This window comes from Megascapheus bottae, chromosome X, assembly GCF_031878675.1.
Source record: "Megascapheus bottae isolate mThoBot1 chromosome X, mThoBot2.hap1, whole genome shotgun sequence".
In the NCBI taxonomy this organism is placed as follows: Eukaryota; Metazoa; Chordata; class Mammalia; order Rodentia; family Geomyidae; genus Megascapheus; species Megascapheus bottae.
In genome coordinates this window covers 104,963,665-105,085,318 of record NC_143547.1, presented here as the reverse complement: position 1 = coordinate 105,085,318, position 121,654 = coordinate 104,963,665, and the positions used below count along the sequence as shown (strand labels likewise).

At 44.2% G+C, this 121,654-nt stretch overlaps 2 protein-coding genes and 1 pseudogene across 2 annotated transcripts; all 3 read left to right on the top strand.

Annotated features, from left to right (window-relative positions):
- The first annotated feature begins 19,588 nt into the window (after positions 1–19,588).
- On the top strand, positions 19,589–97,069 carry Mecp2 (methyl-CpG binding protein 2). The gene is made up of 3 exons (XM_090326588.1): positions 19,589–19,713; positions 85,682–86,035; positions 87,058–97,069. The coding sequence occupies exons 1-3, from the start codon at positions 19,652–19,654 to the stop codon at positions 88,142–88,144; spliced, it is 1,503 nt and encodes a 500-aa protein (XP_090182714.1). The 5' UTR covers positions 19,589–19,651; the 3' UTR covers positions 88,145–97,069.
- On the top strand, positions 70,770–71,659 carry LOC150041740 (cytochrome c oxidase subunit 7B, mitochondrial pseudogene; annotated as a pseudogene).
- A 2,992-nt stretch (positions 97,070–100,061) lies between the features above and the next one.
- Positions 100,062–110,187, top strand: Irak1 (interleukin 1 receptor associated kinase 1). The gene is made up of 14 exons (XM_090325706.1): positions 100,062–100,500; positions 100,589–100,756; positions 100,899–101,030; positions 101,152–101,255; positions 101,450–101,638; positions 101,894–101,958; positions 102,834–102,948; positions 103,651–103,769; positions 104,108–104,315; positions 105,190–105,255; positions 107,205–107,441; positions 107,982–108,372; positions 108,629–108,781; positions 109,073–110,187. The coding sequence occupies exons 1-14, from the start codon at positions 100,365–100,367 to the stop codon at positions 109,132–109,134; spliced, it is 2,145 nt and encodes a 714-aa protein (XP_090181832.1). The 5' UTR covers positions 100,062–100,364; the 3' UTR covers positions 109,135–110,187.
- The last annotated feature ends 11,467 nt before the right edge of the window (positions 110,188–121,654 follow it).

Sequence of the window (121,654 nt, the reverse complement as noted above, 5' to 3'; positions counted from 1 at the left end):
TATCATATTGTTCTGAGATTCGGTGAAATTCTAGCATGTTCCAGTACCTCGTTTCTTTTTCCCTAAATCATTCTCAGACTGGGAATTTGGCTCAAGTGGTACAGTTCTTCAAAGTTCTGAGTTCAATTCATAGTATTGCTCAAATGTATATATTTGGCCAGGAGTGTGGCCTAGTGGTAGAGTGCTTGCCTTGCATGCATGAAGACCTGGGTTCGATTCCTGAGTACCACATGTATAGAAAAAGCTAGAAGTGGTGATGGGGCTCACGTGGTAGAGTGCTACCCTTAAGAAAGTCCAAAGACAATGCTCAGGCCCTGAGTTCAAGCCCCAGGACTGGCAAAAATAAATAAATAAAGTTGTGTGCATTTAAATAAATGTATATGGTAGCTATTGTAATCCCACTGGGCAATTAAGCAGTACTGGGCTTTGTCCTCAACACTTCACATTTGCTAGGCAGGCATTCTACTGCTTCAGCCATGCTTCCAGCCCTAATTTTGCTCTTGTTATTTTGTCAGTTGTGGGGCTTGAACTCTAGGCTTGGGCACTGTCCCTGAGCTCTTCAACACAAAGCTACCACCTTACCCCTTTAGCCACAGAGCCACTTTCGGCTTTCTGGTGGCTAACTGAAGATAAGAATCTCACAGACTTTAGTGCCCAGGCTGGCTTTGAACTGTGATCCTCAGATCTCAGCCTCCTGAGTAGTTAGGATTTCAGGCGGGAGCCACCACACCCAGCTTCTTGTTATTTTTGGGAAAGCATCTTACTTTCTGCTGGGGGTGCACCTTGAGCCTCTATTTACACTTCCTACCATAGTGAAATGACAGGTATACATCATTATTAGTATTACCAAAAAAACCCTGTGGAAGCCTGGATGTCTTGAAGTCTTGAAAAACATGGACTGGAACCACTGGCTGTCTTCTTTGTGCTTCCAGTCTGAGGTCAGAACAGCTATATCCAAGGGCCAGTACTTTCTGTGCCGACCAGTGTTAGCCAAAGACCCCTTTCCTGTGGACCTGGAATGGCCCATTTTCTATTTGTTGTGCATACTCCTGTGTTATCATCAATGGAACCAGACCTGAAGGCCTGGCCCAGAGCCTTAGAAAGAGAGGATACTGGAGCTGACCATCAAGGCCGAGCCCAAATCCATGCACACAGCTGCAGATGAGAGCCAGAAGGCCATCCTCCACCACCCTGCTTCCGGGTCCGTGTGAGCCAGGCTTGCATTTTGGCTGTCTTGGGGATGCAGGGAAGACTCACAGCTGTGCCTCCAGCAAAGAGTTCACAGGAAGAGCTACACAGGGGTCAGCCAGAGAGGGTTCTGGGATCTCAACCAAAACAAACCAGCGGGCCCAAACCCAGCCTCCAGGCACCTCTCGGCCCAAATACAGAAAGCCATGAAATTTTCCCCACCCTTCTTCCTACTGCACAGTGCTTAACTCCAGTTCAAAACTTACAGCTCTGTTTACTCCTCCTGAGATGGGGGAGGGAATAGCCCTGGGCTTGGATGCTTCACATCCCTAGGAATGGAAATTGAGGAGCATGTGAAACAAACAGGTACCTGCCCAGCCCACAAACCTCAAAATTGTTCGTGGCCAACAGCAACTCCCAGGACAAAGAGTTCATTTAAAAAAAAAAAACAAGTTCATTCCTGACCTTTGACCCTCTGCTCACATATAGTACCACATTGTATACCCGGCATGGTGAGAAACTCTGAATGGTGCCAGAGGTCAGGAATGGTTCCCCTGAGCATGTGAGGAGAAGCAAACTTCACCACCAGTACAGTGAGAAAATGCACAGCAACCTGGACACTGTATGACCCTTCCTGAACATGAAGAATACAACTGGAAAATGACAGGGGAGGAAAGCTTGGCAGTACGTAGGCGAACCTCAACACAGAAGCCTAAGAAAGACATACTCTCACACACATCAACACGAAGCTGGGTACTGGTGGCTCACACTTCCAATGCTAGCTACTCAGGAGGCTGAGGTCTCAGGACTGAAATTCATAGCCAGTTTGAGAAGACAAATCCTTGAGATTCTTACCTCTAATTCACAAGCAAAAGGCCAGATCTGAAGGCAGAGCTTAAATGGCATAGCACCAGCTTTAAGCGAAAAGGCCAAGTACAATTTCAAGCCACAGTAGTAGCACACACAAAAAAATGGGAAACATGACACCTCTGAAAGTCTCATCATTTTTTTTCTTTTTTTTAATTTATTTTATTTATTTATTTTTTGCTAGTCCTGGGCTTGAGCTCAGGGCCTGAGCACTGTCCTTGGGCTTTCTGAAGACTAGAGCTCTACCACTTGAGCCTCAGCACCATTTCCGGCTTTTTCTATATATGTGGTACCAAGGAATCGAACCCGGGTCTTCGTGTATGCTAGACAAGCACTTTAACCACTAGGCCAAACTCCCAGCCCAAGTCTCATCATTTTACAGTAATGGAATCCAAAGATACTGAAATGATAAAATCTGAAAGAATCCAAATGAATGATTGTAGGAATGATTGAGAACAGAAATGTTTGGATTAATTTTAAGAGAATACAAACAAATGATTGAGTGAAATAATTGGCAATGTGAGATAGGAATTCAATAAAGATTTAGAAATCCTTCTGGATACAGGATTGGCTACTCTGGAAGGCTGAGATCAGGATAGAAGTTCAAGGCCAGGCAGGACTAAAAGTTCATGAGACCCTCATCTCAAGTATTACCTGATTATGGTGGCAACATAACTTTTTTTTTCATAGTTTTTTTTTAAAGAAACTTTATTTGTACTTTCAACTGTAAACCCAAGACATGGATGGATTTCCCAGGAAATGCACTGAGGGGGTTCTGGGTCACCATGGGCCCCTTCCCATCCTCCCAGGCTACACAATGCACATGACACCCACACACCCACCCTGTACTTCTGAAGCGTCTTAACTTACCCCCAATTCCACAGCTGCCTAAGTTGTCTTGAATCATCAGTTGTTCAACACTTTGGTTACTTAGATGAAACAAGGAGCGTATGTGGTATGTATGTGGTATGGAGGAATCGAACCCGGGTCTTCATGCATGCTAGGCAAGCACTCTACCACTAGGCCAAACTCCCGACCCCTTCTCCAACTTTTAAATGACTCTTGGAAAGCTTTTTTTCCCCCCTTAACAGCAGCACAGGGTTGTATTTACCCCATGTGGCATCACAGGGACATAGTCTCTTCCCATTGTTCACTGGGCACCATGAGAAGTTTCAGTGCATGCTGGTGAGCTTCCAGATGACTTTGTTAAGCAGATGGTGCCTCGGGCAAAGCAGTTCCGCTCAGTCTCACAGGGCAGCAATATGAATGGGTTCCTCCACTGCGGGTCCAGGTGGCTGCCACAGCTCCCTTCTCAGTCCCAGACACAAGCTACAACTACACCACACAGAAATGTCGCCAAAGATTCTCAAGCTGAACAACTTAAGATGACATCCTGTGACTTTTCTAAGTCCCGGCCAACACCTTCGATTTTAGCCCGAGTTACATCATGCAGGACATCATATCTGCTTTCTCCCTTCTGTTCACCACAGAAGACGTGCTTACACCTGTTTCCTATCCTTGGGGGTTCATTCCTCACTCTGAAGACGGCACCTGCAGCTCTGCTTCTCATCACCTCAACAGATGCCAAAAGAAGACCACCACCAAGAGCCTGAGGCTTCCAGCCAGGTGCTGCACAGACAGAAGCCGCCATCAACATAACTTTCTTTTTTTGCCCATCATGGGGCTTGTATTGTGGTCCTAGGCACTGTCCCTGAGCTCTTCAGTTTAAGTCTAGAATCCTACCCCTTGAGCCACAGCCCCATTTCCAGTTTTCCGGTGGTTAATTGGAGATAAGAGACTCATGGACTTTTGTGCCCTGTCTGGCTTTGAACCTCAATCGTCAGATCTCAGTCTCCTGTGTAGTTAGAATTACAGGTGTGAGCCACTGGTGCCCAGCTGACAACATAATTTTTATTCTATTCATGTAGGAGACTGAAATCAGGACTATCCAGGCTCTATGACAGCCTGGGCAAAAAAAGTTCACAAGACTCCAGCTCAATGGAAAAGGCTTGGTGTGGTGGCACGCTCCTATCATTCCAGCTACGGTGGAAAGTGTAAGTAGAAAAGCACGAGTGTATCTCAAAAATAACCAGAACAGAATGGTCTGCAGCTATGGCTAAAGCAGTATAATGCCCGCATAGCAAGCATGAAACTCTGAGCTCAAACTCCAATACTGAAATGTCGGGGCAGGGGGAAGCTATAAAAAGTCTGGAAAAGTGGAATTCTACAAATGAAAGAGCTCAATAAATCAAATACAAAATTTAGTTTAAAAATCTCTCCCTGGTTGTGGTCTGTGCTGCATGCTTGGCCCGTGGGCTTGCTATCCACTTCCCCAATACATTCATCCTATTTCATGAAAAAAAAATCTCTCCAGTACATTGAATTGAATCGAAAAAAATATGCAGACTTGAGAACAAGGGAGATATATTCGAACATTAAGATCAAGATGAAGAAAAATAAGAAATCTTAATGGAACATGAAGACTCTCTGGGACTCCATTAAATGCTAAACCCAATGCCAGATGCCAGATGCCAGTGACTCTTAACCATAATCCTAGCTACTCAGGAAGTTGAGATTCAGAGAATTGTGGTTTGAAACCAGCCTGAGTAGAAAAGTCAATGAGATTAGAGCTCCAAAAGAATCAACAAAGATAACCTGCTAACAAGCCAGATTCGAGGCATACCTCAAGTGGCAGAGTGCCAGGCATGAGTAAGAAAGCTGAGAGACCACAAGACATTGAATTCAACCCCTGGTATTAGAAAAAAAAGAAAAACAAGCCTATAAATCATGGGCATAGAAGAAAGAGGTCCAAGGTAAAGGAATAAAAATATTCATGAAAAATAGCAGAAATCTCCCCCAATCTTGGTGGTTATTCAGGTACAAGAGGTGTTACTATCAAGTTTAAAATGCATTTTTACCTAGTTGTGCATATGGTCTTTGTGTCACCCTCACTTCAGAAAATAAACTATACTTGGTGAACAGTGACATGACTGATGAGGAAAGACTAGATCTCATACAGATAAATCCATACTGCAGAGGGCAATGTTCAGAGATACAAGATTTCCTGCAAGTTCTTTTTGTCTAGTCCTGGGGCTTGAATTCAGGACCTGGGCACTGGCCCTGGACACTTTTGTCATTTGAGCCACAGCACCACTTCCAGCTTTTTCTGGGTATGTAGTACTGAGGAATCGAACCTAGGGCTCTGTGCATACTAGGTGAGCACTCTATCACTAGGCTGCGCTCCCAGCCCTCTTTCCTGGAAGGGCTAAGGATATTTGTCAACCACATCAAGAAATAGCAGAGAAATGACAATGATAAGACATATTAGAAACAGAAATGGCACATATCCACAGAGGCTGTGTATGAAAAAAGCCATTGACATAAACAAAGTCCTAAAAGAAGAAATTATCAATATTAAGTCAAAACAAAGAAGTATTCAGGCATATCTGCAATTCATACTCAAAATCTTGAGGCAGGAGGATTCAGAGATGAAAATTAGCCTGGGTTATATAGCCATACCCTGCTTCACAGAAAGAAAGAAAAAGAAAGGAAGGAGAGAGAGAGAGAGAGAGAGGGAGGGAGGGAGGGAGGGAGGGAGGGAGGGAGGGAGGGAGAGAGAGAGAGAGAGAGAGAGAGAGAGAGAGAGAGAGAGAGAGAGAATGGGAGGGAAGGCTTGCAAGTAGCATGAATGAGTTCCAGTACCACTCAGGCCACCACCTGACATAGTAGCGTAGGGGATGGCTCAATGTATGCGTCGAGTCCCTTTGAAGGGACTCGTCATACGTTAGTCTCAATGCTTGTCTGTCATGGAAAACTCTTCTGAACCAAGCCTGGAATACAAAACCTTGAAGTCTACTTGACAAATTTTTCAACAAGCTGTAAAGATAAATCTAAAATGAATGTAGAGCCACAGGGGGCCACTCACTGGGGAAGAGCTTGATTTTTTTTTGTGGGTCTTGGGGCTGGCACTGTCCCTGAGCTCTTCAGCTCAAGACTACCACCCTACCCTTAAGCCAAGCCCCACTTCCTGTTTTCTAGAGGTTAATTGGAGATAAGAGTCTCATGCTCTTTAGTGCCCTGGCTGGCTTTGAACCTTGATCCTCAGATCTCAGCCTTCACAGTAGCTAGGGTTACAGGAATTAGCCACCACGCTCGGCAAGGAGCTTGATTTTGAGTTTTATCTCCAGAAGATCAACTACATTTTCACATTAAACATCAGAGAAAAATTTCCTCATTCAGGTAGGTAGGGGGCAAGAAGATTCACTTTGAAACAATTACATCTGACTTTTCAAAAACACTGCAAAGCAAGAACATTGAGTGAAATATTAAAAGAATTGCAAGAGGGGAAAAACAACGTAGAATTCTTTTTTTCCATATAATTTTTATTGTAATTAATAGAAGGGTTACATTACATTCGCCAGATAGAAGGTGCATTACTTCACATACATTGATACCCTTTCTCATGTCTTGGTCCCCATTTCCCTCCCCCCACCCCCGCCCCTCATCTTGTTTTCCCCCCTTCCCTATCCAATTTCAAATAACCAAATACAAATATATCCAATATATCAGATAACAAAGTGAAATACTGTAACAATATGAGATAACCAAGGGAAAGCAAAACAACGTAGAATTCTTTAAGAGTAAAGAAGAAGAGATGAGAGATAACATAGTACATTAAGGACAACAATCAGTCATTATATGGCTTTTGTTTCAATATCCTGGAGGTCCTTTCATTTAGCATCATTCTATATGGCCTGTGTATGTAGGTTTTGTTCTATGTTATCTCTCATCTTTTTTGCTGTCCTTGGTTACCTCATATTGTTACAGTATTTCACCTGATTATCTGATATATTTTATATATGCGTATTTGGTTATTTGAAGTCGAATAGGGAAGGGAGGAAAACAAGATGAGGGGCAGGGTGCGGGGTGGGTAATGGGGACCAAGGTATGAGAAAGGGTATCCATGTATGTGAAGTAATGCACCTTCTATCTGGTAAGTATACTGTAACCCTCCTATTAATTACAATAAAAAATACATGAAAAAAAGAGTAAGGAAGAAATAAAAGAGTTCACAGACAAAAGATAAAAGGCATTTCTTGCAAGGAGATTTGGTTTAAAAGAAATGTTAAAAATGCTACTTAATGCAGCAATAGTACTCAGTGGACACTATGTTGAAAATGAAGTATACAATTTGTGGGTAGGGATGGCGGGGAGAAACAGACAGAGCGAGACAAGGGGTGACATCGTCCAAAAAAAATGTGCTCATTTCCTGACTTACATAGCTGTAACTCCTTTGTATATCACATTTATAATAACACTAAAAATGTCAAAATACTACTTAATTGGCAGAGATCAGAAAGATCATCTATGAAGGCCAACCTGGGGCAGAAGTTGGTGAGGCCTCATTTCAACTAATAAGGTGTGCATAGTGGTGCATCTCTCATCCCAGCTCTGCACGGGCTATGAATAGGAGGATCCTTGTTCTCCCCTCCCCAGGCAAAATGTGAGAAACGAGTTGAAAAACAACTAAAAGCAAAAAGTTCTGAGACTCAGGTGGTAGAGCCTGCGTCTTGCAAGTGTGAGACCGAGTTAAAAACCTTAGCACTAAAGACAAGAAATGTTAAAAGAAGTTCATCAGGAACAAAGTAAATGACATAGTCAAAAACTCTGGTCTACATGAATAAAGGAAGACTGTCAGGAGTTTGGCCTAGTGGTAGAGTGCTTGTTTAGCATACTTGAAGACCCAGGTTCAATTCCTCAGTATCACATACGCACAAAAAATCAGAAGTGGTGCTGTGGCTCAAATGGTAGAGATCTAGCCTTGAGAAAGCCCAAGAACAGTGTTCAGGCCCCGAGTTCAAGCCCTGGGACTGGAAAAAAAACAAAAAATAAAAAAAAATAGAAAAAGAGAGGAAGAGCAAAGAAAAATGACCATGTGACACTAAAATAAAACCTTCTCATCTTTGACAGTTCTGGCCTTAAGCTCAGTATCTTGTGCTTGCTACACAAACCACCTTCCAACCTTATTTTCTTAATTGATATACCATATGTAACAATTCATTCAAAATAATAACAGAAACAATCTATTTGATTATATATTTGTGTATACCACATATGTTTACTTACATGTGCTTTCACATAAGTGAAATGGATTACAGCAATGATACACGATAACAGGAATGAATTTGGATTGTTTTGTTATTGTAAAGCTCTCATACTACCTGTTAAATGGCCCGGTGTTATACATAACTCACAAATATGAAGATGCGCAAAAATATTACTAATATACTAGCTATTCATCCAACTATACTCAACAATCACTTTGAATATCAGAAGTCAAAATCACTGATTAAAAGACAGATTGTCATAGTGGGTCAAATAAACATAACCCAACTATATATTCTTTAGAAGAATTCCCACATTAAACATAAAGATACGTACAGATTAAAAGTCAATAAATGAGGGCCGTGTGGTAGAGTGTCAGCTGAGTATGTTTGAGGTCATGGGTTTGATCTCCAAAGCCAGAAAGCAAAATGTAGATGAATGGAGGAAGACATACTATGCAAGCACTCATCAAAAGAAAGCAGTATCTTGGGCTGGGAGTTTGGCCTAGTGGTAGAGTGCTTGCCTAGCATGCACAAAGACCCAGGTTCGATTCCTTGGTACCACATACATAGACAAAAGCTGGAAATGGTGCTAAGGCTCAAGTGGTAAAGCTCTAGTCTTGAGAAAATCCAAGGACAGGGCTCAGCCCTTGAGCTCAAGCCCAGGACTGGCAAAAAAAGAAAAAGAAAGCAGTATCTGTCATGACATACATGAAAACTTCCTCAACAAAATATTACCAGAAACAAGCTGGCACTGGTGGCTCATACCTGTAATCCTATCTCTTCAAGATGGTGGTTGAAAGGCAGTCCAGGAAGGAAAATGCATGAGACTCTTTTTTTTTTCCTGGTAAAGCCTTTCTCTCCGTTCTTTTATATATATATATATATATTATTGTAATTAATAAAAGGGTTACATGATATTTGCCAAATAGATAATGAGACTCTTATCTCCCATTAACCACCAGAAAACTGAAACCAGAAGTAGGGCTCTGGCTCAAAGTGATAGAGTGTGATAGAGCTCAGGGACAGTGCCCACGCCCTGAGTTCAAGCCCCACGAGTGGCAAAATATATAAATAGCCAAACCAAATCCAAAGATCTATGCAAATAACATACATCATGACGAAGTAGCATTTATACCAGGTATGTAAGGCTGGTTCCAAACTTGAAAATATCAACAGGCTATAGAAGAAAAATGATGTGATTGAACTGGCACATGTGTCACATCTTTCATTCTAGTTACTTCAGAGATTGAGAATAAGAGGATTAAGGTTCAAGGCCGACCTTGGCAGAAAAGTTTTCAAGACTCTTTATCAATCCATGTCTTGGTGCAGTGGGGTGCACAGGTCACCCTAAATAACAGGCTCAAGTGGAGGATCACAGTTTCAGTCCAATTTAAAATGTAAACATGTGAATGTATGTGTAAACACCGATAGGATCACACACAAACACACACACACACACACACACACACACAAACACACACACACAAATCATGGTATTCATTGTTGTGAGGTACCATGGTGAAATCAATTTGAATGGATAGTGCTGTATAAGAAAAGGAATATTAAGAGGGTAACACATATCTGCTTTGAGGTTCAGGTACTAACGGGAGGTGGCAGGAGAATGGAATGGACGGGGGTGATTAGAGCCATCATATTCTATATACATGGATGAAAATGTAAGATGGAAACTCCAGGAAACTGGTTGGGGAAGGGGGCAGGGAGATGTGATTCTAATCAAAACGCATTGTATCTGTAAGTGGACATGTTCAATGAATGTTCAATAATGAGTTGAAGATCGGCTTGAACTATATAACAAGACCCTGTGTCAAAGGGGAAAAAAAAACCACTCCTCCAAAATATACAAAGAACTTCTAAAAATGAACAATAAGAAAGCAAACAACCCAATTGCATAGTGCAAAGATCTTAACAGACACTCCAGCAAGGAATACGACAAATATTTATGTGAAGACATGCCTACAGCATATGTCATCAGGGAAAGGCAAATTTAAACAAGATGCATTACACACTTATTAGAATGGCCACAGGGCACAAAAATGACATGAAATGCTTGGGAAGGCATGGAGTAGTAAGAGGGCTGCAGCCACTCTCAAAGGTGCTCTAATCGTTTCTTGCAAAGCTAACCAGCCATCACTTGTCTTAGTATTTACCCAAGGAAAGCTGTGGAGGACATCAGGTTGGCAATGGGAAAATTACTCATTTGTGTACTTTGGCAGCAAAGCTGCATTGTTTTCATGGTGTCTGAGCAGGGCTTCACGTTGTCAACATGTCCTGGCTGATCTTGTGCATGTATGCTTGTGACCTTTACAACTTTCATCACACTTGGGGAGGAGAAAGTAGATGTCATGGAGGGGGGCGCTCTTCAAACCCCCAAATACTTTCATTCCACTTTCTTTCACTCTTCCACCTTTCCTTTTCATCTTTATGAGGACGAGGTGTAACTATTAACCCTGACAACATAAAAATTAAAGTGTAGCTTATGCAAAATGATCAAAGATAGCAATCACCACTGAAACAACTGCTGGAGAGATTTAAGTGTCTTACTTAAACTTACAAAGAATCCAAGTTAATCACATCAGTAGCATATTTATGGTGTGACAGGAGACTCAGGACCACCCTCTGGAACACCCAAGCCTACAGTGGTCACCGTATTCTGTAATTAAAATCTATCCCCCCATGGTTTGAAGACAGGCTAACTCCAAAAGTTAAAGAGAAGCGGAGGAGGACCCAAACTCAACCTCTTAAAACACAGCCTTAGTGGTAGACATCTCTCACCAAGCTAGGTAGGAAACCTAAATGGAAACATTGAAGTTCAGGTTGGCCCAGGCAAAAAGCAAAGCCCTACTTGAAAATACAATATACACAGAAGGCTTCTACTAGGCAGAAGAGCACATGCCTAGCAAACACAAGGCCCTGAGTTCAAACCCAGTAATAAACAAATGAACAAATAAATAAGTGTTGAAAACTAAAAATGCAACTTCACCTTACAGTGTCTCCATAAATACTTTTCAATGCCATATGATGCAAAGAAATACCGGGATTCTCCTATCTCATATGACAAATGTAATTACTCACAGGTCATTTGAAGACAGAACTTTCCTCATCCCCATCCCCATGGGTTTTCCTTTTTACACATCATCAATGGACACAATTATAATATATTGTATTTTGCTTCTTATTGTGATCATAACTTTGTACAGTCTTTTTTTCTTATTATCATGCACTATTTAGCTTCATCATATCTAACTTCTTTATTCTGTCAACCATACCATCTAATCTGCTGAGCTCACATACACACTGGTTTTGTTGTTAATTCTTGGATTCCACTGTCCCAAAGCCTGACATTCTCCTCCTCCAACAGAGACTAATCTCCAATCAGGCCTTCTGCCCAGTTGGCATCCCTGGTATTTCCTGTCACTGCCCTCCTGGCTAAGATCCACTGTCTTGTGGATTGCCTAGTTTCCTTCTTTTTTTTTCAGAGCATCCTCAAGTAGCTTCCTATTAAAATATATTTGAGAGGTGAACTTTTTAGCTCTTGTGTATCTGAAACTTTTTTTTTTTGCCAGTCCTGGGCTTGAGCTCAGGGCCTGAGCACTGTCCTTGGACTTTCTCAAGGCTAGAGCTCTACCACTTGAGCCTCAGCACCACTTCTGGCTTTTTGCTATGTATGTGGGGTACTGAGGAATCGAACCCGGGTCGGAAACTTTTTTTTTCTATGTATGTGAGGCCGAGGAATCCAACCTGGGTCTTCGTGCATGTGAGGCAAGCACTATACCACTAGGCCAAACTCCCAGCCCCATGTATCTGAAACTTTTTATTCCATTGTTACACTAGATGGATCTTTTGGCTGGTGTAGGATTCTGTATGAATATCATTTTCTGGCCTATATGTTTTGTTTGGTACATCTTCCATGGGTATATCAATGGATATAATACTCTACCTGGGAATCTTTTAAATGTTGAACTAAAAATGAGATATGAAAAGTAATTTTCTCTTGGAGTTTTCAGAGGTTTACTGATTTTTTTTCTTGTTGCCATATTATTTCTCATCAACTAGCATTCTTACTAAGTTATCCACTATTCCGATCATTGCTTCTTTTTCTAAATCTTTCAAAAACTTTTGATAATTGTTTGTTGGATTTCCTATTTTTCTTCTCATGTTTTTGTCAGCTGCTTTGCTCTATTTTCTGTGAGGTTCTCAATATGTCTATTAGAATTTGAAGATTAGGAACATAGCTCAAGTGGTAGAATACTTGCATAAGCAAGCACAAGGCCCAGAGTTCAAAATCCAGTACTGAAAAAAAAAAGAATTTCAATTTTCATACTTTTGTCCAGTGCAGAGGATTTATTCTGAGGTATATGGTAGGAAACTGCAGTGCCACTGAGCTACATCTCCAGCCTAATATTCATATTCTAATTTCCAAGTTTAAACCATAGAGGCCATAAGCCCCCATTCTTTTTATATTAGTTGTTTTTCAAATAGCGCCACCAGTTTATGTCCACATTGGCCTGGAATATAACCCTCCTCCTTATGCTTTCTGCAGAGCTGAAATGACAAGCACATGCCATGACACCCAATTTTTATTGCTTCAGATGAGATCTTATTGAGCTTCCTTTGAATTATAGGCCTACTTCTTTTTTTTTTTCCAGTCCTGGGCTTGAGCTCAGGGCCTGACCACTGTCCTTGGACTTTCTCAAGGCTAGAGCTCTACCACGAGCCTCAGCACCACTGGTGGCTTTTTTCTGTGTATGTGGTACCGAAGAATCGAACCCAGGCCTTCGTGCATGCTAGGCAAGCACTCTGCCAGAAGGCCAAACTCCCGTAGGCCTGCTTCTTGTTTAACTATGATTATAGGCATAAGCCACGTGGCCAGAATTCCAAAAATTATTTGTTTTTCTCTGATTACTCTTTTTGCATAATATTGCTCTTGTTTTACAGACATGAGCTTGTCTATTAATTCTCTGATTATATTAATTAAATTATACTTATATATAACTTGCATTTTCTGTGATTTCAAATGACTTTTTCTATGTGATTGGTTTAACAAAGAAGGACACAAAAGCTATTGCATATTTAATGTATTGGGCAAATAGGCCTGACCTCCTGTTGTAATTGTAGTGTATGGAGGACAGGGAGTTGTAGAGTGGCCATTATAGCTCCACACAAGCTACCATATAGAAATGATTCCTCAGTTGTCCACATCCACACTGGCAGACCTAGCTGCCCATGGATTTAATTCAATTTCTTCTGAGAACTATCAGATGTTTTCCCTGCAGACCTGTGCCAGCTCCCAGCTCAGCTGTTTAGTGGAGAGGAGAGGAGAGGAGGTTCCAACTAGAACAGTTGTCCTGTATTGGGCTTTCAATTAATCCCCATGCACTCTGTCCTATTTAATTTCATTCATTAATTCCACAATATGTCTCCTGATTCCAACTCTGATGTTATATCTGGCAAAGTGGTCGCCGCTTCCTTGTCAAATATTTTCAGCTGAGTTTTTCTTGTCCAACTTATTCATCAACTAATTCTCATTTGCCTTCTAAAATATTGCTGAAAGCTTCCATTCTCCGCAAATAGTTTTCACTCTGATAGGCTTATTCTGTTCTGTTTCTTAGCATTTTTCTTTTACTGAGTGTATGTGAATAAGGAAGAGGAAAACTCCACGTGCCCATGTGCATTCAAGACTGTGGTGTATCATAATCGAGTCTTCTTAATGTCTTGTAAATGTAGTTTTGACTAATTCGGCCACATCTTCCAGGAATTACCATACATAAGTCTCTCATTGTCAGTCATTTCTTAAGACTTTATAGTTTCAGTTTTTGTTTCATTTACAACAAAGCTTATAAAACTTCCATGAGATCTGGGTGATTTCTACATGTTGGAAATTTCTGAGGTTGTCTTGTGGTAGGTCCAATGCATGAGTAACTTTAGATATTTTCTAAGTGTTTGAAGTAAATTTATATTTCTATTTTTAGTCATATCATCTTAGATATCAGTTCTAAAATTTTCCTTTGTCTTTTCTCATTTTCCTTTGTCACTTTGGAGTTTCTCTTCTAAAATACGTTTTCCCATCAGTTCAAGGAACTTTTAGACAAATTGAATAGATATTTGTGCTGTCTCTACATTAATAAAATTCTTTTTTTCCTGTCTTTTGTTAGTTGCTGTGCCTGTTACATCTCTTGTTTTTTTGTTTTTTTGTTTTTTGCCAGTCAAGCTCAGGGCCTGAGCACTGTCCTTGGCTTTCTCAAGGCTAGCGCTCTACCACTTGAGCCACAGCACCACTTCTGGCTTTTTTCTATGTATGTGGTACCGAGGAATTGAACCCGGGTCTTCGTGCATGCTACACAAGCAATTTACCAGTAGGCCAAATTCCCAGCCCTGCATCTCTTGGTTTTTATCTCTCCATTTTTAAATGGGTCTTTAAAAAATGTTGGAGTTTCATTTTTTTAGTGACCTTTTTTTTTCTTTTGGTAATTGGTACTGAGATTTAAACTCAAGTCCTTGCGCTTGCTAGGAAAGCATTCTACCACGAGAGCCACACCCCTAGTTTTGTTTTTCTGCTGCATGTTTTTTAGAATAGGGTCCTTCCTACGATGGGTCCTTTGTAATAAGTTGCTTCCTTCCCAGGTGTATAGCTGAGCTGTGATTATCCTACAGTGACCTTCCTGTCATTGCTAGAATGACAGGCACTTGCCACTACATCCAGCATTTTATTTAGAGATGGAATCTTGTAGGTTTTTCTGCCCAACCTGGACCGAAGCCATGATCCTCCTGTTCAGAGTCTAGCAAGAGATTAGGATTACAGGCATTAGCCTCCAGCATGAAGCTTATATGGATCATTTAAAAATTATACTAGTAAATAATTTCAATTACATCTGGACATGGTGGTACATGCCTGTAATCCCAGCCACTTGGGAAATGCAGGTTGGAGGATATCCAGTTTTAGGCCATTCCTAGGTAATAATAATAATAGTAATAACAATAATAATAACACCAACAAAATAGCCTCCTATCTAAAAAATACAAATAAAAAGGCTGAGGCCATAGTTCAAGTGGTAGAGTATTTGCTTAGCATTTACAAGGACATGCGTTCAAACCTCTAGTAGTGAAAGGAGAAAAAAACAACTTTTTTTTCTCTACAGCAGTCTTATTGGTTAAGATTGGAGGCTCTCTAAATTTTTGACACTGGCTAGTGTGCATGGAGACCAGGGTTTGTTTCCTCAGTGCCACATACAGAGAAAAAGCTAGCAGTGGTCCTGTGGCTCAAGTGGTAGAGCACTAGCCTTGAGAAAGCCCAAGGACAGTGCTCATACTCTGAGTTAAAGCCCCAAGACTGGAAAAAAAATCCTGGCTTCTATTCTTGAACATGTTTTCTCTAATCCAGAATTAATTTACTTGATACAGTCCCTACAAACCCTCACACTTTGCTAGATAGAATGATATGCACTTACAATCCCTGCTACTCTGAAAGCAAGTGTAGGACAATCTCAGTCCAAGGATAGCCTGGGGAAAAAATCTAGATCAGGGCAAATAATTTCCAGACTAATTTATGAGGAACTGACATTTTTAGTATGTTGACTCTACCCTCCAAACAATATGGTTATTTTTGTTCAGGCCTTCTTTTATGTATTTTAGTAAAGTTTGAGGTAGACATTGGCCTTTCTTATTAACTATATTTACAGATGCTTAATAAGTTTTGTTCTTAGGGTGAATTGATTCTTTTCCCCATTACATTTTCCAGCATTTCATTAATAGCTGGGCTTATATGTTTGTATTCTAGCACTAGAGAATTGGCTTAAGATGAACAGACAAGGCTAGAATGGAAAAAAATATGTATTTTATTTTATAGGAATTATATTGTACTATATGTCTTACTTATTTTCATTTAACATAATTAAATATAGTGTTAACATTTCTTTAGATATCTTTTATCAAGTTAAGAAAATTTTCTTCTATTTGCAATTCTCTAAATTGTTTTTATTGTAAGGGTGATGTATATCTAAATTGTTTTGTGGGGGGGTGGTGGTCATGGGGCTTGTACTCTAAGCCTAAGACTTGTCCCTGAGTGCTTCAGCTCAAGGCTAGCATTCTACACTTGAGACACAGTGACACTTCCTAAATTGTTTTTAAACCCATAAGAAGGTACTGAATTTTATCAAGTCCATTTTCAGCATCAATTGAAATAATCATCTATTTCAAAATTGTAAAGGTTGATTTTCTAATTTTAAACCATCCTTGCATTCTTCCCCCACCTCCTGCCAGTCGTGGGCCTTGAGCTCAGGGCCTGAGCACTGTCCTTGGGCTTTCTCAAGGCTAGAGCTCTACCACTTGAGTCACAGTACCACTTCCAGCCTTTTCTGTGGCTGTGGTTCTGAGGAATTGAACCTACGTGTTATTGCATGCTAGGCAAGCACTCTACCACTAAGACCCAGTCCCGGTCCCCCATCCTTTCATTCTAAGCATAAAACTCAACCTGGTTATGATATATTGACATATACTACTAGATTCAGTTTATTTTCCATAATTTCCACGATTATTTCCACATGCTGTGTCATATATTCCTTAACTTCTTATAGTAATTATATTTTTCCTTCTATTTTTTGGCAGTGTTGAAGATGGAACCAAAGACCCTGCTGCATATGCTAGGCAAACACAAGCACTCTACCACTGAAGTACATTTGTAGCACTTGTTTTTATTTATTTATTTTCAGCACTGTTCTTGGACTTTCTCTAGGCTAGAGCTCTATCACTTGAGCCACAACACCACTTCCGGCTTTTCTATGTATGTGGTATTGAGGAATCGAATCTGGGTCTTCATGCATGCTAGGCAAGCACTCTACCACTAGGCCAAACTCTCACCACCCACCCCCTCACCTTTTTTTTAAAATCAGTGTGTCCATGTAACCAAGGCTGCCCTCAGACTCACATCTTCTGTCTCTACCTCCTGAGTGCTGAGATTACAGGTGTATACCACTACACTTAACTGTAGTAATATTCTAATAAAGTAAATATGGAGACATTTTTCTTTTGTGTGTGTGATTGGAACTAACCACTTTTTGAATGTTTGGAAGAAGTCATATGGTAAAGCACTTTGGGGCCGGTTTTTGTGCTTAGGGAGTTACATTTTAAAATACATAGTTAATTTCTTTAAAGACATGAGGGTCTATCCATGTTTTCTGTTTCTAAAAGTCAATTTTGGTAACCTGTATTTTCTAGGAATTTACTCATTTCATGTGTCTTTTCGAATTTGCTTGCATAAACTTGTTCATAATACTCCTGCAAATTTTCTACCATTTTTACTTCCAATATAATTTACTTGTCAGCTTGATAGAGGGCTAGCTTTTGCTTTTAACATTTCAAACAAGTAGCTTTTGATTTCCTCAGTCCTCTCTATTGTGCTTCATCTTCATTAACTTATGTTTGTCTTTGTCTTGTTATTTTTCTCCAGGTTTCCTTTGTTATTCCTTTTAGAGCTTCTTGAGTTGGACCATGTGCTTGTTGACCAGCTAAAATGCTGGCATCCAACCTCACACCTCCGTCTATTCAACACCTCCACTTTAAAGTCATTAGAGCCATTGCACTTCAAGCTTACTATTGCCAAATGAGAATTTTTTTTTGCCAGTTGTGAGGTTGAACTCAGAGCATGGGTGCTTTCCCTGAGCCGCTCTGTGCTTATGGACAGAGCTCTACCACTTGAGCCACAGCACCACTTCTTGTTTTGGAGTGATTAAGTGGAGATAGGGATTCACGGGAAATTTTTCTGTGTGGGCCCAGTTCGACCCCTGATCCTGAGACCTGTGTCCTGAGTAGCAAAGATTACAGATGTGTGCATGGCTTGAAAAGAAACCTCTTGATTAGTACCTGTAAAAACTTTGCTTTTCCTCTAGCTTTGTCTATCATGCTGAAAAACGATCCCCTCACATACTAGTGCCCAAAAGTCAGATATCACCTTTCTTTTCTTTCTCTATGTACTTCATGCAATTCTTTCTTCTCTACTTGGAAAACGTTTTGAGTATCAGAACTTCTCAGAAGTTACAGCATCACCTGATCTCTGTACATCCACCTCAGCCGTTTCCCCACTCTCCATTTTCAACACAGATCTGATTATGTTCGGTTCGGACTCAAGGGCTTCTCATGTGAGAAGAATCCTCCACTTCTGAGTGTGGCGGGTAGTGCCTTTCAGCTTCCTTAGTCTCCAACGTGTCAGATATGATTCCTCTTCAGGGCTTTTGAACTTGCGTGGAAAATCCTTTCACAGAATACTCGTGGGGGCCAGCCGAAGGGCAGGTAGGAATGAAACAAGGCCAAACTCCAATAGACACATAAATAGCACTTCCATTGGTGTGTTTTCTATCTGAAAGCCCTTATCTGAATGTAAAGTTGTTGAGCTTGATTTTGTTTTGTTGTTCAGTACTGTGTATTCAGAGGCTGGAGTGGTGCCTGGCACATAGCAGGTATTCAATAAGTGAATGGAGGAAGGAATCAGAATCAGGTGTCTTGTTAAGAATAAGATCAGCAGGAACACGAGAATGGATTGGATGGATTGACATCAGGGTAAGATCACCTGAATGAACAGTTGTGTGCTAAACAGCTCATTGGCTGAACCTTTTGTCACACTCTTATTTTTCAAAAGGGAATTGCTGTAGCCCAAATTATGTGTTCCAAAGCGAGATCAACATTCCTTCCTCTGAGCTGTCAATGTGCCTTATACACACCTATATGAAACAGTCTTACCCAACAATGATAATTCTCAGGCTGCCTTGGCTTGCACCATCATCCCTCACCAGAGTTCTGCGAAGGCCAGAGTTGATTTGTTCTTAGTTTCTTCTGTGTCTAAGACAGTGTGGCACCTGGCAGGCTCTAATGAAATAATGCAATGAGTAGGCCTTTCAAACTATGTCCCTAGGCTTGGAAGAACGTCAGACTCCAGGTCTGGCAACTTTGTAGTTGCTACTTTAAGTGGAGACCTTTTTTTGTAATGTCGGTGCAGTGAAACGCTTATTGCAGCAGATGGACAGCGGGTCAACAGCTTGGCAGAGCCACACAAACAGGCGTCCAGAGCCCAGGCCTTTGCTGGCCTCAGCGTCCACAAGGGCCCGTTAATCCTTAGCATTCAAATTCCGCCCACAAAACCATCCCCTCCGCGCTCAAGCCACCTCTTCTCCCCAAATGACAGTGGATGGCATCCAATCCACCGCTCGATGGCGGTCCGCCCCTTTTCCCGACGTAAAGTGACAGGAACTTCTACCAATTGAGGACGTCTGCACTAAGGCCCCGCCTCCGCCTAGATGCCACAGCCAATGGAGGGCAGGCCCTTGGAGGCGCGGAAGGCGGGGTGCGGACACGCAGGTGCAGCAGCACGCAGGCCGCCCGGGAGGGCGGGGCGCGACGTCCGCCGTGCGGGGTCCCGGCGTCGGTGGCGCGCGCGCTCCCTCCTCTCGGAGAGAGGGCTGTGGTAAAAAGCCGTCCGGAAAATGGCCGCCGCCGCCGCTGCCGCGCCGAGCGGAGGAGGAGGAGGAGGCGAGGAGGAGAGACTGTGAGTGGGACCGCTGAGGCCGCGGGCGGGGACCCTTGCCGGGGGGCGGGGGATAGGGGCGGGACGTGGCGCGGGAGGGGCTCGTGGGGTCGGGCGACCCGGCTGGCGGATGGCGTCCCTCCTCTCTACCCTCCCCCTCCCGCCGGCGACGTCTCTCCCCTCGGCTGGTCACCCGCAAGCGCGGGTGATGGTCCTCAGCGTGATCTTCCTGGAGCGACCTTCGTGTGGCGTCTCTCTCCCTCCTACCCCATCTGTGCGCATCCCGGCCCCCAGCCCCACCGGCGCCCTTGTTGCCCAAGCTTTCCCTGTCGGGGCTGCGCGCGCTCCTGCCCTTCTTGGGGCTTCGGGCCGCCGCGCCGTCGCGCGCCCGCGGTCCCGGCCTCTCCCTAGATCGCGCTCTCCCCTCTCCCTCCCTCGCGCGCCCCCTCTCCCGTTACTCTGCCCCCCCCCACTGGCGCGCGTGCGCAGTCCATCTCCCGTCGGGAGAGTGCGCCACAAGGGCTCCAGCACTCTCACCCCCATCTCCTGGCTTTGCCTCCCCCTCCTTCTCTTCCATTCCATGACTTTGTGCCCCCACTGCGAGAGAGTCGGTCCTTCAGCTCCTTTCTCTGTTTATTAAGAACAAGTAGGTGAGGATTATTGTCTACCCACAAAGAAACGTCTAGACATTGTGTTCCTAGGTCCCACAACTCATCCTAAAGAGATGGCTATAGTTGCTATAAGAAACGGTTGGTTAGGTGACCGCGTACAGCAGCACGTGAGGCTCTTCCATGAGAGCGTGCCTCCATGGCCCCCAGAGGTTCTTTGGGGGTGCTGTGGCTTCGGAATGTGAGCGCCCTCCCATCCCCCACTTCGCCGGCGATCTTCCAGTTACATAAGTGGAGTGGGACATTGTATGTAACGGGTTCTCATTGTCCTGAACCGCTCAGGATCACCCGTCCTAGATGGGGCATTACTATGACTCCTATCTATTGTCTCTGGTAGAAAGTTTATTCTCTTTTTAGTTTGGTTATAACCGAATCACCCCAGCTGGAACTCTGGTGACTTTTAAATATGTAGCAGGGACAATGTTGCTGAGATTTTGCACTTAAGACTTAAGGTCGTTATGGACTTTAAAAGGATTTCTCTTCAAAGAAGGGACCCTTTATGATATTGCTAAGTTTGAACTCTACAAGCAAAAGCTTGCGAGGGGGCACTTCTGTGCTATGTGCTTCTGTTGTGTGCTCGGCTGTGTGTTGGTGACAGCAGAAATGGGCTTTACCACAAAACTGATATTCCTGACTCATGGTCAGGCAGGTATGTGTGTGCTTCTGGTTTATTTTTCCAAGAACACAAATGGGTTTGCTGAACTATTTAAATGTTATGTCTCCACTGTTTGGGATCATTACCCCAAACCATAACATGATAGGATCAAATTTAGGGGTCTTGGGTGATGTGAGCCTACTGTTGTGTGATACTGAGTGGCTTAGATGTTGCACGGTTCTCACAAGTTTCTCCTATTTTGATATACTATATGAGTAAAGCATGTTTGGCCTGGCAACTACTACTTTAGAGGAAAATATGGAGTTCTGCAACTGGAATTTTCTTCAGATCTAACCAATTGCAATTAATAAGATTAAGCTGACCTCTTGAGCCTTTCGAAATACACGGCATTCTTATAAAAAGATGGGGTCTGGATTTTCATTTAGGTCTTTTGGGAATTTCCACCAGGGATTTGGGGAAATAGCTTATTCATGGGCTTCAAATACCAGTCAAGAAGCGTATGGGGAACACTTGCTTTTATTCTCTTGCCTGAGTATATCAGAACCCTAAACAGTACATGCAGTCGGTCTTATAGAAGTACACTTGATTAAAGTAAATTCCCATAGATCAGCTATTCATGGCAGAACAGTTAGCTTGCACAGCACCGGAGTGTATGCCCATCCATACAGCCGCATCAGCCTCACTTGCTGGCGATACCAGAGTTAGTACATCTCACCGTGAGACACAATAAGTTGAGCTCTCTGGTCTTTTTTGGGGGGGTAGGTGGTATTTGTCTTCAGGAGCACACCCCCAAACAATCCCATACCAATTAGCTGTTTGTTACACCCTTAGTCCTTTCACCAGTGCAGACAGCTTTGAGAACGTGGTTTATCTGCAAAGTGCTTCGTAGCATCTCATGCCAGTGTATTCTGACAACTTGAAGAACCTGTATGTGGCTTCCTTGCACTACTGACCTATCATACTTTCCTTTTTCCTGTTATTGTAATTTTGCATTAGATGCTTTAAATCTAGAATACCAGGTCTTTGACCTGGTAAGAATGTAATAAGCAGTCATCTCTCCTTGAAGTTTGTTTGTTTTGAGGTACTGGGGATGGAACATAAGCCTTACTCATGGTAAACAGTCACTCTACCACTGAGCTACATCCTCACCCAGCCCTCTGTTTCCACTTTTATGTTGTTTGGATCCTGAGGTAGGTCTGGGGCATAAAACAGATCAGAGTGTATTTGGAGTGTTTTGCATTCTATGTTTATTCTATGTAATTTTCCAGCCAGAGTAGTTCCCTCTGACTTCCCTGCTTCTGTGAGACCTAATGTAGTGGGGCAGGGAAGTAAGCTGTGGACTTTGAAATAAAAAAGAAAACCTGGCTAGAATCCAATGTGCTCTTGCCCTCACCTGAATACTCCTTGCCCCTTCAGGAAGATGGGACAAGAAGTTCATTCCCTTAACCTAAAATTCAGAACAGCCAGGTAAATTTATTACTTGCTGAATGTACCTCCCTAGGACTATTTGCATGATCAATGAGCTATCGTAGAACCCATAATCTTTTACAAAGATGACTATCAGTGGCAGTAGTTTAATTGGCTAAGAATAGTCTGTCACCAGGCTACCTTGAGTTTTCCCTTTTCCCTTGGGAAGAAAGAAGCACAGAAAACATTTGACATTTGTAGTAACCAGTGTTTCAAGTGCACCAAGGTAAAATGGAGAGTTCCAGGGCCTGTGGCAGGACACCTCTTTGTTTTCTTCTCCTTCTGTTCTGGTGACATCTGTGCAGCGCAGTCTTTGTGGTTGGCTGACAGAATCTTTTCTGTTGGGTAGAGAACATTATTGCTGCTCCCTCCAAAGGGAGGATCTTGTCCTCAGTGCTTCCATCCAAGTCCTTTCCAGTTACTCGGCTGTTGTCCAGTCAAGCCACCGAACCTTCACATCATTTCAGGTAGGACCAGTATAAATGGCTCCACTCCTCCTTGGGGTTTGTTTCCACAGAAGGTATGCTCTTCTGCTTTCCCTAATTTTCTTCTTCCTTCTCTTGAAAGGAATCTTTTCCTTCGGGAAGTTTGATTTGCATGATGTTACTTAAATACTTGGTTCACCACTTTCATGGTAGGTATGATATGTGGAGTAACTAAACTGGAGGAGGAATTTGGATGCTGGCAAAGGAGGGGGATGGCCATTTGTGTAGAGAACAACACCCTGGCTTTTTCATTTCTTCAAGGCACACTGTCTAGGTCTGTTGGCCTATAGATGTGTGCTCATCATAGTGTGTAGTTTTTTTTCAGCTACTGCAGATGTCTGAGCTCTTTGTTAATTGGCCCTGAAGCCTGACAGGACCCAAACCTTAGTAAGACTGCTCGCTTGTTGTCTTCCTTGCCTAAGAGCCAAGGATGTTATATATATTGACCTGCTTGCTTGTGTTTTAACCTAACTGAGCTCATTTCTTTGGCTTCTCTTTCATCAACTCTTGACTTAACTTTCAGGGCTAGAAGGACCCTTCATCCAGCCCACTCAATTCACAAATAAAACAGGAATATAAGAATATAGTTCACTGATGGCTGGTATAAGGCCCTGGGTTCACTCTCAACACCACAGAAATAAAATAGGAAGCAAGCATGGTGATCATTGCCTATATTCCTAAGTCCCCAGAAGATATAGGTAAAAAGAATGAAGCTTGAGAGCAGCTCTGGGAAAAAGCCTAAGACCCTATCTGTTTAAAACAAAACAAAACACAACAAGCTAACTGCTGGTAGCTCACACCTGTAATCCTAGCTACTCAGGAGGCTGAGATCTGAGGATCACACTTCAAAGCCATCCCTGGCAGGAAAGTCCATGAGATTCTTATGTCTAGTTAAATTAAAGAAAAGCTGAAAGTGATGCGGTGGCTCCAGTGGTTACAGTACTATTTGTAAGCAAAAGGATCTCAGGGACAGTGTGCAAGTCAAGTTCAAGCCTCAGGAGTGGCAAAAAAAGGTAACAAAACGGCCAGGGGTAGAGCACCTACTAACAAGCAAAAGGCCCTGAGTTCAAACCCCAGTACTGCCAAAAATAAATGAATAAAAAGTAGATAAATAAAAAGTTGCAAACAAATGAAAACAACTTGTGGGCTTGAGAAGCTGTGACCTAGCTGGAAGTTGTGGCACATGTCTGTAATCTCAGATACTTAGGAGGTTGAGATAGGAGGATAACTGAAGTGTCAAGAGTGCTTCCAGGTCTCCTTGGAATTCAGTGTCCAGTACCATGGGGTGAGGTGGGAGGGCTGTGACTTTTCAAGACCTCCTAACCAAGATACTGGTTTGATTTTTATTATCCAGGTGACCAAGAAATACTAACGTCATCAGTGCTTGACTCTGTTTTAGGGAATTCTGAGGCTTCACTGAACCTCAAAGGTAACTCTAGGTACCATCTAGGTAGCTATTAGCCAATGACAAAGTGAAGGACTTGGTTGGCAGTACTCTTCCTCTGAATTTGATTTCTTGAATAATTGTGTGGATGGTCTCTGAGTTGTATAATGTAACTTTTTGTTTCAGTGTAAAGCAATTATTGGGCCAGCAAGGTATCAGAAACTAGCTAATGTGGGGCAGTTCAGGTTTCAAGAAGGAAATGGTGGTAATCTTAATGACAAAACTCCATTTTGAACATGAATTCCAAAGCAAAAGAAGCTGAGGCAGGAGGATGAGAGAAGCCAGCCTGGGATACAATAGTGAGACTATGGAGAAAAAAAGCAAAAGAAACCATCAAACTAATAAGTAAGTTTGTTGAACATTGAGATTTACTGCTCTAAGAGGTTGAAAAGTAATTGCTGTGGGACACTCTTACACACTTTAAATGATGGGTTTGAATCGCCCAGGGCACATGGATACATTGCTGTTTTAGTTTTGTTTTTTTTCCCCCCTCTCAGGTTTCTTCTACATGAGGTTATAACAGTTCTTTGCAGCTTCAGCTGCTTGAAAAAGGAGACTTTGTCTCTGGATTTTGCATGTTCTTTGGGGGATATTTTGATGTTGTATGTTCTCTTTTTTTTGCCAGTCCTGGGGCCTGAACACTGTCCTTGGAAACTTTTTGCTGAAGGCTAACACTGCCACTTTAGCCGCAGCGCCACTTCTGGCTGTTTCTGTGTATGTGGTTCCAGGGAATCGAACACAGAGCTTTGTGCCTGCTAGGCAAGCACACTACCACTAGGCCATGCTCCTAGTCCCCTGTATGTTCTCTTTAACGTACATTCTTGTTTGAGTTTTTTCTGAATTATGTGGTAGAAGAAATACTTGCTAGAAATGATCACTCATGGTATGCTTTACAGTGTCAAAGTGTCCCTACAGGTGACAAGACCTTGTGATACTGTTGATTCTAATAAAATTAATCTTTATTTTAGGATAGTGCAATTCTGTGTCAGTAATTTGCAGTTTATTCTTTGTTTTCTAACTAGGTGAGTTGGGAAGTAGCTTAGTACTTTATCTATGTGTTTATCTTCAAAATATCCCAAGTAGCCCTGGGAAAAAGGTCTCGCAGCTCAATGGGGACTTTCAACTTACAATTTTCTTTGTTTTAGGCTCCATAAAAATACAGACTCACCAGTTCCTGCTTTGATGTGACATGTGACTCCCCAGAATACTCCTTGCTTCTGTAGACCAGCTCCAACAGGATTCCATGGTAGCTGGGATGTTAGGGCTCAGGTAAGTAACCTTCCTTTTTTTTTTTTTAGTATATGTCCTGGTTTGGCCATCTGTTTTTAAAAAAAAAAAAAAGGAAAAAATACACTACTCTTGGACAGTATAAAACTACCCCAAAGACTAAAGACATAACTGTGCCAAACTGTGCCATATAATAAAAAAAAGTCACTTCCCTGAGCCCTGAAAGGTCAGTTTGTGTAGAGTTACTTGGTAGCTACAGCGTGATCTGGGGGCGGGTGTCAGATGAGAGCCGGAACTGGTGATCTGCAACTTCAGTTCACCTAGAAGCAGGCATGCACCTGTCCTGAGCTCTTTACCTGTGCTAGCTGCTGCGGTTGCCTAGTGGTCTTCAGCCTCAAGCTTTGTTTGCTTTAGTTTTGAGTCAGTCACTTACTGTTCAATATTTGTGAGCAGTGTAAAGCATTTTTAGATATGGAAACTGGTGTGTGCTCCCTTCTGAAAATGTCACAGAACAGCAAAGCCCAAGGCTGATAGCTTGACTTTGCTGTACTAGTCCCACGAAAACCAAAGAGACCATCTAGATCTTCATCTATATCTTGTACTCCAGAGGAAAATGAGTGCTTTTTGAAAAATAGAGAGCTAAATTATTCTAGGTCTGATACTTAGGTACCATATCAACCAACTTCAGTTTAGACTACTTCGGTTCCACTGTGTGGACTTTAGTTTTATAAAAATGACTTATTTCTTCTCAACTTTTATCAGGCTCATCTTTTCAGGCTGGTTTCTTTTTAATCACTCCACATTTGCTGCTTTGACACTTGGATCTCAAAGATTCTGTATAGAAAAGCAGAATCCAGTTGAGTTTTTCCTGTTTCTTCTACCAAACAAAAAAAGATGTGCATTTTCACGTAGGCTGAATTGTGATTTCAGTTTGATCCTAAGCAGCATTTTGTCGGGACTATCTAGTGATTTCTGAGATACCCCATTAAGCTATCTCTAAACAATAGCTCAGTTGGAGATTATGTGAGGGGTAAGGTTTGAATGGAGAAGAATGGAAAGTATGGAGGAAATTTTAACCAAAACATCACACTGCCTCTGGGTCTCAGATTTGGTTCCGCTCCTGATCTTGTGACTCAAATTACCATTTCCCTTTACTACTGTGATGTGTGCTCTGGGCTTGGCTGACTGAATTTTGTTTGAACTCCACGTATTTATACTGGTGGGAGTCATATGGCTAGTGCTTTGTTCATTGTCTCAGAAAATGTGAGGACTAAATGTAATATGGGCAGTGAATGAATTTCTTCTGGGAGATGTTAGGTCCGGGGGTGGTTTGTGGGTTTTTTATGTTTGTTTTTTGCCCTGGGAATGGAACCAAGGAATTTACACATAGTAAGCGGTATACCTGAGCTGTGTCCCAGCCCAGTTTCTGTTTTCAATAACAAATGAATTTATAAAACAAGTAGTGGTGATACTATAGATTTCTTTTCTTTTGTGGGTCCTGAGATTTGAACTCTGGGCCTGGGTGTTGTCCCTGAGCTCTACCCTCTACCCCTTGAGCTACAGCACTACTTCCCATTTTCTAGTGATTAATTGGAGATAAGGGTCTTACAGTCTTTAGTGCCTGGGCTGGCTTTGAACCCTGATCCTTAGATCTCAACCACCGTGCCCAGCTGATAGGTATTTCTCTTAAGTAATTTAAGCAAGGAAGATATTTTTATTATTTTACTATTCTTAGTACTCACAAATGAGAAAGACAATTATCTGAGCTCAAATAATAAAACCTATCTTTAGTAGATAAATGTTTGCTATCTTATTTTTCTTTCTTGAAAATTGCAAAACCAGCGCTGGGCCTGGAGGTCTGTGTTTGTAATCCCAGCACCAGGGGAGGCTGAAGCAGGAGGATTGTGAGTTTGAGGCTACTTACAGTAGGACCGATATGAGATAATGTCTCCAAAATATTGTAGTCATAATACAAACTTTTTATTTGCTTGCACTTTATTCAGAGGAGGATTTCATTGTTCTGCATGCTTTTATAGCAAAATTAAAACACCCAATATTAAGTGTACTAAAATGAAAGTTCCTAATTCTCTGCTCTCACTATTGAGAGTAACCACTGTTAGTAGCTTACGATACAAATATGTACCTTTTGTATTTTTAACAAGCATGATGGCATTACTCGTATTCTAGACTGATTTCTCCGTGTTTATTTATCTCTGCTTCCCTTTTATTTTTACTTTTTTGTTTCATTTCTTTTAAATAGTTGTGTAGCCTGCTGCTGACTTGACCATCATCCATTTCATTGTCCTCCTATTGTTTTTCTCAATTGTTTGCTCTTAAAAATAGCATAGGATTGAACTTCCTCATGAACACAGTCATGGTTATTGGTTTGTTTGGTTGGTTGGGTTTGTTTTTTACCTCAGTACTAGGGATTAAACTTAGTGCCTTAACCAAATACTCTCTGCCACTTCAGTCACGACACCTCCCTCCTCCCTCCCCCAGGCCCATCTTTTTACTCTTTTAGTTTTCTAGATAGGGAGTCTCATGCTAACTTTTTGCCTAAGCTGATCTCAAATCTTGATCTTCCTCCTTTTTACCTTTTGAGTAGCTGGCACACTGTCACGCCCGGCCTGTTTTTGAGGTAGTCTTACTAATGTTTGCCCCAGTTCACCTCAGATTGGAATTCTCCTGTCTCTACCTCCCAGCTAGCTGCGATTACGGGTATACACAACACCCATGGCTATGAGCCAGACATTTTGAAGAAGGGCTGCCTAGACTAAGGAGTTGCTGGTAGGTACCACCACATTACCTTCCAAATGGCTATCCTACTTCCCAGGGCATGCTGGGAAAATGCTGTTTTCTCATACTTTTCCAGACTCGGACAGATATCTTTTAAATTAATGCTCCTTGGATGATTACTGAGGCTGAATCTTATTAATCAATGACCATTTGTATCTGGTCTTTGTGAATTGCCTATTCAATAGCTTTGCATTCACTATTTTCATCAGGATATTTCTTTTTAAATGGATTAATAAGAACACTTATTATACTAAGGATGTTAACTCTCTGTCATCATGCAGATACTTTTCCTTCTTTGTCATATGTCATTTAGTAGTACTTTCTGATATGTAAAATTTCTGTTATGATTTCTTTGCTGGGTGCAGTGGCTCACACCTATAATCCCAGTTATTCAAAAGCCAGCCTGAGCAAGAAAATCCATGATACCTATATCTCCAGTTAACCAACAAAAATCTAGAAATGGAGCTATGACTCAAGTAGTACAGTGCCAGCTTTGAGCAAAAAAGCACCCAGGCCCTAAGTACGAGCCCCAGTAGTGGCTCGTGTGCGCGCTCGCGCGCGCTCTCTCCAGTTTTTGGTCAGTTATTGGGGCTTTAACTTGGCTTGGGCGCCATTCCTGTTCAACGCTACCACCCTATCTCTGGGCCTGGGTGTTGTCCCTGAGCTCTTCAACTCAACGCTACTACCCTAGCCTTACCACCACAGCACCACTCCCATTTTTTTGTGGTTAATTGGAGAAGAGTCTCACAGTGACCTGGGCTGGCTTTGAACTTTGATCCTCAGATCTCAGCCTCCTGAGTAGCTATGGTTACAAGCGTGAGCCACCACGCCCAGCTCGCTCAGTTGTTTTTTTGTTTTGTTTTGCCCATGGCTAGTGTTCTGTCACTGGAGCCATGTGTACAGTCTAGCTTTTTTGCTGGTTAATGGAGATAAGTATTGAAGACTTTTCTGCCCACACTGTTTTTGAACCACAAGCCTCTGATTTAGCTGCCTAAATAGCCAAGGATTACAGGCATAAGTGACTGGTGCCTAGCTTAAATACCCATTTTTAGTTACTTTAGGATTAAGATGGAATGATATCTAGAGCCCATTTAACCAAGTATCTTTGGGGGTAGTAATCATCCAGTTACCACTTTTATCAAATGTTGAATTCTTGAAGTAGACAAAGTGAAAGTGACATTGTGGCTCAAGTTGTAGCCATGAGCGCAGAGATGCTCAGGGACAGCACCCAGGCACTGAGTTCCAGCCCCACAACTGACAAATAAAAAGAAAAAAAAGGAAAAAAAAAGTCTCAAAGTATTTCTTAAATTCTTTCTTGTTTTCTCTGTAAGTTTGCTTCTTTTTCTTTCAGAATTTTTTTCTTTGCGAGACTTGATCGTAGACCCGCCAACAATCATTCATTAACCCAACAAACCTTTGAGCACCTGTTTTGAGCCAGGGACAGTGCTTAGCCTTGAAAGTGGTACTTTTTCCTTGACAGTGCTCATTCTGAACGACTCAAGAAAATAGCAGATTCGCAAAAGTCGGAAGAATCCAGAGAACTATGCGTACATGGTGTATTTTAAACTAGGACAAATAAGTTAGAGTTTTAGTAGGTGACCTGTAACATAAGCATGATTTGTGTTCTATCCTGTGTCATTGCAGGCTGAGTTTTGTTTATGTGAAAGTAACTATCTGCTGAAACAGTCCTATATTAAGCTTGCTTGGTTATGATGGAGTTAAAGTTGTGTACAGATGAAACAGCTATTTTACTGGGTACAGTGACTCATGCCTAAAATCCTAGCTGCTTAGGAGGCTAAGATCTGAGAACCAAGGTTCAAAGCAAGCCCGGGCACTAAAAATCCGTGATACCCTTATCTCCAATTAACCACCAGAAAACGGGAAGTAGAGATGTGGCTCAAGGTGTAGAGCAGTAGCCCTGAGCTAAGGAGCTCAAGGACAATGCCCAGGCCCAGAGTTCAAGTCCCATAACCAACAATGGCAAAAAAAAGGCAGCTAGTCTACAATGATTTTAAAACTTTTTGTAATAGCTGATGAAAATGAAGCCAGATTTTTGGTGAACTAGGGTAGCTAATGTAGATTTTGCAATGTATTTGCAATCATATGTAATATAAATCTAATAAATAATCCTCAAAACTAAGATGGAATTCTACTGTGAATTGAAAATATTGGGCATGGTGATACACACCTGTAATTCTAGTAGTCAGGAGGGTGATATAAGATCTTATGCTTGAAACTACCCTGGGCTGCTACAAAGACTGACACATAGAACCTGTCTCAAAAAGAAACAACAAAATAAAAAGAATGGGTTTAAGGAAATGGCTTCTCTATATAAGGCTGAGTTTGTGGGTGTGGGTGTGTGTTTTATTTTTTATTATTTATTTTTCTTGCCAGTCCTGAGGCTTGAACTCAGGGGCTGGGCTTTCTCAAGGCTAGTGTTCTACCACTTGAGCCATAGTACCACTTCTGGTGTTTTCTATGTGTGTGGTACCGAGGAATCCAAGCCCGGGCTTCATGCATGCTAGGCAAGTACTCTACCACTAGGCTGCACTCCCAGCCCCGTTTTTTTTTTTAATGATTTTTGAGTGTGTGGGGGGGGGTGGGGGAGTAGTCCTGGGGATTAAATTTATGGCATCATGGTTGCCAGATAGGTATTCTGACACCTGAGCCACACTTTCAGCCCCTTTTTGGATTGGTTTTTATTTTTATTGTTGGCATAGTGTATAGAGGGTTTACAGTTACATTTGTCAGGTAGTAGGTGTATTCTCATACATTGATACCCCTTCTTAGTCCCTGTTTCTCTTCCCCCAATCATCTTGTTCCCCCCCTTTTCTATTTCAAATAAACAAAAATGTATATAGTATACCCAGATAACAAAATCAGATACAGTAACAACAACAAAGGACAAAAACAAAGAAAAATAATATAGTACATTAATTACAACAATCACACAAGATAAAGCTCTTGTTATTTTTATTTTATTATTTATTGTCTGTCTTGGGGCTTGAACTCTGGGAGTAGATGTTGTCCTTGAGCTCTTCTACTCAAGATTACCACCCTACCGCTGGAACCGCAGGACCACTTCCAGTTTTTTTTTTGTTTGTTTGTTTGTTTTTGGTAGTTCATGGGGCTTGAACTCTGGGCCTTAGCCCTGTCCCTGAGCTCTTCAGCTCAAGCCTACCACCTTACCGTTGAGCCACATCCCCACTTTCCATTTTCTAGTGATTAATTGGAGATACGAGTCTTGCGAATTTGTAGTGCCCAGGCTGGCTTTAAACCTCAATCTTCAGATCTTAGCCTCCTGAGTAGCTAAGATTATAGGTGTGAACCACTGCACCCAACTAACTTCCTCTATACATTACCCTGACAATAATTTGTTTTAAAAAGGTGGTTAAAAATGATAAAGATGGGGCTGGGAGTTTGACCTAACTGTAGAGTGCTTTCCTAGCATTCACAAAGACCCCAGTTCGATTCCTCGGTGCCACATACATAGAAAAAAAGACTGAAGTAGTGCTGAAGCTCAAGTGGTAGAGCTCTAGCCTTGAGAAAGTCCAAGGACAATGCTCAGGTCCTGAGCTCAAGCCCAAGACTGGCAAAAAAAAATGATAAAGTGCCCAAAATAATTTGTTTTAAAAAGGTGTTTAAAAAATGATAAAGGTGGGCTGGGAGTTTGGTCTAGTGGTTAAAGTGCTTGCCTAGCATGCATGAAGACCCGGGTTTGATTCTTCGGTACCACATACGTAGAAAAAAGCCAGAAATGGTGCTGAGGCTCAAGTGGTAGAGCTCTAGCCTTGAGAACGTCCAAGGACAGTGCTCAGGCCCTGAGTTCAAGCCCAGGACTGGCAAAAAAAATGATAAAGGTGTTGGCTCACGCCTGTCTATAATCCTAGCTACTCAGGAGGCTGAGATCTGAGGATCAAGGTGCAAAGCCAGCCCAGGCACAAAAGGACCTAAGACTCTTATCTATAATTAACCTCTAGAAAATGGGAAGTGGGGCTTGGCTCAAGGGTAGGGTGGTAGCCTTGACCTGAAGAGCAAAAGGACAGTGCCCAGGCAGAGTTCAAGCCCTATGACCCACCAAAAAAAAATAAAGGTTATATGATGATTTGGAGGTTTAATGCCTGCATCTAATCCCCCACATCAAAACCAAAAATCTCCTTGGTAACTTGTCCCCAAATATTCGTTATTCATTTTTCTCCCTAGAGGCAGTAACCATTATCAGTTTCTTGTATACATACATACATACATACATACATACATACATGCATACATGCATGCATGCATACATACATACTTATGAACAGGGCAAGATATTGCTCAGAGATAGAACATATATTTACCAAATGTGAGATCCTGGGTTCAATTCCAAGTGCCAGAAAAAATGTATTTTTATATTAAATTTTGTGCTGTTCACTGGGCAACTAGTACTCTAGTCTGGCTGGCACTTTGCTGGTTAAATGGAGTGTCACCAACTGTTCTGCCCAGGCTGACTTCAAACCATGATCCTCCACTTTTCAGTCTCCTGAATGGCTCTGATTACAAGTATGAGCCACCAAGGCCCCATTCTCTACATGCATTTTAAGCTGTCATAGATAGTACTAAATGAAGGATTGTCATTTTAATCACAGGCTTTCAAGAGGGGAAAAACTACTTATGAGTAGATACACAGGAATGTATAACTGTGGTATTATTTTTAGAGATGTTCGGTTTAGAAGAAGTAGAAAACAAAATTTTTGAAGCTTGTTTTATCAAATGTGACCTCACATAAGCAGAGCATTTAAGGTAGGTCCTTTTACTTGATGGGAGGCGTTCAGCTGAGTGTGTGTGTGTGTATGTGTGTGTGTGTATCTTTATGGGCTGGGGTCTTCCATAGCTGTTGAACCTTCTGCCTTCATGTTTTTTTTTTTAAATTATCTTGTAAAAACTCAAGACCAAGTTGCTGATGCTCATTTCTGTATGTAGTACTCTTCATATAGCAGTACTTTGTTGACTATCAATTATGTGTGAATTACTGTTGTTAGCAACTGGAGACTGCCTTTAACCCAGTAGTGTGGCCTAATAGGGAATACAGACAAGTAAATGTGCTACAACTTTCCAAAATTCTGAGCTCTCTGCTGTAGAGAAGTGACATTTAGGCCACCCTTATATGGACTAAGTACGTAAATGTTACAAGTGATCCCACCTAGACTTGAGAGATAGTAACAAGGAAAAGACTTCTTTGAAAAATGGTATCCGTGACGTGACCAGCAAGGAAACTTTAGCTTGGCCCAGGAGCAGACATTAGTAGGGAGAAATGAGTCTTGTGGAAGAGCAGCATGTATGGAGTCAGAGACAACAGAGTGTGAGGGTTAGGTCAGTTTGTGGAGATGAAGCAGGAGCAGCTAGTGAGGCCCGACAGAGAAGAACATTTGTACTTGTACAGCACATAGTCATGTGGTGACTGCATACCTGAAATAGGCTCTATTTTCCTTATATGCTACATTCTACAGTGAGACGTTCCCTGTTCCCCTTCCACCCTGAACTTCTGTGAAGACCATCTGCCTCCAACAACTTCATTTTGCCTTCCCCCTCTACTCATTAAGCTTTCAGGCATCTTTGTTCCTGATTTCTGTAAAAAACTTTCCCTCCAGCTCTGCCCTCTGGAGCCACATACTCTGGCTCTTTTTCCTTTAGGTGTTTTTCACATAGGTAGTGCTTAGTACTTGTTCCCCAAGGAGCTGGCCTTGCACCACAGTCCTCCTACCTGTGTCTCTTACTGAGCAGACAGTAAGAGACAGCCAGGAAGGTACTACTGTATCCCGTTTATTTTTTGAGATGGGGGTCTTGCTAAATTTTTTTCCAAGCCTGACCTCAATCACAACCCTCCCAAATCTCTCCCTTTAACTAGCTGTGATTGCAGGCATGAGCTACTTTACCCAGCCTGATTTTTTTTAATCACCATTTGTGTGTTTGTGTGTATGGGTGGGTCGTGGGGTTTGAACTCTGGGCCTGGATGCTGATGCTGAGCTCTTCAGCTAAAGGTACCACCCTACCCCTTGAGCTACAACCCCATTTCTGGGTTTTCTAGTGATTAATTGGAGATAAGAGTCTCTCGGCCTTATGGGTCTTATGTCTTTTAGTGCCCTGCTGGCTGGCTTTGAATCCATGTGATGCATGTGATCCTTCCATGATCCTTCAATCCTCTGATCTCAGCCTCCTTAGTAGCTAGGATTACAGGCGTGAGCCCCACCACGCCCTGTTTAATCACCATTTTTAAGTGGGGGAAGGAACAGTGTGTGAACAAGAAGAAGCTTTTTCTTTCCTTGTTGCCAATCCACAGGCTTGAACTCAGCTTGTTTTTTACTCTAGAACCTGAGGTAGAGATCCACTTTTGCTTCCCTCCCCCGCTCTTTCCTTCTCTCTCTCTCTCTCCCTCCCTTCCTTCCTACCTTTCTTTGTTTTTACCTCCCTCCCTCCCTCTCTCTCTATTCTAGTCTAGGGACTTGAACTCTGGTCCTGGGTGCTGTCTCTGAGCTTCTTTTGCTCTAGGTGAGTTCTCTGCCACTTAAGCCACAGAACCACTTCTGGATTTTTTTAATAGTCTCGAGGACTTTCTTGCCTGGACTGCCTTAGAACCATGATCCTCAGACCTCAGCCTCCTCAGCAGCTAGGATTATTTATATGTGTGAGGCTCCCACACTCACCACACACCTTTTCTTTTCTTTTCTTGTTCTTTTTTTTTTTTGGTAATAGAACAAGTGTGTCTGGATGAGTCTCTCCATCCTTGGATGGGTTCAGTCTCTAGCACTAATGTCTAGCCTCTTCCCAGCTTTGCTGGGGTTCTGCTCTTCTGCCCTTCCTAGATATTTTTTAGGTTCTGCCATCCCAGCCTGCATACATCTGCTCAAGCGGTCACTACTTGAGTACTTCCCAAACAGACTTAATAAGTTTCAGAAATTTGTAAAATCTTGTCATTCTTCTTTTATGAAGTAAAAAATCTGAATCGCAGCCCACAGTTGTACTTGCCTCCTTGCCTCCCTAGGCAGCCCATCACCTGTAAGTGATTGAGGTATTCCTATGGATGGTTTATGTTGTACATAATAATAGAGAACATTGTGTTTTGCATATTTATAGCATAGCCTACTTGCAAGAATTTTATGTGAGTGACCTGTGCTCGTTGGACCATGCCTGTAATCGCCTATAATCGTAGATATTCTGGAGGCTGATAATCTGAGGATTAAGGTTCAAAGCCAGCCTGGGCACAAAAGGATCTGTTATCTACAAATAGGATCTCTTATTTGCAAATAAACTCTAGAAAATGGGAAGTGGGGCTTGGCTCAAGGGTAGGGCCATAGCCTTGAGCTGGAGAGCTCAGGGACAACACCCAGGCCGAGTTCAAGTCCCATGACCCACACACCAAAAAAAGAATTTTATGTGTGTGCTGTTACTTAACTCAGGGCCTCACACTCTAAGCTTTCTTGATCACAGTTGGTGCTCCACCACTGGAGCCATACCTCCAGTCCAAGGATATCCTGCTATATTAAACATTTCACAACTCTTTTCTCTCCATATTTGACTTTTGAGTCTACTTGTATTGTTCTGTTCAGTCTTTATTCATTCATTTAGCACAGCTCCTTGTTCTATGGAAACATTTTTGCAAAAGAAGCCACACCAGAACCCTAAGGAGAACTGAATTGTAGAGAAACAAAAAATGACATGTGGTTTATGTTTCGATCCTTCAGTCTTGTTAACTGAGAAGATAGTTTATTTGTGTATTTGTGCAAGCTTTGCACCAGAAAATGGATTCATTTGTAGGCTTCCTAGGAGGTCAGTCTGAGAGTATTTTTAGTTTTGATGAAAAAAAAAAAACAGATTTCTGATATATCTACATTTCCCTTTGTCTTTCTTTCCTTTGTAACATCCCACATTTCTAAAACATGAATTTAGCACCTGCCAATGTGCCTTGCTTACTTTCTTCATGGAAATCATTAATGAACACATTTTGGGCTTGAAGGGCTTCTAGTAGTGCCTGAGTTTTTTTTTCCTTTGAGACCAGAACTAATTAAAAGTTTATATATTACAGATATACTAATATTCTTTATGTTTACTTGTCTAGGCAGGAAAATTGTTTAGCAGTGTTCAGTTCCTGATAATCATAAATCCTCACTAATTTTTATTAATGAAGGAGATGTCCATTACAAATTAAGGAATTTAGTATACCAAACTATTAAGGAAAAATACGCTGCTTAAGGAATGTAAGTATTGATATTACTTAAAATTTTCTACACGTACTAGTAACTTACTTTTAAAATATAAATTTCCATGTGCTTCTGAGTTGTATGTTTTTGTAAACAACAGAAGGAATTAGTCCATATTAAGTACTAATTTGCTCTAATATTTTTAGCTGTTTTTAGAATTACACTTGGCAAAAATTAGACAGACGTCTGTAGTTGTGACAGTTTGTCTTTTTGTTCTTTTTAACTAGAGAATAAATAATTCTAGTGATTTTTTTCCTAGTTTTTAAGACCACGGAATGATTAAAGGCAACATTTAAAGTAATTAGGGATGGTTGGAAGTGTTTTGTATTATTATTAAAGTAAATCACTATTAAAATGTTTCTATAGCTTGTAGTGAGTTATATACAATTTCTTAAGTCATTCTTCTAGTTTAAGACAAAACAATATTAAGGTCTTTATTAATTACACATGTAAGGCTTTACTGTAGAATAATTAGAAAATGTTGGGGGTAGGGGGAAGGGAAATGGGGACCAAGACATGAGAAAGGATATCAATGTGTGTGAATTAATGTACCTTGTATCTGGCGAATATAATGTAACCCTTCTATTAATTACAATAAAAATATATGAAAAAAGAATAATTAGAAAATGTATATAGGTACATTGATTAAAAAATGAGAAGTACTCTGAAGATTCTACTATGCAAAGAAAACTGCTGTTAATATTTGTGACTTCAGGGCTAGAATGATGGTAGCGTGCTAGTTCAAGGCCTTGGGTTCAATCTCTAGCACCAAAAAAAAAGTGTGTGTGACATGTCACCAATAGAAATCAAAGATGCCTTCATATCATACTTAGTTGTTACAGATACTTTGAAATATCATATATGCATATTACTGCTTTTAACTTGAGTAGTTAAGACATCCAACCTTTGGTCTGGTTATTTAATAGTTTATCAAAGAAGTACATATTATTCTAGCCCCATTGTAAAATGTCATCATTTAGTCATTTAGTTTGTATTCATTTTATTTTATGCATTTCTGGACATTTTCAGAGGAAAGATCTAGAAGATCAAAAGAATCCATGGCAGGAAGAGGTTAGAATGCCTTCTTGGTGTGCTTATGTAGCACAGTGGTGGAGTGCTTACCTAGCATGTTTGAGACCCTGGGTCCAATCCTTAGTATTAGTGTACATTATGTCATACAATTACACACATAAGAGCAGTTAGATTTTTCAGTTAATGTGGAACAAAGCACAGAAATAATGAGAATAGACAAAATGACATTTAAAGTTTGTTCATTGTTTTTATCATGAACCAGACTTACTATGTAGCCTAGGCTGTTCTCCAATACGTGACCCTTGTGCCTCAGCCTCTCAAGTTATAGATCTGTGCTACCAGGCCTGTTCCTCTTAATTATATCTTAACATTTGTGATATCATGCAAATTATCATGCAGCTAAAACTGCTTGAGACTGAGAAAATACCACAACAATTGCTTGTTAATTAATATCCGAAAAGTTCCCTTTGCTGTTGCAAGTTTGTTTTTTATTTATTTTTCATATATTTTTATTATAATTAATAGAAGGGTTACATTATATTCACCAGATAGAAGGTACATCACAAACATTGATACCCTTTCTCATGTCTTGGTCCCCATTTCCCTCTCCCTACCCCCTTCTCATGTTTTTGTCTCCATTTCCCTCCCCCACGCCCTCTTCTCATCTTGTTTTCCCCCTTCCCTATCCTATTTCAAATAAACAAATAAATATATATTCAGTATATCAGATAACAAGGTAAGATGAGAAATAGCATAGTACATGAAGAACAACAGTCACACCTTATATGACTCTTGTTTCTATATCTTGGAGGTCCTTTCATTTAGCCTCATCCTATATGGCCTTACGTATCTAGGTTTTCCCTATTGTAAACCTCTGCTGGGAGAGTCCAAGGTTTAAACTAATTATGCCAAATGAGGGAAGCCATTGAGCCTATGTTCCTTTGAGTCTGGCTTACTTCACTTAATATGATTTTTTCTAAGTCTTTCCATTTCCTTACAAATGGGGTGATGTCGTTCTTTCTGACAGCAGCATAGAATTCCATTGTATATAAATACCACATCTTGTTGATCCATTTATCCACTCATCAACTGAGGGGCATTTAGGTTGGTTCCATATCTTCGCTGTGGTAAATAGTGCTGCAATGAACATCGTTGTACTAGTGGATTTAGTATGTCCTTGTTTCTGGACAATTACATAAATGCCAAGTAGTGGAATTGCTGGGTCATAGGGGAGGTCTATGTTTAGTCTTTTGAGGAACCTCCGTGTTTTTTTTAATTTTTATGCATTTATTTATTTGTTTATTGAGACAAGAACTTGCTGTGCTACCCAGGCTGACCTCAAACCTCCAGCCTTAACCTTCTGAGTACTGCTATTTCACGTGCCACTGGCATTTAATTTTTTTTGGTTTTTATTTACCTTTGTGCATGCTTACATCTTACATACTGGTCTAGGTGAATGAGATCATATGGTATGTTCTGTTGCAACTTGCTTTTTTTTGATCAGGGTATATTGGTGTGATACAAAGAATGGGAATAATTTGAATATATTATAAACATGTAGACATAAAACAATGAAGGCCGGGAGCATGGCCTATTGGTAGTATGCTTGTCTAGCATTCACAAAGCCTTAGGTTTGACTCCTGGGTACCACATACACAGAAAACAGCCAGAAGTGGCTTAAGTGGTAGAGCTCTAGCCTTGAGAAAGGCCCAAGGACAGTGCTCAGGCCCTGAGTTCAAGCCCCAGGACTGGCAAAAAAAAATCCACACAATTACTCAGTCCAAATTCGAAGAGTTATCCTTGAATCTGACCTTTCCTTTACTGTCCTTTAATCTGCCAGCAGTCCTATGAAACTGGCCACTTCTCACCATTTACACTGCTAAGATGTCTGTTCAAGCCACAAGCCACCACTCGTATGGATTGAATAGCTTCCTCACTGATACCTTGTGAAACACTTCACTTTTCAGAAGTCTGTTGGCAGTACTGACACTCAATTTAAACACTGCAGTTGTGCCACATCTAGTAAATTTTTCATCTAGCCAGTATAACTTACTTACGGTCCACACTGAAGAATGTGTGGCACGTCTGGCTGTCATGCATACATTGATGCCACAATGGAGTGAGCTGTTCGTAGTAGCCTGGACATTACTGAATTAGGCAAGGGAAAAGATGATCCAAACAAATTTGATACTTTTCCTCATTGAGCTTAAGTTTGGTAGCAGTGACAAAATAATTGTACACTATATGTTTGAACTTACTGTCTCCTATATAAAGGAAAAAACAGTTCAACCTTGAGAGATTTAAATAAGTTCTAAGGAGGCAGTGCCAGAGCTGAGAACTGAGGGTCAGATAGAAGTAGGCAGACCATAGAGTGGAGGATGGCTTTCTAGACCAAAAAAAAAAAAAAAAAAAGAACATCGGAAAAGGCCCTGAGCCTGGCAAGAATTTTTTTTTATGCTGCCAGTCCTGGGGCTTTGAACTGAGGGCCTGAGCACTATCATGGGCTTTTTCTCTGCCACCTGAGCCACAGCACCACTTCTAGCTTTTTCTATGTATGTGGTACCAAGGAATGGAACACAGGTTTCCGTGCATGCTAGGTAAACACTCTACCATTAGGCCACACTCCCAGCCCCCTGGCAAGAACTTGACTGTCTTAGGGACTTAAATTCTTAGTGATTTGAGCAGAGCAAGATAGTAGTAATCACAGAAGGATGGATGGAATGATTGACAGCCACTAGATTATGCAGTTTGGGATGTTAAATAGTAGTAGAAAACTAGAAGGGTAAATTTGTTTCTGTTTTGGATTTTAAAAAAATTAGTAGTGGTTTCCAGGCACCAATGGCTCACGTCTATAATCGTAGCTAATCAGGAGACTGAGACCTGAAGAATAATAAGAGAAAATCTGACCCTTGTCTTTTTAATCCAGCTGTTTCACTGAGCATGATGATTCCCAGGTCCATCTATTTTCCTGAGCTTTGAATTCTTCTGAAAATATACAACTGACTCGGCAGTAATGAAGCAGATGGGGATAACATAATTACAGCTAGTTTCCGGTGCATCTTACCTGTAATCCTAGCTAATCTAGAGGCTGAAATACGAGGATCTAGATTTGAAGCAAGCCTACACAGAAAATCCAAGAGACTCATCTCCAGTTTACACAGCAAAAGCTGTGGCTCAAGTGATTGAGCACCAGCCTTGAGCCTTTGATTAATCTCTCTTGTTACTGTATCTGACTTTGTTACCTGGTATATGGTATATACGGTATTTGTTTATTTGAAGTAGGGAAGGGAAGAGGAGAAAACAAAATGATTGGGAGGGAGTGGGGGGAAGGAAATGGGGACCAAAACATGAGAAGGTGTATCAATGTGTGAGTAATGTAGCTACTACCTGATGAATGTAACTGTAACCACTCTATACATTACCCCGACAATAAAAAATTAATTAATTAATTAAAAAAGCAACCAAGAAAACCAGGCCCGGAGGAGCATAGAAATATGTATATATACATATATATGTGTATATATATATATAAAAATTACACAAACACACACACACATATACATATGCATATCTTTCTCTTTTTCTCACTGCCAAGTTCCTTCAAAATTAGATAATGCATCTTTCTATTTACCAACTTAAGGGAATTAAATTAACTCCCTAAAATTAAAAATGACAGGTTACATTACTCACCCTGTGAAGTTCATATTCCCATTTTTTAGTAAGTTTAAGGTGTTTCCTTTTTTTTTTTTTTGGTGGATCATTGAGCTTGAACTCGGCCTGGGCGCTTTCCCTGAGCTCTTCAGCCCAAGACTACTACCCCTACACCTTGACCCACAGCTCCACTTCCCATTTTCTAGAGGTTAATTGGAGATAAGAGTCTCAGGTCCTTTTGTGCCCGGGCTGGCTTTTAACCTTGATCCTCAGATCTCAACCTCCTGAGTAGCTATGATTATAGTTGTGAGCCACAGCACCCGGTTAAGGTGTTTTCTTGTTCAATCAATTTTTGTCCTTACGATAATAACTCTGTATAAAGCAAGTATGTTGATAACCCACCTTTCCCTCCTATTTTCCTTCCTTAACATTTGTGTCCTGAAAGCTATACTCATTATTACCATTAACACTTACTTGTTTGTTTATTGCCAGTCCTGGGCTTGAGCTCAGGGCCTGAGTACTGTCCTTGGATTTTCTCAAGGCTAGAGCTCTACCACTTGAGCCCCAGCACCACTTCCGGCATTTTTCTATGTATGTAGTACCGAGGAATTGAACCTGGGTCTTCATGCATGCTAGGCAAGCACTCTACCGCTAGGCCAAACTCCCGACCCCTACCATTAACATTTATGTTCTACACTGCAGTCATAGTTAAATCACAGATAAACTCTGAAGTTGAAAATAAATCAGTACCACTTATGTGAGAATATTATTCATAGTAAGACCAAGTAGTGAATGTGCTAGGGTTATATTTCCTTTTTCATAGATGTAGCCCACTCAAAGGAGAATAACCAGTTACAGTCAGATGAATTCTTTTTTCTTTGATTCCATCACATGCTTAAAATATTTGCCTATATATAATCTGTTTCACTTGAACCATGGTCTTTTCAGATAGCTCTTTGTTTCTTCTGCTATAATTGATTACTTTTCTCCTTTTTTATAAGGTACTCAAAATTCATGTTGCTTATTCATATGAGTCTCCTCTTTCCCCTAAAGGCCTTCTTCTCAGAGCTCTGTTCTCTGCAATCTGAGCAAGTATTTGCTTTTTAAGGTATCACCTGGCTCTTCCTTTTATTGAGCTCCCAGGTAGAAGCCACTGTTTTCCAGAATTCATGTTTCCTTTTGCTTGATTTACTCCTCATTTTTTCCCTCCCTCCCTCCCTCCCTTCCTTTCTTATTTTTCTTGATTGTGGGACTTGAACTGTGGGCCTGGTCACTGACCCTGAGGTCTTCAGCTCAAAGCTACCACCCTGCCTAACTTTTGAGCCCCAGCACCACTTCGATTTTCTGGTGGTTAATTGGAGATAAGAGTCTCGAGTTCTTTAGTGCCCGGGTTGGCTTTGAGCTGTGATCCTCAGATTTCAGCCTCCTGAGTAGTTAGGATATACAGGCTTGAGCACCGCACCGGGCGGGTTCCTCATTTTTTTGTACACATCCTTTAATAGCTTGCTGTGGTATGGTACATGGGAGTAAACTGTAGTGGACACTGTTGTCACGGTTTATCTATTTCCTTTCCCTAGTCCTAATAAAAACCTGATGCTGTTCACCTTTATCTCTTACTCCAAACTTCGGAGAGTTCCCTTAATTCATCCCACGCATTGTCTTCCCTTGGCAGCTATTATTGGCCAGGGCTGCAAATAGAGTCTACGTTGCTCCACTCAGACCAAAGGAAAGAATGTGGATGATATATTTTGGGAATACTTTCCTCTTTTTCTCACTGAGTAAGGCAGGTGCTGCTGGCAGCTCTTTTGCAACCTCACACAGAGGGACCAACCCTGAAGAAAGTGCTTACTCACCAAGGATGACAGAGCAGAGAGATCATGGAAAGAATATGCATTTGGTGTCTGCCTGTCACTCAGCTAATGATGCTCTGTAGCTCTGCACTGCCAGGGAATAAACTTTCTTACTGGATAAGCCAGCTTGAGTTGGCTTTTCTGTTACTTGTAGCTAAAAGCATAAAAATAAGATAGGTCTTCTGAGTCCTTTGCATTTATGACATTCGACCCTTATACTTTTGTCTGAATATAGGATTCCCTCCCAAATTTGACGCCATTTCCTCCATTATCTTCTGGCACCCACAAGTATGGATGAAATACCTGATGTTAATCTAATTGATTCTCTTGCAGGTGGCCTTCTTTTCTCTGTTTCCCTAGATTTTTAGTGTCTTGAAAATTCATGAAGTCGTGTCTAGACTTAGCATTTTCACTCATTATTCTAGGATCATTCAGTCAGAACACTTTTTGTATGTTGTCGTCAGCTTTTAAAATTAACTTCCTGTATAACTGGTTTCCTGATTCTGCAGCTCAGTCTTCTGAGAAAGCGTGGTAGCTGCTTTCTCTTGGTTAACATATCTGTTACCTTGCTAAAGAAAAATTAACTCCCATTTTTTCATCTTTAATTTTGGACCTATATAACGATCCTCTGTCATAATTCTGCTCATATTTTCCATTTATTGGAATGTTGTTTTTGCTCTGAATTTTGGATTATTTCAGCCACCTTTTTCCCCCCTCACTTACTCTGGAACCTATTTGACAACTGCTCAGATTTGACAGATGTTAACATTTTGACAACTTGCCTGTTCTGTGATAGCTACGTTTTACATCTTTTGCTGACCATTTGAAAGAAATTCATAGGCATCATGATACATTTTCCCAACTTAGGCACAATGCCCTAATCATGTCTAAAACATTTGATAATTCTCTGATGTTATTGGACACTACTCCAAATTTAGATTGCCCTTAAATATCTCTTATACCCATTTGGGAGAGGGAGGCTAAAAAAATTAAGATTTACAGATTGCATTTGAGTATGCTTACTTTTTGTCTCTTTTAACAAGAATAGCCTAACCTGGGTGCTGGTAGCTCATGCTTATAATCCTAGCTGCTCAGGAAGCTGAATCTGAACACTTTGGTTCCAGGAGAGATCTTGGAGACATCTCCAGTTAACCGCCAAAAGCTGGGAATAGTTATGTGACTTAAGTGACAGAGTGCTAACCTTGAGCAGAATTTGCTCAGGGACAGTGCCTAGGCCCTTAGTTCAAGCCCTAGGACTGCCAAAACAAGAACAGCCTTCTCGCCTCCATTTTACCTGTTACACTGACTTTTTTAAGCAATCATTCCCAGTGGTCTTATGGAAGGCCCACCTTTCTCTGTGATATAATTTGTATATCCCTGCATTAATTAGAAATAAGAAGTTCGATCTGAAGGCTTGTTTAGGATAAGGGCAAAAGTATTTCACAGATAATGTTTTGTATTTCATGAAGAGATCGGATCTAGAGACATTTAATGGCTGGTTATTTTATGGTCGTGATGCCAAGAGGAAATTACTAGCCAGACATGATGGTTGGACACCTGTAATTCTAGCACTTAGGGGACTGAGGCAGAAGGATGGTGGGTTTGAGGAATACCTGGGGTATATACTGAGGTCCTGCCCCCCCCCCAAAAAAAGAGTATAGCTGGGCACAAGTGGCTCACACCAGTAATCCTAGCTATTCAGGACACAAAGCCAGCCTGGGCAGGTAAGTCTGTGTGATTCTTATCTCCATTTAATAACAGAAAAAGCTCAAAGTGGTGCTGTGGCTCAAGTGGTGGTGTGCTAGCCTTGAACAAAAGGTGCTCAGGGACAGTGCCTAGGGCCAGAGTTCAAACCCTAGGGCTGGTGCATACACGCGTACTGTTTTCTGATGTAATTGATAATTTTGATGTGATGTTTTGTTACCATACAAATACCACATTTTTCAACATCTTCTCCCTTAATGATCATAGCAGTCATTGATAATCCTTCCCTAAGCCTATTATTATTATTATTATTATTATTATTATTATTATTATTATTATTATTTGCCAGTCCTGGGCTTGAGCTCAGGGCATGAGCACTGTCCTTGGGTTTTCTCAAGACTAGAGTTCTACCACTTGAGCCACAGCACCATTCTGGATTTTTTTCTTCATATGTGGTACCAGGGAATCGAACCCGGGTCTTTGTGCATGCTAGGCAAGCACTCTACCACTAGGCCAAACTCCCGGCCCCTTTTATTATTATTTTAAGTGACCTACAAAGGGGTTACAGTTGTAAAAGTCAAATGAGGAATACTTTTTTTTATAATGTCACCCCTTCCCACTGTCACAGTTTTTCCCTCCCATCCCCACTCACAAGTTCATTTTTCTGGGCCGTGGGACTTGAACTTTGGGCCTGGGTGCTGTCCCTGAGCTCTTAAGCTCAAGGCTACTGCCCAACCCCTGGAGCCACAGCATGTCACTTCAGGTTTTCTGATGGTTTATTGGAAATAAGAGTCTCATGGTCGTGCCTGGGCTGGCTTTGAACTCTGATCCTCAGATCCCAGCCTCCTGAGTAGCTAGGGTTACAGGCATGAGCCAGTACATCTGGCTTTATAGTTCATTTTCAACATAGTGTCTAGTGAGTACCACTGCTGAGTTTGTTCACCTTTTTCCCTCCATTTCTATGCCTCTCCTTACCCTCCCAAAGATCGATAAAGGAACAAACAAGATTAAAATATGTTATTTCCATTTCCCAGAGCTCATTTGGATAAATATTATTTTGTATGATCAGAGCCATTATTTTATTATGTGCCATGAAATCCTTTATCATTTAAGAAGATACTGTATTTTCTCCTGAGAAGACAATATAAATGCCTAAATTTTGTCTTTAATTACCAAATTACTAGAGTTCCAAATAAATAGTATAATAGTCACTTCAAGTGACAACAGAATATTTACTGGTATGTTTTGTTTTTCATGGAATGGATTCATGGGGTCCTAGATACTGTATATTTTAAAGCTTGGACCTGGAGTGGCACAAGTAGTAAAGTACCAGCCTTGAGCAAAAGAGCCTAAGACTCTTGAGTACTCAAGCATGCATGTGTACATACACACACATAAACACACTTCAATTGCAGGCATTTTTTGTGATCAAATTATTCCAAGTTTGATCAGTGAAGAATTATGCTGGTACCTGTGTTCTCTTGGAAGACTTCTATTATCTAGTCTTCAAGAAATTCTTGATTTTCTGGCACAAAACATTCCATTGCAGTGTGTGCTTTGCTGTGCAAGAAATGATTCCAAGGATCTTTGATATCCTTTGATGGGGAATAGTATTTAGAACCAAGACATGTTGCTAGATGTGCTCATTATTACTGAAACCATATTAGATATGGCCCTAATCAGTAGATAAAGCTAGAAAATGTATTGAATTTTTTAAGTCATGAATACATAATGATATCTTCAAAGATGATTGAATATTTCAGAGTTCTTTTTTTTTCTTGGTAGCTGGGTTTGAACTTAGACTGCTGAGCATGCTGGGCTTACTTGCTCAGCTGGCACTCTACCATTTGAGATACCACCTCCTACCCTGTTTTATGCTGGTTTTAAGATAATCTCTCATTCTTTTCTTCCCAGGATGACTTTGTACTGTTACCTTTCAGATCTAAGCCTCCTGAGTACCTAGAATTATAAATGTGAACCAACAGAGCTCAGATTTTCTTTAACTTTTTCTTATATCTTTATTTACTTTTTGTTATACTCAAAATGTTGATTCCTAATACTCTTTACAGTTAATTGTTTTACCTTGTAATAAACATGCAACAATGGTAAAACTATAATGAAAGTATTGAATGGTTTAAGGTTTCTTTCTGTCTTTATGGTATATCGTTTGTGTGTATATGTGTACTTGTCCTGGGACTTAAACTAAGGTCCTGGGCACTGTCACTTAGATTTTTTGCGTACTACCACTTGAGCCACAGGTCCACGTTTGGCTTTTTAGTGGCTATTGGAGATAGCAGTCTTGTGGACTTTCAGATCTCATCCTCCTAAGTATCTAGGAGTAAAGACGTGAGTCTGTGGCACCTGACATTAGGATACATCTTACTGGGGTTTTTTCTTTTTTGCCAGTCCTGGGGCTTGAACTCAAGGTCTGAGCACTGTCCTTGGGCTTTCTCAAAGTTAGTACTCTACCATTTGAGCCACAACACCACTTCTGGCTTTTTCTGTGTATGTGGTACTAAGGAATTGAACTTGGATCTTTGTGCATGCTAGGCAAGCACTCTTTCCACTAGGCCAAACTCCCAGCCCTATTGTTGTTTTTTGTTTGTTTGTTTGTTTTTGTCAATCCTGGGGCTTGAACTCAGGGCCTGGACATTGTTCCTGAGCTTCTTTTACTCAGGACTAGCACTCTTATCACTTGAGCTACATCACCACTTTTAGCCTTTTCTGGTTATGTGGTACTGAGGAATCAAACCCAGGGCTTCATGCTTGCTAGGCAAGCACTCTACCACTAGGCCACATTCCCAGCCCAAGGATATATCTTGTTAAACATGTAAAATGAAGTATTGTTTTCAAAAGTCACCTGAAAGAGTTGCTTTTTTTTTTGGTCGGTCGAGGCTTGAACTCTGGGCCTGGGCATTGTTCCCGAGCTCTTCACCTCAAGGCTACCTCCCTACCCCTTTAGCCACAGCGCCACATGCAGTTTTCTAGTGGTTTATTTGAGATGAGAGTCTCATGGACTATAATGCCTGGGTTGGCTTTGAATTGTGATCCTCAGATCTCAGCCTTCTGAGTAGCTAGGATTACAGACATGAGCCACCTTACCTACCTAAGAGTTGCTTTTGTTAGTGGCAAAGTAGCTTCTTATTTTGGACTAGTTTTCTAATAAAAAATTAAATGTTCTGGAGAAAAATTAAAGAAATACTAAAAGACACTGAGGCATAAGGAGAAACACACTGAAACTGGAGCAAATCTGATGGTTTGAAGAAGGAAATTGCATTGGATGAATTTCCTAATTATAAAGACTTCACGTGTAAGTTCTCACATCAGGGCTGCTACAGGAAAACTGACTTGGGGTTGAGAAATCAGAAAACAGTTCAGACCAATCACAGCAGCTTGAAACTGAGAAGGGGAATCTTGGAAAGCAGATATCCCCATGCATGGGGGCCACACACTCCACAAAATTCTGCTGAACTCCAGCTCAGATAAAAGAATTGAACTGAAATTGCAGCTGCTGCCTATCATAGAAAAGACAGTTTGGAAATTGAGTTCAGCCAAATTGATGACTGAGATAAAAGATAATTTTTCATTGAAAGATAACAGAATTTAAAGTATGACAAGTGTATATCATTCACAATGTCTAGACATTTGAAGAAATAGGAAAATGTGACCATTACTCAAGAATGGGTCAGCATTTTTTTTCTGTAAGCAGTAACTATTTTAGGTTTCTTGGCTCCTATGGTCTTTGTTGCAACATAAAACTCTGCTGTTGTAGTGAAAAAGCATCTGTAGATAGCATTTAAATGAATAATTATGTCTGCATTCAAAATGAGTGTTTATTAGCTGGGTACGGTGGCTCACACCTGTAATCCTAGCTACTCGGGAGGCTGAGATCTGAGGATTGCGGTTCAAATCCAGCCTGGGAGGTAAGGTCCACAAGACTCTTACCTGCAATTAATCACCAGAAAACCAGAAGTGGGGCTGTGGCTCAAGGGGTAGGGCAGTAGCCTTGAGCTGAACTCAGGGACAACGACCAGGCCCAGAGTTCAAGCCCCATGACCGACAACAACAAAAAAAGCAAAGATTTGAAAGCAGCTGTTCGAGGACATAAAAGAAAAATAATATACCTATAATGAGAGAACAAATCAAAGGTCCTAAATCCATTCCTATCAACAATAACATTATACCTAAATAGGCAAAACATTTCCATTAAAAGGCAAAGATTGTAGACTAGATTTAAAAGCAAGACCCAAGATAGGTGCCAATGGTTCATGCCTGTAATCCTAGCTACTCAGGTGGCTGAGATCTGAGAATCGCAGTTCAAAGCCAGCCCAGGCAGGTAAGCTTGTGAGACTCATTTCCAGTTAACTACTAAAAGACCACAAGAGTTGTGTTGCTCAAGGGTGCCATCCTTGAGTAAAAACAAGCCAAAGGACAGTGCCTAGGCCCTGAGTACAAGTTCTAGAACCAACACACACACATACACCACACCACACACAAGCAAGACATGGTTGGCTGTATGTTATCTGCAAGGTATAAGTTAATATGACACAGCTAAATTGGAAACAAAATAGGATGGGAAAAAATCTGTGATACAAACAGCAAGCATAGGAAAACTGGAGTTGAAACACAAATATAATAGACTCTCAGAGTCTGTGGGTCCAGGGTTAGGGCAGTAGCCTTGAGCTGAAGAGCTCAGGGACAACACCCTGGCCCAAAGTTCAAGCCTCATGACTGACCAAAAAAAAGACTTTCAGCCGGATCGCAGTTCAAAACCAGCCTGGGCAATCTACTATTAACTACTAGAAAATGGGAAGTGGGGCTGTGGCTCAAGGGGTAGGGCAGTAGCCATGAGCTGAATTGTTTAGGGACAGCACCCAGGCCCCCAGAGTTCAAGCGTTATGAACCGCAAAAAAAAAAATAAAATGCTCAATAACTACAGAATATATCCTTTCTAGTTCAGTACTATATCTTTTGCTAGACTTTAAATTTTAGAAGCTTGAAATCCTGAAAATTATGTCTATTCAAAATCAAATTAAAGGCAGCACCCATAGCTCACACCTGTCTGTCATCTTAGCTGCTCAGGAGGCTGAGAACTCAGTATTGTGGTTTGAAGCCACCCTGGGATGGAAAGTCGGTGAGACCCTAATCTCCAGTTAACTACCAAGGAAACTGGAAGTGGAGCTGTGGCTCAAGTCCTAGAGTACTAGCCTTGAGTAAAAAAGCTCAAGGGACAGTGCCTAGGCCCTGAGTTCAAACTGCAGACCAGCACCAAAAAAAAGAAAGAAATTAAGAATCATAAAAATAACATCCAGAAAAAGCACAAGTTATATGAAAAATACCATATTTATTATTAATCTATGAGTCAAATCAAAAGGAAAATGGGAAAAGTGTTTAAATGATCATATATTATGAAGAATATGTAAGATTTTTGGGATTTGGTTAAAAATTTCCTAAAGGGGAAAATTACAGCCTTAAATGCTTTTATTTGTGTCTAATAAATATAGATGAAAAGCCAGGCACCAGTGTCTCATGCCTGTAATCTAGCTACTCAGGAAGCTGAGATCTGAGGGTCGTGGTTGAAAATCAGCCCAGATGCAAAAAGTCCTCACAGATTTTATCTCCAGTGAACCGCCAGAAAACTGGAAGTAGCCCTGTGGCTCAAGTGGTAGAGTACTAGCCTTGAGCTGAAGAGCTCAGGGACAAGTGAAGAGCTCACTTGAAATAATTCTTTACTGTGAGGGTAACATTATTAATTGTGTGTGTTATCTATCTATAAAAATAATATAGTTAGGTTTGTTTTCAGTTTTGCGGTTTGCCTTTTTTGCTTTTTAGATTAAGTAATGTATTTTGATTTGTATTAGTGTATTGCCCATGCTTCGAATATTTCTTTTGCTAAAGTTAGCAAAATAAATGTATGTTATTTCCCCTTTCTTACACAAAAAGCACATTGAATATGAGGTGCCAAGTGTTGTTTTTATTTATTCTCACTTATTCTCTCCTAGTGAGCACTCCCTTTTTATGGTTATATGGAGCTTGCTTCCTTATTCTTTTTGCTCCCACTGCAGACTCTGGGGTAGGTGAACACTGCTTTTTAGTCTTGGGTTCGTTTGTATGAACATTTGGGTGGTTTTATAAGAAAACATTATACGTGGTTTCTTGTGTTTTTTAGCTAATCCATTTTAATCTGTGAACTTTTTAATACCTGTTTCTTATTTTATGGATGTTTCGCCTCATCTTGTGGCTGTAGTCTAGGATTTCTGTGAAAATATAGTTTATTTTCCCTAGGTCCTTGAGTGATAGGGAATGTCTGAGCTTGGGGCCTTACCACATAAGGCCGGTGAAATCCTTTGGTTACTAAGCAGGTACTCAAAATGTTTTTGATTTTTTTTGGTAGTACTGGGTATTGAACTCAGAACTTCTTGCCTACCAAACAGGTACTCTACCACTTGAGCCACCCAATCATTTGGTGTACATGACAGATCAGTATTAATGTTTCTCAGTGGCTGGCTGAGACCCATCTAGCTGTGTTTATACTCTTGTGTGGCATGTAATGATATGAATATCCAAATGGCTTTGGCAGGTTCTCTTCCCCTCTTCTAGGATCAGAATTGGTCTCTTCATGATGCAGAATTTCTCCTTCCTGCTATTAAGGAGGAATTTTGTGGAAGGCAAAACAGATTGACAGGCAGATTCTATATTAAAGAGAAGCAAACAGGAGTCAGCCCTCACCATAGGAGCTCTTTAGAAGTGGGCTTCATACACTTCCCCAGAGACTTCAGGAACCTGCTGGGAGGATACCAATCATTGATTAGAAAAGATAATTTGAGGCTGGGTTTTGGTGGTTCACACCTGTAATCCTACCTACTCAGGAGGCTGAGATCTGAGGATCACGGTTCAAAGCCATCCATGGCAGGAAAGTCCATGAGACTCTCATCTCCAGTTAACTACCAGAAAACCAGAAGTTATGCTGAGTGAGGCTCAAAATGGTAGAATGCTAGCCTGGAAGAGTTTAAGGACAGAGGTCAGGTCCTGAATTCAAGCCTTACAAAAGATAGTTTCCTGCTTGAGTGAAGAAGTAACAACTTGCTATTCCAAGTATACTCCACTGAGCAACCTTACCTGGAGGTACTACACCACAAATCTAAATGGATCAGCCCTGGCTATCAGCAGGTCTGTTGGGGGATTATATGAGCATGAGAAATTGAAGGACACTGTTTGCTCCCATCTGATATGATCTAATCTGAGAGCCTCTCTGGGGTCCTGATAAATATAAGACTCTTATCTGCTTTACATCTCCCTACTCTATTTATTGGGTTTCATTGATCATCATCATGTTCTTATTTCCAGCTTCTAGAAGTTTGCCATACATCTTATTTGTTAGTTTCTTGGTTCTTTCTTATTTGTGTAACTATGCTTAGTGTGTGTGTGTGTGTGTGTGTGTGTGTGTGTGTGTGTGTGTGTGTGTGTAGGTCATGGGCTTGAACTCTGCACCTGGGTGCTATCCCTGAGTCCTTGGCTCAAGGCTGCCACCCTACCCTTTGAGCCACAGCCCTACTTCTCCTTTTCTAGTGATTAATTGGAGATAAGAGTCTCACTGTCTTTAGTGCCCAGGCTAGCTTTGAACCTTGATCCTCAGATCCTCCTGAGTAGCTAGGATTACAGGTGTGAACCACTGTGCCCTGGCGAAGGTGAAATTTTTTTTTTGATGAGGATAAGAGAAATGGGGATGGGATGAAAGAAGATGTGAGGTTACAGAGGGTGCTTTTAGGCAAGTGGATATGAAGGCATAATTACAGCCCTTTAGAAATGGCACATTAAAGAAAACATGAGCAAGAGGAAGAGGAGGAGACTGAGACCTGGAGACATAGTAGCCTTGCACAGAGAATACCTGGAGTGGTTGCAGGAGAGTGGACGTGGGGCAGATACTTCTCCTTTGGTAAAGACAGAGCCTGGATGTCTAGAGAAAATTAGAGTTCAAGTAGATGCTGGTGAGTTATGAAAGAATCAGACCTACAAACCCCACATCAAATGGCTTATACTGACTGTGTTCTTGCATAGTAGTCTGAAATGAAGATGTTGCAGGAGACTAAAAGGGAATCCTTCCGAACCCCCTTGTAGCTTCTGGTGGCTCCTACACAGTCCTATCCTTTCTTTGACTTGTGTCTACGTTAGTTCTGTCTGTGCTTTATCACATGGCCTCTGACATTTTCTGGATTCCTGTCATCACATTAGGGCTCCCCCTTAAGTCCAGGATGATGTCATCTTGAAATTTTTCTCTTAGTTACATCAGATCCTTCCTATTAAGGTCCTGTTCACCTGTGAGAGGCTTAATATGTGAACTCTTGGGGGCCACCACTGAAGCCACTACTGTAGAATCTTGTCCACCTTTGGGAAAGAAGGACTCAAGCAAGCACCAAGAGGCTTCCTGCTGAACTGTTGTGTTCCAGGGACAGTCAGTCTGCTTCCATATAGCATAACTTTAGTAGTTTACCCTAAAGGATTTCGTGGTAGATTTAATGGGAAACTCATCTTGTCCTAAGTAATGTTCACAATAACATCCATACAACTTCGGACTTGAAGTGATGAAGCCTCAATCTCATCTGGTTGCCATAGTTCCACAGCTATGAACAGGACAACCCCGTCACTGGATTTCATCATTAACAGCAAGTGTTCCTTTGAGTGCACTCATACCTATGTACCTTGTTTTATGGCTAAACGTGGAAACAGCAATAAAGATGAAAGTGAAGATTTTGGTTTTTTTGGTCAGTCATGTAACTTGAACTCCATGCCCGGGCACTGTCCCTGAGCTCTTCAGCTCAAGGCTACCATCCTACCCCTTGAGCCATAGCACCACTTCTGGTTTTCTGGTAGTTAGTTGGAGATTAGAGTCTCATGGACTGCTGTGCCTGGGCTGGCTTTAAACCTTGATCCTCAGATCTCAGCCTCCTGAGTAGCTAGGATTATAGGTGTGACCCACCGAGCCCAGTGCAACTTTTTTCTTTTTTTTTTTTTTTTTGGTTGGTCATGGGGTTTGAACTCCAGGCCTGGGTGCTGTCCCTGAGCTCTTTTGCTCAAGCCTCGCATTCTGTCACTTCAAGCCAAGGTGCCACTTCAAGTTTTCTCGTGGTTAATTGGAAATAGGAGTCTCACAGACTTTTCTGCCCAGGCTGGCTTTGGACCACAATTCTCAGGTCCCAGCCTCCTGAGTAGCTGTGATTACAGGAATAAGCCACTGGCACCCAGCTTCCAAAGGCAACTTTTTAAAGATGTATAGTCTCTGAAGGCTAGCCAGGTGTTTTTACTTTTTATTAGTACTAGTACTGGTGCCAGAAAATTTAGCTCTAATGATTGTGTCATTGGTGGGGAGCAGTACTGGGGTTTGTACTCAAGACCTCATTTATCATGCTTCCTTAACTTGATTACTCAAGTAGATCCTCTTACCACTTGAGCCACACCGCCAAGACCATTTTGTGCTTTTAGTAATCTTTAAAACCAGAGTCAAGGGCCGGGAGTTTAGCCTAGTAGTAGAGTACTTGGTACCACATACATAGAAAAAAAGCCAGAAATGGTGCTGTGGCTCACGTGATAGAGCTCTAGCCTCAAGAAAGCCCAAGGACAGTGCCCAGTCCCTGAGTTCAAGGCCCAGGACTGGAAAAAAAATAAATAAAAATAAAAAAATAAAGTCCAGGCTGGGAGTGTTCCCTAGTGGTAGAGTGCTTGCCTAGCATGCATGAAGACCTGGGTTCGATTCCTTGGTACCACATACACAGAAAAAGCTGGAAGTGGTGCTGTGGCTCAAGTGGTATAACCGCTAGCCTTGAGAAAACTCAAGGACAGCATCCAGGCTTTGAGTTCAAGCCCCAGTACTGGCAAAAACAAAATCCTAACCCAAACAAATAAACAAACAAAACATAAAAGCAAGGTCCTTCTAGAGCTCTACCTCATTGATTATACTATCTAGCTCCAGAACTCCTTTTTCCTTGGGGGCCTTGTCTTTCATTCATGTCCTCCCCAGCTTCATACTGGGTCAGCCAAGTTCCCCACTAGTCTTCTTCCCCTGCACCCCCTTCAGCTGTGTTTAAGTTGTGTCAGTTATCTGAGAAAACCAACAGTTATTATTTTGGTTCATGGTTTCAGAAATTTCAGTAATCAGCTGGCTCTGTTGTTTCTAAACAAATGGTAAGGCAGATCATAGCAGCAGACCTGTTCACTTCATGGTGGCCAGGAAACAGAGAGTCTCAGAGAAGAAGGAATAAGGGACAAGATACATCCATCAAAAGCCCTCCTGCTTTACTAGCTCCCACCTCTTAACATTTCTACCACCTTCCAGTAACACTATCAAATTCTGAATCCATCTACTGGTCAGCACTTTTATGATTGGATTAATTAGCACTCAATGATGATTGGTCTCCATCAGCTGGAGACCAAACCTCAATACAAATGCCTCTTACGAGACACTTTGTATCAGATCATAAGAGGCTACTGAACCTTGTAACCTCTTATTGCTCTGATCTTAGTTACTAGACAGCAGGGAGGCAATCTAGAGTGAATATCCACAGACTTCTTCAACCCCTTCATTTTGCCTCCTTCCTGCAGCCAAGGAACCCTATCCTGACTCCTTGCTTGTAGGTCAAGCCATCTCTTCAGGCCTCCACTGTATCAGAGGTTCACCTTCCATTTTCCTGGAAGCTCCTCCTATTTCTCCACCTAATCAAAAGCTGCCCCTGAAACCATTCCCTTCCGGCTTCATTATTTCCCTGTATCCGCTACACTCCTTCCCTTTCTCCACATACTTTCATGAGCTCTCTGCTGTCACAGCATGATCAGGCTGCTCTCTGAGGTCCCTGGTCAAAGAACTTTGGGTTGTTGAATCCAGGGCCAATTTCGCTGGTCCTCTTCCTGAATCTTTCATTATCATTTGATTGCAGTAGCTGCACAAAATGTCAGTCCTTTCATTCTGTTGATATCCATGCTGATGTCTTCTTCTAGGTGGAGCCTATCCTAGTTGCCCTGCTTTTTCAAACCACAGCTTGTGTGTCTTTAAAAAAAAAAAAATATATATATATATATATATATATATATATATATATATATATATGGCTGGGAGTGTGGCCTAGTGGTAGAGTCCTTGCCTAGCATGCATGAGGACCTGGGTTCGATTCCTCAGTACCACATACATAGAAAAAAAAGCAGAAGTGGTGCTGTGGCTCAGTGGTAGAGCTCTAGCCTTGATAGGCAGTGATTATCCAAAATCTCACCCCCCACTGAAACATGAGCTCTACAGGGCAGGGGCTGTCCACTAGATTGATGATATACTCCAAACACCTAGGATGGTGCCTGGGCCCTTTGGAAATCCTGAGTTATATAAATATCTAGTTCTTCATTCTCTCTGTTCTGTGTTGGAGGGCTCAGAGTTAGACTTTTCTTTACCCTCGTTCCAAAAGAAATTTAAGGCAAATGAATGGCTCCTTGCTCATACAAGTTACGGTCCTGCTTGTTCACACAACCTTTCACTTTACCTACAAGATAGATGCAGAATCTGCCAGGTTTTCCCCAGTTCCACCATAACGTTTTGAGTCCACGCATCCTGTCTCCCTGTCTCTGCATTTAGTTCATACGTCTGTGCTCAGTGTGTAACCTGTAGTCCACTCCAGGGTATTCTTGCTTAAAACTGTCCCTTGTCACTCAGTCACAAGCCAAGTCCTTTTACAGCGGCCTGCAAGGCCTGATGTGATGGTCACTCCTGCTGCTCTTCTGTTGCTCATATACTGAATGTGTCTCCTCTGTCTGATGTCCTTCCTACCCCTACTTCCACACGTTGGCCCCTACCCTGCTGTCTTTCCCCAGGGACTGTGCAGTTCTCTATAATGGTTGTGCCATCATTGCAGTTCAAATGTCAATTTGCCAATGTGAATCTTCAGACCAGTCCTCTTAATTCATATCCTTCCTCCATCCCTCCCCTGCCTAACATAATACTTGTCACCTTCTACCAGAAGCCATTTCACTGGGTGTTTTTTTCTCCTTTCCTTCTCCTACTAGAAGCTAAGCCCTGTGAGGACAGAGGGGTTTTTTGTCTGTTGTGATTTGTTTTTCACCTCTTCCTGCTATATTCCCCATTCCTGAAATCACGTATGACTATATTCTATGGATGAATATATTCTGAAATGGACCTTTGCCTTAAGGTTTTCGTCTTAAAACAAACAGGGCAGTTGGAAGGTAGTAGCTCATGCCTGTAATCTAAGGATTAGAACTCAATCTGAGGATTGAGTTCTAAGCCAGCCAGGTCCGAAAAGTCTGTGAGACTCTTACTTCCTGTTAACTACCAAGACATCCAGAAGTGGAGTTATGGCTCAACTGGCAGAGCACTAGCCTTGAGCAAAAGAGCTCAGGGATAGTACCCAGCTCCTGAGTTCATGTCTGTCAAAAAATAAGTAAACAAGGCAAAATAGCATGTAGCCTGTTCTGCTGTTGCTTCCCTATCTTCTCCATGGCTAACAGGAGCAGTGTTATTGCTGTGCGTGAGAAGCCACATAGAAAGGGAAGATACGTGGAATGTGAGTTACTTTAGGGGGAGGTACAGTTATCTAAAACATGGAACAAATCTAAATAGCACGCACACATTTTTGCCTCTTTATAAACACACCTCCTGTATAAGTATGATTTAATGTACAATTTCCAAGCACGGCTTGGCAAAGCAAAAGAAATGAATTTCAAAGGCTGTCAGGTGCCTTTGCAATCTGTAGCTTTGTATTTGTTCTAACATTTGTGTTTTGCCAGCAGATGAACTACTTAACGTACCCAAGAGCATGGCGTCTGTAGTTTGGGGTTTCACTGAATAGAACCATAGGTAGGAACTAATTATTGAACAGAGACATTGCCCTTCTAGATCCCCAGCCCAGGCTGCTGGCCACTCTATCTCTGAGCCCTGGCCAACCCCTATAAGCATTTGTTGCAGCCCCTTCCTTTCACATCGCTCTTCCCTAAGTGGTTAATAAAATTCTTCAACACAGAGTTGAGTGTGTCCCCTTAAATCCTCCCTGTGCAGGATGGCCCCCCACACATGGAGGCACTCAGTAACTAATGAGTGAGGAAAGAATGGTCTTGGAGCTGCCCCCCCACACACACACACCACAGCAGAGGGAATAGGAAGAAAGATTTCTGGCTCATTCACATGGAATCTGGCCATATGTCTTAAGTATGACTGTTACCTGTGCTTAGTGTCTGGGTTCCCTCAGGATGCTTCAGCTGCTTCTATTTATCAAATACTTTTATTGTTATTACAAAGGTGATATGCAGAGGAGTTACTGTTTCACAAGCCAAGTAATAAATGAATTTCTTTTTTTAGACAATGCCACCCCTTCCTTCACTCTTGGTTGCTTTTTTTCACTGCTGGTTGCCAGTAGTGTAGGAGAACATCTTCTGTGCTCAAGCTAATTGAACTGGGTCTCAGCAATTCAATCAGTGTTTTGTTTTTGTTCTTGTCAGGTTGGAAAGTCAAGGAATCTAGTGTTGTAAAAGATGGCTTGTTTTGTAGACTTACTTTTTCAAGCTTTTAATATTTTCTTTTGTTTTGTTTATTTTTTGTTTGTTTGTTTATTGCCAGTACTGGGCTTGAGCTCAGGGCCTGAGCACTGTCCATGGGCTTTCCTGAAGGCTAGACTTCTACCCTGAGCCACTGCATCACTTCTGGCTTTTTCTATATATGTGGTACCAAGGAATCAAACCTGGGTCTTCGTGTATGCTAGGCAAGCACTCTACCACTAGGCCAAACTCCTGGCCCAGCTTTTTATATTTTTGCAATGAGGTAAGTTTTTTGGTTGGTTGCTTTTGATTTTGAATAACTGGGAGCTTACCACATAGGCATGTGTGTTGTACTAATCTCATTCTGAATTATTTGGGTTTATTTTTGTTTGTGATTTCACTTATCAATAATTCACATAGTTTTAACTAAAAAAATAGGACGTATTTTGTCATTCCTTTTCAATGCTTTGAGCTATAATGGTTGTGATATGGTGGTGAAATGCAGTATCATGAGCAAGCCTCATAATATTAGTATAACATACACATACCTGTTTTATTCTTGTTCTGGCCATCCCAAAAACCTTTATTTGTATTCAAAGAATTCTTCATTGTATATATTTTGGGTTGGTGATAAGTGGACTCTGGTTTCTGCTTATCCCACCCTAAAGGTGGGATTGGGAGTTTGTGTTTAGCTTTTCTCTGGTGTACTATGAGGAATTAGAGATAGGTAGTCTGCTCGCCTATGGCCACTATGGTATCTCAATAAGTATCTATGACCCAGGGCCCTTTAGTGAGAAAATTCTGTCCTTAAGGTTGCCTCATGGTTGTAAGATTGGCAGTTGCAGCTCTGGCTATTGGACCAACCTTTCTGAGTAAGAAGAAGGGGAGGAGGATGGGCAGAAATGCACATGATGGTTCAGCCTCCAGGCTTACACAGTAATTTCCACTTCCATCCTCATAACCATCATCTTTTGCTAGGAGATAAATAGCCCCAGCAGTTCAGTGACTACAATAACAATCTTTTTTTCCCTCATTCAATAGGCCTGGGTCAGCTGCAAGATGTAGTTCAAATTTGTTTGTAGGCCTCTCATTTCAGGACCCAGGAGATTGAAGCAACTATTGGACAGTCTCTTTGTAAACAGAAACCAAGAGCTCAAGAGCATTGAGCAGAGACACAATGCCTTTTAAAGCCTCTTCCTATCAGTGGAAGGCAGATATGTGAGCAATTCCAGAGCCTGTGAGTAAGAGCTGTGCCATGCCCATAGCCAATAGGGCAAAAGCAGGCAAGAACAATGATGAGCAGGCTAGGGCATACCTTTTCTGTTAGTAAAGCAGACAGAGAACATACAGGAGAGGTACTGCCAGTGTATCTCAGGGCAACAGACATATTTACTCCCTTCTTCCCTGGAAGCTAGTTGGTAGTAATGAAGCCTAAACTTACTCAAACCCAATTGATCCAGAGGGCCTTTGAAAGGTCAGTCATAGTATTGGCACCTGATTCAGAAAACCAGTGGCATATATGTAGTGTTGACATAGTAGTAACACCCTAGGTGAGTGTCCCAACCAGATGACCCTTTAATATAACCTGGGCAGTATTTTGGGTTGTGCAATTTCTCCACTTTTCTAAGCCTGATTGACCAGTATTCTCTTGGTTTCCACTTGTGCTTTACTCATCCTTATTCATAAGATCTCTTCGTCATTGAAGTTAGCCTTGTTGCTTCTGTTGCTTGCAACTGAGGACCTTGGAGCAGTATGTTCAATGCCTGGGCAAGGTACTTTTACACTCTCACAATTTTTGCCTTGAAAATAGTAAACAACATGAGGTTTTTTTGAGCCACCTCAGCTTGGAATCAAACCTTACCTCTGTCACTTAGTTGGTGATTTCAGTAATTAAGTCACATGCTATACTTGAGCATGAGTGCTGCCTTTAAACTACTGCTTTGTGTATTTCTGTGCTTCAGTGAAATTGAGGATCATGAAACTATTGGAATAACGGGGTAGGCATGGTGGTTCATATCTATAATCCCAGCATTCTGGAGGGAAGGGCAGAGGCCTAAGAATCACAAGTTCCAGGCAATCCTGGCCTATAACAAGACTCTGTCTCAAAAACGGTAGGAAGATGGGCTCTGGTGGCTCAGGCGTATAATCCTAGCGACTCAGGAGGATGACATCTGACAATTGTGGTTCAAAGCCAGCCTGGGCAGGAAAGTCAATGAAACTTAGCCCCAGTTAACCACCAGTAAATCAGAAGTAGATCTGTGGCTCAAAGTTGTAGAACACTACCCTTAAGCAAAAAGCACTCAGGGATAGTGCCTGGGCTCTGGGTTCAAGACCTACCACAGAGAGAGAAAGAGGGGAGGGGGAGTTTTGATTGGTTCTGTGTCATTTGGATATTGGGATAGTAGTTTATAGACATGAATAGTAACCCAAGGGACTCTTCTGGAAAGAAGATGAGGAAGGGTAGGGACCAGTAAGGTATGTTTGCATTGTTAAGAACACTTTGGTTGCAGGTGGCTTTCAATGAGTCATCTGACTAGGCAGTGGGCACCATTGTATCTGACCATTCAGTAGTCATTGTGAGAACATGTGGGCAGATTTTGAAATTTCCTCATCAGTCTAGATTTGTGTGTGACACTTATTACTGACATATACGAATCACCATTACTGAATAAGGAAGATGGACAAAAATTCATTAAAGAAGAGATATAGATGACCAATGAAGATAGAAAAAGTTCTGCCTCAGACCTTTGAAAACAAACGGATGCAGTTTTTGTTTACCGAATTTGTAAAAAGTAATAAGAAAGAAAAAAACAGTACAAGCCAATGTTCAGTTCCATTCCTGTTCCACAGCTCATTGGCATTCTGTCGACATCATGCCACGCCAGACTGACTCCTGGACACAGCCAAGTCGAATCTTTTCCCTATATTCCATCACGTTTGGGTTCCACTGTTGAGTGAGTGACATCTCTCTGCATGGTTCACAGTTCAGGAAGTGTACACTCAAGCATCATGCTGCATGTGATATCCTTGCTACCCTTCTAGCCATCCAGGCCACTCTGTTGGGGAACAGTAGCTCCCAGAGTATTTATTATATATTTTGAGGTTCTATGGCCAGCAAACATATTACATCTATTTCTATCTTCCCTGCACTTGATTGGGTCAGTGTGAGAGAAGTTATATTTTTCCAGAAATTTGCCCATTTTTCCGAGTAACTAAATTGACGAATACAAAATTCTTCACATCATCTTTTTCAAGATTGTGGAACATCTATGTTCTCTCCCTCTCCTTTGGACTTAAACTCAGAGACTCATGCTCAAAGACTTGGCTTTTGTGCTCAACACTTGCATTCCACTAGAGTTCCACTTCCAGCTTTTGAGTGGTTAATTGGAGATAAGAGTCTCACAGTTTTTCCTGACCATTATCCTCTCTTATCCTCCCCTGACCCCCTCTTACGTCTTTTTTTTTGGTTGGTTGTGGGACTTGAATTCTGGGCCTGGGCACTGTCCCTGAGCTCTTCAGCTCAAGGCTACTGCCCTACCCCTCGAGCCACAGTGTCACTTCCAGTTTTCTGGTGGTAAATTGGAGATAAGAGTCTCACGGACATTCATGCCAAGCTGGCTTTAAACCTCGATCCTCAGATCTCAGCCTCCTGAGTAGCTAGGATTACAGGTGTGAGCTATCGCACCTGGCTCCTCAAGACTTTTTAAGTCTTTTTTTCTTTTGTGTGTGGAGTGCACATGTGGTTTTGTCTTTTTGTGTGTGTCCTAAGATTAGAGGCATGAGCCACTGCACCAGCTATGGTTTTGTCTTTCTACATTTAGGTTATTTCACTTGACATAATGATCTTCAGTCCCATTCATTGTCCTGAAACTGATATAATTTCATTCTTTATGGCTAAATAATCCTCCATTTTGTGTGTATATATGTATGTATACTACATTTTCTTTACCTAGTCATTGATTAATGGATTCTTGGGCTGATTGACATGGACCTGTGTCCATATCAATAGTACCACTATAAACATAGGTTATGCAAATATCTCCATTTTATATTGACTTACACGCCTTAACATATATCCCAGTGGTATTTCAGAATCATATGGTAGTTCTATTTATTTTTTATTGAGGAATGTTCATCTGGTTCCCCATAGCGGCTCTTCTAATTTACATTCCTATATATGTAGGTGTCTTTCTCCCTATACTTTCAACCAGCATTTAGTGGCTAATAACACTGTGGTCAGAGAACTGGATGTATGTGACATCCATCTCCTGTCATTTTGCCTGATTACCAGCTGCTAGGAAATGTATTAAAATCTCCCACTATGGCAGAGGGCATAACAGTTTCTCCATGGAGCTTTACCCAGTAGTAAATCATTCCAGTACGAACAATCTTTGCTTTTAGATTCAATTTATAATCAGTAATACAATATCCTAATATATTTTTCTTAAATGCAGAAGTGGTCCTCACTAAACACTGTGTTGAAAATGAAACATACAACTTGTGGATGGGAACAGGATGGAAACCTAGGATAATTTGATGGAAAGGGTGACATTGTCCCAAAAGAAATGTACTCATGACCTGACTTAAGGTCATAGTAATCCCTCTGTACATCTCCTTTATAATGACAATAAAATATTTTTCCTGGGGCTGGGAGTGTGGCCTAGCATGCATGAAGCCCTGGGTTCGATTCCTTGGTAGCACATACACAGAAAAAAAGCTGTAGCTCAAGTGGTAGGGCTCTGTCCTTGAGAAAGCCCAGGGACAGTGCCCAGACCCTGAGTTCTTGCCCAGGACTGGCAAAAAATATTTTTCCCTGATTTCTTAGGTATCTCCTTACATTGAAGCAAATTTTCTTTTAAGTATACTTTCCTACCTGGTGGGCTTCAAACTGGGATCCTCAGATCTCAGCCTCCTGGGTAGCTAAGATTACAAACATGAGCCTTTGTTACAGCTCTTAACCAGCAAAAACTTGTCACTGGGAGTTTCATTCAAGTTGTGTTCTTTGTCCTTGTCCCTTCCCCTACAGCTTGGGCTGGCTGGTCTGTCTGTCTCTCTCTCTCTCTCCCTTTTTTTCTTTCCGCCAGTCTTAGGAGTTGGACTCAGGGCCTGGGCACTGTCCCTAAGTGCTTTTTTTTAACACTGATTTTTACATCGTATTTCAAATGTCATGTTTAACAAACAAGTATTCAAAATGGGAATCTATATGCAATCATTGGCACATAGATTTTAGAACATAATTAAAATTAAGCTGAGGGTTTGTATGTCATAGATCCATATCAATATATAAAATGTCACATTGTGTCGATAGAGTATATATCCCATCATAGATTTTTATGTCTATGTAGTTATGTTTATATCTCCAAGACCATGTCTATAACCTTGGGTACCTGAATATTGAGTCATCGCTCTTGTACTGTTTGAATCTAATATCCACATATCAAGGAGACAATGTGCCTTTTATTCCTTTGATTTTGACTTATCTCACTCAACATGATTCACTCTAGTGTCATCCACTTCCCAGCGAATGCCACTATTTTATCTTGTCTGGTGAATATGTAGAATTCCATTGTGTGTGTATATATATATATATTATCTACATTTTTTGTATCCATTCATCTGTAGTAGGGCATCCAGGTTGTTTCCATCGCTTGGCTATTGTGAATAGTGCAGAGATGAACATGGCTTTGTAGGTGTCATCATATCCTGGGTTATGATGCCCAGGAGTGGTATGGCTGGATCGTAGGGAAGGTCTATTTTCAGTCTTGTTTTGCTTCTTTTTTTTTCCAGTCCTGGGCTTGGGCTCATGGTCTGAGCACTGTCCTTGAACTTTTTCTCAAGGCCAGCACTCTGCCACTTGAACCTCAGCACCACTTCCATCTTTTTTCTGTGTATGTGGTACTGAGGAATAGAACCCAGGTCTTTGTGCATGCTAGGCAAGCACTCTACCACTAGGCCACACTCCTGGCCCCTATGTTTAGTTTTTTTTAAGGAGCTTCCAAACTGCCTTCCAGTTTACATTCCCACCAGCAGTGCAGTAGGGTTCCTCTTTCTCCACAACCCCACCACCATTTGTTGTTGTCTTAGTTCAGAATATTGGCCATTCTAATTGGGGTAAGGTGGTATCTTAGGGTTGTTTTATTTGCATTTTTTATGATCATGGATGATAAGCATTTTCTCATATTTTTTTGCCATTTTAACCCCTGAGTGCCTTTTGCCCAAGGTTAGCAATCTACAACTTGAGTCACAGGGCCACTTCTAGATGTTTCTGTGTTTGTGATACCAAGGAATCGAACCCAGGGCTTCATGTATGCTAGGTGAGCACTCTACCACTAGGGCACACTCCCAGCCCAAGAGTACATTTCTTAGCTGGGTGCTAGTGGCTCACACCTGTAATCCTAGCTACTCAAAAGGCTGAGATCTGTGAATTGTGGTTCAAAGTCAGCCCAGGCAAAAAAGTCCATGAAACTCTTATCTCCAATAACTACTCAGAAAAAGCCTGAAGTGGTGCTGTGGTACAAATGGTAGAGCATTAGCCTTAAGCACAAAAAGGCTCAGGGGCAGTGTCTAGGCCATGAGTTTAAATCCTGGAGGGGGGAAAAAGAGTACATTTCTATTTGGACATTGTCACCCCTTCCCTTGCTAGTATAGTACGTCCTGACAGTGTCACTAGAAATACTAGAGTTGTTATTTTTGTTGTTGTTGTTTTGTTTTGTTTTCCCGCAATTACTAGAAATACTAGAGTTTGAACTCAAGGCCTTGTGCTTGCTAGGTAGGCACTCTATCACTTGATCTGTGTCCCCAGACTTTTTTCCCTTTGGTTATTTTACCACTTAGTTTTTAGAAACTGGCCTGGCATTTTTGCCTGTGCCAACATCTGACCGCAGTCCCCCTAACTATACCTGACATAGCTGAGCTGGCAACAGTGTGTCGCTACACCCACCTTATTAGTTGACATGAGATTTTAATAACTTTTATCCTGACTATTCTTAAACCTGATTCTTCTCATCTCTGCCTCTTTAGTAGATAGAATTACATGTACGAGGTACCTCTCTGAGGTACTACGAGATAGGTAGGGGGGCAATACTGGAGTTTGAACTTAGATCCTTGTGCTTGCTTGGCAGGCACTCTACCAATTGAGTCATGCTCCCACACCTAGTGAAACTTCCGTTATTTGTGCTTTCCAAATGCTAAAAAGTATATCCAAAGTTAGTAGTGTAGGATTTAAAACCGAGTTCATCTAGGTTTTGTGCCTACAGAAATTGTATGTCTGTCCTGGGGCTTGAACTCAAGGCCTAGCCACTGTGCCTGAGCTTTTTTGCTCAAGGCTAGCTCTATAGCAATTGAGCCACAGCACCACTTCCAGCCTTTTCTGTGATTAACTGAAGATTAAGTCTCATGGAAGTCCAAGCTGGCTCTCAGCCTCTTGAGTAGCTTCAGTTACAGTCATGAGCCAACAGGTTCCTATTGCCTCAGAATTTTTTATTTAGCCAAACAATGGTTTCATGAATGTCTACAGATTGGTACTTTCAGTGTGCCTCGATTTTATATGATTCAGGGGGAACAGAGAAACCAATGTCATACAAGTCTGTTAAAAAAATCTTTTTTTTTGTGGGTCATAGGGCTTGAACTCTAGGCCTGGGCACTATCTATGAGCTCTTCAGCTCAAGGCTACTGTTCTACACTTGAGCCAAGCCCCACTTCCCATTTTCTAGGGGTTAATTGGAGATAAGAGTCTCAGATCCTTTTGTGCCTGGGCTGGCTTTAAACCTTGATCCTCAGATCTCAGCCTCCTGAGTAGCTAGGGTTACAGATGTGAGCTACTGTGTACCGTGTCCATCGTCCATCCCAGCTGGGGAGGGGAGAAAAACCTTAAATTGAGTTAGGTAATGGTTTTGAGTGGGGGTTGCTTTATTTTTCCGTGGTGCTAGGGAGGGAACCCAGGGCCTTGGGCATACCAAGTAAGCACTCTGCCCCTGAGTTATATCTTCAGCCCATAAGTCAGTATTATTAAGATTAAGGAGTATTGCTTTTTTTTTCTTTTTGCCAGTCCTGGGGCTAGAACTTGGGGCCTGAGCACTGTTTTAGGGTTTTCTCAAGGCCAAAGCTCTACCACGTGAGCCACAGCACCACTTCTGGCCTTTTGTATGTATGTGGTACTGAGGAATTGAACCCAGGTCTTTGTACATGCTAGGCAAACACTCTACCACTAGGCCAAACTCCCAGCCTAAGTAGTATTATTAAGATTAAGCTCTAGGAACTTCTGGCAGTTGGTCTTGATCTTTCAGAAGTAGCTTGGCTCCTTTACTCCTCCTCCATCTAGGGGTACAGCTCCACAGCTTTGGTTCCACTCTGTGGGTAAGTAGAGGAGGTTTTGGCCTTCAGCTGACATCCCATTAGGTGGCAATAGAGAGCATAAAAATGAATGGCAAAGGAAATAACTTATTTTGCTTTAATGGTAGAAAAAGGCTTACACAAAGTATATGTGCATTTCCATCAGATTTTTACTATGCAAGGCATTCGAAAGGGTTTTCATTCTTGAATGTTTTGATTAACATATATTAATTTCACAGGATAATGGAGTTTTGTTACATTTTCATATATACATATATTGTATTTCAATCATATTCATTCCCCCATTAACCTCTCTTGTACACTGTCTCCTTCCCGTGATCCTCTTCCTCCCAAATAGTCCCTGGCCTTATTTTGTTTGGCCTCTTTTCTTCCTCTTATTCTCAACTCGCTGTCTGCTGTACCTCTTGAGCGCCATCCCCAAAATAAGCTTGATAGTTCAGAAGACACGTGTCATATGCCCTGTTCTTTATCATAGTCTCCCAAGCTGGAGACTAAGGGATCCTGTGCCTTTTTTTGGGCTGGTTACATCTATGGGCCCACTGTCCTTTTGTTTCTCCCACCTTTCTCTTCTTTAATCCCTCTGTCACTGTTCTGAGTCATATATGTTTTTCTGGCTCCTACATTGTCTCATGAGCTTCACTACATATTTCTGTCTTTTATGGGATCCCTAGAGTCCAGTCTCACTCCATTGGTTTTAAAGTGGAAGCCCTGCTGCCAAATAACATCAAAGTCCCTAATGTGGCCCCTGCTTCTCTTTCCACATTCCACTCCCTATCTGACCTAGTCCCCACCTCTGTGTGTCCCTATCTCATACCAAATCTTCTGCAGCTCTTCTGAGAGCATCTCATTGATGGTTATTGTTTCATGTGCTCATGGACAGGAGGAGGAGCTGTGACCCTCAGCTGTCCAAGCTCATAGACTTCCTGTTATGGCCTTGCTCATTACCTCAGATAGTTCTCCTTTGTTCAGGATTTGGTGCTAGGGCTACAATCACTATCTCTGTGTCTCATTCCTTTCTACCCTATAGGTGACTTTAATGTGATATCTCACCTCCTTGACCCTTCCAGTGACTTCAGTCACCCATTCCCTTTGTCATCACTGAAAACTGCTCTACCCACAGACCCTAGCTCAGATGGCTTGGTGACAAGGACTTCCTCTTCTTCCATTTTGTGGTGACAACCACAATTCCAAGTTCCCTAGGATTCCATCAGTCTCCCTTCCTCTCACAAGTCATGCCATCACTATAGACTATGTTTTAAAATTTTCCATCTGAATTAAGACTGTCCTTCAGATCCATCCTTGTTCAACTTCTACTCAGTCTGTTTCTCCTTTTAGCATGAGTTCTCTATGCTTCCTCACATCCTGCAGGCCAATTCTGCAAAGCCTTTCTATCTATGAAAGAATCCTCATCAGTCCCCAGTAGACCTCCACAGTGCTGTGTCACTGACAAGTCCTCATCTTTCCTGACATAATTTTCACCCTTTCTCCAGACTCTTCCATCACGCCTCTTCAGGGACCCACGCTTTGTAGGTGTCATGTGCGGTGGACACTCCACTTTGGTCCCCATCTGCATTTAGGGGAATTCTTACCCTATCTTATGAGTTTGGTGGAAGGCCATCAAAGAATAAAATTGCTAAAAATGCAGGCTACTTATTTGCATGTCTTCCTTTTTAGTTAAGGCAGCAGCTGCTGAACTCTGTACTGAGGGTCAGCTCAGGTCTATTGCTGAGTTTTTTGTTTACTTATGACTGACAGCTTCACATTGTGAAGCCTAAGTTGCCCCAGGCTGACCTCAAGCTCACAATCCTCCATGTCGTTATCTTTCTTCAGTTCCCCATGTACTGGGATTATATAAATGTGTCTCCATATGTGGCCCCTGAGGATTTTTTTTTTTGCAAATACGGTTTGATTACAACCCAATTCCACCCAATTCCTTCATGTTTGGCTGTTTTCCTGCTACAACTCCAAGTTGTGAGATTGTGAAGCAACTCTAGCCATAAAAGCAGAAAGAATGTGCGTGTGTGTGTGTAGACATGCATGGACACACACATGTGTGTGAACTTGGAGCCTCTTGTTCTGTCACTTGGCTTTTATTCTCCCACTCTCTGTTGGCACTCTGCCTGGCCTTTTTGTTTTTGTTTTTTGTTTTTTTGCCAGTCCTGGGACTTGAACTCAGGGCCTGAGCATTATCCTTGGACTTTCTCAAGGCTAGAGCTCTACTACTTGAGCCACAGTACCATTTCCATCTTTTCTGGTACTGAGGAATGGAACCCGGGTCTTCGTGCATGCTGGACAAGCACTCTACCACTAGGCCACACTCCCAGTCCTACCTGCCTTTTTGATGGTTAATTGGAGGGAGTCTGATTTGTCTGCCCAGGTTGCTTAAACCTCAGTCCTCAGACCTCAAGACTCCTGAGTAGCTAGGATTATAGGCATGAGCCCCTGGTACCTGGATCAAAAAGTAGTTAATAAAAATACTTACTATAGGGCTTGGAGTGTGGCTTAGTGGTAGAGTGCTAGCTTTGAGAATGGTAGCCTTGAGAGTGGCTTAGTGGTAGAGTGAGAGCCCTAGGTCGTTTCCTCAGAACTACATAAACAGAAAAAAAACAAACAAACAGCAGAATTGGCGCAGTACCTCAAATGGTAGAGCATTAGCTTTGAGCAAAAAGAAGCTCAGGGACAGTGCCCAGGCCCTGAGTTCTAGTCCCATGATGGGAAAAAAAATTTACTATGGCCCTTTACCAAATAAAAGGGCCAGAGCCCTGAACAAGGATATGGGTATGTGTCCTGGGTCCTGTCAGTCACCCTTACCTGCTCCAGGGCAGACAGGAAAGAGGATCCCTGTCATCGTTGGTGAGGGGCTCTGGGGCCAGAGGGTTGATGCCTACTGCTTCCCACATGCAGGGAGGTAGGGGTAGTACTGGCTGCCCTGGATTGGGTGGACTCACATGTTCTTTGAACTCAGGGCCTGAGCACTATCCTTGGACTTTCTCAAGGCTAGAGCTCTACCACTTGAGCCTCAGCACCACTTCTGGCTTTTTCTATGTATATGGTACAGAGGAATCAAACCTGGGTTTTTGTGCATGCTAGGCAAGCACTCTACCACTAGGCCAAACTCCCGACCCCTGGAGCCTTTTTTTATTTTAATTAATTAATTTGTTTGTTTATTTATTTTGCAAGTCCCAGGGCTTGAACTCAGGGCCTGAGTGCTGTCCTTGGGTTTTCTCAAGACTAGCTCTACCACTTGAGCCACAATACCATTTCAGGCTTTTTCTCTGTATGTGGTACCGAGGAATCAAACCTGGGTCTTTGTGCATGCTAGGCAAGCACTCTAACACTGCCCTAAACTCCCAGTTCTCTTTTTAATTTTTTTAGACAGTCTTCCTGTGCAATCTAAGCTGGCTTAGAATTTGTGGCCTTCCTGCCTTAGCCTCCCAAGTGCTGGGATTGGATTGCAGGTGTCTTCTAACTCCCAATTTTTTGTTGTGGAAAGAAAACACATAAAAACATTTATTATCTTAACCATTTTAAGTATGTAACGCCATGGTATGAAGCACATTTACATTGTTATACAACAATTACCACATTCATCTTAAGTAGCTTTTACTAAGTCCTTGTCTTTGGAAATCATCTGGGTTTGGATTTGTTGCTTGCCACCAATATCCTTAACATGTATACATCTGATCTTTCTGCCAAAGAATCCACTCTCCTTTGCTGATGTTTCTCCTCATTACAGCACCAAGTAATGATAGGAAAGTTAGTGACAGTCACATATGGGATAACCTTGTTCACTCAGCATGGCTCTTCAGTCCTCTTCCCTAAACACTAAAGCTCATAAATCCTGCTTCTCTCTCCACTTCTAGAAAAGTCAATATTAAAACACACACACACACACACACACACACACACACACACACAAACGTGTTTATTCTGTAAACCTGACAGTTTGCTTGGATTTTGTACTATCTGTATATTTTATAATGGATTATATATAATGTCAGAATAAATTGAAGATTCAGAAGTATATTCATCTTTCAACACAGAGCAGTAAGTTGGGAAAAGAGGATGGCATATCAGTTCAGATAATGGAATATTCTCATTTATTTTATGACATTCTGCCTTCTTCCTTGCTACTGACAACTTAGTAAAAAATGGAGATGGACTGGTGAGGGGGTAATAGTAGCCACATCTTTTCTCTGGAAAGTGGCAGCAGGCGTTGATGACTTCGAGTTTTTTTCTTGGACAACAAAACCACAAATGGTAGGGTTAAGAATTGCCAAAAGTGGGGCTGGGAGTTTGGCCTAGTGGTTAAAGTGCTTGCCTGGCATGCACGAAGACCAGGGTTCAATTCCTTGGTACCACATGCATACAAAAAAGCCGGAAGTGGTGCTGAGGCTCAAGTGGTAGAGGTCTAGCCTTGAGAAAAATCCAAGGACAGTGCTCAGGCCCTGAGCTTAAGCCCAGGACTGGCAAAAAAAAAATAAAAGAAAAAAAAAGAATTGCCAGAAGTGGGCTGTTTGCAAGAATACCTAAGGAGAATTCATGTGGTCAAGCCCAGACCCTGTGGTTGCTCTTTTAGCTCCAGGTCCACAATGTTTCCCTTGGCCAAAAGCATCTAAGCTGTCTCCCAGTTCTTCAAAGTATTCAGCAAACAATGGCAAGGCAGAGCCACCAGAAAAAAAAATGCCTGATTTCCATGACAAATATGGTAATGCTATATTAGCTGGTGGAGTCACTTTGTCTTGCTGCGTGGACTTACACAGCAACACCAGTTGGAATCAAATGGAACCTGTCCCCAGGTGGCAGAGTCACCCCAAAGGAATGGAGAGATCAGTAATCATACCAGCTGTTGTAATACTGAATTATTTCAAAACCAACTCATAATGCTGAATGAAAGCCCTGTGTACTTAATTAAAATGTGACATATTGAAGGAATAAAATATATTTGAAACCTTCAAAAAATTGCCAGAAGTGTTTATGTGCTTAGAGAATCAGGGGAGACACCATAAATGAATGTGTTTTTATGGTTATTGCTGTTATTGCTTCATTTATAAATAGTTTTGATACATCTCTTAATGTAAGTAGCTAATTGACTTTGGGATTCTGCATTTGGGGCATATTCTGTTATCTATTTTTTTCTCTTTTTTTTTTGCTGGTACTGGAGCTTGAACTCAGTGCTTCTCATTCTTGCTTAGCTCTTTCAATCAATGCTACTGCTCTACCACTCGAGCCATACATCCACTTTCAGCTTTTTGCTGGTTATTTGGAAATAATAGTCTCAGGAACTTTTCTGCCCTCGGTCCTCAGATCTCAGCCTGCTGAATAACTAGAATTATAGGTACAAGCCACCAGCACTCTACTTTTTGAATATATTGTTTAGCTGCTCCATGTAAATGAAAAAGCCTGAATTTATATTGGTAAAATCTGTTTAAAAATACTGATATGGGGGCCAGGAGTTTGGCCTAGTGGTAGAGTGCTTGCCTAGCATGCATAAATGCATTCGATTACTCGGTACCACATACATAGAAAAAGCCAGAAGCGGTGCTGTGGCTCAAGTGGTAGAGCTCTAGCCTTGAGAAAGCCCAAGGACAGTGCTCAGGCCCTGAGCTCAAGACCCAGGACTGGCCAAAAAAATACTGAAATGGGCCTGGATTGTAGCTTAGTGGCAAAGCACTTGCCTAGGAAGTTCAACATAGTGGGTTCAATCCCCAGTACCAAAAAAGAAAAGTCAAAAAACAGAAAAGTATTAAAATATTCCACCATAGACTTTTCCCATGTACTAGATGGCTGGCATTATAGAGAACTGATTATATTTTCTTAAGCAGACAGGAAGTTTATTTGAAAGTGAAAGTGGTAAGATTCTCAGAAGAGAAGGGCTCCAAAGAAGAGTTCAAAATATTTTCAATATATCAAAAAAAAAAGAATACAAGCTATGAAAGTCAGAGCCTAGATCTCCTGCTCATCTCTTCACCTGACAGTACCTTACATTTATGGCACCTACACCAGCCACTCAGTTCCATGTCATTGCTCAGATCTCTGTTGAATATGTTTGTAGACAATCTGTCTATTGCTTAAGCTACCAGAGCCTCCTCATTTAAGTTCTCACTATTTCCAGGACTGTTCCCTGGAGACTAAGGTGGGGCCCAGACTCTTATGGAACCATCTTACACTTTGATTTCTTCTTTCTGCCTCCCTTTATGAGGGTCAGGTCCACACCTGACACTCATATATTTTACCCCAAGCTGGGATCCAGTATTGGGTTATGAAAAACCTACCTTGTAGCATCTTGCATCTTCCTGCCTCCCTTCTTCCCTCCCCCCACCCCATCTCTTCAGTTACAATGGGGCTTTTGGAAATTTTCATCTAATCAAGTCACTCCCCTGAGAAGATGCTTAATGAATTGTAGAGTCCATTGTTTGGAAATAGGGATGACAGTAAGGCATATGTAGTTGCTCAGAGTTTGGTATAATGCTCCACTGTTACCATTTCAAAACTGCACACTAGGCCCTGCATTTTCATTTTGCACCAGCTCCCCCTCCTAGGTTTGGGTTTGCCTGCCTCAGCTTCAGTGGCAACTGCATCTGAGCTTCAGCTTTCTGCTACTGCTGCTCATTTTGGGCCCCCCTTTACTTGACCTGCTTCTGAAGCCCTCACTTCCTTCCAGTCTGCAGTTAGGTTTCATCTTGTCAGAGATGCAGGCACCAACCCCTGCTCCACTCTTACCTTATCTCTGGCCTCTCTGTCTCCTACCATTCTTTCACTAAGCTGCCTTGGAACTTTATGGACCCTAAGCCTGGCCCTCTGACGTTTCTCTCATGAAATTCCTACTGTCTTTCATCTTTGTTCTCATTTTTGTAGGGATGGGAAGCTGATTATGAGTAATTGAATGTTACTCTTTATTCATGTGGGTTCCCTTCTGTTGTATACATGATATATCATGTAGGAGAGGCTCTGTAGATCACCAGAAGCAAGTCACAGCCTGTCTGCCCTCCCCCCAAGTCAACCTGTCAGCTGGCCTTTCCGCTCCTGGAACTGACAGATTCCCAGGCCCTTCCATTTCCACCAGAAAACTACACTACAACCAGCCTGATCACAATCTGACATTGAAGATTTTCTCAGACTCTGTTGGCAAATCTTAGCCACATCCATCCCAACAAGTCCCTGCTTTGCTTATGTGCTTCATTTCATATGATAGAATCGAGTGAGTGCTACTCTCATATTGATCCCCCGCTGCACCACATCCTGTACCAGTTTCTCAAAGGCTCTTAGTCCTGATTGGCTCCTTCCTGTTTGTCAGTACTGGTAGGTAATTGTGTCTCTTTCCTTGAAAGTTTCAGTAAGATCAAGCTGCAGTAAACATAGGGGCTCACGTGTCTTCTTCAGCAGACAGATGCATACCAGGCACGCAGATATAAAGTGACCTACCCTAATAAGAACCAAGATAAGGAAAACAGGGACACACTCTCCAAAGGAGTTATTATAGACCAAGTGAGCTGGACTTAAGGGATCTATCACTCTCCTTCTTCCTCTCCTCTCCCTCCCCTCTCCCCACTCTCTCCCCTCTCTATCCCCTTTCTCTCTTCTCATGTTCCTCTCTCTAACCACTCAAAACCTGGAATTGGCATTGTGGCTCAAGTGGCAGACCCTGAGTTGAAGCCCCACAACCTGCAAAAATGTTATTTACATTGGAAACTACACAAATGTAACAAAAAATAACAGGTATGGCCGGGAGTTTAGCCTAGTGGTTAAAGTGGTTGCCTAGCATGTGCGAAGACCCGGGTTCGATTCCTTGGTACCACATACATACAAAAAAGCTGGAAGTGGTGCTGAGGTTCAAGTGGTAGAGCTCTAACCTTGAGAAAGTCCAAGGACAGTGCTCAGGCCCTGAGCTCAAGCCCGGGACTGGCAAAAATAAATAAATAAATAAATAAAATAAAATAAGAGAGAAAGTCCTTTAAAAAAAAACACAACAGGTAGCTGAGAGAAAAAATAGCAGCAGTGGAGCTGTTTTGCTGGGGATGAAAATAATGCATAATGTCAATATCTAGGGAAACAATGGCAGCTGTGGGAACCTTGAAGACTAGGTGTTTGACCCTAGTAAATGTCTAACCCACTTGTGTGGAAAGTCAGAGTGAGAATCCTACTAGAATGTAGAGATTGAAGCCAAAGGAGATGTGAAGAAGTTGCTAGAGAATAAAGTGCTCATCTTAAAGATACAGGCTTTCCGGAGGAACTGGGACAACACAAATGTCTGTATTAAGGAGTAGATCTAGCTTTTCCTTATTTCTTATCTTATTTGCTTGCATCCCTCTATAGTCATCTGCCTAGGGTCTAGTTGTGACTATGACTTTACCAAGTTTTCTATCTTGACCTCTTCCTTTTGCTACTGTCAATGGGTCACAGCAAAGCCATTACTTCCTTGTGTTCTACAGAGCTTCCCTGGCTCCTTGATGGATTTCCCTTAAGTCTGGCCATCTCTCCTTTTGGAACACTTCTACAGCAGGGAAAAGAGTAGAAACAGATGCTTTTATAGGTAGAGAGTTGTTGCTGTGCTGTCTCTGGCCCAAATATGACATAGGCAACAATAGAAGTGCTGGAGGAATATTGACTAATGCATGAATACGTAAAATGAAACAGCCCTGCACTGGTCCTCACTTCTTGCAGTGATGTATATTTTTGTTTGTACATTGGGGGTTTTTGTGTGTTTTATTTCTTTAGCACTGGGTATTGAATACAGGGCATCAGGGGCTTTACCATTTGAGGTTTGGTCTCAACTGTTAAGGATTTGTTTTATTGTTTTTGAGACAAAGTCTTGTTAACTTTGCCTGGGCCAGTCTAGAACTACACTCCTCCTTCGTCAACCCACCAAGTGCTGAGATTATGAGTATATATCACTACACCTGGCTTTTGTGATGACTTTTGTTTAAACCCTGCCACTAGCTGCTAACATTCCTGAATGGAAGCACTTTCTTCCTTCTCTCTTTTCTCTAGGCCAGAACATTTTCATCACCTCCAAAGAAAACAGTCTGACAGCTCCTCAAAGGTTAAACATGGAGTTACCATATGATCTAGTAATTCTACTTCCAGGTTTACAGATGCAAGATAATTAAAAACATATGTTCACATAAAAACTTGTACACAAGTGTTTATATCAGCATTATTCATAATAGCCAAAGGGTAGAAAGAAGCCATATGTCCAGCAATAGATGAATAGATAAACACAGTGTGATATTTCTGCAAGAAAGAATATTATTAAGTCATGAAATGGAATGAAGTTCTGATTCATGCTACCTTGAAAACATGCTAAATCAAAGAAGCTAGCCACAAGGCACAAAGTTTATAATATGAATTATTTACTGTAGGCACATTCACAGAGATTAGTGGTTTCCAGGGCCCGAGAAGAGTGGAAATGGCAACAACTATTTAATGTGAACATGGTTTCCTTTGGGAATTAAGAAAATGTGCCAGAGCCGGTCGCTCATCCCTGTAACTCTAGCTACATCAGTAGGCTGAGATCTGAGGATCAAGGTTCAAATCCAGCCTGGGTACTAAAGGCCCTGAGACCTTATCTCCAATTAACCACTAGAAAACCAGAAATGGAGCTGTGGCTCATGGGGAAGGGTGGTAGCCTTGAGTTGAAGAGCTCAGGGACAGCGCTCAGGCCTAGAGTTCAAGCCCCACAACCAACAGAAAAGAAAGGAAGGGGCTAGGAATTTGGCCTAGTGGTAGAGTGCTTGCCTAGCATGCATGAAGATCTGGGTTCAATTCCTCGGTACCACATACATAGAAAAAAAAAAGCTGGAAGTGGTGCTGAGGCTCAAGTGGTAGAGCTCTAGCCTTGAGAAAGTCCAAGGACCGTGCTCAGACCCTGAGCTCAAACCCAGGACTGGAAAAACAATTTTCTTAAAAAGAAAGGAAGGAACGAAGGACGGAAAATGTGCTGGGTCAGGTACCAGTGGCTCATGTCTGTAATCCTAACTACTCAGGCTACTGAGGTGTGAGGATCAGGTTCAAAGCCAACCCAAGCAGTAAAATCTATGAAACTCTTAACTCCACTAAACTACCCCCCAAAAAAACTGAAAGTGGGTCTGTGGCTCAAGTGATAGAGCACTATCCCTAAACAAAAAAAGCTCAAGGACAGTGTCCAGTCCCTGAGTACAAGCCCCAGGACTGGCACCAGGAAAAAAAAACTTCCTTTCTAATTGTTATAATTACCATATCCTGGGCTCCAGAGTTTGGCTTGGTCCAGTCTAGCATGGATGGATCAGCATAGATCCCCAACTCTAAGCTATGTCTTTCAGATAGATGACAGTGCTCTACTGGGGCTCTGAGCCACAGGCAGGTAAATGACTTACAAACAACTGTGTACTCTGCCTGACCTTCCCAAAATCCGCCTTTATGATTGGGAGTAATTGGTAAATTCAGCTGCAGTTTCAGTGTGTTTACTTTTAATCATTGAAGATACAATTCATATACCATGAAATTTATTCATTTGAGGTATACCAGTCGTTGGTATTCAGTACATTCACAGTGCTGTGCTGTCATCACCTATTTAATTCCAAAACATTTTTTTTCACTACCACGCCCCAGAGAAACTCTAGACCCTTTAGCAATCCCTCATAGATTCCACAGCCCAGGTCAGTGGCTAGTCTTTCTGTCTCTATGAATTTGCTTATCTGCACATTTCCTATGAATAGAATTACTATGTGCCTTTTGTGTCTGGCTTCTGTCACAGGAACATGATGTTCTCAAGGCTTATCTATTTTGTAGCATATGGCACAGTTCCCTTCCTTTTTAAGGTTGAATAATATTCCATTGTTTGCTAGAATATGTTTTGTTTATCCACTCATCCATCAATAGACACTTGGATTACTTCCATCATTTGCTGTTATGAATCAAGCTGTTTTACAGCACACAGTAGACATGCAGAGGTCTACCTGTTTTCAAGGCCTTTGCGTCTATACCTCAGAGTACAACTGCTGGGTCATATGGAAGAACTCCATGTTTAACATTTTAACATTCAGGCTGCTTTTCAAAGGAGTCAGTTCTATGGACTTGTGTCTAGGTTTTCCTTTTGTACACCTCTAAGATGCTAGGAATGTATTATGGTACTGCTTTCCTGTGTTTAGTGAGAGACCTATTTTTGCTTAGTAAAAGTTGTGTTTTAATTAATTACCTTTTCAAAACAAAGATTGTTTCCTGTTCTTCTCAGAAGAAGGAAGCTGGACGCTGGAGGCTCATACCAGCAAAAAGAGCAAGACAACTGACATTCAAACTCGACATCTGTCGTCTTTGGACTCAACCCCTTCCCTTTCCTTCCTGCTCCCCAGAAACCACGAGGCATTTTCCACGACAGTTTGCTTTCACAGTTTTTTAAATTAGCTTAATTTAATTATACAGAGGACAATTAGTTACATGTCTACACTTCTTTAAATAATTTTTATTGTTATTAATAGAAGGGTTACATTATATTCACCAGATAGAAAGTGCCTAACTTCACAAACATTGATACCCTTTCTCATGACATGGTCCCCATTTCCCTCCCACCCTTACATTTCTACACTTTTACAATATATTCCAATCCATCTCTATCATTCTCCCTTTCCTCCTTCCCAAAACAATTTCAGCAAGATTTCACTCCTATTTCATAGCTACATGCAATTTATTTTGATTTGTTCATCTTCTTTTGAAACATATTTCAAAATTATTCACTTTTTTGTGTATACCAGTACTAGGGCTTTAAATCAAGGAGTGAGTGTTGTCCCTTAGTTTTTCCACTCTGAGCTGGTTCCCTGCCACTTGACCGCCGCAGTTTTACTTCTGGCTTTTGGAGATAACAGTCTAATGGACTTCCATGGGTGGTTAAACCACAATAATCAGATCTCAGCCTCTTGACTAACTAGGATTTTTAGGTGTGAGCCATGGACACCTGTCTTCTCCAACCCTTTTTTTTGCCAGTTCTGGGTTTGAGCTCAGGGCCTGAGCACTGTCCTTGGACTTTCTCAAGGCTAGAGCTCTACCACCTGAGCCTCAGCACCACTTCCGGCTTTTTTTTTTCTATGTATGTGGTACCGAGGAATCGAACCCGGGTTTTCATGCATGCTAGGCAAGCACTTTAACCACTAGGCCAAACTCCTGGCCCCTTCTCCAACCCTTTTTAAGACATGATCTCTTGCTACAAAGTCCAGGATGACACTCAACTGGGTCCTCTTGTCTCAGTTTCTCAACCTTCTCCACCTTTTTGGGTGGAGCTGTGAATGGAACCCCTTCACAGTCACATATATGGTAGCTGGTGCTGAACCGCTGAGCTATATCCCCAGCACCTGTCCCCCTTTGTTTCTGAAACAAGGTCTTTGTATGTAAGCCTAGGTACTCAAGCGCTGGGATTACAAATCATGTGCCACCATGCCCAGAGTAAAACTTCCCCCTTTATAAATTTGAAAATCATGATAATTGTGTACTCATTCCTCAAATATAGTTATCTGAGTGAGTGACCTGCCCCTTTCACTTACCATGGGTCAGATGATTGCCAGACACAGCCTTCCAAAGGTATTTTTAGGGTCTCTGAGCAAGTTTACTTCAGGTAATTTTCCTTAAGTTTCCTTTCCTACATCAAACAAAAGATTTGATTTAATATTTACATTCTAGCTGTGGAGTTACTGTGTAGTGTTTTGTTACACAAGAGAGTTAACCATGGCAGGAAAGTGGCTTAGTGGTAGAGTGCTTGCTTAGCATGCATGAAGCCTACGTGCGATTCCTTAGTACCACATACACAGAAAAAGCCAAAGTAGCTCAAGTAGTAAAGCTATAGCCTTGAGCAAAAGAAGCTGATGGGGAGATAGTTAACTTTGTCCCCTTGGCCTTTGTAGATATTTAAGATTTGTAAATACAGCTAGGCACCAATGACTCACTCCTGTAATCAACTATTCAAGAGTCTGAGTTCTGAGGATCACAGTTCAAGGCCCACCTAGGCAGGAAAATTCATGCGAGTTTTATGTCCATTTAACCACCCAGAAAGCCAGAAGTGAAGCTCTGGCTCAAGTGATATAGTGCTAACCTTGAACTCTCAAAAAGCTCAAAGACCCGGCTGGGAATGTGGCTTAGAGATAGAGTGCTTACCTAGCATGCACAAAAACCTGGGTTCAATTCTTTAGCACTACATAATCAGAAAAGGCCTGAAGTAATGCTATGGCTCATGTCGTGGAGTGCTAGCTGTGAGCACAGAGAGGCTCAGGGACAGTGTCCAAGCCCTGAGTTCAAGCCCCATGACTGGTCAGAAAAAAATGAAAGAAAAGGCTCAAGGACAGCACCTAGGATCTGAGTTCAACCCCCAGGACTGGAACACACACAAAAATACTGTCACCGAGTTCTCCTAATTATACTGATGTCATTTCCCCTTTTTTAAACATGTTGACACTATGTATTCTTTCCACATACAAATCATTTACCCTTTGAAAATTAGTCATCTTGATGCTTCACTCCTAAATACTTAAGCCTGCCTTTTCTAAGAACAGTTAATTACCACACTCAGGAAGTCTAGCAGTGAGGTAATATAGAGCCTTATTCATGTATCCCCAGATGTGTGTACCATTAATACCTTTTATTTCAGTTCCTGTGAACCCAGAATCCAGTCCAAGATCACATATTCGATTAAGTTATAGCATTTCCTCGATCTCTTGACTGAGAGATTGAGCCTGTGTATGCATGCCTGCCTTTGTTGCCAGCTTACAATGTGTTTAAGATGTCTCTGTGTTATCTTGTGTCATGAATTTGATCCAGCGTTTTTAGTTTGCACGGGAGAGCTTTGGGCTATATTGCTAGTGTAGCCATCCTTCATATCAGCAATGCCTTTAAGACTTCCTTAGCTTCATTTCCTGCTACCTCCACTGATGGCCAACATACTGCACTGGTAGTTCCTGACTTGGCATTCGTTTATTGTTACTGTGAGTCTGGCTGCTTTCACTACTGGGCTACTCCATTGCATACTAGTGTCTCATCACACCAATACAGCCACCAAAAGAAGCAGGTGCATATATTTATTAGGTGTACCTGGCACTGTGACTGAGCAAGAAGATGAAGTTTGACATATACAGTAGAATATTTTAGGTGGGGGGGACATGGGTTGTTCCAACTCACATAGCAGAGGAGAGAAGAGGGCAGGATAGATGCAAGGGAGGCCTTTTAGACGTTACGTCTTACATACGTAGGTGACTGAGTGTAGATCCCTATCACCTTATACAAAGATCAGTTCAAATTGGACCAAAGACCTAAAGCTGTGAAAGAACTACCAGAAAATCTAGGGACAAACCTTGAAGATATAGCCTCCTAAGTATCCAGGATTTTAGGTGTGAGCCACCAGTTCCTGGCCAAATAAAACTTTTGTTTAAAAAAAAAGAGTGCTATTTAACTGAACTTGGAAGATAGAAGATCTGCAGATGAAGACATGAGAAAGAGCAGGCCATCCCTGGTCATCTCTGGTGACACAGGGAGGAATGAACACACGGCAGTAATGGAATAGTCACAGTAACAGGCAATTGATGCGCACACTGCTGTGTTGGTAATGACAGCGAAGCTGTGTGTGTGTCACCACAATTGGGCTTCCCTTTTTTTTCCCTTTAAATTTGTAACATCAGAAGTTGAACAGGTGGTTTTTCTGAGGATACTTCCCACTTGGTGTGAACGTGCGAACAAGGTGCTATAGTCTCCTCGTAATTATGTCATGAGAGAGTTTTTGTGTGTGAGAGAGGTGGGGAGAGGTGATTGGAAAGATAGTGTTTAGTCTCTTTGAAAAGTCTATTTCAGTACGGTGGGGGGGCAGCCTTGCAGAGTCATCAGGCAACCCAGCCCATCCTTCATTCTTTAGGTCCTTCAGAGAAGGCCAGTAAGGGTATACAAGTACATACCCATTCTGGATCTGAGCAGACCCTTGGGCAAAGTTAAACTCATTTTTGCGTGTGTGTGTGTTTTCATTGGTGGTGGGGTTTGAACTCAGAGCCTGAATGCTGTCCCTGAGCTCTTTTGCTCAGGGCTAATGCTGCTCTACCATTAGAACCATACGTGCCTCTTCTGCTTTTCTGGAGGTTAATTGCAGATAAAAGTCTCATGGACTTTCCTGCCTGGGCTGGCTTTAAAAAGCAATCCTCAGATCTCAGCCTCCTGAGTAACTAGGGATATAGGTGTGAGCCACCAGCACACAGTGGTAAACTCATTTTGGATTACATGTTTTATGTCATTTTTTAATGAGAAAATACAGTGAAGCGCCTGTGTACTTGTCTATGCACAGAATTAAAACTCACCAGATGGTTAATATTTGCTTCAAAAAATTTCAGTTCCCTTTTTCCACAATTACTTCAATATAATAAAAATAAATTTTAAAAGTAGTAAGAACAATAAAAATGTGTCAAACATTGGAAAAGATAATTTCAGTTTAAAGAACTGGATTATTATAGATGATGGGCATTCTGCATCTTCAGTGGTATTGAAAGTTCATTGTGCATTTAGAAATCGTCAGAACAGAGCCAGGAGTTTGGCCTAGGAGGAGAGTGCTTGCCTAGCTTGCATGAAGACCTGGGTTTGATTCCTCAATACCACATACATAGAAGAAAGCTGGAAGTGATAGTATGGCTCAAGTGGTAGAGCGCTAGCCTTGAGGAAAGCCCAAGGACATGCTCAGGCCCTGAGTTCAAGTCCCAGGACTGGCAAAAGAAAAGAAAAGAAAAGAGTGAGTCAGAACAGTTGATGTTAAGTATGCTTACCATAAAAACTTTTTTGCAAGCCAGGCGCGGTCGTTCACAACTGTAATCTAAGCTACTCAGGAGGCTGACATCTGAAGATCAAGGTTCAATGCCAGCCCAGGCATTAAAGACCATGAGACTCTTTTTTTTTTTTTTGTGCCAGTCCTGGGCTTGAGCTCAGGGCCTGAGCACTGTCCTTGGATTTTTCTCAAGGCTAGACCTCTACCACTTGAGCCTCAGCACCACTTCCGGCTTTTTTCTATATATGTGGTACCGAGGAATCGAACCCGGGCCTTCATGCATGCTAGGCAAGCACTTTAACCACTAGGCCAAACTCCCGGCCCCGACCCTGAGACTCTTATCTCCAATTAACCTCTAGAAAATGGGAAGTGGTACTGTGTCTCAAGGGGTAGTGCAATAGCCTTGAGCTGAAAAGCTCAGGGACAGTGCCCAGGCCCAGATTTCAAGCCGCAAAACCAAACAAAAAACTTTTTTCCTAGTTATTTTGGAGATGAATTCTCCTGGACTAATCTGTCCACACTGCCCATGAACTATTCCTCCTGATCTCAGGTTCTTGAGTAACTAGAATTATAGACATGAATCACTGGCACCTGGCTTTTATTTATTGGTATGTTGCTTTTCTATAGCAAGTTTACTGTGAATTGACACAGAATATAATAGAGGGTACATTTCTAAGAGATACTCTTGAAAATAACAATGAAATTATATTTAGATCATCCTGACATGGTTCCCTTAGTTCCTCTGTAATTCTATCTCCTCCCTCCTCCTGTCCTGTCTCCAGATAGCTCATGACTTTGTTTAGGGTACATTAATGGTAATTTTTAAAAAACAGACAAAGAAAACCAAACAGTTCTTTTAGGCCCAGATTGGAGTGTGTTGGCAACTGAGCCTGCTCCTCACCTACTCTTCCTCTTCTCTATCAATGGCACCAGTGTCCTTCCAAACTTTTAACATGTTTCCTTTTTTGCCCATACTGGGCCTGAGTACTATCCTTGGGCTTTCTCAAGGCTAGCCTCTACTTGAGCCACAGCACCCCTTCTGGGTTTGTCTATGTATATCGTACCAAGAAATCAAACATAGGTCTTCATGCATGCTAGGCAAGCACTCTACCACTAGGCCATTCTCCTGGCCCTTAATATGTTTCTGAACTCAGCCCTGCATCCCACCAGTCTACCAATAAGTTGTGTTGATTCACCCTGGGCCATTCTAGCCTCTGCTGAAGATGTAGTCTCAAGCTCCTTCCTCCCTGCTCTTCTCTTGAAACTCTTCCTTTTCCAGTTTTCTATACCACAAGATGTCCGAGAACCAAAATCACTCATTTCTCCCAGGATCCAGTGTGGTTTGTGTAGGTGCCACTGTTCACTTTGGAATATGAACCATTACAGATATCCAGAGCACAATGGTGAGAAATAAGTTAGTCCTTTCTCTGTGGTATGTTCTTAATTTGATATGGCTAAGCCCATTAACTCTTGTTTGCATTCCCCCTGATATAATAGAATTTTGTTACTTTTTGTTTTATTTCTGGTTATATAAACGTTCACCTGATTCAGAAATTACCATTAGACTCTAAGAAGAATTCAGCAAGGTCTCCTACCTGCCCCTAGCCGGCTAATAGCTTCATTCATTTCTAGGCTCTCCTTCCTTAATTTTCCTTCTTCACTCCTGCACAACAGGTACCATATGATAAAATAGTTCTGCATTTTGCCTTTTCTCATCAGAATGTATTGTGGAAATGTGTAGCAGGTCATCCAGCATGTAGCCTCACATAGTTTACCAAGTCCGTTGGTGACAGAACTGGAGGAGTTTGGAGTCTTCTGCCTGTGTTATTTTGGCATTGTTATTTGGAGTTGTCTTCACAGAATAGATTTCTAGGAGGCATTCCTTTGGTCATGTGGCTTGTACTTGGCATGATAGTGGTTTTGATATTTGAGAATACCGACCAGAGTTCCAAAGAAGCTGACCTTGCACATTAATCTCATGTATTTCTCATACTCTTAACAGTTCCCAGGTTCCAAGAAACATCCATAGTGTTGGGCAGGGGTCAGGGGGTCCCATTGAAGACAGAGTCCTGTGTGTCCTGTACTCTACCTAACCTTTCTTTTGCCCCCTTTGCCAGTAAGCACCCCTTCTTTTCTCCTCCACCACCAAGAGCTGCCTAGTGGATCAGTTCTGAAGCTGAACAAACACAGCCCATGCCCCTGCTAGCTTCCAGGGCTCATTATTTCCCATTAAGAACCCTAGGAGTCAGAGAGAGGAAAAGTAAGCCCTGTGTTGGAACTGGTTAGGCTAGTTACCCATGGACTGGGAGATGGACCTGCATGCAGAATGTCTCTAGGTGACCCCTGAAGCCCCACTTACCCTAAATTGGTAGAGAGAAAGAGAAGAGAAACAGGAACTCAGGGGCAAAGGCAGAGTGAAGCTAGGACTTTGTCACTTGATGGGAATGAACCACTTGCCACCATGATCTTCAGGGTAAGAATGCCTCGGGGGTGGATTTAGCCATTGTTGAGATGAAGCAGCTGAGGCATAAGTTGCTGAGTCATTTGTTGGGCCCATAGTTGCAAAGTTACAGTCTGGATTTGAGTTCTGTCTGTGTTGGCTGGCTCTAGCCCTGTGTGTTGTTTTTATGATTCTGTGCTGTATGCACCTCCCAGAAGTGGTCGTTCCATATCCTCTTCAGCAAGTTGTCTTGTGCCCCCACAGGTTGTGTTTTATTGAACACAGATATGTATGTTAACAGTCATAAGAAAAACAGATATGCACACAAACCTGAGGCTTCCTGGAAGGCATTCTGGGTGGGCAGCTCCCTTTCAGCAGTGGAGGTCCTCTGGTAATGTGGCCCAGGGGCCTTAGGGTGTGGGTGGTTCAGAATGGCCTTTGCCAAAGTGATGTACTAAGAAGCCCACAGTGCTTGTACTAAGAAAGACACTTGTGCCAGGTCGTTTACACTTGTGATACCAGGGCAAATACCTTTGATCAACACCACCAATAGCCCAAAGCTCCTAAAGAAACCTTTGGGTCCCAGCCTGGTCCTAGACTACATTGTCCTGGGAAAGTTACCAAGGTTTGTGTCTGCAGAAGCCTGGGCCCTCAAGTGTAGTGATGTGTCCAAATCTACCCTTGTACTCATTTTTTCGCATTAGTATGTTCTCTGTGATGCTTACATGCTTGTTTAACACTTCAGGGAAGAAAAGTCAGAAGACCAGGACCTCCAGGGCCTCAAAGACAGACCCCTGAAGTTCAAAAAGGTGAAGAAAGATAAGAAAGAAGACAAAGAGGGCAACAAGCATGAGCCTCTGCAGCCATCAGCCCATCACTCTGCGGAGCCAGCAGAGGCAGGCAAAGCGGAGACATCAGAAGAATCGGGCTCTGCCCCGGCCGTGCCAGAAGCTTCTGCTTCCCCCAAACAGCGGCGCTCCATCATTCGTGATCGGGGACCCATGTATGATGACCCCACCCTGCCTGAAGGCTGGACAAGAAAGCTTAAGCAAAGGAAGTCTGGCCGCTCTGCTGGGAAGTATGATGTGTACTTGATTAAGTAAGTAAGGCCAAGTCCTGTGTGCGTAGGGTGGGAAGGGCCGGGAGGGTAGAAGGAGGGAGGACATCTACTGCAGTGACCGCTCTTAGCTGCTCATTAAGCCAAAACTGATATGAAGCACCACACCTGGAGCTACTCATAGTGAATATTGTGACCAAGGGTGCTTAGGGTGCTTGTGGGTAGCATCTGGTGCCGCTGCCCCACCTGGAGATAGCAGGCCCTTTACTTCCACCACTCTCAGAGGCCTTGTTTGGAGATGGAATGGCACTCGGACCTACTCTGATGTTACTTTCCTCTGCAGATCAGTGGTGGGCCGAGGGTACTGACAGGGCCTCTAGGAAGTGGGAGAGACAGGCTTCATATGCCTTTAGCACTGTCCCTTTTGCGTTTGTCTAGCTTTGGAATGGCAGCTCCATGTTTTCTGTTGGAGCAGCTTAGAGGAACAGTAAAACTGAACATCTGGGATCCCAGAAAGACTAGTGCTTTTCAGAATATTTGGCCAGTTCCATTTCATTCTACAACTTTTAGAAGCAGGGTGAATGAACCATTACTATGATTCCTGGGGAGGCCGAGCACTGGGCCTGAGTTCAGACAAGAAATATTTTGATGGTGGATTAGGCTCAGGCACCGACCAGAAGAATGGGCCCTTGCCTGACAGCTCGCAGGGTATGAGGCCTGACCTCTTAGGTTGGTGGGGTGTGGAAAAGACCCAGGGAATCTAGATGTGCCGTCTGGGTGGCAGGCAGGTCCTTATGGGCTTCCATGCAACAGCTGATGAACAGAAGATACTGAGCTGTTCCACCACCCAAGCAGGCCGTTCAGGTGCCCACTGTCCCTGGTGACCTGAGTCATGCAGTGCATTATGTCTGACCTAGATGTGGCCATCCAGTTTTAGCCCATCTTGACTCTTCTTCATTAGGACTCGTGTATGAGAGGGCTTAGCAGCACGATCCTTTCTGCCCCATCTCTTGAAATTCTCATGGAAAGCCTCTAACTTCATGTCTCTCCATTTGTCCCCACAGTCCCCAGGGAAAAGCCTTTCGCTCTAAAGTGGAGTTGATTGCATACTTCGAAAAGGTAGGCGACACCTCCTTGGACCCTAATGATTTTGACTTCACGGTAACTGGGAGAGGGAGCCCCTCCCGGCGAGAGCAGAAACCACCTAAGAAGCCCAAATCTCCCAAAGCTCCAGGAACTGGCAGAGGTCGGGGACGCCCCAAAGGGAGTGGCACTGGGAGACCCAAGACAGCAGCATCAGAAGGCGTTCAGGTGAAAAGGGTCCTGGAAAAAAGCCCTGGCAAGCTCCTGGTCAAGATGCCTTTCCAACCGTCACCAGGGGGCAAGGGCGAAGGGGGTGGGGCTACCACTTCTGCCCAGGTCATGGTGATCAAACGCCCTGGAAGGAAGAGAAAGGCTGAGGCCGATCCGCAGGCCATTCCCAAGAAACGGGGCAGAAAGCCCGGGAGTGTGGTGGCAGCTGCTACTGCCGAGGCCAAAAAGAAAGCCGTGAAGGAGTCTTCCATCCGGTCCGTGCAGGAGACCGTGCTCCCCATCAAGAAGCGCAAGACCCGGGAGACCGTCAGCATCGAGGTCAAGGAAGTAGTGAAGCCCCTGCTGGTGTCTACCCTGGGTGAGAAGAGTGGGAAGGGACTGAAGACCTGCAAGAGCCCTGGGCGGAAAAGCAAAGAGAGCAGCCCTAAAGGGCGCAGCAGCAGCAGCGCCTCCTCGCCCCCGAAGAAGGAACATCACCATCACCACCACCACTCAGAGTCCCCCAAGGCCCCGACACCACTGCTCCCGCTCCCACCCCCACCCCTGCCTGAGCCTGAGAGCTCTGAGGACCCCACCAGCCCCCCTGAGCCCCAGGACTTGAGCAGCAGCGTCTGCAAAGAGGAGAAGATGTCCCGAGGAGGCTCGCTGGAGAGTGATGGCTGCCCCAAGGAGCCAGCTAAGACTCAGCCCGCGGTCGCTACCGCCGCCACAGCCGCAGAAAAGTACAAACACCGAGGGGAGGGAGAGCGCAAAGACATTGTTTCATCCTCCATGCCAAGGCCAAACAGAGAGGAGCCTGTGGACAGCCGGACGCCCGTGACCGAGAGAGTTAGCTGACTTTACACAGAGCGGATTGCAAAGCAACCCAACAAGAATAAAGGCAGCTGTTGTCTCTTCTCCTTATGGGTAGGGCTCTGACAAAGCTTCCCGATTCACTGAAATAAAAAATATTTTTTTTTCTTTCAGTAAACTTAGAGTTTCGTGGCTTCAGGGTGGGAGTAGCTGGAGCATTTGGGGATGTTTTTCTTACCGACAAGCACAGTCAGGTTGAAGACCTAACCAGGGCCAGAAGTAGCTTTGCACTTTTCTAAACTAGGCTCCTTCAACAAGGCTTGCTGCAGATACTACTGACCAGACAAGCTGTCGACCAGGCACCTCCCCTCCCACCCAAACCTTTTCTCCATGTGCTCACTAGGGACAAGAGAGCAGAGGACACTCCCATTTTCGGTGCCATTGGTGCCCTGTCCACAGCTCCCCTAGTGTGTCCCCCCCACACTCACAACCACAGTGGGACAGGGAGGTGTGAGGCAAGAAAGACTGTCGGATTCTTTAGAGAAGACGACGGAGAAGGCCAGCGTCTGTGGCCCACATGATCCCACCGTGGTGGCACAAGTCTGGCCCCATGCCAGCCCCAACCTAAAACTCACAAGGACATTTCATGACGGGACAGTAAAGTAGCACCTGTCTGCTCCGGCTCGGACATGGCTAGGACAGAGTTCTGAACTTCTGGGTGTACACTGCCCTGGGCCATGGGAGAGGGCGGCCTAGGGTGAGGTAGCATCGCCCCTTCTCAAGGCCTGTCCTCCAGTGGGTGGTACTAGAGAGAAGCCATGGAGGTGGCAGGACGAGGCACGGGCAGGCTGGCCCCAGGGCCATGTCCAGCCGACAGCAGGGTAAGCAAGACTCCTAGTTGGTCAGAACAGTCTGTGACTAGTAGTTAGGGACTTAGCGGATAGGACAAGGAAAAGTAGGGAGGAGAGGAAAATGTTCTTCCAATTACTTTCCAGTTCTCCTTTAGGGATAGCTTAGAATTATTTGCACTATTGAGTCTTCATGTCCCCACTTCAAAACAAACAGATGCAAATCTGAGAGCAAATTGGCTTGCATTGGTGACCCTTTGTCCCACAAGCCACCAGACGTGATGGTGTTCAGAACTACCTGGATCTGTATATACCTGCGCTTGTTTTCAAGTGGGCTCAGCACATAGGGTTCCCACGAAGCTCCGAAACTCTAAGTGTTTGCTGCAATTTTATAAGGACTTCCTGTTTGGTTTCTCCTCTGTCCTTCCATTTCTGCCATTCTTCCTTTCGCCCTTTTTTTCTCTCCCCCTACCTCCCAGTTCATGCCCTTCTGTCCTAGGCAGCTGCAGTGCCCAACTAAATGCTGAGCTGACGCCAGTAGACTTCAGCCCCTAGGACTCTCCCTGCCCTCCTGCCCTCCTGCCCACTGCCAGCACCAGCCTCACCAGGCCTTGAGCCCTGAGGGAGCCCTGGGCTCTGCTGTCCACCCTGGCCTGTGGAGAGTGAGAGGATAATGAGTTCTTGCTCTCCTAGGCAGACCCCTCTTCCTTGGTTTAAAAAAGGGCGGGGGAGGGGTAAAAGGCTTTTCAGATCCTGAACAACGAGCCTTCCCACCCTTCTACTATCAAAAAGCCAGGGTCAGGGAAGCTGGGCCACGTTCAGTAGCTGAAAGGCACAGAGCTCAACCACCCTACCCCACCCCACCACGGCCACACCTGCCAGTTATTGAATGCCGCAACGGGCTGCATGCCCACCTAAGAAGTCTGGTGTCTAGCACATTGTGGGAGGGCAGAGGCAGACTCTTGAGACTGAGCTCTGGGAGTGGCAGTTGGGCCCCCAGCCCTTCTACTGCTTACCCTCTCCCCCATCCCCAACTCCTAAGTCCTTTCCTAGTGGAACTGGGTAACTTTTGTTCCCTGGAGACTGGATGGAGCTAGCACACCACAAGTTTCCATCACTGGTCTATATGTGTGTTGGGAGGATTTAGAGGCTTGGGCTTGCTGATCAGTTTTCATTTGGGATCCCAAAGTTTTCCCCTCCGTTCAGGAAGTCCTTATCTAGCTGCATATCTTCATCATATTGGTATATCCTTTTCTGTGTTTACAGAGATGTCTCATATCTAAATCTGTCCAACTGAGAAGTAGCTTATCAAAGTAGCAAATGAGACAGCAGTCTTATGCTTCCAGAAACACCCACAAGGCACGTCCCATGTAAGCTGCTGCCATGAACTGTCAAGTGCGTGTTGTCTCGTGTATTTCAGTTACTGCCCCCAGCTTCCTTGCTACAAGTGTAGTAGTCATGAAGGAGTGAAACATCATAGAAACTGTGTAGCACTTCTTTGCCAGTCTTTAGTGGTCAGGAACCGTAGTTGACAGTTCCAATCAGTAGCTTAAGATAAAACTGTGTTTGTCTCTTCTGGAATGGTTAGAAGTGAGGGATTTTTTTCCCCATTCTGTTTGTAGAGTCATAGTTGGACTTTCTAGCATATTTGTATCCATTTCCTTATACTGTAAAAGCAACTCCTGCAACCAGACCCCGGGCAGCCAGTCCCTATCCCTTCTGCCTGCTCTGCTGTTGGTCCTCCTGGTCTCACTTCTGACTCCTCACCAGGAAGGAAAGTGGGGGTCAGAGGAGAGTATTGGGAATCCGAAGTGAATCCTTTGGAACTATTCTTCCTCTAAAGACAAAAGGTCCCTGCCACGCAGTGGCCTCACACTCCTGGCAGCCCCGAAGGACACTAATGCACACAAGCACGTCACCAAGAAATACTGGTTGTAGTCAGCTGGGGGGCAGGAGGGTTGTGCGCTAAACTTAGTCCGATGAAATATGGCTCCCAGGCTGGGTGCCATCTGTTCCTAGGAAGAAGAGTTTGGGGGCCACCAGGCCCTTGTGTCGCCTGGGCTGCTTCGGCATTTGTGAGTAGGAGCACAGCACTTCAGGTGGCATTTTCTTGCCATTGGGCCTCACTTGCAGCTCCTTTGATACTCAGCTTCTCTCCCCTAGAGTTCATTCCAAAACTGCAGCTAGTACCTGCAGCTGTTTAGGGTTTTCTCCATTTCTCTTTCTTCCCCATTCCATTTTCGCCCCAAAATATAGGTATCTTGTGTCAGTGGCCTTTAATCAGGCAGCTTTGGCCATTTATCACACTAGCAGCCAGGGGCCCTGTAGCTCCCAGGCTGCTTCTGCCTTGGGGTCAGGTTGATAAGAAGTTGGAGGGAAAGCCTTAAGCCATGGGATAATCAGAAACCATGGCTGGCCCAGATTTGGGGTGTGACCTTGATTTTATTTGTACTCAAAAGGCTGGGTCTTTAAGGTCACATCCAGTCAGTGTCCCCAGTCCTGGTCTAGTTGTTAGGTACTACCTCCTCTTCCCAACAAAAGCTGTTAAGTCCTCCAACTCTTCCCAGGTATCACCATGCTGGTCTGGCCCCGCCCTGCCCCTCCCCACCCCGCTCCGTCCTGCCCTGTCGTGCTTTCTAGTGGCTCTGTCACAATCAGTGAAGTTGCTGGCCTTCACAGTGCGGTGAACTTGGCTCTAGAACAGCACCTTTCTGCTGGTGCTGTATTCCTATGACAAAAGGCACATGGGACACTTAGACATGCCACCTCGCCCAAGTCTTAGCAGTGCCAAACTAGCCAAGGATGTCAGTCTTAGCTAAAGGGATGATAAAAACTATGACCCTGGAATGGGTACAGACAGCACAGTGGTATCATTCCAGACTAGAAGCCACAAACATTCGAAATGGGAACCGGAGCAGCCCCCAGATTGTCATTTACTATGGACAGTGATCATGAAAAAGGGTAATGACCAAAAGCAGACTACCAAGTTTGGTGGCAGGAGACGTTTCCTTAGCTGACAAGACCTCTGGATTTTAAATAACTTTTACTACGTGGCTTAAGCCTAGGAAAGAGCAAAGAGGTATGAACTGAATCCACCAGGTGGGACCAACCAGATTTCATTCAGCCCAAGTTGAGGCTTCCAGAGCATTCCATCCAGCTAAGCTCTCTGGGCTGCCTGAGCTAAAGGACATCACAGATACTGGTCCTTTGAGAAAACCTTTGTGTATCTCATTGTAGCCTGTGTCCTGATTGTCCAATTATCCCCAGATTGTGTCCTGATTCAGTTACTTACAACTACAGATTCTAGGAGTTGTGGTGTAGACTTTGGGAAGTAAGTAGTTTCGAGAGCTGCTCTAGGCTATGACATAAATAGCAAAGTGCCCAGTTGAAGAGGACCTGGAGAAGTGGGGATAGGGCAGGGCCAGGACAGCTGCAGCAGAGCCCCACACCTGGGCCAAACCCTCTGCTCCCTCTGTGCCCTCTACTTACCCTTCTTCCCTGCTCTCTGCTTCATTGAACCAGCTCCACTCGGAAGGGATTTGATTCTCTCCATTTTGATGTCTTTCTCTTTTAGATACTCTATCAATCTTTAGAAAAAGCTTAGTCTAATTGTTCTAAATCGCTAGGATACTGCCTCCCGCCAGGGTCTAAAATTACATAGCAAAGGGGAAAAATTGAACACTGAAACCAATTCTCAACAATTTAGAAGGAAAAACCTTGAAAACATTTAGTAGAAAATTACATTTTCATGTTTCTGAATAAGAGCAAGCTTTTGCAAAAAATGCTAATCTAAAAATACTTAATGCTTGGCCTAAGATGTCTGGTGAGTGTTACCAGTGAAAGCAACTCTAGCCTGAAGCCTCCTGCATCTGAGGTAGAACCAGGGACTTCTTGAGGTTCTGGGCCTTTTATCAGTAGAAAGTCATTCAATTCCTTGGGGAGCAGTCCCTAAGGACAGAGTTTGTGACCCTGATATTGGGGTGATATGGAGGCTGGTATCCTGCCTGGTCCCAAAGCTACAAGAGGCTTTCTCTGGATGTGGAAAATGGAACATTCACCACGGAGCCTGAAGGCTCTGTACCACCCAACTTCCTGCTCTCTGGCATCCTGCTCTGGGACCTCCCTTCCACATGCCTCCCCTTCTGCTCTTGGGTGCAGATGAAGGGGCTGTGTGGCAAGCACCCCAGCATTCATTCCATTGTGAACTTGCTCCTCACCCCAGAGCCTCTCACTGCCTTTCCAAGCCACCTGCTTGCCCTGTTGAGAGGCACAAGAGCCTCTGGGGCCAGGGAGTGAGGGCAGACCCCACCCCTCCCAGGCTTTGCCAAGACTGGGCCCAGATCCTCACAGAACAAAGTCTAGCCTTTGAATCCATGAACATTTGCAAATGGCAACTTGCAAATGGCCTTTGCCCTTCGCTCCTCCCTCCCATCTTACCTTTTATCAGGTCCTGCTCAGCAGTGAGAGCAAGTGTGGTTAAAAAACAAAAGGCCATGAGGGTTGGCTCCTGCCCACCAATCGTCCCTCTCCCCACAGTGTTCGTGTGTCAAGTGGCAAAGCTGTTCTTCCTGGTGACCCTGATTATATCCAGTAACCTATAGACTATACACATAGGCCTGCTTTATCTCCTCTATCCTGGGCTTTTGTTTTGCTTTTTAGTTTTGCTTTCGGTTTTCCTGTCCTTTTTATTTTGTGCACCGACTAGACACACAAAGCAGTTGAATTTATATATATATATATATAAATATATCTGTATATTGCACAGTTATAACTCATTTTGCTTGTGGCTCCACACAAAAAAAAGACCTGTTAAAATTATACCTGTTGCTTAATTATAATATTTCTGATAATCATAGCATAGGACAAGGGAAAATAAAAAAAGTAAAAAAAGAAAAAAAAAAGACAAATCTGTCTGCTGGTCACTTCTTTGGTCCAAGCAGATCCGTGGTCTTTCCTCGCTTCTTTCAAGGGCTTCCCTATGCCAAGCAAAGGAGGCTCCAGGAAGCACCCAGATTTTGTAATCCATTTCTCCTGTGCTTGTGGAAGGGGTCCCAGCCTCTGGGTACAGAAGAGTTCACCTCAGCAGGTGGATGCAGGAGTACTCCCTTGACCTGCTGAGGTCAACCTCATGGGCACAGGCGGATCCCCTTCATCTGGGGGTGGGGGAGCTGGCGGGCACGGGGTCGGGTAACACCCCAATCCTTCCAGTGATCTGGTGAGGGCTAGCCCGTGTGCGATTGGCCTCCCCTACCACCCCTACCAGTGAGGCTCAGAGCATCTCCCTCTCTCCATTTGGCCCGGTCCAGGGGCTGGAGGAGAAATGGGAGACGAGACCTAACTCCATACTGGTGAACTACACCAGGTAGAATGCTAGACACCCCAGAATCACATCCAACAGTCCAGTAGGTCCCGTCCAGGAACTAGCAAAGACTCCAGAAACATCCCTTTCTCTTCTCCCCATTCCCACAAGTAATTGCATTTGCTTTTGTAATTCTTAATGAGCAATATCTGCTAGAAAGTTTAACTGTAACAGTTCTTTTTGATCATTTTTAAGTAATTAAAAACAGCAAAACATAAAATCCAGAACTTGTTCTTCCAAAGCAGAGAGCGTTATAATCACCAGGGCCAAGATGTTTCTCCCCACCCCACCCCCACCCAGACATCGTTTCTTCTGAGGCCAGAATCCAATAGAGTCAATTGTAGACCCTCAGAGTGGCCACACTACTCTTGGGCATGTTGGAGGACTTAAGGCTGGGGCAGCCTGTGGGCCTCCATTCCTCCAGAGTCTGCTCCAGTGTGCCATCAGTATTAGGAGTAGATCGCCGCCAGTGTGGTATAGAGGCAAGAGGCTATTGCTGCTGATTTTTCAGCCATTGACCCTGGTGGGTGACCACATGTGTCCCCCCCCCTTCTTTCTGACTGACCTGAAATCAGCACCCAAAATTAGCCTCATCTGTTGCCCTCTGTCCCCGCCCAGTTCAATGTTTCTAAGACAGCTGGACAGTGGAGTGCAAAGGCTTGCCGAACTTAAAGTCTACTCCTTCCCTTGCTACCATGGCCTCCTTTCCCATTTGATTTGTCACTGCTTCAATAACAGCCGCTCCAGAGTCAGTAGTTGATGAATATATGACCAAATATCACCAGGACTGTTACTCAATGTGTGCCGAGCCCTTTCCTCTTGCTGGGCTCCCCGTGTACCTGGACACTGTAATGTGTGCCGTGTTTGCTCTCCTCCTTTTCTTCCTCCTTTCCTTGCCCTCTCCTTGTCTTTCTGGGGTTTTTCTGTTTGGGTTTGGTTTGGTTTTTATTTCTCCTTTTGTGTTCCAAATATGAGATTTTTCTCTACTGGTCCTTTTAACTGTGGTGTTGAGGCTTATATTTGTGTAATTTTTGGTGGGTGAAAGGAACTTTGCTAAGTAAATCTCTTCTGTGTTTGAACTGAAGTCTGTATTGTAACCCTGTTTAAAGTAATTGTTCCAGAGACAAATGCTTCTAGACACCTTTACCAACAAAGAAAGTATTTGGTGGGAAGGGATGGTAACTAAACCACAAGGGGTGATCTGAAAAGATGACCGTGCCCAGATCAGCCACAAACTACCCAAAGAGGGAGTCACAGCCCAAGCCACAGCCTCTCCATGGCCATTTTCAAAGTGAGAGGAAAACCAGTTTGGGTTCCACCCAGTGGATTCTTTCTGCTCCACACCCCTAGATTAGTAGCATCATTGTTGTTTTTAAAGAAAGACAACGTTGATGCTCCTTGAGAGCCAGGAGGGGATGTGACAGTGGAGCTTATCTGTTGTCACTGAACAGGGTGGGGAGGAGGGAAGAAGACGAGATTGGTTAGGCCTGAGCTTGGAGCCAGGCGCCTCACTGGAGCACAGGTGAGAGACAGGTTGGAGAGAGGGCTGGCTACTCCCTTCCTGATGTACCTTTTCCTGGACAGACCCAGACAGTAGGTATTATTATCTCCACAGCATACCGTGGGGGGAAGGGGGCATCACTCCAGGACGTTCTGTAACACCCCATCCTATCCTCTGTACACGTCGCTAATGACACATCTCCATTCCCCATATCCCAGGGTTATAAAATGACAGCAGAGTGTCTTTCTCTTTCTCCCACTCCTCTCCTCCCTCCTCTGTGCCCCCTCCCTCTCTTTCATTCTCTTTCCCTCTCTTCCCACCCCTTCTCTCTGCTGTCATGTAATCCCCAGAAAAATTTGGATATGAGACACTCCCTTCTCTTCCCATGGCAAACAGATCCTTCGCCGTGAAGTACAGATTGTTCTGGGCTCATGGAACAGGGACAGATCTGTGCTCCCTTATTGCCTCAGGCGAGGAAAGTGCTATGTGGAGTTATCACTCGCTTGCACGTGGGGTTGAGTCCTTGGAAGAATCAGGCGAGGCTTCTGCCCCTCCCAGTCCAAGTCCTGCTCCCTTCTGCCAGCCTGAAGGCTGAGAGCTGTGGGACAGTGCTGCCAGTGACAGGCCACCCTGTGGTAAAAGCTGGCTCCAGCCTGGAAGCCTGCTTGAGGTTGAGCTGGGCATGGGGAGAGATCCAGGACAGACTTAGCTAGAGGGGTCTTTAAAAAGCCCTCTGTTGCATTCACCTTCAGTTTTTGTGTTTTGGGACAATTACTTTAGAAAATAAGTAGGTCGTTTTAAAAACAAAAATATTGATTGCTTTTTTGTAGTGTTCAAAAAGGTTCTTTGTGTATAGCCAAATGACTGAAAGCACTGATATATTTAAAAACAAAAGGCAATTTATTAAGGAAATTTGTACCATTTCAGTAAACCTGTCTGAATGTACCTGTATACGTTTCAAAAACACCCCCCACTGAATCCCTGTAACCTATTTATTATATAAAGAGTTTGCCTTATAAATTTACATAAAAATGTCCGTTTGTGTCTTTTGTTGTAAAATCAAGTGGTTTTTTCCTAAGGTTCTTTTACTATTTGAAAAGATGGGCAGCACGCAGTTTTATTTTATTTTTGTAAGTTTTTTAATACATGTGAAAGCAAAGAATACTCAGCATGCCTTTCTAAGTGACGCGTTTGCACCTTTTGTTGGGAAGTACTGTATCCTGTGCTGTTAGCATTCTCGATAAATCTCTCTGTGAAAGTGACTCAAGGTCTGGGCTTTCATTGTAAGTCAGCAGTCCCCTCCAGTTCACCTGACAGCATGCTGGCGCACTTGAACATTGGATCTGGCTGTTTCGGAACGTGGATAGCCACTGTCAGGACTGTGGTGGGCAGGACAGGAAATGAGCTTCGTGTGCTAGCCTCCCTGGCATCTTCAGCCTGCTCCATGCCAGTGCTTTCCAGACACAGTGCTTCAGCACTTGACAGGGAGGGCCTGGTATTCATATCCCTGCAGCACCACCGTCTTCTTCCTGAGCTATCAGGAATACTTCCTACATCCTGAGAGGCTGGGAAGGTTTTGTGTGCACTCAACCACCCCAACCACCCCAGCACTGATTCCTGTGCTCCATACTAGCCAAAACCTTCGCATGGCCCCTTCTGATGTCTAACTAGGATTTCAGACTGCCCAGATGCATGCTGAGGGAGTTCTCAGAAGAGCATGAACTCTCAGGAGGCCCATTAATGCCACAGCTGTCCTCATTAGGCTTGTGTCGGGCTGCAGGAAAAGACAGTAACACAGATCAGAGGGCTTGTGGATTGAGTCAGGCTGGGTCACATGCAAATGCATGCACACCTTCTCACTCCTAGCTTTGACTGTTAGATGAAAGAGTTGGAAAATTCAACCAGTAGATAATTGGGCATCTGTGGGCTAGGTCTACTCCAGGAGCCAGGGTCCCTCAGTGGGAAAGGGGAACCTTGTTTCTGCCTTGTAAAACTTAGCATGTGTGCACATGAAAATGTCTATAGTCCCTCCGAGTAAGGGCTGTCCCATAAGCCACTAGGACTATCAGGGAAGAAGCCCCAGAGGGAGTCAAGTGGTAAGCCTTGGATGGACCTTTCTTCTAGAGAGACACAGTTGTAAGTGAGAAGACAGGTTAGTGGGAAGGAATAGTTTGCACTGGGGATGGAAAGGGAAAGGGGAATTGTCAAGAGACTTCTTGCTGTGGGGGGGGTCTTTCCCACCCAGTGGGGGAGTCAGACAAATGCAGGAGCTTGGATTTCAGCAAGCCCAGATGTGCATGAGAGAGAGGACAGATGTATCTGGGAGTTCAGCCTGCTCTTGCCTAAGAAGGGCTGCTGAGGTGACACATGACAACTCCTGGTTTCAGGGACAGCATGCACTTCAGCACACCTAGTAAGTGGCTTTAAAGTCACTGATGGCTACACTACAGATGTGCTGGCCGAGGCTATTTCTGAATAGTCCTGCAGGCCCCTCTGAAGAGCTAGGATTCCATAGGAGACCTTTGGGAAACTTGCGGGGCGGGGGGTCTTCTCCAGCAAAGTGCTGTGTGATTTGTGCACAAGACGATCATCTTGGCATTGATCCTGTGTGGAAGGCAGTGTGTTCATGCAGGTAAGAAGTAATGAATGGTTAATGCAAGTGCTGGTCGCATGGGTAAGTGGGGATACTGCACAGAGAATTCAGGAGTGACTGGTAAGATGTGTGTTGTAAAGAGTGTTCACCAAAAAAAGAAGTGCATAACTGGAGGACATTGGGGAAGTGGGCAAAAGAACCCCATGAGGCCAAGAAGAACATTTATTGTGTCCTGAGGTTGGTCATTGACAATTTCGAAATAGGGTAGGAGCCAGGCTGGTATGTGAAGCTACAGAGGAGGTTGAGATATCAGGATCAAGGCATGGAGGTAGCCAGGACAAATTAATCAATAAGACTTTTTGTCTCCAATTAAGCCACAAAAAGGTGGAAGCAGAGATGCAACTCAGGTCAGCCTTGAGGAGAAAAAGGTAAGGGACAGCACCTAGGCCCAGAGTTCAAACCAGGAGCAGCCAAAGGGAAAGAAATGGCAGGAGAAAGTGCTGGAGTGTGATGGACACACAGGGGAAGTTTAAGCAGAGTCAGTATGACAGAAAGAGAAAGAGCCGGCAGGAGCTGAATGTCTTGCATGTAGGGGTGGAGCAAAAACCTTAAAGGATTGGGTGTTGAAAAACCTTAAAGGATTGGGTGTCGAGTGGTTCATACCTGTAATCCTAGCTACTCGAGGAGCTGAGATGTGAGGATCATGGTTCAAAGCCAGGCCAGGGAGGAAAGCTCATGAGATTGATCTGTGATTAAGCACCAGAGAGCCAGAGGTGGAATTGTAGCTCAAGTGGTGGAGTGGTAGTCTTGAGCAATGAACGGTGAGAATGATGTCCCCAGACCACGAGCACAAGCAAATATAACTTAAAATGCACATGTGGCCAGGTGATGGTGGTTCATGTGTACAATGCTAGACGTTCACAAGGGTGAGGTGTGAGGATCCCAATGTGAAGGCAGCCAGGACCAGAAAGGCTGTGAGATTCCTATGTCCACTTAAGCATACATGCAAAAAGCCACCCGTGGGTGTATGTTCAACTGGTAGAGTACTTGGTTTGAGCAAAAAAGGTCAGGGACATGGCCCAGGCCATGAATCCATGAAATCCAGCCCCAGTGTGTGTGTGTGTGTTGTATCTGTCTATGTTCACTGTCTACTGTGCATCCACGTGGTAGTAAGGAGCCTGCAATGAAGAAAAAGTATTCGGTGCCTGAAAAAGTATGTAGGGTTATGGTCCAGGACTTTGGCCTAGTGGTTAAAGTGCCTGCCTAGCATGCACAAAGACCCGGGTTCGATTCCTGGGTACTACATATGTAGAAAAAAGCCGGAAGTGGTGCTGAGGCTCAAGTGGTAGAGCTCTAGCCTTGAGAAAGTCCAAGGACAGTGCTCAGACCCTGAGCTCAAGGTGCGGGATTGCAGTACTAACTGAAGTCACTGGGAGACCTTTTTGTGACCCACATGGGACTCTGTCCTGTGTACAATTGTGGGTTTTCACTCATGTTAAATGAAGGCAAACTTCCTGACAGGGTCTCTCAGTGCCTTTCCGCAGATTTGGCATAAGCCACGTTTCTGAACCATTCTCTGCGTCCGCTGTACCCTCTGACCTCTGAGGTGGGAGCCGTTTTACCCATCGTTCCGAGTTCCATTCTCACCAGGCTCCTGCTGCGGGTAGCCAAGCCCCTCGGCCAGTACGCTCGTTACGTCACGTGGGCTACCCACGACTGCCACGGTTCCTTCCCCCCTCCCCGCGACCGAGGGTGGCACGTGACGCCCCCGTGTGGTCGAGGGGCGAGGCGCGTGAGGCGGGCAAGATGGCAGCCGATCGGAGCACCGCCTCTTCCGTCTCGCCGGGCGTCGCACGAGGCTAGCTTGAAGGGGAAGTGAGTCAGTGTCCGCCAAGTAAGCCGGCTCAGGCCCGCGTCCGCCGCGGCCCCGAGAGGCCCCGAGAGGCCCCGGCCCGGCAGCGGCCATGGCCGGGGGGCCGGGCCCGGGGGAACCCGCGGTGCCCGGCGCCCAGCACTTTCTCTATGAGGTGCCACCCTGGGTCATGTGCCGCTTCTACAAAGTGATGGACGCCCTGGAACCCGCTGACTGGTGCCAGTTCGGTGGGTGGCAGCGGGCTGGGCGGGACGTGAGGGGCGGCGGGAGGGCGCGGGCTGCCATCGCCTGGGCCTGACCCACCCCGCCCCGCAGCGGCCCTCATCGTGCGGGACCAGACGGAGCTGCGGCTGTGCGAGCGCTCCCGGCAGCGCACGGCCACCGTCCTGTGGCCCTGGATCAACCGCAACGCGCGCGTGGCCGACCTCGTTCACATCCTCACGCACCTCCAGCTGCTGCGTGCGCGAGACATCATCGCAGCCTGTGAGCGCGCGCAGCCCCGGGGGCCCGGGGGATGGGGAGCCGTGGGAGGGGACCCGCACCGATGCCAAGGACAGATGGCGGGACTCCGCGGGCTCCTCAGTCACCTGAACCTCAACTTTCCTTTCCTTCCTTGGCGACCCAGGGAACCCTCCTGCCCCCCTCCTCCCCCCAAATGCCACTGCTCCCAGGCACAGCACCGCCTCTGCCCCCTCCGAGGCTGGATTCTGGAGTCCCCGGAAGTCGCAGCCGGCTGCTTCCACCCTCCTCACCCCAGGTAAGCGGGCCCAGGTGTTGGGTTTCGTGGACGGGAGGAAGGCTGCCTTGTCGGTTGCCATGACTATAGACTAACTGTGCTGCTGCTCTCTGGCCACGCTCTCACTAGCTTTTTCCTGAAGCTCTTCCAGGCTTCCAGACCCACTCAGGGCCTGATGTCTGCCCGACCCCAAGCTTTGCTTCCCTTTGGCCACCACTGCCTTCTCCAGCCCTTTCCTCAACCAAGGTAGGTGCCCTCTGCCCCCACCTCCCTTGGGAGGAAGGAGGAAGAAAGTCTCTGCTGCTGCACCAGGAAACCTTCCCTGGTGAGCCAAGCTGGGGTGTCAATTGAGAGGCAGCCAGGGTGCTAGGGGCTTGGTGCCTGGGTACAGAGAGGGGAGAAGACCTGGACGTTATCTCATCCAGCATCTCTTCCAACAGCCAGACCCAGAGAGTCCAGTGCCCTTCCTGCATCAGGTCCACCCTTCCCCTTTCTGCTGGCCCTTCAGTGAGATTTCCCAGGGAACCCGAAACTTCTCCAAGGATCTCCTGATCGGGGAGGGTGGCTTTGGGTGTGTGTACCAGGCAGTGATGCGGAATACCACCTATGCGGTAAAGAGACTGAAAGAGGTAGGTGTGGCTTTCCAGTACCTTCCAACACCATCTACCAGTCCGTGTTTCTCCAGTCCCTCCCTCTCATCATCCCTCGCTTTTCCATCCCCACCTTCCTCCAGCTTCCCCAAGCAACTCCTTCAGTCCTGATTTCCAGTTCAACAGCCTAGTCCCTCCCTGCTGGGACTGAATCAGGTAGCCTTGGAAGTGCTGCTGAGCCTGGCTCATGCTGCCTACTTTCTCTGTCCCTTCCCCACCACACCCTGGCTGCAGGAAGCTGACCTAGAGTGGTCTGTGGTGAAGCAGAGCTTCCTGACTGAGGTGGAGCAGCTATCCAGGTGAGCCTCATGAGGCCTTCCAGGCCCAGGGACAGCCACGAAGACAGTACAGCACAGAACCTGGCTCCCTTGGGTCCCAAAGCCTCCTGGGCATGGAAGCAGCAGGGACTGCCCACCTAGGCAATTTGGAAGGAGAAGGGTCCTAGGCAACCAGAGAGCTCACAGGCCACTCTTTACCACTCTTTTTTTTTTGCCAGTCCTGTGGCTTGAGCTCAGGGCCTGAGTGTTGTCCTTGGGCTTTCTCAAGGCTAGCACTCTACCACTTGAGCCACAGCAGCACTTCTGGCTTTTTCTATGTATGTAGAGTGCTGAGGAATCGAACCCTGGTCTTTGTGCATGCTAGGCAAGCACTCTTACCACTAGGCCAAACTCCAGCCCCTCTTCTTCTTCTTTTTTTTTTTTAAGTTGGTTTGGACTCTGGGCCTGGGTGCTGTCCCTGAGCTCAATGCTAGGACTCTTACCACTTGAGCCACAGAGCCACTTCCGATTGTCTAGTGGTTAATTGGGGATAAGAGTCTCACAGACTTTTATGCCCACCTTGTCTTTGAACTGCCATCCTCAGATCTCAGCCTCCTGAGTAGCTAGGATTACAGGAATGAGCTACCAGCACCTGACTTTTTTTAATATTGTGCATCAGTAATGAGGTTTAAACTCAGAGCACATTCCCTGAGCTTTTTCACTCACAGATGGCTCTGTATCACTCAAGTCACAGCTCCACTTCCAGCTTGGACTGGTTAATTGGAAAGAAGAATCTTGTGGATTTCTCTGTCCTAGCTAGCTATGTAGCAGTGTCCTCAGATCTCAGCCTCGTGAGTTGTTAGGATTGCAGGTCTAGGCCATCAGCACCCAGCTTGAGACGCCACTCTTTCACACAGGTTTCGTCATCCAAATATTGTGGAATTTGCTGGCTACTGTGCTGATAATGCTTCCTATTGCCTTGTCTATGGCTTTCTGCCCAATGGTTCCCTGGAAAACCGTCTCCACCTTCGGGTAGGCTCACCTGCTCTGCCACCTCTCCCAGGAACTGAAGCATACACTCTAGGCACCTGGGCAGCCCTGGGCATAGGCCTGGCCACCTAGCCTTTGTGGGCAGGCCTCTCACGAGGCAGGGCCTGAGCTACTGGTTCTCTTGCAGTACCTCCTAGCTCAGGGTTAGGGCTGAAATTTCTTTAAAATTCTTGGACTCAGTATTTTCCAGACTGCCTCTAAAAACTAGATAGTTGGCTAAGGCTTCTTCTCTGTGGAAGTGGAAAGGGGAATGCTGGGGCTTTTACCAACCTAGCTCTTTAAGGAATGGGAATTGGTGGGCACAGACTGTCCAGCTTAATTCAAGACTTACCTCTGTCTGAATGATATGCTCACAAGAGGCAAGGGCTAAGTACCCACAGAGCAAGAGCTTTCTTGCTTTCTCATTGAAGCTGCGTTGGGGGAGGAGAGCGTAGGGAAAATGTCCTCAACAGCGTCCTGCACAAACCCAGGCCCATCACAGTGGATTATGAAGCCTGGAGAAACATGTGCACCTACTTTCCCTGTCTTAAAATGACTGCCTCATTTTTCCGAAGGGAGCAAAGTTCAGCAGAGCCACGAGGTTGGCTTGTGCTGAGCCACATGGTGACAGGGACCGGGGAGCGGGGTTTGTGATCAGACAGCATCTGCCCTAGCCTCCCTTGTCATCTATCTTTGCCACCCCAGAACCAAGCCGGCCCTCCTCTTTCCTGGACTCAGCGACTGAACATCCTTCTGGGCACAGCCCGAGCCATTCAGTTTTTACATGACTATAGCCCCAGCCTCATCCATGGAGACATCAAGAGGTGAGGTGGGATAGCACACAACCTGTGACCGCAGGAAACGGTGACCTTGTCACCTGGGAACCCTACCCTCAGTGCCTCTCAGTGTGCCATTCAACCTTCCCAGTCGTCCTGGGCACAGGTGCAGCGTGACACCTCCAAGTTGGACATTCCTCAACTACTGAGCACCCATATGTGGCATAGGGGTGGGAATGAGGCTACGGGCATGCCCTGCTATATAGTGAGCCCAACCTATGAGGGCATTGCCTTGGGTGAGGAAGCAGTAGTGTGTCAAAGCAATGCCAGCCACTTCCCATGAGCCAGGGCCAAGCCTGGGTTGATGCCACTCTTCCCTCCTCAAGTTCCAACGTCCTTCTGGATGAAAGACTGATGCCCAAGCTGGGAGATTTTGGCCTGGCTCGCTTCAGCCGCTTTGCAGGCGCCAACCCCAGCCAGAGCAGTACGGTGGCCCGGACGCACACTGTGCGGGGCACCCTGGCCTACCTGCCCGAGGAGTACATCAAGACGGGCCGGCTGGCTGTGGACATCGACACGTTCAGCTTTGGAGTGGTAAGTCACTGGCCTTCCGCTGGAGGGGTGGAGAAAAACCACCAGTAAGCAACAGAAGGCTGGCCTGGAGAATTCCGCAGTGAGCCTAGGGGCCAACATGCTGAGATACTAACATAGCCTTAGCCCCAGAACCCTCCCACACTTCTTGTGCGTACCCCTTCCCTGCACCTAGCTCCTTAGGAATAATGTTGCATTCTTTCTTCCTCTTTGATGCCCATTGTAGGGCTTGAACACAGGGCCTGAACCCTGTCCCTGAGCTTTCTCAATCAAAGCTTTTTTCAGTCTACCACTTGGACCACAGCTCCACTTTTGGCTTTTTTTTCTGGTTAATTGACAAGTCTCCGCAACTTTCTTGCCCAGACTGGCTTAGAACCCAACGCTTAGCTTTCTGCCTCCTGAGTAGCTAGGATTACAGGTGTGAGCCAGTGGCACTCGGCTTACTTTTGCATTCTTTTTTTGGTTTGTTTATTTTTTTTGTTTTTTTTTTTTTGCCAGTCCTGGGCTTGAGCTCAGGGCCTGAGCACTGCCTTTGGACTTTCTCAAGGCTAGAGCTCTACCACTTGAGCCTCAGCACCACTTCTGGATTTTTTCTATGTATGTGGTACCAAGGAATCGAACCCGGGTCTTCGTGCTTGCTAGACAAGCACTTTAACCACTAGGCCAAACTCCCGGCCCCTACTTTTGCATTCTTTTGCCACAAATTGGCCCTCTAAATGAAATTGCTTAAGCTTACCTCCCATAACATTTGGCTCTGTTCCTCGGGAACCTGTCCCCATCTGGCTGTCCTCACGGTCCTCACCTAGAGGTCTGCTGTGTGCGCCCTGTGCCTGCCTGGTGACAACTGGCCTGTCATTCTCCATCCCACCCTTTTTAGGTAGTCCTGGAGACCTTGTCAGGCCAGAGAGCTGTGAGGACACATGGTTCCAAGACCAAGTATCTGGTGAGCAACCAGAGGCGGGGCAGGGGAGGAAGGAGGACGAACTGCTTCTGGAAGGCAGCAGCTGCAGCTCCAGAGGCCTACTGGGGGCCGGGGGGCGGGGGGGGGAGGGCCGCTGCTGCCACTGCCGCCGCCACCACTGCTGCTGACTCATCTTTGAAAGTGGGCAGGGCCCCAACAGCTTCCTTTACCTTGCAAGGAAAAACCTGTCTTTCTTCTGTACATGATCTGGGAGCTAGGGATGTAACTAACTTGCCTAACATATGAGAGCCCTAAAACAAATCCACAGGCCTTGACAGATGCCACCTAGGCTAGGGACAGAAAGGGCATGGACAGTCTTTGTGCCCTGGAACCACAGCTGCAGAGGAGCCCAGAGAAGGCAATGCTAGACAATGGAACAGGATGGCAAGCATGCCCTGGGCCCTACCAGGAAAGTCACAAGTGGACACTCCAGATGCTGCCCCCACTCCTGCAGTCCTGTCTGATCACCATGCACCAAGTGAGACCCAGAGACAAACGATAGGTGCTAGTCACAGCTACATAGTGGGCCTCAGAGCAAATAAATACTTCTCTCTGGGCTGCAGTTTCCCATACACCCAACAGACCTAACACACAGGCAGTGCAGCCAATTCCTGAGTCCAAAATATGCTTGACCAACACTTGCTCTTCCCTTTTCACAAACTTCTATACCATCTGTCACTTTTGGTCATCATAATGTGTGTGTGTGTGTGTGTGTGTGTGTGTGTGTGTGTGTGTGTGTGTGTGTGTGTGAGAGAGAGATGGTACTAGGGCTTGAACTCGGGGCTCCATATTCTCACTTGGCTTTTTTGCTCAAGCCTGGTGCTCTACCACTTTGAGCCCCAGCTCTATTAATGGGCTTTGGGTGATTAATTGGAGATAAGAGTCTCACAGACTTTCTGCTCTGGTTGGTTTCAAACAATAATCTGCCAATCTCAACCTTGTGAGTAGTTAGGGTTATAGGTGTGAGCCACCAGCACCTGGCTTCGAATTCTTTTTCTTTTCGTTACTTTTGCAGTACTGGAAATGGAACCAAGGTCCTTGTGCATTTTAGGCAAGTGCTCTGCTACTGAGCTACAACCATAGCCCCTCTCTTCTCTTTCTGAATGCCGTTACTTCTGTTTGCCTTACCATGGAGCCTCACTTTGGGACTCAGCAGAGACTCCACCTGAGCCAACAAGCTCTGGTTCCTCCTTCATTCCCTTTCTGTATCCATCATTGTAGCCTCTACATTCCAGCTGCTCTGGCAGCACAAGTCTTGCTAACAGGCTAATAGGCTTCCCTCACCAGGAGGTCAGCTGTATGAAGTGGGACAATGCTGGACACACAGTGATTCTGTGGATATGTGTGTGTGCGTGCATGTGCCAGTCCTGGAACTTGAACTCAGGGCTTGGGTGCTGTCCCTGAACTTTTTTTTTTCCAGTCCTGGTCTTGAACTCAGGGCCTGAGCACTGTCCTTGGACTTTCTCAAGGCTAGAGCTCTACCACATGAGCCTCAGCACCACTTCTGAGTTTTTTTCTTTCTGTGTGTATGGTACCAAGGAGTCGAATCCTGGGCTTCATGCATGCTAGGCAAGCACTCTACCACTAGGCCACACTCCCTGCCCCTGAACTTCTTTTGCTCAAAGGTAGTACTCTATCACTTGAGCCATAGCTCCATTTCTGGCTCTTTTTCTTTTTCTTTCCTTTTTTTTTGGTGAGAGATAGTTCATTGAAGATAAAAATCTCACAGACTTTTCTGCCTGGGCTGGCTTTGAACTACAATCCTCGGATATCAGCCTCCTGAGTAGCTAGAATTACAGGCATGAGCCACTGACACCTGGTGAAGACAGGTGTCATGAGAAAGAAGACCACTAGGTTGAGTTGCGAGTGCCTGGGGAATTCAGCTAGAGCTGGGGTCACCCCAGACCATGCTCATAGGATCTGTCCCACAGAAAGACCTGATTGAAGAAGAGGCTGAAGAGGCTGGAGTGGCCCTGAAAAGCACTCCGACCACCGTGCAGGAAGGCGTGCCTGCAGATGCCTGGGCTGCTCCCATTGCTGCCCAGATCTTGAAGAAGCATATGGACCCCAAGCCTGGGCCATGTCCAGTCCAGCTAGGCTTGACCCTGTGTCAGCTAGCTTGCTGGTGCCTGCACCGCAGAGCCAAGAAGAGGCCCCCCATGACCCAGGTAAGTCCTGGGGAAGCCAATTGCCCATGGAGACAGAGTGGCCAGGCAGAAATCTCACATTCCTAGTCCGCAGTCAACCACTGAACTCAGCACCTGCCTGGGCCCCTCCTGAGGACCACTCTCCCAACATTCCCTGCTTGCCATCTGATTCTGTCCGAGTGGCGGCCCCACTGACGTGACGTGAGGCTGCAGAGGCCCTCCTGTGCTGACTAGGACTCAGACCCATATGGTAGGGAGGAGGGGAGAACTGTTCCCTGCCCCTACTGGGGCATTGTGCTAATGCCCTGCGTTCTCTTGCCTCCTTTTTCCTCCCAGCTCTTACTCGGGTGACAATTGAGAATAGAGCCCTTGGCATCAGTGGTCATGTGGCTCAACACTCCTCATGTCAAGGAAAAAGGGGGCAAGGAGCAGAGCTTTTCAGCTCTCCCACAGTCAGAGCCCGGGGCAAGTCCAGCGCCAAGCTAGAACAGTTGAGTGGAGGCCCCCCTGCCCTGCCCAGGGCTTCTCTGCCCATCCTGAGAGCCTCTCGTCTTCATCCAGGTATACAAGCGGCTGGAGGGGCTCCAGGAAGCAGCAGCAGAACCTCTTTATGAGCCAGAGGGTGCCAGCCACAGCCCCCCGTCCCCACAGGAGAACTCGTATGTGTCCACCACTGGCAGTGCCCAGAGCCACGGTGTCCCTGGGCAAGCTGTGGCTTGCCCCTTGCAAGAACCAGCCCAGACAGCCCAGAAGCTCCAGAAAATCCCCAACCAGCCTGTGGAGAGTGACGAGAGTATATCTGGCCTGTCTGCTGCCCTGTACTCGTGGCACATCACACCAACCTGCCCCCGGGGCCCTGCACCCTTCAGAGAGCCTGGCTGCCCTCCAAGGAGCACCGCTGGAGAGTCAGGCCGGGAGAGTGGCCCATGTCTCCGGCACACAGCAGTGCAAGGTAGCGGGACCAGAAGGTGGGGGGAGACATTTCCAGAAGTAGCCCCATGTTCCCTGCTGCTGAATCCCAAGTAGAAGGAAATCTAGTGCTTCCTAGCCAGCCTGAAATGGGTCCATGGCTCCGCTCCTGTGGGCCGGGGAACTCTGTTCCGAGGCCGATCAGGCACAGTACTTGGGTAAAGGCTAGGAAGACCCACAGGGCTAGACTGTGACTTAGCATCACCAAAGACAGCTAACGGGGGCCATCTCTCCCCAAGGATCACCTCCGGACAGCTGTGTGTCATCGTTGTCATCAGAGTCACTGCAGATAGTCATCAACCCAGCCCGACAAAAGATGGTGCAGAAGCTGGCCCTGTACGAGGATGGGATTTTGGACAGCCTGCAGCTGCTCTCGTCAAGCTCCCTCCCAGGTACAGCTTCCGAGAGGGCGGCCCCAGCACGCACACCGCAGCCAGGAGTCTGGCCTAGTGGTAGAGTGCTTGCCTAGCATGCACGAAGACCAGGGTTCAATTCCTCGGTACCACATACATAGAAAAAAGCCGGAAGTGGTGCTGAGGCTCAAGAACTAGAAAGCCTTCTATCAGACAGTGCCCCAGATAGGCACTGAGGAACAGGCCTGGCCCAGACCTCAGGCTAGGGCTTGTGGAAGGCAGGGACTCACCCCCTAATTGGCTAAACAGTATTTCTTCTTCTTTCCATAGACTTTGGCCTGGAACATGAACACAGACAGAGGCCTGAGGAGAGTGATGAATTCGAGAGTTGAATTGTTAACTGGGCAGATCCTCTAGAGTTGGAAGTTAAAGTTCTCATGGTTGCAAGTTCTCATGGTGCACAAGGCCCTCAACAGCCTGCAGGCAGCAGGACTGGGCGCCATCCTGGCTGGGGGAAAAAGGGTGAGAGCCCCTGCTCTTGTGGGGCTGTGCACGCAGCCAGAGGCTGGTGGAAGCCGCTGGCGGGACAAGCTGACTCGAGGTCTGCCTTTGGGCCAGCTTGTGTGGGCAAGGCAAGTTGATGGCATTGGGAGGCTGGCCTGGCATGTGGTAGAAGGCTGCTGGCTACCCAGGCCAGGGGGAGGTAGCTGGGATCCAGTGGTTTATGGGAGCTGGCTCCCCCTGGAGAGCTAAGCAGGGTGTCCAAAGTCTGAGCCGGAAGTAATCTTCAGCCTCTTGGAAGTTTACTGAAGTCTGGAGGGGAAACAGCTCTCCTGCACAATCGAGCAGGGGTCACCTGCCCCTCCCATCTCCTGTCCATTGTCAACCAAAAGTGAAGTACCATTTTCTCCCAGTTCAGTTCACTAACAAGTTAGGAATTCTGAGGCTTCCCCCAAAGAGTCCAGCAACAGAGCCCGCCTGGGGCTGGTGTGTGCAGGCTTCACTGGAAGGAGACCTGTGCCTGAGCCTAAGGTGCCACCTGCTACCCAGGCTCTCCTTAGATGGGCTCCAGAGGTCAAGGTTTGGCCTCAGGCCCAGGTACTCTGCAGCAAAAGGGCTACGATCCAAGGTCCAAGCCTTGTGTTACCACGACGATGAGAAGCCCAAAGAAAGCAGAAGTTGAGAGCAGAGCAGTAAGGGAAGGCCAACATTTTCGGGGAAAAAGAAAAATGTGACTCACATGTTTTAGAAGTAAGTCAAGTTTTGTGTAACTGAGTTGTCCTGAGAGCCTTCAAAACTATCTGAGGCTCACAATGATTGTGTGTTCACGTCACACACCACACTATGTGCCCTGAGAAGCTAGACCTTGTTGATGTTGAAGTTCAAGTTGTCATTGAGTTATAAAAAGTTATGTTTTGGTTGAGTAATAAAAGTTTATGTTTTGATCTCTGGCTGTCCTTGTGGAGTTTGTTGGGCCTTCCCCACCCTCTCCTCTGTCTCCTCTCTCTCTCTCTCTCTCTCTCTCTCTCTCTCTCTCTCTCTCTCTCTCTCTCTCTCTCTCTCTCTCTCTCTCTCTCTCTCTCTCTCTCTCTCTCTCTCTCTCTCTCCTGATTATAAAAAAAAGGCTTGGGGCTGGGAGTTTGGCCTAGTGGTTAAAGTGCTTGCCTAGCATGCATGAAGACCTGGGTTCAATTCCTCAGTACCACATACATAGAAAAAAGCCAGAAGTGGTGCTGAGGCTCAAGTGGTAGAGCTCTAGCCTTGAGAAAAGTCCAAGGACAGTGCTCAGGCCCTGAGCTCAAGCCCAGGACTGGCAAAAAAAAAAATAAAATAAAATAAAGAAAAGGCTTTCAATTTTCCCTTACTCAGCTTACTGTTGGGTGAAGTTTGTCATAGATTGCCTATATCATGTTAAGATATGGTCCTTCTATTTCTTGTTTCTTCAAGGAGATATGGGATTTTTGTCAAGGGCTTTATGTGGTAAAATTATGTGTTTCTTTTCCTGATTTTACCTGATATGTTTATCACTTTGCATATGTATAACTATCACTGAATTCTGGAAATGAAGCCAAATTGATCATGCTGTATGATTTTTTTGCCAGTCCTGGGGCTTGAACTCAAGGCCTCAGCACTGTCCTTGGGCTTTCTCAAGGCTCGTGCTCTACTACTTGAGCCATAGCACAACTTTTGGCTTTTTCTATATATGTGATACCAAGGAACTGAACCCGGGTCTTCATCAATGCCAGGCAAGCACTCTTCCACTAGGCCAGACTCCCAGCCCTGTATGATCTTTTTTATAACCAGTCCGAAGGCTTGAACTCATGGCCTGAGCCCTGTCCTTGGGCTTTGCTCAAGGCTAGTGATCTGCCACTTCCGACTTTTCTATGTATGTGGTACTGAAGAATTGAACCTGTGTCTTAATGCATGCTAGGCAAGCATTCTACCATTAGGCCAAACTTCTGGCCCCTAATAACACCATCTTTTGGTGGTGGTGGTGGTGGTTGTGAGACACCCAGCTTTTGTATGATCTTTTAATGTATTGAATTTTGCAAATAATTTACTAAATATCTTTCATGTTTCATTTTTATGTTGGCATTTTACAGCTTTGGGAAAGGAAATGTTTCCATAGCCCATCTTTCCCAGGCTTCTTCCTTTGCAAACGTGTTGGGTTGCACAACTGGACTTGTGGCTTCAGTGATGATAGAGCTGCAGCCTTCAGTGAAAAGGCCAAGTGAGACGTGAGCTTGAACTGGCACCAAACCAAACAGAAGCAAACCAAAACCTTAACATGTTGCACTAGAGAAGTACTTCTGTTTTTAGTGAGGATATAATAGTCTTACGTGGTAACTAACGTTGTAATTAAATGGCTACCTTTTTGATGTCAGTCCCAGGGTTGAACTCAGGCCCAGGTGCTGAGCTTTTTTGGTCAAGGTAGTGCTCCACTAATTGAGCCACAACTCCACTTCTGACTTTTTCTGAGTAGTTTATTGGAGATAAGAGTCTCCTAGACTTTCCTGCCAGGGCTGGTTTTCAACCCCAGTTCTCAGATTTGAGCTTCTTGAGTAGCTTGAGTTATAGACATGAGTCAGCAGTGCCTGGCTTTTAATCATACTTTTTTTTTTGCCAGTCCTGGGGCTTGAACTCAGGGTCTGATCACTGTCCCTAAGCTTTTTTTCCTCAAGGCTAGCACTATACCACTTGAACACTATATCCCAGCACCACTTGTGGCTTTTTCTTTTCTTTCCTTTTTTTTGGGGGGGTGGGTCATGGGCTTTAACTCTGGGCCTGGGCGCTGTCCTTGAGCTCTTCAGCTCAAGGCTACCTCCCTACCCTTGAGTCACAGCACCATTTCCCCTTTTCTAGTGGTTAATTGGAGATAAGAGTCTCATGTTCTTTAGTGCCTGGGCTGGCTCACCTGGATCTTCAGACCTCAGCCTCCTGAGTAAGTAGGATTACAGGTGTGAGCCACAGTTCCCAGCCACTTCTGGCTTTTTCTGTGATAATGAGGAATGGAACCCAGGGCTTCATGCATGCAAGGCAAGCACTCTACCACTAGACCACACTCTTAGCCCCTAATCATACTTTGTATTAGCATATATATGTTGTAGATGGAAGATTTTTCATTGTGCTATTTCCATACATGCATTCTGATGTATCCCAATGAACATCACCTCCCTATCACTCTCCCTTACTTACTCCCTGTTCTAAAATAATTTCAATAGGTTTCGTTGCTCTGCTTTCATGCATCAAAATTGTTTTGACCATAGTCATCTGTATTCAGTCTCCACCCTACAACTGGAGCTTATTTTATTTTCCTATCATTCATTTTTAGGTATTAATCATTTCAAGATTTTCACCAGGGTTTCTTGGTTTCTTGTTTGTTTGCCATTCCTGGGGCTTGAACTCAGGGCCTGAGCACTGTCCTTGGGCTTTCTCAAGGCTACAGTTCTCCCACTTGAGCCACAGCACCACTTCCGGCTTTTTCTGAGTATGTTGTACCAAAGAATTGAACCCAGGACTTCATGCATGCTAGGCAAGCACACTACCACTAGGACACACTCCTGGCCCTCACCATGGTTTCTTTTCAGCATTTTTCTATCTCTTTTGAATTTCTCTTTCACATCCTGTATTGTCACCAATCTTCCATTCACCCACTCGTTTGTATTTCATAGAATTCATCTAGGTGTTTACATATCCATTCTTTCGTGTGTGTGTGTGTGTGTGTGTGTGTGTGTGTGTGTGTGTGTGTGTCCTGGGATTCAATTCAGAGCCTAGGTATTGTCTCTGTGCTTTTTCTTGTTTTTGTTTGGTTTCGTTTGGTTGATCATGGGGCTTGAACTCTGGGCCTGGGTGTGGTCCCTAACCTCTTCAGCCCAAGGCTACTGCCCTACCCCTTGAGCCACAGCACCATTTCCCCTTTTCTAGTGGTTCATTGGAGGTAAGAGTCTCAAGGCCCAGGCTGGTTTGAACTGCAATCCTCAGATGTCAGCCTCTGAGGTAGCTAGAATTACAGGCGTGAGCCACCTCGCCCATCTTGTCCCTGTGTTTTTCATTCAAGGCTAGCACTCTACTACTCATGCCACAGCTCCCTTCTGACTTTTTTCGTGGTTAATTGGACATGAGAGTCTCGTAGACTTTCCTGCGTGCGCTTTCTCTGATGATGCTTATATTTCAGGCTCCTGGGTGGCTGGGATGACAGAGGCGTGGACTGGCACTGCCTATCCATCTCCTCTTTAATTTTGTTGATCATCCTTCTAACCTTGTCTTGAATTGTTTGGGATTTCATGCATTTCACCATGATAGTCTGTTATTCAGGAACTGTTCGCTTGAGAAGGAATAGTGCCTTGATTTCTTAAGTCTGGGATGGGATTTTCATATTTGAAGCTAAGCTTGGGGTGTTGAGTCCCTGTAGTCTTTCAGATTAAGAATTGTCAGGCAGGACTGAGCAGTGCTAGGGAATGGGTGTAGTTCAATAGGTAAGCATTCGTCCATGTACTTACATCACTAGGCACCAGCCACAAACAATAAAACTAGCTACAGCTTCTTGTGATTCTTTTTTTTGCCAGTCCTGGGGCTTGAACTCAGGGCCTGAGCACTATCATTGAGCTTTCTCAAGGCTAGAGCTCTACCACTTGGGCCACATCACCACTTCCAGCTTTTTCTATGTATGTGGTAGTGAGGATTTGAACTGGGGTCTTTGTGTATGTTAGGCAAGCATTCTACCACTAGGCCAAACTGCTGGCCCATCTTGTCCTCTTGTGGTTCTTTGTGTGTGGGGGGGGCATGGGATTTGAACTCTGCCCTGAGCTCTGAATTGCTCAAGACTACCACCTTACCCTTGAGCCAAGCCCCACTTCCCATTTTGTAAAGGTTAATTGGAGATAAGAGTCTCAGGTCCTTTTATGCCTGGGCTGGCTTTGAACCTTGATCCTCAGACCTCAGCCTCCTGAGTAGCTAGGATTACAGGTGTGAGCCACCTCGCATGGCCCCTCTTGTGATTCTTATTGCCAGGCCACTGTTGTTTGTGGGGTTAAAGCCACTGACAACCTTAAAATGGCCCTCATTTCAATCACTCGTTCTTACATTCATTTTAGAAGGTTTTCTTCTTGGGCTAGGTGAGTGGCTGTTATCCCATGATCTTCCAGGCCAGTCAGCAAAAAGCAACACCTGATTCAACTAAAGCAACCCAGGGGAGCGTCTCATGTCTTGTCGTAACTGAGGCCAGCCCTCGTACAAGCCACTACCCAAGAAAGAGTCTGGCTTATTTCGAACAAATCCATTTCCATCTGACAAATTGCCAATTGGAATGAGAAAAAGCTGGGGAAAGACAATACAAAACAGCTGGCCAGCCGGGCATGGTGGCTCTTGTATGTAATCCTGGCTACTCAGGAGGCTGAGATCTGAGGATGAAGGTTCAAAGCCAGCCCAGGCACAAAAGGACCTGAGACTCTTATCTCCAATTAACCTCTAGAAAATGGGAAGTGGAGCTCGGCTCAAGGGTTAGGTGGTAGCCTTGTGCTGAAGAGCTCAGGGGAGCACCCAGGCCGAGTTCAAGCCCCATGACCCCCACAAAAAAAAAAAAAGAAAACAAGCTGGTCCTGACCGCATGGTGGACAACTCATTTCTGGGGCTTGAGTAGCCTTTACTATCTCTTTAATAAATAAACTTTACAACAGTGGGGGGAAAATAACAAAAGCCAAAAGGGCTGTAGGGAAACTGGGTTGTGGGAGAACACCTGCCCAACCAGCAGAGAGCCTGAGTTGAAACCTCAGCTTCACTGAAAGGAAGCTTCCCCTTTTCTGTATGTGAGGAGTGAGAGCTGAGCCCAGCGTATTTGAGCCTGCGGACAAGCAGGTTCCCACTCATTGTGCAAGCCACTCGGCAGCCACTCAGCAGCCACTCAGCAGCCACTCTCCTGGCCACTCAGGCCTAGGAGTCGTCGACAATGCGTAGCGGAGTAGCGAAAACCAATCTCGTCCACACTTGTACCCTGGAGAGAGAGAGCCAAGGGAACTCTACACTCTGCCTGCTTGTCTCAGCAGTTTCATATCCCACCCAGCAAACCATTTGCATTTAATGATTCATAGCCAGGCAACATGCAGCATACCTTTAGTTCCAGTACTTAGGAAGATGGAAGAAAAGGATAACTTGAGCCCTGAGTTTGAAACCAGCCCAGGCAATTAACCAGACCCTGTCTCAAAATAATAATAATAACAATATAAAGTAAAATAAAAATAAATGTATTTATATTTAATGGTTATTTTCTGTTAGTCCATCAGTTCTTCATTCCTTTTTCCTCTCTGCTCCTTGTTTTCAATTAATCAATTATTTCTAGTATTCTGTTTTCTTTGAGTATGTGCCTGTCCTGGGGTTTGAACTCTGGGCCTGGGTGCTGTCCCTTAGCTTTTTATGCTCAAGGCTAACACTGTACTTCTGTGCTCCACTTACAGCTTTTTGAGTGGTTAACTGAAGATGAGTCTCCTGGGCTTTCTTGCCCAAGTTGGCTTTAAACCTTGATCCTCGTATCTCAACCCCTGAGCAGCTAGGATTACAGGGGTGACCCAACATGCCTGGCTTAGTAGTCTGTTTTCTGGTTTTGTTTTGTTTTGTTTTTCCAGTCTTGGGGTTTGAACTAAGGGCCTTGTCACTGTCCTTGAGCTTTCTCAAAGCTAGCATTCTACCACTTGAACCACAGCACCATTTCCAGGTTTTTCTGCATCTGTGGTACAGAGGAATTGAACCCAGGGCTACATACATACTACACGAGCGCCCTACCACTAGGCAATGCTCCCAGGCCGGAGTATTCTCTCTATTGGCTTGGTAGAGCTAAAAACCCAGTGAGCTGGGGCCAGAAGTTTGACCTAGTGGTAGAGTGCATGCACAAAGACATGGGTTCGATTCCTCAGAACCACATATATAGAAAAATCTGGAAGTGGTGCTGTGGTTCAAATGGGAGAGCTCTAGCCTTGAAAAAGCCCAAGGACAGTGCTCAGGCCCTGAGTTCAAGCCACGACTAGCAAAAGAAAGAAAGAAAAGAAAGAAAGAAAGAAAGAAAGAAAGAAAGAAAGAAAGAAAGAAGGAAGGAAGGAAGGAAGGAAGGAAGGAAGGAAGGAAGGAAGGAAGGAAGAAAGAAAGGAAGGAAAGAAACACACACCCCCAGTGAGCTACACACCGGTGGCTTATGCCTGTAATCCTAGCTACCCAGGAAACTGAGATCCGAGGATCATGGTTCAAAGCCAGACCAGGCACAAAAAGTCTGTGAGATTCTTACTTCCAATTAACCAGCAGAAAGCCACAAATGGTGCTGTGGCTCAAGTGGTAGAGCGCTAGCCTTGAGCTGAAGAGCTCAGGGACAGGGCCCATGCCAAGAGTTCAAGTCCCATGTGACAAAACAACAATAACAAAAACCTCAGTGAGACTATCAGTACTTTTTTAGCTTAGGCTGGAAAGTGCCTCCAGACAAGCGCTCAGGGTCACATTTGTTTTCCCACTGATCACAGTCCCTTACTGTTGTCCGATGTCTGGAAATACTTATATCAATATTTTCCCCAGTTTTTCAGTTGTTTACCACTGGCATAAGTTTTTCCGTCTTGGCCACGACCACAAGTTTGTCCTCTTTTCTTAGAAGCTTTTCTCTCCTAGGGTCCCCCTGTTTTTCTCCTGTGATCAATTTCTTCCTTGTTCGTACAACTATTTTCATCAAATATGTTGTAGTAGCTCCTATTCCTAAGAAAGAAAAAAAAATGAAGGAAATGCCTTTAACTAACTAAAGCACTATTCTCTGTTCCTCTTTAGAGCTCATGGTCTTCAGCCCCTCTATTGTGCCTGCTGGCACTGCCATTGCACCATGCAGTGTTTGTCCACACACTAATGATACATTACCATGTCCACTCAGTCCTCCTGCTGGCTTCATCTTGACAACATTTGACATCGTGGCTTACATCTCCTGCAGCTATGTGTGGCACTGAAGTCTTGGCGTGCTTCGTGGCTGTATTTTCTATCAGCTTCCACAAGGTGCAAGTCTCTCATATGTGACTCCAATCACACTCGTTCCTCGAGTGGTATCATTTGTTCTCTTGGCTCTGAAGACCATCTGCACGTGGACCGTTTCCAGTCACCATCACTGCGGTTGATTCTGAGTTTTTGTCCAGTAGCAACCTTCTACTAGCACATCTCTTTTTGTATCTCTGAGGCACTAGAAACTGCAATGATGAATTAGACCTTGGGAACACCAAAGAGGTTTAACTGACCCCAATGGCATGGTCTTACCTTGAAAAAGTCCCTCCTGTGGATCTGGGAGTGGCTCACGCCTGTAATCCTAGCTACTCAGGAGGCTGAGATCTGATTCATGGTTTAAAGACAGCCTAGGCAGGAAAGTCTGTGACATTCTTTTTTTTTTATTTTTGCCAGTCCTGGGCTTGAGCTCAGGGTCTGAGCACTGTCCTTGGACTTTCTCAAGGCTAGAGCTCTACCACTTGAGCCTCAGCACCACTTCCACCTTTTTCTATGTATATGATAACGAGGAACTGAATCCAGGTCTTTGTGCATGCTAGCCAAGCACTCTACCACTAGGCCACACTCCTGGTCCATCTGTGACATTCTTATCACCAATAAACTACTCTGGAAAAGCTGGAAGTGGAGCTGTGGTAGCATGCTAAACCTTGAAAGTAAAAGCCCAAACCTAGGCCCTAAGTTAAAACTGCCAAACCAGTGCGCTTACACCACACACACACACACACACACACACACACACACACACACACACACACACGAAATCCTGGAATTACACATAGGCACCATCATGCCTTGCAACGATTTTGACTTTATTATTTTTTTTGCCAGTCCTGGGCTTGAGCTCAGGGCCTGACCACTGTCCTTGGACTTTCCTCAAGGCTAGAGCTCTACCACTTGAGCCTCAGCACCATTTCTGGCTTTTTTTTCTATGTATGTGGTACTGAGGAATCAAACCTGGATCTTCCTGCATGCTAGGCAAGCACTCTACCACTAGGCCAAACTCCCGGCACGATTTTGACTTTAATTGGTATTTCCTAGTGACTGAAAATGGCATGCATCAGTTCTGTGTGAGAAAAGGCATATTTAAATATTTGTTTATTGTTTAATGAGATGACATTTTCCTTATTAATGTGTAGTACCTTTTGGTATTTTTGCGGCGCTGTGTGTAACATGAATATCTTTTGCTACTGTACACTTTGCCTTTTCACTCTCTCAATGACTTTGTTGAATAGTTTGAAATTGTAGCAAGTCCACATCTGTCAAAATGTCGGTATTACCACCCTTATCTTTATTGACCGAGAGTACATCAGTGCATGTGTGGAGACAGATGGGCTGGAGGGAGAGATGATGGGGGACGAGGAAATTTCTGGTGGTGTAAGATATGTTCATTCTCTTGATTCTGGTGATGCTTTGACAGATAGGACTTTGAAGATGCCCACTTAAATGTGTGCAGTTCATCTTATGTCTGTTCTACCTCAATAATGTTGTTTAAAAAACAAAATATGGAAGGCTGGGTGGGGTGGCTCATGCTGTAATCCTATCTACTCAGGAGGCTGAGATCTGAGGATCAAAGTTCAAAGCCAGCCCGGGCACAAAAGGACCTGAGACTCTTATGTCCAACTGACCTCTTCAAAACTGGAAGTGGGGCTTGGCTCAAGGGTAGGGTGCTAGCCTTGAGTTGAGAAGCTCAGGGATAGTGCCCAGGCCCAGAGTTTAAGCCCCAGGATTGACAAAAAAAAGGGCTGGGAATGGGGCCTAGTGGTAAAGTACTTGCCCAGTGTATATGAATCCTTGGCTTCAATTCCTCTGTATCCCATACACAGAAAAAGCTAGAAGTGGAGCTGTGGCTCAGTGGTACAGTGCAAGCCTTGAGAAAAAGAAGCTCAGGAACAGTGCTCAGACATTGTGAATGTGAATTCATCAGCATGGGCTCTATCTCGAGTGTGATGGGAGCTTGTGACCATTACCACTGTGGCCCACACTGTACAAATTCCACACACACTGAACAATATCGTCAAGCTGTGGCTTTTTCTTGTCCCACCTGTACTTTGCTCATTGCTTTCTTCGTTTGTGCCTTCTTTTGGTAGTGGTTTTGTTGTTGTCGTTGTTTTATTTATGCCAGTACTGGGGCTTGATCTTAGCGCCTGTGCACTGACCGTTTGCTTTTTTCTTTCTTTTTTTTTTTTTTTGGCCATTACTGGGGCTTGAACTCGAGGCTGAGGCACTGTCCCTGAGCTCTTCAGCTCAAGGCTAGCACTCTACTTGAGCCACAGCACCACTTCCAGCCTTTTCTGTGTATGTGGTAATCAAGGAATTGAACCCAGGCCTTCGTGCATGATTGGCAAACACTCTACCACTAGGCCAAATTCCTGGCCCTAATATGGGGCTTGGACTCTGGGCCTGGGTTCTGTCCTTGAGCTCTTCAGCTGAAGGCTAGCACTCTACCACTTGAGCCACAGCACCACTTCCGGTTTCTTCCACAAACTAGTCTCTGTGCCTACTGACACATTTTTTTTTGCCAGTCCTGGGCTTGAGCTCAGGGCCTGAGCACTGTCCTTGGACTTTCTCAAGGCTAGAGCTCTACCACTTGAGCCTCAGCACCACTTCTGGCTTTTTTTTTTCTATGTATGTGGTACCGAGGAATCGAACCCAGGTCTTCGTGCACGCTAGGCAGGCACTCTACCACTAGGCCAAACTCCCGGCCCTGTTTCTTTGAATTTATCCTGTGTAATGATTGCAAACCTTTTTCAATCTGTGGTTTGACATGTCTTTATCTGTTTTGGAAAAATCACAAGCAGTATTTCTGCAAATATTGTTTGTCGTTTTTCCCCCATCTTTGAGGGAATTCACACCTTGAGTCATGCCTGCATGGCTTCTCCAGTGTGTTGTGTTTAAAAATAGCTGCTATAGCTGTTTTCAGTCTCTTAGAAACCACTCCGCCATGGCAAGAAGCAGCATGGCTGGGCTGGAAGGCAGTGGTGGGGCTTACTATGGCCAAAGCCACAGGTTTCATTCCTGGCACCAGAACTGTGAAAAGCCAGGTTCTGGTGATGGCTCATGCCTGTAAATCCTAACTACTCAGGAGGCTGAGATCTGAGGATCAAGGTTCAAAGCCAGTCCAGGCACAAAAGGACTTGTGACTCTTATCTCCAATTAACCTCTAGAAAACAGGAAGTGGGGCTTGGCTCAAGGGTAGGATGGTAGCCTTGAGCTGAAGAGCTCAGGGACAGCACCCAGGCCCAGAGTTCAAGCCCCATGACCCACAAAAAAAAAATCAAAAAAGCCTGTAGAAATGATGATTTCTCCTGTGCCTTCACATACAACCATATCACCAAATCACCGACATGTTTGACTCATTCCCAATTTTCTACTTCTTCCATTCACCTCTGCACATGGCCACTCACATGCCTGGCCATTCCCGTTTTAGTGGGCATGCGTGTGAAGCAAGGTCTCCTCCACAAACTAGTCTCTGTGCACACTCACACTTGTAACTTCATTTCTCATAGAGCCCTGTGTGCCCCACCCCTCTCCTCCCCCTTCCCCACCCCCACCCTCACCCCATCCGAGCCAGGCAGAATGGAGTCAAAGCAAATCTCAGTGCCTTAGCTTTCTCTGTCTGTTGTAACTAACACTTGGCTCCACAACGACTGATGTTTGGTGTTTTTTTTTTTTCCTGCAAATCTACAAAGCCATTCTTGTGGGCTATAGGACACCAGTTGCTGTAGCAACCTAGAGCAAGCCCTAGTGAAAGGAAGCTTGTTTTACCCTGTCAGCGGGAGGGTGGAAAATGAGGCTGCCATTAGCGGAGGCTGAATATTAAGCAGAGTCAGAGGCCAGCCTGACAGAGGACAGGGGGCCATGACAGCCAGCCACCTTCCAGGGACCGAGGAGCCCAGCACGGCTGGTGGCGTAGTGAGGAAGCAGGAGACAGGAGCCACGTCAGCCTCCAGCCTTCATTTTTACTCAGCTCACCAAGGAGAAATCTTGTGGCCTTACTGTTGCCTTTCTCACACAGAATGCTTCTGTGTGCAAGGAGCTGTGTGAATGCAGCCTCGGCCTCTCCCTCCCTCCCTCTCTGTCTCTCTGTCCCGCTCTGTCTTGCTCTTCCCCCGGCCCTCATTCCCCTCTCCCGCCATTTCTCCTTCCTTCTCTCCCTCCTTGCTTCTCTCCCTCCCTTCCTCCCCTTTTGTGTCTTTTCCCTTTCCCTTTCTCTTTCTCCCTCCCTCTTTCCCTCTGGCTGCATTTTCTGCTGCGTCACTACCTTAAGGGCTGCCACAGATAAGTGACTCCCCCTGTCTGAGCCTGTTTCTAAGGCAACCATTGAGACAAGCCAGCAGTGAAGCCAGCCTGGACCACAAGACACTCCATCTGAGCCCCCACAGTGTCTTCTTTTTTCCT

What these genes read in the sequence shown, in the direction of transcription:
- Mecp2 (XM_090326588.1), top strand. Translation starts at nt 19,652, where the DNA reads ATGGCCGCCGCCGCCGCTGCCGCGCCGAGCGGAGGAGGAGGAGGAGGC. An exon ending in GGAGGCGAGGAGGAGAGACT is followed by an intron (nt 19,714 to 85,681) that starts GTGAGTGGGACC and finishes TTAACACTTCAG; the next exon opens with GGAAGAAAAGTCAGAAGACC. An exon ending in TATGATGTGTACTTGATTAA is followed by an intron (nt 86,036 to 87,057) that starts GTAAGTAAGGCC and finishes TTGTCCCCACAG; the next exon opens with TCCCCAGGGAAAAGCCTTTC.
- Irak1 (XM_090325706.1), top strand. Translation starts at nt 100,365, where the DNA reads ATGGCCGGGGGGCCGGGCCCGGGGGAACCCGCGGTGCCCGGCGCCCAG. An exon ending in TTCCACCCTCCTCACCCCAG is followed by an intron (nt 101,031 to 101,151) that starts GTAAGCGGGCCC and finishes TTTTTCCTGAAG; the next exon opens with CTCTTCCAGGCTTCCAGACC. An exon ending in ACACGTTCAGCTTTGGAGTG is followed by an intron (nt 104,316 to 105,189) that starts GTAAGTCACTGG and finishes CACCCTTTTTAG; the next exon opens with GTAGTCCTGGAGACCTTGTC.